Here is a 144,179-nt window from a genome sequence, read left to right on the forward strand (position 1 = left end):
TGATTCTTCATCACCGCCGGCTTCTTTCCTTTCCCGCTGGTTCGCACGGGTTTCGCTGCGGCTCCCGGGCACGGAGTGGCTCGCAGGAAGCCCCTGCTGCTCCATCGGCCGCTGTGCCTGCAAGCCGCCCCAAGATGCAGCCGGGCTGTTTCCCTGCCAGCCCCTCGCTCCGGCCCTCCCTTGCTGTCATTTCGCTTTGCCCGGGCTCGGGCACCCCGCAGGTGAGATGTCCCCGCGCTGGCACCTCCAGCAGTACTCCCCAGCACGGGCTGGGGACGAGCTCTCTGTTCACAAAGCCGACAGCCGTCGTGACACCGGAGGAAATGCTTTGGGTTTGGTTTTGCTCTGCCGGGCGTATCGGCGGTCCCGCTGCCGAAAGGAGTGCTCCAGATGCAGCAGTCCCTTGGCAGATACGGGAGGACTGACACTTATTTGGCCCGATCCGAAGCTCCCATCTCTTTCTTCTTCTTCTTTTTTTTTTTTTTTTTTTTTTTTTTTTTTTGTAACTATTTCCCTCCGACATTCCCAACACTTTCCTTCCTGTAAAAAACGAAATTTTGGACAGCAGAATCTGGACCCCCGTGCACTTAGGGAGGTAAAAAGGTGCCACTGCTGCCCCGCGGTTTGCTTTTTCCTGGCCCCTGGGGACGTTTCTCTGCCTGCAGCCCCGTACAAGGCACCGAGCTGCTGACTCCCATCTCAGGTTCGATGGTACAGCCAAGCTTGATCCCTCCTCTATTTGTCCCACTGCAGACAGTGTGGGATGTCTGGTTCTGCTAAACAGAAAAGCAGAGGTCTGGGGACTGCAGAGCCTCCTCATCACAGCCTTTGCTGGGAGGTAGGTTTTACACAGCAGAGGATGTTACCTGACGTGTCTGGGATGATGCATCTTTAGGTTTTAGTGCTGCAGATAAAGGGAAGTTGATTAGTTTTGACTTGCTTTGGATAATTTCGTGTGAAATATAGCACAATGATGCAAACTGAAAGGTACAGCTCAGACCAGCGGAGGTTTTGCCCCCGGCGGGGGTGGCTTCCAGCAAGGTCGGCTGTGGTTCTATCGAGCCCTCTGTTCGAGGGAGCAGACTATCTCTAAGCCTATTTTTTTTCCACCTTCGGTCATTGTGTTGTATTATTTTGATTTGTGCTTACTAACAAATGTAGTGCTCTAGGGAATCTCCTGATATAAAAGGGAAGTGACTGCTATTAGAGATTCCTTGGGTTGTAACACTGGGTAACAGACTCAGAAGAAAGTGTCAAACTAATTTCCTATGAACCAGGTAAAACTAACATGCATTTTACTCGTGATAGAAGTTGCTGGAAAAGCTGATCCGAATAAAGTTGCCCGGAATTTTAGTATTGGTGTTTAATACGGAACATTTATGCATCGACAGTGTCCTTTTTTGATGTTGTCAAAATCTGATACTTGACAAACGTCAGTATGTGATACTGGGAAAATTTAATCGATAATTTAATGGATTTTTTCTGGAATTTGAGGCATTTCTACTCCTGTTTTTTCTTAATAATTTTGATTTTTGAAATATAAAGCAAACTCTCTGCGTCCTTTATATTTTCTTAATGGCAAAATCTCCAGTAACGCGCATGTAACTGTACTAAGGCCAAAGGAATTACTCCATATTTTCGGCTCTTAAATTATCAGCAGAACCTGGGCTCTAACATGCTCTCTTCACCACCCTTAGACACACATTCAGCTCATCAGCACATACACGGCTGCTACATAAAAATAATCTCCCTAACGATGTGTCCCAATTTCGGTCTCTCTCACAAACCCCAAACCGTACAGGGGCCGTGGGAATCATTTTCCATCTGACCGTGGGCAAGCTGTAGTCTTAAAAAAAAATTCTTGCAAAGACAAGGGGGAGAGGGGGGAAATACCGCAGCTCCAAGAAATTCGATTGTTGAAATGTAATGTAAATTGTGTATATCTTTGCATATGTCTCCATTGGCGCTTGTGTTTGTGTATTAAACAGTCGCACAGGCGCAGAGTCCAGCTCTGCAGCCGGGAGGCTGCCTATATTTAGCTACCTCCCGCTCGCTCGCAGGGTAATAAAACAGGAAACCACGTTGATTTGCCCCCCTCTCTGCACACACACACACACACACACATTCAGGTAGAAATCAGCGACATTTTCCCGGGAGGAAGAGAAGCAGCAGAAGATCCCGGGGCACAGGCAGCCCCCCCGGCAGTGCAGCACCTGCCCAGCCTCCCAGGGGCTCCCGGGAGCAGGGGCCAAAGGTGGCCCGAGGTTAAGGGCCTCTCCCCGGCAGGCCTTGGCAGGCTTTTTTCCGCTCCGCTGCTCCTGTCAGTGGGACGGCGACGAGCCCCGAGGCGGCCCCGGGCCGGGCCGCGGGGAATCCCGGCCGCCTTTCCAGCGGCTCCCCCGGGTCTGCAGCACCAAACCACCGGGGCAGCCGCTCCTCTGGAACGGCTCCGAAGACAAAGACAGGGGTGCTGGAAAGCCACACCCTGCGGGCTCTGGAGATCCAGGGCGCTGCCAGTAGTGTCTCCATCGAGCAGCCTGGCTATTCCCGAGGTGATGGGAAAAATAAAGGGCAGGTCTTTTTATCCCGGCCACATAATTAAGGATATTACCTCTCCCAACCTTTCTGAAAGCCTCAAGAAAGTGACTTTTCCTTCGCGTTGTCCGCTGCTGCGGGAAACAGCGTGATTAACCGGGGAGCAAGGTGAACCAGGGAGCAAATGACGCGTTTCCCAAGCGAGTGTCGCGGCGGTCAGTGCCAGGACACCGCACCGCTCCGGGACAGGCAGCACACCCTCCTCCGGGGGCCAGCAGAGGCTCTGGTGGGCCGGCAGGCTCTGCCCGGGGGCTCCCGGCCCCGCTGGGGCTGCCGCCTGCGGGACCCGCTCCGCTCCGCGCCCGGGCAGCCGCGCTGCCCCGCACCGGAGCTGGCCCGCTCCTTGCCGAGGGACAATGGGACAGGGCGGACTCTTACCCGCAGGTGGGGCTTCCCATTTTCCTAGAACACGTTTAATATTTGTGGTGTGGGATTTTTGTTTTGTTTTGGGTTTTGTTCGTTGTTTTTTTTAAGGGAGGGACGGAGCCGAGAGAGAGGGCGAGTTCACGGCCGGGCCGGCCCGGGAGGGGCTGTGGCGGTGACTGGGGCAGGCCGGGGACGAGGGCTGCCCTCCTCCACCCTCAGCCGCAGACACCTCCCTGGCTCCCTCCTAGACAGGTCCTACGGCCCACAGAGGAAAACCCTGGCAGAGGATGAGGGGTTTGGCTCCTCGGTCCGAGGCCCTTGGGGTGACCGAAGAACCATCCCCGGCTCTTTCTCCCGTGTTTCCCCAGACTGCTGCCCCATTGCGGAGCCGACAGAGGTGTTTGGCATCCCAAGTGATGCTGGCGATAGTCAGCGTGATCCTCGAAAAAGATTAGAGTGGGGACTGGTGGCTGCAGAGCTGCAGGTTAAGCCATTTTGTGGTTCTCAGGTGCGCCTGTGGCTTCTTGCCTAAAGTCTGACTCGGTAGTAAAGAGGCCACGGCTTGGGCTCCCGAAGGACACGGATGGCAGCCAGCAACCCATCCTCCGCTGAAACAGAAACTAGCCAGGGAAATCTCTCCCGCAGCAGTGGCTCGGCGCTGGGAGAGACAGAAAGGGGATCAGAAGGCGACCCGCAAGGACTACGTGAGGTCTACAGAGGGGTGCAAATAGCCACCAGATATGGTGAACAATGTCCTTCCCGCCAGAGTAGCAACACAGATAGTAGTAGTAATAATAATAATAATAATAATAAAAGAAGTTTAAATGCTCATAGGTTTTTTAACATTTTTTTCTTTATTTAAAAAAATTGAAGGAAAAAAGAAAAGAATCATGGGAGCTAGGAAGGCCACACGCAACCTTTTTGTGCACGGCCGATTGACAAGTAAAACAGTGCTTCCACACCGAACAAGAAGGGCAGAAAACCATACAACGAGTGAAAAGGAAAAGACGGGTCTGATTTTCAGCTCTCCGGGTCTGGAGGGTATCAGCTTGCGAGGGGCGCCGGCGGCCGGGCAGAGGGGCTGCCGGGGGTAGCCGCCAGGCCGGGGCCGGCGCTGGGGGAGCGCTCACGGCACAGGAGCCGCTGCTCGGGGCGGGGGCGCGGGTTCGGCGATGTTCCCTAAATTGCTCTGTGGGGAAAGCAAATCCTGCAGGCTGTGACGGCTCTGAAAAGCACCTCTGCCCGCTGCTTCAGAGCCCGACCCTGCCTGTCGGCTCCGGCGCTCTGAGGACCTCGCGCAGCAGCGGCGATCCGCTCCCCGCTAGAGCCGTCCGACAGCGAAACCCCCGCTGCTGGTCTCCCGGCTCGGGGTAAATCACTTTGCACACGGATCTGCGCCGCGCTTAAACTGGCCAGAGAAACGCTTTGTGTCGCAAAGGACTCGAGTGATAATTAGGGATGAAATGCGCGTGGAGAGGACTAATATTATTTTTGGCTTGTGCGGGAATAATACAGATTTGCAAACTGTACGAATAAAGCTGGGTAGGCTGGAAGGGGAGGGAGGGAATGTGGTCTTGCCGGCTGTCGGCAGAGCCAGAAGTCGGTGGCGGGGTTTGTGCCGGGCTCCTCTGTTCATGGGGCGAAAGCAAGGGACAGGTCGTGTTTGGGACTTGCCTTGGGCGGCGGCAGGGGGGTGGCGGCGGGGGGAGCCCTGAAGGCACCGCCGAAAAGCCACGGGGACGTTTCCCTTCGTGTCGTGCGCGGATTTACCGAGGCGGCGGCATTGCCACTCTGTTCTGCACGGCGGCACAGTACTTCAAAATGACCACATAAGCCAAATAGTCTTTACTTGGCTTATTAATATTATTATCATTATTATTAATAATAATAATAGACGATTTGAGGTTATCTTTATCCAGTTAAGAATGAAAAATGGTGGCAAAGTGGGAACTTCTATGGACGTAATACATTTTCCCAGAAGAAGAAAAGAACACGTGCTCATTTGCTGGTTTATAAACCCCACTCTTTTGTCAAGCAACTGCGAAAGTTCCTTTAATTTGTCTGAAATTTTACTAACTTCCTGGGTAAAAAAAAATGTCTTCAAGAAGCAGACGGGTTTCCCCGGTCTTCGAGAAGATATTTTGCTTTTTGCTGCGCGGATTCGCGGTCACTGGGAAGTTGTGTTTAGGTGTCCGTGTCAGGTCATGGCTCATGGGAACACAATAACATAGTTTTACCCAAAATGCCTCCAAAAGATATTGAAATAACCACTTCGTTTTTGCGAACAAATTATTTCACTAAAAAGGAACAGAAAATAAGCTGCAAGAAAAAAAAAAATCTATCGCAAGCCCTTTTTACAGGGCGAACTTTAAAAGGAAAACCCCGACATTTTTATCTTGGAAAATAATAAATGCAAGATTTGCAATATGGAAACTACTCGTAAACCGGTGTCGCCTCGGGAAGAATGTTGTTTTCAGAGGGGTGGCAAAGCCCTCGGCCAGGCAGGCACGGCGGGGCTGAGCGGGGGGCGGCGGCCGAGGGCTGGAGAGCGCGGAGGGGCCGGGGTCGCTGCACCCGCGGGACCGGGGCAGCGGGTCCCCGGACATCCCCGCATACCAAGGACAGGAGCAGCTACGCGGGATGCAGCGTGTGTCTGGCAGAAGACATATCCCAGAGGCTCTCCCCATCTTTTCTCTCCTGCACCTCCGGGAGGTGTCTGCTGGCTGCTCGGCACAACCTCCCATCGCTGCCGCATCCCGCCCGGCTCTCTGCTTCTTGCCTCCCACTCCCTGCAAAACCTTCTCCGGCTGACTGAGCGCCTGTCCCCTGTCCCCTGGCCATGGGCAGGGCCATGCAAGCTCACGGCAGAGCTCTCGCCCCCGGCCGTGGCAGACAGCGGGGCGGGAGCTCCCGGCGGCCCGGCCCCGGCAGCGCAGCGGTCCCAGCGCCTCTCCCGGGCCCTGCCAGCGCCCCGCGGGGCTGCTCCCGGCCTCCCGCGGCCCGGCAGGGAGGGTCTTCTCAATGCCAGGCCTGTGTATTTGTAGTTTGATTTCGCACGTCAAGGATAATTTCTTCATACAACTTAATGGACGCGGCTTGACATCCATAATGATCGCTAATCATTCAAATTATTTTTGCTAGCGCCCAGACATGTTCCAGTTGTTGTGATAGATCGCGTTTCACCCATAATGACGGACAATTACCATTTCTAATTCGCCGGCTTTTGACACCTAAATCCACCCACCATATGTGGCTGAAATGCGCCGGGCTCGGCGGCGAGGTCCTGATGACATTTGCAGCGAGCCCCTCTCCTCCGAGCGGGGCACCTGGGATGCCACCCACCCCCCGGCACCCCTGGCCCTTTCCCAGGCCGCCGGAGCCCGGCTGCTCTCCATGGCCAGCCCCGGACCGCAGCCCCGCGGCCGTGGGTGTGCGTGAGGCGGCCGGCAGGGCCCGTAGCCAGTCCCACGCGGAGCAGCCGGGCCCTTCTCTCCTCTCCTCTCCTCTCCTCTCCTCTCCTCTCCTCTCCTCTCCTCTCCTCTCCTCTCCTCTCCTCTCCTCTCCTCTCCTCTCCTCTCCTCTCCTCTCCTCTCCTCTCCTCTCCTCTCCTCTCCTCTCCTCTCCTCTCCTCTCCTCTCCTCTCCTCTCCTCTCCTCTCCTCTCCTCTCCTCTCCTCTCCTCTCCTCTCCTCTCCTCTCCTCTCCTCTCCTCTCCTCTCCTCTCCTCTCCTCTCCTCTCCTCTCCTCTCCTCTCCTCTCCTCTCCTCTCCTCTCCTCTCCTCGCCCCGAGGCCCTTACACATCTCAGAGGAATCCCAGACGGAAAGCGGCTCGATCCGCGAGCCAGAGCCGTCCCCGCGGGCTCTTCCCTTCCCGCCGCTCTTATCCCCATCGCGGCCAGGGAAACCCGCACGTATTTGTGCTTCGGCCCTCCACGGCCCACGGCCTTGAACTGTCCTCTGTGGGAGAGACAGCAAAGAGTGACGGGGAGGTTCGGCTGCAAACAGGGCGCGCGGTGCCTTTGCATGGCTTCCATCACGTTTCCTGGGGTATTTACCTCCGCAGTTCCCCTAGAGCTAGGTGCACACGATGTGAGGTGTCTCTGTGGGAGCCGGTGCAGCCAATGGAAGCAGAATCGGCAGCTCCGCGCCTCCGTCCCAGCCCCAGCCCCGTGGCCCGGCCCGGCCGTCGGGGCACCCACACGCTCTGCGGACAGATTCACGCCAGTACTGGGTCTCGTTTGGCGAAAAGAAAGTGTGAGGATTCACCCTGCGTGATTTCTTCGGGGTTGTTTGGTTTTATTTGTTTTTTGTTTGTTTGTTTAGTTGTGTTTGGTTTTGGGTTTTTTATCGTTCATAAACGAATGAAGCCACCGTCGTTTGACTTTAATCCCGCACGACGGAAGCGCAATGCGCATCGACCTCAATGTCGATGGCACAACATTCCTGCCCAAGTGCTGCAAGGCAGAAACTCCAGGTTTCTACAGAGCGGCAGGCATCGTCTGCTTTTTAAACCCTGGGTATTTCTGCTGCATTAACGTTTGAAGAGTCACACGAAACATTTCCTTTGTCAGGAATAACTGACTGCGGATACCCCGGTCACAGCTGCAAGGACGGGCAGAGAGGGAGCAAAGTCAGGTCCTGATGTTGTGCTGCTCTGCCCCGCATTGCAGTGTTCCCCGACGCAGCCCGATGATAGTCAGAGTGACACAGAAACACAGACAGGACCACGCAGCCACGCGTGTTTCCAGTGGGGCTGGCGATTACCGTGGTGAAGATCACACATCGGAGCATGTCGGGGCATTAGCCGGCCCTTCGCAGTACCCGCGGTGAGATGAGTCCCCAGGCTGTTCCCCGCGAGTGCTTCTACAAAACCCACTATGAACTCGTTTCTCCTCTGGGGCGAGAGGCCCGACGGGCGAGGCGGGCATGCGGACCGGGGGCACCGCAGGGCCGCGGCCGCCGGAGCCGGCTCGGTGCGGCCAGCGGGAACTGTCATCGCCGGGAAAGTGCTGAATCCGGCCTGGCACCGCACCGCCCCGGCCCTGCTGCACCTTCCACGGCAGCAAAACGTCCCCGCAAAGGACGAACACACAGACCCCCGTTTTGAACAGCTGAGGAAATGGGGTCTCACAGCCTGTTTAAGCGAGCAAGTGCAAGGATTTAGCCGTCCATACACTTTAAAATAAAGACTAGAAGGATTGTCTGTCTGAGGTTTCTCGGCTCCCGAGAAGGTATTTTGATAAGGATTTCTAGTTAAACTAGTTTATTTCTAGTTAAATTTTCAAGGATGTCTGAGGTGTTATTGCACTTTCCCCAAGAATTAAACAAAATACTTTCTCAGCTCTCGAATTTGAGGTAAAGATGATGGGGGGGAAAAAAAAATACCACCAGCCCAGTAAATACTAAAAAAAACCGAGCAACTGCACATCAGCAGGAACCGCCTGACTGCCGGGAGCGGGGCTGCTCGCCTGGGCAAAGCAGGCTGGGCTGAAACGGCCCTTCCAAACACATCGCCGGGGGATCCCGGAGTTCCGGGACTGAGGGTCCCACCTCCAGCATGTAAAGGAATAGACCCACGTTCCTCCGTGGGAGAGGGACTGGGGCTCAGGTGCTCGGTAGTGCCAAGGAAGTCATGAAGGACACCCCAGTAAGAATCCCTCGAATTCAGCAGAACAGTAATTACTAATGACCTTTCCTCGCTTTGGACATGCAGGTTTGATTAAAGGGTCTTTAAAATTATTTCCCCCTAAATTTTCTGGCAGGCGTCTGGACTCAGCTGGCTCCATTTCGGGCAGGTTCGGTCTGGCGCTTTTGCCACGGTTTAGATCACATTCACACCCTCTCCACCCCGACCTTCACATGCACACCCTCATCGATTATAGGGAGCTTCCTAAAATCAGGAAAAACACCATGGCATTCAAGAACTAGTAAATAAATTTTCCTATATGTTTTTGACAGATTATCCTCTTACTATATGTATCGATGTAAAGACCAGTGATATATAAATTGGGGCGGGGCGGGGAAGAGAGGGAAAAGAAGAACTCATATGTTCATTCTCTGCTAGGATAAGGAAAGAAATGGAATGTTTTAGAGACAGAAGGTCCCTTTTCTTTGATAACTTTGTAAGATACATACTACTGTTAATGTCTTAACACACCACCTTAGACCTGGAGATCTCAGTGAATTGTGTGGAGCAAAACCTATTCTGCAGAGCATACTGTACCTTCATTCCTTCTGCAGAGTATTTTCTAGGTATTGTTAGAACGGAAAGGTCTCCCAGCTTCCTAGCAATTGTTCCACAGTGGTATTAAAGAAAGGACGAAGATCTCAGCGCTTCTTGCTTGTCTCCTCTCTCAGGAGATCCCTCTGGACCGTCCCACAGTCCCCTGCTGGTACGTGGCGTCTGACACTGCCATCTTGTGTTCTACAGCTCCAGCTGTTATTTACGAAACCAATTTCAACGAAAACGTGTAGCTACGAACATAAAAGTTGTAGCCGAGACAGTTAAACACATGCTCTCAGAGGGATATGCCAAGTGCCCGTTTTATTTAAAAGGCTATATTTCAACATTTTAGCTCCTAGCTAAAGAGCAAAGTTTAAACATATTTGAGCCTGTGAGACCTTCAAGAAGATGAGCAGGTATCTCTGTCTCTGTCATGGTACAGCTCTCAGGTACTCTCAGCTCTCTCCAGTGCCACTTTTCTTCTAGTTATGTTTACCATTCTCTAGGAAGAAAGTAGCACAATTTATTTATCCCGCACAGACACAAACCTGAAGGTCATGTCAATATTTTACTGCATATTTTCTGCCTTCACTACCAGTGCTGTAACCTAAGACAAATCTGTGCAGAATCACCATGCACCTTTGGCTTCAGTAGCTAAAACTGCATGAAAGAGAAAAGCTAAGGAAAATCATTCAAATGAGGCAAGACAAAGACATTTTACACCATCTTAATAATTTGTACTGATAGGCACAGACATCAGGCCAGTGAGGACAGATGGAGGAGAAGTTAGTATACCCAGTAATAAATGTCAAAACATTTTGGGCAGCTGAAAAGAGAAGAGTGAAATGGCAACAAAATGGGTGTCTCTGGAAACACAAAAGTGCTGTCAAATTGTACCTTTATTTTTTACTTGTTTTTTTCTTACAGAGAAGGCCTAATGGCATGCCAAAGTTTATTTTATGTTTCCTGACTTCCTTTTTTAATGTTATGATCTTGATTACTTAAACATTGTTTTCTTTCTTCATTAACATAAGTATAGATTGCAAATCACTGTAACTCTTTAAAAGTATTAAAATCATGTAAGAATGGTGTGATTAGAGTAAGTGATGAAAACTTTCTGGTCAGGACTTCAAAACATGTCAAATTCATAATGAACAACTTGAGTAGGGTGTTGCAAATAATGTTAATTAAAAATGTCCATGCACAGTCCCTTTGAGGGCATGTGAATAAATATCTAACAGTTTCTATTGGGGTCTCTGTTCATACTGAAAATGAGGAAGTCTTTATAATTCATAACTATTACAGAGTCTTTATGAATGCTCTTTCTCATATTTCCCACTGGAAACCATTAGATAATCTGTTTTTATTATATAGAGCCAAACATTTGGCTTAATATTTTTGTTTTAAAACAGACCACAGAAGCATGGGGATATTAGCCATCCCATAATTTTTAGGGGTGCCTTAAAGTCATGTACATTTATTCCTGTCTTGAGAGTTTCTTTAAATTACAATCTTTGATCCTTGTTCTTCTAAAAATGTCACCCAAGATACACATAAAACAGAAGTTTCCTACTCTGTGTTTTTTCATTAACCATCTACCTTCCCACCCACTAATGCTGTGAATTTAAGAGTCTACATAATTGAGTCTGTAAATTAACAAAAAAATCCAGACAGCCAGAGCAACCAAGCTGTAGATGGCACATTGGCCTTAATGCTCTTATATTAGCACATTAGGCAAGCAGAAAGGGAGTTTTCAGTCATTATGCTTACGTGTTTTGGTTTGGTGGTGGCTTTTTTTTTTTTTTTTTTGGTTTCTTAATGGCAGCAAGATGCATTTCTTTCCCTGACCTTCCTTCAAAGCCAATATATTTTTGGGGCCAAAGATGAATTAAGACAGATAGGAAAAGTGTGTGATGAATGGATTATTCTGGATATCTGAGAAAGACTGTGAGTAGGCAGCAATGGACTGCAAGAGTAATTCAAACTGGTTTTCAGTGTTCTAAACTATGAGCTATTCAGCATTTCAAATTGACAGCTTGTAAATGTAAATTTTATTAAATGCAGAGCAATAAAATTTTGTAAGTTTCTGTCATTTTGAATTTTAGTGGTTGAAATTGAAGCCTCCAGCCTTTTAAATCACAACTTGTAGGAGCACAGCTCTAAAGCATCCATTACTCTTAAATGTGTGCTTTTCAAAACCTCATTATTGCCTTTGCTCACAAAATATCCTTGTCAGGATCCAGGTCTGCATGTCTCGTGTCAATGATAGGCTGACAGGCTCATGCCCTCTGTTCTGTTTACAGTGTATACAATATAAAGTTTTCTGCTCTTCATTCTCACTAGGCAGAAAATGAACAGGATTAGCAGTGATATCACCCTTCAGACCAGCCAGACTTTCCCCTTTGATCTCAAAAAAATTTCTTTGCATGTGCAGTGCAAGAGTCTGGCTTAAGGATCCTTGTTTTGCTCTTGAGACAGACATTGCCTGATTGAGGAAAATGAAAACATAATAACGCCTACCAGTTAAAGCTGAAATCTAGCAGGCAATGTCTTGGAAAAGTTCTTGCATGACAGAGTGAGATCAGTGGAGAACTTTCGTAATATTTTACTGGATAACAAAGCTTGAGTAGAAGGCAGTTTTGCATAGGCAAAGGATTGCAGGAACTCAGCCAAAGAGCTCAGAAATTTATGAGACCAATTTTTTTTCAGAAGATTACAACTGCCATTGAAGAACCAAAGTGAAGTGACAGAATTGCACAGCATCCAACATGTTTGTGTTTGCCAGCAGGAATCTAAAATCCAGCCACTTCACTTGATGTGCTCCAGCAGTCACAGATACATACTGTCTGTGTCTGTGGGTGTACCTTTGTCCATTTAAAAAGAACACTAGCAACTCAAATATCATATTTCCTTTAAAAAAACAGGCATTCTACTTATAAGTAAGAATAGAAAATCACTCTAAATGTTTCAAATTGTGTCAAATGATGAGAAGGATTAAAGACACACCACATCTCATTTTAAGTCAGAGTCTCAATTCTCATAGTAGCCTAGATATTTTTATAGTATTCTGTTAAGTCTATGCAATAAGCTGAGTAAGCTCTCAATTAATTGAATATATTGTCAAATTGAATATGAATTTGAGTGTGTTATTAACTGGTGAGAATTTTACCAAAGTAAAGTAAGATAAAAACAACTGATGCATTATAAGATGCTAAAAGTGTAGATGGTGGAATTCTCTGGAAATAGAAAATAATACCTAATTTTCTTTAGTAATAATTGCATGTTCTCAAAACCTTAATTGCACCATTTCTTCTTGGTCTACTTGAGTAGAGTACTAGATATGCAAATTCTGTCACAGTTTTCTTCCAGCTTTTGCTGGGATGCTTCTCCTAACTCTCTCTTCCTTAGTATTTTCTATATTTACCACGTTGCTAATACACCTCTATGGTTTGGCTTGACTTAGATCTGAGATAATCATGCCATAAAGCACTTCATCTCCATCAGAAACACCTACAGTTTTGGCAGCAATAATAAAATTGCCCTCAAGATGTAGAATTTCCTGGGAAGAAATTAGTTTGGAAGCACATAAGCTAGCGTTGAGGAAAAACACTTTGAGTGAGTCACAACTTTTGATACCACATCAGAAGAAAATTGATACAAAGTAGGGGTTTGAAAACCAGTTATCCAAGAGACGTAATTCTGCTGGTCATAGTCCCTTATGGAAAACCGGGCGACAGTTCTGATTTCATGTGCAATAAGAAAGATGAACAGAAAAACTATCAGAAATATGAGTTGTCATTCCAGCTGAGACGCATTGACATTGTGAACTTTATTGTGCTAAATTACACAAATAATGTCTAAGAAAGCATGTTCATTAGACCTATGACAGGCCAGCTCCCAGCCAGGATGTCAGCTCTCCAGTTTGCTGGGTGTGACAGCAGCTGCAGCAGCTGGAGGGACTTGTGCCCAGCCTGATTGCTCATATCATGGCTTAGGATGCTCAGGTGAGGCTGTGGTGTGGGTGAGGTGTGGGTGCACATTAATTGCTGCCAGTGGTGGTAGCAAACCATGAAGAAATTGTGGATGTGACATCCTGAACTGCTGCAGCTGTTGGCTCCTGAACACAGTCAGAGCTCTCTGTCATGGTGGGTAGTGACACACACACCTATTGGGCATAGAATACATTTCAAAGCTGATTGAGATATTACGTTAAGCTATTCAGATGGGGACCATTTTCTGGATAAGTTAGTGCTTTGCCTTCATTTGCTGACGTGGCAATGAGATGGCACAGCTGATGGCTGGCTGGTGGGTCTGTGGAGGAAATGCTCATCCTCTGGAGTACTGTATCTTATACAGACTATAACAACGGGACATAGCTGAGTTGGAGGATACTAAATGACATTCCATAGATACTTCAAATTAATTTTGGACTGAAATAGTTTGCTCAAGAAAATCAGTCTTGGGTGTCTGCAGTCAGTGCAAACTTACCTCTCCCATGAAAGTTTCACAGGAAAGTGTGCATCCAATAACTCCAGACTGAACTATACACATGACTGCATTGCTTGAATATTCACAGCAGCTAAAATCTGTAGTCAGACATGAGGATCTCAGTTCTCTAGGTGATGTACACAGGTATAGCCAATAGATCATATTTGTTCCCTAAAAACTGCAAATTGCAATCTAGGGAAAAAGAAAAAAAAAGTTTCCACAGTCATGGGGGACAATCAAAGAACAATGAGACAATTTTACACAAAATGACAGACAACTATACTGGACATCAGTACCTTCCAGCTGCCAAGTACTTATAGATGAGGTTGCACAGTGAAGGAGCAGAGGAGTAGAGGCTCTACAGCAACCAGTATAATAAAGTCTAGGAGTCTGGGGAATTAATTAGCTTTGAGCACTCTGAAAGCATGGTTGGCATGTGCTGCAGTGAACACAGAGCTGCACTGTCATGACTATGACATCTGCAGTTTAATGTTGCAGATAAATGTATATTTGGAGAGCTCAAAGTTGGAAATCTGGAGCTCTTTTCTTCCCTTTGAGGCTAGTAACATATATGACTTTGAGCAGATTGTCTAGACTTGGCAGAAAGGGGATTGCAGAGGGTTTCCAATGTCAAGATTCATTCAACTCGTGTATGTGCAATTCCTTGGATGAAGATCAATAGTTAATAATTATTGCTGTGAAAGATGATCATAAAAGTGCTTCAAGGGATATATTCACTATCATATTTATGTCAAATGTTATTAAATATGATTTGCAATTAATAATTTTTTCAGAAAATCGAGTTTGTCTTCTGTATTGTTCACACAGTCTTCACAGACTGATAGATTATATAAAAGATTTAATTGATGTATTTCCAAGGGATTTCTTTTGACACGTAGTTCAGAATGAAAAAGAATGTTAATAAGGACCTGTAGGCAAGTGAAAAACAGGATACATTGCAACACAGGTTTCCTTTACCTGTCATATTAACGTGACAGTTGATTTGCTGAAAGATTTTTTAGACATGGGCAATTTAGACATGATAATGTATTGGGTTTGTGTGTCCTCGATTTGATAGCAGGGGATGGGGGTGGCTTCTGTGAAAAGCTGCCAGAAGCTTCCATCATGTCCAACATGAGCCAATACCAGCTGGCTCCAAGCTGGACCTGCCACCGGCCAAGGTCATGCCAACAGCAACAGTGGCAGCACCTCTAGGAGTTAAGGAGAGAGGGGGAAACCTGCATAAGTGCATCTGAACAGAGAAGTGAGAATATGTGAGAAGAACAAACGTGCAGACACCAAGGTCAGTGGAGAAAAAGGTGAAGGAGGTGCTTCAGGCACCAGAGCAGAGATTATTTATCCCCCTGCAGCCTGTAGTGCAGACCTTGGAGAGGCAGGGGCTCTGTTGAGCTCCATGGTGGAGCAGAGATCCACCACCAGCTCCTACAGGCCCCCATGCTGGAACAGGCAGATCCCTGAAAGAGGCCGTGACCCTTGGGAAACCCATGGTGAAGCAGGGAAAGAGTGTGCCCCTGCAGAAGAAGGAGAGGGAGAGGCTATGTGTGATGAACTGACCACAGCCCCTATTCCTTATCCTCCTGCACCCCTCGAGGGCAGGAGCTGGAGAATCAGGGAGTGAAGATGAGCCTGGGAAAAAGGCAGGGGTGACAGAAAGGTATTTTAAGTCTTGGGTTCATTTCTCTGTATGGGAGTAGCTACACATTAAGGCAGAAAAATGGAAATTGGTAGATAAGGTGAAGATGGGAGAATTAGATAAAGAGAAAATTATGATGGATGTTACTGAAAGAAGTATCAGGTTGCAGGGGATGGGCCACCTGAGCAATAAGTTTCAGGTGCAACATTGTGTAATGCATTTCTTAAAGAGCTGCCTACAAAAAGCAGGATCAGGGTGATTAACTGGTTAAGAGGATTTTGGGAAACTACAGCAGAGGCTCAAGATACTGGGCCAAGAGAACTGGATAGCTGTGGCCCAAAACCATTGATGTGGGATAAGATTCAGCCATATAGACTGCAAAGTCAAACACTTGGAAACTAGTAACTTAATATTCAGGAGAAGATGAGATTTAATAGCTAATAGTCTAAGAGAAGAATGAGATGGCTACTAGATCTATTGGAAATGTGATTTCTGTGTGAAGAAAGCAAATGCAATTATTGTGCACAGTAAAAAAAGCTGAGGGAAAGGGGGAGGAAAGTGGACATTTGAGATTATTGCACTTGTCTTCCCAAATAGGCATGCTGAGGCTCTGCCCTCCAGGAAGCATCTATACATCTGCCTGCTGATGGGAAGTAGAGAATTAATTTCCTTTAAAAAAATTTTGCTTGTGTGTGTAGCTTTGTTTCACTTATTAAACTGTAATTATCTCAACCTTCATCTCTCGCTTTTGTCCTTCTGATTCTCACCCTGCTCCTGCTGAGGGAGAGGGACCAAGAGATTGGGTGGAAGCTTCTCTGTCAGGTGGGATGTCAGGGCTTACCCCAGCTGGCAACCAAGCCCCATGCAGTTGCTTGCACACTCCACCATCAGCAGAGCTGGAAGGGTAAACCCATAATATGGAATGAAACCACCAGGCCTTAGAACAAACTTCCAAGATGAGTGGTGAGGGAAAATGGCCTTCCAATTCAACAACAGGACACCAGTGCTTCAGGTGGGTCCTTCCAAAGCTGCACTACAGGCTAGAAAATAATTCTAGATTTTTCCATGGTGTTTTTTCCATAAAAAGAAAAGAAGAAAAGCTTTTTTTTTGGACTGGTAACAGGTCAAGACTGTGAGGAAGATAGCTTTCTCCATTTTTGCAACAAGCATTGTGGTTTGGGGTCAAGAAACAGGAGTTCCCAGTGATCCTCTGTGTTCATGTGGGAAATTCCAGATTTGCATGACTGTCTCAGTAGAAGTACTTAATTTATAAATTAGTTCTCTTTCTGTAGGTCAAAAAAGACCTTCTCTTTCTGTAACTGTTGTTATTAGCCTGGCTGTTGCTGGACTTCATACTCTGAGTTACATAGTGTACTTAAGTGAGAAAAAGTGTTTACCACAATGAAAATGTGGTGTGGCTTTATTAGTAAATTCAGCTAGTGGAAAGACAAGAGAACTTGTTTGTCCAGTCACACAACTGGAGAGCAGGTTTCCAATGTGGGTTTTTCATGTTAACTATGGCTAGAATTACTGCTCTGTCTTAAATACTAGCCAGGTGTCAGTGAGTTATTTACCTTTCCACAATACAGGGAAAAAGGTAGTGCTTTACACAAATTAAAAAGCTACTGCTGACATTTCTCTCCCCTCCCCAGCAGAGTCAATGTAGGAGGAGATAGTTCCAGTGGGACCACATGCCATGGTCACTATTGCCAGAAGGAGGATGTGGTCAGCTTTCTCTTAAACATTTAGCTTGGCCTCCGCAGTCCTGTGCTTGGTGAACCTCACTGGCCCTGTTTTACTGGGTAGTTTGTGAGGAACAGCTGGCCAGTGGTTCTTTTCTGTTTTATTAGGCAATGTAGTTCATAAAAGTTGCGGCCTTCAGCTTAACCATACTCCTGAGTGGAAAGTCTTGTTCACTGCAGTGTCTGGGCCAGAGACCTTTACATCACTGCAGTCAACAGCATTAAAAACAGTCACTCCTTACATGACCTTAGGTTAGCAGGAAGCAAGGTGGAAGAATGCCCTTCCAAAAGCAAGGATTTCCAGCTTGAGTAGGAACTGTTTCTTACATGTATAAAAACAAGTCATTATTTACCATTTCCACTCAGTTGTCTGTCTAGTCAGGCACATTAATCACCGAGTTTCACTCAAGGCACAGTCATCAAGCAGTGCAGAAGAAAACAGTGTCTGGTAAAGACATTAGAGATGATACTGGTGATGTAGAAACAATTTGGGTTTTATTTGCAAATCTGTAGTGCAATTAAAAGCAACAGCTGCTCTCTACTCTGCTCCAGAGGTGAGTGGCAAACCCAGCATTATAATGGAAGTAAATATATTTTCTTTTTAAACACACACTCCACTTTTTCTTTTCTTTTCAAGGACACTTCCCTCATTCAAACAAATGGAATTTCAATTTCCACCTTGGAGAAGAGGAGTGTGTGCAGATCCGAGCAACAGAGACTTGAAATAGAAAAATTGGTATGAATGAAACTCAAAAGAGAATGAGTATTGTTGTGTAAGCATGGGCAGAAAAAGCAGAACAAATGTTAAAAGAATGTCTTGTATTGGTAACAGAGGACACAGTTCATGTCAGTCACTCTGAGAAATGTGTTGTTTCCATCAAGTGCTGTAAGGACAGCCCAGATGACTTGGTAGCTAATGACCCTGCATTCTTGAAGAGGATGGCAAAAACGTTGAAGGCTCCCACACATGCTATTCCTTTTTCTCTCAATGCAGATTCCACCTCATTCAGCTTGATTCACACCTTTTCTCAGAGCCTGGGAGAAGCATACATCTATTTCCTATGTAGGCAATGATTTTTAGTGCTTTTGTAGATACTTGCATAAAGGAGTACAACTTATACTATATTCTAAAAAAAGCCCTCCCACATTCAGAGGTGTAATTTGCATTTGTACAGTTTGCATTTGCAAACATCGTGGACTGTGTATGCCACAATTACTTAGTCAGGGTAGCCTAAGAGCAAGGAGGCAAAGAAATCAAAACTGGAACTGTGCTATTTCTTCAAACAGAAACTGATTATCAAAAATAGTTTTCTAATTAAACTGTAAAAAAATGACAGGAGAAAAAAAAGAGAGTATTTCTGACTGCCAGCTCAAAACATGAGCAGAAATGAAAATCAATGGGATGCACTAAAAAAATTTAACCAGGTTTGTAGGGGAAAATGTGAAGAAGGAAACAAGTGCAACACAAAAATTCACAGGGGCCAGGAAGGAACGTTCCTTTAAAACCAAATGAGGTGAGCTGGGTACCTGGCTCTGTCTCTTGAGATGGATGAAGATGTTACATAAAAATGTGGACTGTGAAGAGTGAATACTAAAAACTCCCACTCTTGTCTCTGCCCCTCAGAAATTCCCACAGATTTCCCTTTCCAGCCTTCCTTTCCTACTTACCTATAAGCTCTAACTCCTCCACTGCTGCCTGTCTCCTGTCCTAAACATCTCTGGCCTGTCCTGTCACACTCTACTACCTCTGCCTCCCAAAAACTCATTCAGAAGTTGCAGTGATTCTACTTATGGAGAGTTACAAAATACAGACAGAATGTCAAACAATATATATTTATTTAACAATATATATTTATTGTCTGTGTCACTTGGTGACCCAGGCTTTTTTCAGTGAAAACTCCATTCAAAGTAACTGCTCAGGGATTTTTTCTTAGTATTTTAAAAATGCATTAGAGTTTCAAATTATTTCTATACTGCCATCAATGATTTTTTTTTACTGCAATGATCTGTTAGTTAATTCCAGTGCTTTTCACCACACTTCATATATTTCCTTTAACTGTGAAGTATCAAACACTTTGAGACTAGCTTCCTTTCATCTATAAAATGCTACCCATATTTAGTAAAGATGGCAATGACAAAAATAGTTCAATTTGAAAGCCTCCCAGAGGGGATGTGTTGGTAGCAAAAGTTTGTACCACTCTGTAAAATGACCACACCACGCTGTTAATGTGCTTGCTGAACATTGCAAGCGAGATGTGTAAAGATTTCCAGTCAGATTGTTTGCCCTGTTATGCTGCTTAAGTTAAATAATGGTAAACAACACTCTTTGGTAGTATTATTGTTAAAGCATTAACTCCACCAGGCACCTTTTTTCTTGTACACTGATCTTTTATATAGTAAAAAGTGATTTTAGTACATCCCTGTCATTCATAGACTTAAGCAAGGAGGTTTTTGGGAGTTGAGTTGCCCAACTGCATAACTATGCCATCTCCTGGGGTAGTTTCCATTCATTTTTCTCCGTAGTCAATAGCAAGCATGAGTGTTTATCCATACCAAGTATTCATTGTATTTCCAAAATTATGTTTTAATATATAATTGCTTATTTAAACAGATCAGATACACAGGCTCAAGACAAATTTAAGCCTGTGAATACAACATTGAAGATGAAAGAGAAGCAAATTAAATTTTGGGATATTTATCATAACACACACATTTCTTTGTGGTATTTCATATGAAAATACATGTAGTCTGGACACCTAGAGCACCTTGCTCTCTTATCATCCTGCCTTTGCACATGCAGCTTCTCATCTTGTGGGTTAAACAGAACCTGTTTCTCCTCAAAATCAAGAAAGCTTTTAATTAATATTTCATATTTTTTTTCTTAATGTGACTGAGGTGGCATTTCAGAAATATGAGCAGTTCCACCAACAGTGGTTTATCAAGCATGTGTCTGCCCTGGTGTGAGATGTGGAGCTTTTAAATGTCTAATGCCAACTGCACAACTATTCAATATGTCAGAAATCATAAAGGAAAATTCCACGTTTGTCTCTATTGCTCTTCCTTCCAAGAAATGCTGAGCCCTGATGCTGATCTTACTTAAGTGCCAAGTTAAGAGAACTTGCAGTACAATTAGGCTAAATGATTATCTGAAGTGGAAAATAATGAAGAACAAGTTACATTTGATTCAAAGTATGGAGTGACAAAGGTGTGTGTCTTGTTTTCCATTAGAATTTAATGTACTTTATGGTGTATCTGCCCTCCTCTTTTTTATTTTTTTCCCAGAATGTCATTAGAAAAGCATTTAGCCTCAATTATGCAAACACATGAATACATGATCAATATGGAACCTTCTTCATCCAACTGTAATATTGGAAATTTCAGACATACATTTCATAAAGAAAACCTGAAAGAGACTGAAACAGGTATGATTGCTATTCAGACATTATACAAACTTGTTCTAAAAATTCTTAGCTTGTTATTGAATCCATCAAAATACATCTATACCTCAAAGAGTTCCAGATGGTTCTGTTCAAATTGTCATACAAACAATGTCCAAAGAATTGTTGTCACTCATACTGGAAAAATATGTCAAATGGAGGCTTGAAGAGATTTGGTACTATTGGATATCATTATTAATGACTTTTGAATAGAGTATGGTTCTTAGACTTCCAGATACAAGCAAGTCAGGATGGTTGGCATGCATTTTAGAGGATAACATTATAAATAAAATTTTATAGACAAATGTTGCAAGTAGCCTGAAACAGGATTAAATTCAATGGGGAAAAGCAGAAAGCCCTACAGTCAAACAGAAATAAAGCTTCAACGTGTATGAAATGCCAATAACAGGAGAGCATCCAGAGGCTCTTTTAGGATAAAAGATAAATCAAGATTCATATGAGTCAGCAATGTCACACCGTCAAGAAAACAAACATCATACTGGGATATGTAAACAGAAGTCTTGTATGCAAGACACATGAAGTAATACTTCCACTCTGCTCAGTATTCCCAGGGCCTCAACAGAAGTACTGTATCCAGTTTTTGGCACAGTACTGCAACAAAGTGGAGAGGGGCCAAAGGAAAGCAACAAGAATAATCAGAAGTCTAGAAAAGACAACCGAGGGAAAGACTGACTGAAGAGGAGTTGTTTAGTCTATGGGGAAGATGACAGGCTGAAGGGATACTGGCAGTTTTCAAACTCAGGGAAGGCTGATGCAAAAGAGGAGGTTATAGCCTGTTCTCCCTGGCTATACAATGTATTTTATATTACATAAAGTAATGGCCTAAAATTCAGCTAGGGCTACCTTGACAAGTTTTCTTACTGATTGCTTATATGGATAGAAAAGTTCTGAGACTGTTTGAAAAAGTGGTGGAGTCTCTAGAATTGGAATTGTTCAGTCTGCAGAAAAGAAGGCTCCAGAGTGACCTTACTGTTCAGGCCTTTATGTACCCCCCTATGAGAGACAGAGAGGGACTTCATATAGCTTTAAACTGCAAGAGTGCAGGGTAAGATTAGATATCAAGAAGAAATTCTTCGCTGTCAGGGCGGTGCGGCACTGGCACAGGCTGCCCAGAGAAGCTGTGGCTGCCCCATCCCGGCAGTTTTCCAGGCCAGGCTGGACGGGGCTCTGAGCAACCCGGTCTAGAGAAAGGTGTTGGAATGAGATGATCTTTAAGGTCCCTTCCAACGCAAACCATTCAGCGACTATGATTTGGCTGCCATAGCTATTTATTTAGTTGCCATATGCAGTTGCCATAGCAAACCCCCGCCGCCCGCCCGGTCAGCCCCACACGGGGCGGCCCCGCCCCTCAGCGGGGGCGGCCGGGCCGTAGCCCCGCCCCCGCCCCGCCCTCCGTTGCTCGGTTACCGCGCAGGGCGTCACTGCGGGGCCCGAGCCACCGCGGCGAGCGGCCGACAGCCGGGCTGAACCATCTCCCGCCCCTGTGGGGGAATAAGTGGTGTGTCCCGAAGAAGCAGCTGGACTTGTTGCTGTAGCTCTCGCCCTCAAGTAACCGCTTCTCCCCCTTTCCTCAGCGCTGCCCTTGGTTTCGCCCCGCGCGGACCATAGCGACGGAGGGCGCGCCGAAGGAAGATGGCGGTGCTGGCTCCACTGTTGCTGCCGGCATCGTGAGCGCGGCGCTCGCTTTTCTCGCTGTCCCGTCCTCGTTCCCGCACCCGGCTCCTCCCGGCTGCTCTCAGCCTCTTCTTTCTCGCCGGGGCCGTAGAGATCATGTCGGACTCGGAGGAGGAGGAGAGTCCGGACCGCCAGCTCAAGCTGGTGGTGCTGGGGGACGGCACCACCGGCAAGGTCAGTGCCGGCCCCGCCGGCAGCTCCTCTCCCTCGCCGCGGTGCCCCAAGCCCCTTCGCGGCCTTCCCCCTCACGCAGCCCCTGACTCTGCTGCTGAGGAAGGAGCAGCCCACGGCGCTTCCAGTCTGTCGCGCTGCCGCTGTCGCGATAGCTGCCGGCTGCTCCCCCTCGGCTCCAGGCCCTCCAGGCACGGGGGACGTGGGCTCTTCCCGCTGGTGTCCGCGCAGCCGAGCTGCCCGGCAACCGAGCCCTCTGGCGGGCCTTCCGACCCGAAGAGGTATCGTCAACTAAAAGACGTACACGACTGTAATCCAATTTTCTTGAGCCGCGAGCAAGGAACGGCGAATAACGTAGTTCGTGCTGTGCTGACGGAGTTTCCCGTGGTCCCCGTGCGCTGCCCATGGCGCGCTGGAGGCAGGAGTGGCTCGGCTGGAGCCGCTGGAGCAGCCCAGAGCCGCTCTCGGTGGCTGCAGTGCCCCGGCGTGCCGGGCTGGGGTCGGGGCCGGGCACGAGGGTTCGCGGCTCCCCTCCAAAGGGACGAGACGGGAAGGTCGCTTAGCTGGGGCTGCAGGCGCCCTTCCTTTCGGATACTGAGCTGCCAACCTCCCGAGCTGGATAGAACAGTTTGCATCTAGTGGAGTTACTGTTCCAGAGTTTGGAAAGGCACTGCTGGGTCTAGTTAGTTTTCGTTTGTAACTTTTTATGGCTTTGGGTTTTTTCCCCCTATCTGTAATCACCATAATGAAATCCTGTTTATAAGAGTTTATTTATCAACAATAATCAAACAATAATCCAACAAATTTCTCTTTGTAAAAGAGAAACTTTGACTAGGAGAGACCAAAGAAAGCAAAAGAAAGGCTGCTTTCTTAACCGTTTAAAATAGTCACTGATCTTAACTATTCCCTTGTACATATCGATTATCATATGTAGCCTGAATAATTTTGTGAGATACACATGAAAATAGTAAATTTATTGTATGATTGGAGTATACAGTTCATTCCTCTGTCATTAACACTTGAAATTACAAGGAGAAGAAATTCTGCATGCTTCACAGTTCATATGAAAAATGGAAATGTTCGTAGAGGTGGTTTAAATGCACTGCCTTACATTAATAGGAATAAGCTCTAAGTGAAAGTACATGTGGTTTTGCTCACTTACTTATTCAGAGCTCTGTAAAGAAACAAAACGTTTTTTTTGTCTCCAGTGATTCTAAACCCAGTCTGAAGTGGTATTGTGTTCGTCTGAGTCAGTAGATGGGCAATTCCAACCAGCTGTGTGATGAGAGCATAATAAATGCACAGCATTGACAGCTGAAGTGCTGCTTCATGGGTAGCATTTCCCAGGAGTTTTCCATTCAAACTGAAGAATCGTTTCACTGCTGCTGTTGAGCAGCTTGTGGCAAGACCTCTCGCCAAGCATGGATTTTCAAGCATTCTTGAATTTTGATGTATATTCCTGTTGGTTCTTACCTCTCTCACAGGAGCTGCCACTCACTGCATCTGCTGCTGGCTCTAGGAATCTCATGCTTCCAGGGCAGGTTTTGGGCACGAGCAGCAGCAGTACTCTGGTGGGCTGCTTTTCCTCCTGTCCCCCCTAGATGATGCTGTAATAGAGGCTCCTTCCCACCATCCCACTGGCCTGGCAGCACTCACAGATTTATTGTAAGGTCTTGTAAAAATAAAGAAGCAATTGGGTCATGGAATGGAAGGATAGACTGTACCTACTACTATTTTTTACCTCAGAAGACTAAATTGTTGAGGCTCTTCTCTTTTGTTGTCTATTCGTTCCACTTACTTGTTGAAACCTGTGTATGTCTACATGTTTTCAGCTCTAAATTGTCTGACTCTCACATCTGGCTCACAGCTGGTCTTCACTCACATGCATACTTACCTCTCTTACTGTGCAAGATGTTGGTTTTTCTCTTCCTGTCACTCTGGGATCATGAGACAGGAGGTGTATAGAAAATGATGGGATATATCCGAAATGCTGGATCTTGTATTTAGTGTGGGGTGTTCACATTTGGCTTCTTTTGCTCCCTCTTTTCCAAAAAAACACCAAAGAAAAAAATTGTTGTTATGGGTCAGGTGGAAACTTGCTGTTTTCCTCACCCATTGCTTAGAAGCAATGTGACTCAGGTTCTGTGCAGGGATTGGTAGCAGCTTAAAAACAAATCAGTGTCAGTTCAAGCTGGAGGTAATGTTTGTACTTACACTAGCTAGGAATTGCTCTATCCATAAGGCAAGGGAGGCATGCTGTGCTTCTATTAATTTGTTTTGAGGTTGTTGAATTGATAACTGGATACTTAAAATTTTAAGGATAGCAATAAGTGCTGCTGGAGCAAACACAAGTAGAGAAGAGTAAAAGTGGAAGAAGTGAGACAGTAGAATCTGTAAAACTCTTAGGTTAAAATAGAGATGGTAAGGTAATGGTAAACTGTGGAAAATCAAAACTGAGGGAAGCAAGACTGGTTAGTCAGAAGATAATAGAGGATAATTTTAATGAACTAGACAAACTAGGAAAACAATCTGAAGAGCAATCAGAAGTGGGGGCAATGTGAGATGAAAAAATCCAGCAATTATTAATAGCAGTTGGCTCTTTGATTTTGAATGTAGGAAGGACATATATACACACAGCTGCCTTACGTGTCTAGGTTTTAAATCAACTCACTCTTCCTGGGCCAAAATGTATTTCCATTAAAATAAACCAACATTACTATAGTATGGATTGAAAAAAAAATGTTATGATCCAGATATTTCTACTCTTTTTGTGCATAGATTGGCTTAGTACTGAAATATACAAGGATGCTGATTTGAGATAGAATATTATGATTTCCTAATGTTGAAAAAGGTTTTGGGCCTCTGGAAGTAAATCTCAGAGCTGTTAATTGGAAGGGAGGTCCTGAAAAATAGGTGTGCTGAGGTTCTGTTTGTTTGCTATCTGTTGTAGCTAGAACTAGAACTAGAGTAGAACTAGAGTATGGTAGCAGAAACATCCTACCTTTTCCTTCTGGTAACACTAGATGATGGAAATGAAATAATGAATGCTCAAGCTATGGGAGTTGCAGGAGATAAAACATAGGCTGGCTTAAAAGGTACTGTCCTGCTTACTTTAGGATTTTTTAGGATAGCAGATTTTTAAGCATTGTGCCAATTCTGAATTGTCTTGTTACACTTGGGCTCAAAAAGTTCATAGATGGTGACAAAAATATTTTTGTCACTGTTGAGTCTTGCAAATGGAGAACTGAATGAAGTGTGCTGTGCAGATTGGCCCAGCTGCATCAAATAGGTCTACACCAAATGTCAAGAAATTATGATAATTTTCTCTTTTTCAGTGAAGAAAGTTGCATCAGTAGTTGGCAGTGGGATGGAAGGACATTAGCTTGGGCACTTATGTGTTTTTATGGTAGTTAAAGCATTTCATTATTTATCCTAGTGTTTGTTTTAGTTTTGTTTGTCCTAAAATTCTTGCCAATAAGGTAGGACATGACTGAGGGATTAGTGTAGCTGTGCTTGGATAGTGGCATTGATGTTTTAGAAGGGAATGAGAGAAAGGATAGATACATGTGGTTTTTGGAAAGTAGATTTTCAGTTTGTGGCTAAATTTTGTCTGTGAATGGAAATTCATGGCTTCAGAACTGTGTGCTTGCATCTAATTGAATTTTGGGTTTAGTTTTCTTTCTTACAACTATGATACTACACTTTGGCACTGCTTTCTCAAAACTTAATTCTATAGGACTTTACTCAAAGAGTTGTCATTGGTAGGGTTTTCCCTACAAGTTTCTGGTTGCCCTGATGAGTAGTCATTGTCAGAGCTGGCTATCATTGCTTGTTCCATATGACTTTCAATTTAATTACTTTTTAGTTTATTTCATAGATATTGTTTGCTTTTTTTCCTCTTTACTCATTATGTAGGTCTTCAGGAACAGCATGTCAAATTCAGTTTATGAATTGACTGAATTGTTGACATTGAAAAATGGAAGCAAGGAACTGTCATGCCTTTTATGTAAGGTTAAATTCCATCTTTGCTTCTTTCAAAAAACCCATTCCAAATATCCTATTGTATTTTGAACTTAGAATGCTGTACTTTTTTTTTTTTTTTTACTGCTATCTTGGTTGCTGTATATTAGAGCCCAAAGACATTTTCTTGTTTTTAACAAGGTTTTGTTAACCCCAACCTTCTTCAATAGAGTATTGATATTTAGAATAGTATGTTGACATTCACTTTGAAGTATTTAAGGCAGGTGTGTGAACCTTCCAAACGGATGGAATTTTTGCTGGAAATTCTGCTATGCAAGCTGGTGGCCTGTTTGTCTTAATAGAGCTGCAAAGGAACAAAGGCCTGCATACTATTGTACTGTTTTCTGACCCTGACATTAAGGGGTGGAATTGTATGGAATGCAACCTTTCTAAAAAATGGCCACTGATTACTTACTTATTTTTACAGCTACAGTTATACTGAACCATCATTTAACTTTCATTAATTCTTATATAGATTGTATTCAACATATCCTCAGGTGAAACATTTGAGCAAAATCTTTCCTGGCAAGCACGGCAGCGAACATTTCTGGGATTTGAAGGGAGTATTTGCATTGTAGAGGCACTTGAATATGCATTGACATAACTTCTTTGTTTATTGTTGTAAAGAAGTTTGAACTGTTGCTCTTAACATTTTGTGGATAAATGCTTGTTTTGTGAATAAATAGAGGACCCTAGACTGGTAATTCAACACCTTCCTTGAGCTCTAATATTTATTAGGAAAAATTTAGGAAGGAGTTAGTCAATGATTTTGTGCTATAAATTCCTTTGCATTCAAGAGCACAGTGGAGAAAAACTGTTTCAGAGGACTTTGCCATGCTGTTAATTACTTGCTGCTCTTATAGGTCGGCTGTTAATTGAATGTGCGTCCTTTCTTTTTACTAACAGCCCTAGAAGTCCTCAGGGAATATTGAGTGTCACAGAATGATAAGCTAATATTTACTGAGCCTTTAAAACAAGAAGGGAGTGGTTGCTTATTTAATGAGGATCTTAATTAGTGTGTTGGAGAATATAGAATACTATGATATAGTCAGATGATAGTTGAATCTACTCTAGGCACTGATTACTTTTTCAAAAAGGAAAATTTCAAGAAGGCTAAATGGTGTATTCCTGCACTTGTCTTATTCTCATCTACCTCTTTAAGGTCATGACAAATTAAAGATGTCATTGTAATCTTGACATGCTAACTGTTGGGATTAAATGAATCAGTTCTACTGACTCTTTCAGTACTGTAGTCTGAATCTGTATTGAATTTTATTTTGTGTGTGTTGTTAGTATTACTGTCACATAGCTGAAGGCAGAAGAATCTTCTCATGATTCATTCTCTGTGGTCTTCCCCCTTTCCACAGGGATATAAATATATAAGTGTACTCATGCTATTTCTAGTTTGCTTGCCTTTTTCCCCATTTGTTTTTTTTATTTTTAATCCTCTTGAGACTTGAGTTCAGTGAAGTAAATGAAGATGTTGCATTAGGCTAACACTGACTTACTGAATTGTTTCCTAAACATGTCTTCTGATATGAAAATATCATTCATTATATATATGCCAGTGATAGGAATATAAATATGTTATAGAAACATGAAAACAGTAAATCTTGTTTTATTTACTTAATAGAAAATCTAATAGATGAATAAATGTTTGCCTATTCATACTAGAGTGTTAATGCTGGAGCTCTGGTGATCATGTTTTAATGCAAAAAAAGGTGGGGTTTTTTTCTGTGTACATTTGGCATTAGCCTAATTTAGATCTTTCTTACAACCTTCTATTCATGGACCTTGCCTATTCTCATATTTCAGAACTATTGGCATTATTTTGCTATTGCATTTTTGGTTAAATGTGCTCTTAACAGCAATTTCTGATAACAGTTGGTGTGACTTATTTCTTCACTGCTTGATGAACAGAAAACTAGCAAGAAAAAACCTTTCTGGCCTGTTTCGAGTTTTCTCAGACAGTGTAAGGGTTTTGTGAGCCTCCTAGTATTTTTCCTTCTCTATATAGGTAAATAAATATTTAGTAGTAATTTGTAGTTAATTTGTATTTTTATTTACAGAAGTCATGTCGGCAAGAGATTTTTAAGTGTACACTAATTTGATGTTGGTTATATTTTATATTTTTTAGTATTTAGTATTATTTTTTCACAATACAAAGTTTTAAATTATTTATGATTGTACCACTATTTTCTCCTTTACTTTACTTTTTTGTGGGCCTTCTTTCTTTATTTCTTTCCCTTTCTACCCCCACCTCTTTTTTTTTTTTCTTTTTTTTTCTTGAATGGAGACACTAAATTGCTACTGACAGAATGTAAGTGCCTTGCTTCAGTAGTTTGCCCAGGTTAGTTGTGTATCCTTTCAGCCATATATAGTAAAAGCTTATTATTAGGTCAGCAGTGTATTGGCTTGCTTTCATAAATCCACAGAATACCAATTGAAGAAATAAATTTTCAGATTTCTGCTGAAAGGAATAATTCTATAAATGTGCATTTTTAATATGAGTTTAACTTCTTTTTCTGTGTGGAAGAAAGGACTCTTCCCATTTAAGAGTTCCTGTAATTCCAGATCCCGAAACTGATGTACAGTGGCAGAAATCTTGCCACAATTAGGGATTCTGTGGGATTCTGCACTGTGCAGATCTCTATTCTCTCCCAGAAAATTGGTCTGGGATCATGGTGTTCCTTACCAGGGAGGACCCTTGTTTTTGAGAATCAATGCTTTTTAAAAATACTGAGATCTTCAGGTACAGAAGGTGTCACATAGTTTTGTGTCAGTTTGAGCATACTGATGATACCTCCTTCAAATCTGCACAGTATTTTGTAATAGAACTGTTGGAGTATTTTTGAAATCAATGCAAATATGCACCTTACTTGTTTTTGCATAAATTAGTAGCCTTTGCCACCTCCTGTTATTATGTTGAAACTGACTGGAGTGCTTGTCAATCCAAATCCATGAACACTGTTAGCATTCATTGATTTAAAAAGTGCTTAACTGTATTTCATACTTCTGGGTTAACATAAAGTTTGTTGCTGTTAAAAATGACAACTTAATTTGATACTGTTCTGTTTTAGACATCCTTAGCTACCCGTTTTGCTCAAGAAACGTTTGGAAAACAGTACAAACAAACCTTAGGACTGGACTTCTTCTTGAAAAGGATATTATTGCCAGGTAAGAGAATAAAAACTAACACTGAAGGGCTGGGTGGCAGCAGGACTTGCAGAAACAAATTCTTCAGAGTAATCTGTACTAAATAAGTTTAGTGCAGTGATTTTTATGGCAAAGTAAGTTAGGTTGTTTGGAGAATATTTTGTTCATGCTTTCTTGCCAGGTGTCATAGAGTTATGCATTTGCAACTTACATCTCTAAGTAAAACACTGAATTCAAATAAAAGGAATGCTCTCTATATTGATGAATTTTATAATCCCTGCTTGAGTGCACTCACTTTCCATGTGGATAGTATAACACACAACAATGAAATGGAACTTTAAACATATTAATTGAAAAAGTTTATGTGTTTTGAAAGAAATATATATATATTTTAATGAAATACACAAGTTATATTTGAGTTGTGTGGGAGATGCATAATGCAGCTATGGACTCGCAGTGCTCTAATATGTGAATGCTGTTTTATGCAAGGCAGCATGAAATTGCTGGCATTTAATAGACCACTAAAATTTAGGGTCCCTCGGCACTCATAAAAATACAGTTTGAGCATTCAAGATGTTTCACTTCATGAAGGCAAAGAAACTATTTAGATGCCAGTTGCAGCACACTGCATGGAAAATGCAAAGAAATAATTTAAAAAGAATAATTGCTGGTTAAGTTTGTCTCTGAACAATTGGGGTTTAAAATACATCTTTTCACTGATTTGTGTGTGCTCATATTCTAAGTATGCAACTATTTAATTAAAAACATTTACTTCTGGATTCAGAGATCAGAAGTTAGAAAAAGTTAGTGTAATTAGTGAGAGCTGTAGTGAGATTTGATAAAGTTAATGCAAGTTCTGTAGTTCTGTCTTCTCCTTGTGAAGGATGAGGAGGGAAGGAAACCCAGAAAGTAAGCATTTTATCTGTAACCTGAAGTTACAAGAAAATGTATACAGTTCTTGAACTACTTTTTAAAAAAATTATATTGCAAATAATTTATTGATTATGTTTATATATTTTCTTAAGTGAAATGGAATAATCTTTTCAGACTACCCCTGTGTCCACTATTTTGGTTTAGCCATTTTGCTATACTTTTTTAGTATCTGGTGAATGATAAAGTACCAAATCCCAGTGCTTATTTCTCCATTAAATCAACAGAATAATTTTTTTTATTGTCCTGCTCATGCCTCTAAAAATACCAGTGTGTATAATGCTTAACAGCAGTACTTGCAAGTGGAATGTGTACACAAATCATGCAGTGTGCATGCTGAGAACTTGTATTTTGCAAGTTTTTTTTCCAGCTGTTAAGCATACAGAAACTATTAGTACATTACTGGGATTCTAAATATCCTTGTTGAGTAGAAAATGTGGAAAATTATCAACTGTTGCTTCATTCATTTTTGTTCATAGTTTATATTGTGTGTGAATTTCATTCATTCATAGTTTATTTCGTAATAAAATCAGAATGCCAGTAAAAATAGCACCAAAAAGTCTGTACATCTATTTTCCTCAAAACAGTAGCATTTGTATTCATATTCAGGAAGAAACATTTTTCTGTAGGTTGTCACTCTGGTTTGGCCTATACCTATATATGTGTTTAGGTATATATGGCTCTCTGTTCCATAGGTAAACTGGACTAGTTGTAGGGAGTAAGAGGGAGGGAGGTTTCATTTCTAAATGCTGGAATGGGAAGCATTACTTTAATAAGTGGATTTTTCTAATTTCTAGATTAGTTCTGAGTTTGCAGAGTTTACTCTATGCTTGTTTACTTGACAGGTTAATTGATACCACTGCACAAAAATTATGTGTATCAGTAGGAAAAAGGACTTGATTTCTCTTATTCAGTAGGACAATTGATGAACAATTATGGTTCGGTAGTTGTTTTTTTTTCTTCTTCAATGTAAGCAAAGGTTCCAGAAATTAAAATTACAGATTTCTAGAATTACACAGAAGTTTGCATTGGGCTTCATTGAAATATATTATAACTTACAAAACAAAGTACTGTTTTTCTGTTTTTTTTTTTTTTGTTTTCTTTTTAATTATTTTTTAAGATAAAAGTGGCATTTGTCTCCAATTGTTTTAGTAACTAATGCAGTTTTGCAGTGAAAGTAGTAAATATTTTGCATGGTAAAACAGTACAGTTTAATACAAATCAGAAATACTTTGATAAATTTTGAATGTGTTCAGTGTTGTTCAACATGTGTCTAGTGTTCAACGTGACAAATTCACTTCATGCAGTTTGTTCAAAATACTTTTTTTTCAAGTGCTAATCAGTTCCATTGTATTTATTGATGCAGAGCCTTGTATAGTCTGGATGCAGCCATGGTGTAGGTTTTAGTGCTTAAATAGTGTATCTGTTAGTCAGAGGGGCTGCTGATAGGGACTCTTGAGAGCCACAGTTGTATACGTTTTTGGGAGGTTGTGGGTGCAGCTCAGTAAACAGGATTCTCCTGTTAAAAGGATTTTTTTAAAGTCGTTGGTGTAAAAAGTGTTCAGTCTTGTGTCTTGACTGTGCAGCACTGCAGGTAAGGTAAGCAGCGCACCAAGGGTCCTCCTGCAGAGTCACTGCTGCAGCAGCCCGGTGGCTTCAGTCCATGCCAGGAGCAGGCTGCACACCTGCCCTGTGCTGCCTTGCATGCATCAGCTTTGCATTGTGTGCATTTTCTACAGAGTAAAGAAGTGCTGGGGGTTTTTTGTTCCTTAATATAGTGTATTACATGTTATTTTGATAGGATTCTGCTGTTATTTTTATTGGACTGTTAAGACTGTTTCTAAGAACTGTCTTATTATGCATGGTTTCTTTTTGTTTTGTTGTAAGTCTCTAGTTTTTATGTTCCTGTTAAATTGAAAAAATAAAAGATTTCAAACTTTTTGCAGAAAACTGTGTGTGCTACTATCTCAGCTGTTAATTAAATACTTGCGAGGTAAATTGCCTGCAATTTTTCCTTTTGTCAGGCTAATCCTAACATCCTTCTTTCTTCCCCAGAATAAATCTGAGCATAAAGCAAATATTACAGAACCTATCTGAAAAAAAGGGAAAATGAAGCATTTTGCACAGGAGATGATCAGTATGAATTTCATAGTTAGTGAGGTCCTAATTAAGGAGTTCACCTTAAATGAACTTCCCAATCTTTTTTTTTTTCCCATTTCTTTTTTCTTCCCTGTTTCTTTTTTCTGTTGTAATGAAGCAGAGTAAATAATTTGTAATAGGAGATTTTTTAATTGGACAGTCACAGACTATTTAATTTAACTTACTGCAATAAAATTTTTAAGGTTGTTCCATGCAGTTATCCAGATACTAAGGCCAGAATGCTGTGCATAATTTTCCTTAGGAGGAAAATCAGGTTGAAACTTTTTAGAGTACTTGAACACAAAATTAGGCATTTGAAAACTACTGATTTTGAAAGTGATAATATTTATAAAGGTTTTTTTTTCCAAAATAGCTGTCATGAATGACACAGTGACTTCCCAGCAGAATACATAGGGGTAGAATACTGCAGCATGGTGAGCCTTTGAGCCTGCATAGTTTGTTTACCCACTGAGGATGTATAGTCTCTTCAGACTGAGGATGCACTGGTTTATCCATGCCAGATGCTTTATGGAACACTTTTCTGCATTGTTTGCGATCATTAATGTTCTAAGCTTTTAAAATTAATTAATTAATTAATACATAGTAGATGAACTATCAAAACAAATAAGCTTTTTGTTGATTATAAAAGGTTGTCTTGATTAAATTGGGGTGTTTATGATGTGTTCTCTAAGCTCCATGTAGATATTTTCTTGGTATTCTATAAAATTTAGAGTAGCTTAATAGTACTGTTTCACATTCATCTCTGTATTTTTGGGACCAAGGTAGTAGTTTTGGGAATCTGCTCTTTTAACCAGATTGAAGCAAGGTGCATTATAAAAATATAATGTGGTGCATGTAATATCACTGGCAGCATATATTCAGCTAAATAGTTATAATTTGCTGTTATTTTCACCTAGTACAGGGATACATTTCCATGGAGCACGTTCCCTTGTGTAACCAATGCCAGCGTATCAGTTACAAATTTACAGCTGAATGGATCATGTGGGGTAAAATCAGATTGTCAACTGCATAAAATAGTTGAATTAAGAATATATCTTACTTAGCAAGCCAAAGAAATGTGATTATTTCCACTTGATTTGTAATTGTTGTGGTGTGAAATTTGTTACATTTTTTAAAATCTAGGAGTAAAATTAATAGGCAGTTGTGATTATTTGTATGTAGAATTTGTATTATCATGAAAGTGCCATGTGAGTTGTATATGGATTAGAAAAAAAATTATAAGTCCTTACTCTGTTAGAGTTTGGTGCTGCAGGTAATCAGTACAGTTATGAAAACTGTTCTTACCATGCAAAATGTGAGAAAGTATACTTTAATATATTTGTATGTATATGATACCATACCTTTCTATGTATATTTTTGATATGTGAATTACTGAGTTGTCTTGCAGAATATGTATGATTTGTAGGATGTTAAATATTCTGCATTTACACTGATTTTTTTGTTAGTTTTGTTTTTAAAAACCTGTTAACAGTTTCCACATAGCTTAAAATGGTTTAGAGTAGAAAGGAGGGTCTATTCTTGGTGTAGATTCTTTGAAGATGAGACTGTAAATCATGTCCAATTTAGCTTCATGCCTTAAGGTGGTGAGTGGAGGAAGTAATCATAGTTTGCATCCTCAACTTAGATGTGTGTCAGCATTTCCATTTTTTTGCTCTGTCAGCTATACAATTCTGTAACTGTATACTACTGTCAGCATCAGTACCAAAATGAAGTTGTTACAAAGATTTTCCACACTTCTTGATCTGTAAGGAAGATTTGGAGAGGGGGTGAGGAAGGAACACACCGTATGAAATAATGTGGATAAGTTGGCATTAATTGTGTTACCTTTCAGTTCCAAGTACCACGCTACAGAACATTCTTTGTGCAGTTTTACATGTTTTGTCAGTGGAATATGTTATATAATTTCTATTCAGGAGTGTTATACTTTATGCCATTCCAGTTATTTTCTGTTACTATTAGATATGTTAATAGCTAGCTCTAGTTTTTCTGTATCTTAACGACTTAGCTGGACACAAATGACGATTTTCCCAGATGGTACAATCATTTTTGTTTCAAAGTTTAGTTCCTGTTTCATGTATACTTGTTAAAAGCTATTGTTGTTGAATATATTTGTATCTGAATTTTCCAGGGTACACAATATCTGTATAATTTTTTTTCCAGGAAATCTGAATGTTACTCTTCAAGTGTGGGATGTTGGGGGACAAACAATAGGAGGCAAAATGCTGGATAAATATATTTATGGAGCTCAGGTACAGTATAAATGCTGATAATGATATCTTATAGCAATGATATAAAATTAATTGAAACTTTGTTCTTAAAATTATACATACATACATACATTATATATAGCTTTTAATTGATTGATTAATGAATCTCAAAATTGTTGAATGTCTTTTCAATCTAAAGTTACTTGATATTAATACACTACTTTAATTCTGGTGTGTAGCTAATTTTTAGAGCTGACATAAAAAGCAAAGCAAGTGTGTGCATTTATAGAACTGAATAACTCCCAAGAACAGATGGTTGTTTCCAGGCTTTGTGTCTTGAGTTAAGAAAAGCAATCACAATAAATAGTAAAGACTATTTGGATATCCACATGGTAGATAGAGTGGCTGCTTTCAGAACAGCTGCCTCCTGGGGGGAAAAGGTAGAAGGAGGAAATTAAGAGCAATCCTACACCATTAAACTCATACATGCAACTGAGGTTATAACGGGGCAAACAAAAGGAGACAACCAGGTAGGTAAATATTTTTGCAGAACTCCTATCCAATGAAAATTAAGTTTATCTTCAGGTTAACTAAGCAACCTAAAGTGGATGCTAGGATTAAGAGCTGAATATTATAACTGCATCTTGAGTCATGAGATGATTTAGGAGCATGTAATATAAATGCCAAACTTCTTAGCATGAGTGATCCTAAAACGTGCTCTGTTCCTTAATTTGGAGTTTGTAATGAGACCAATAGGCATATCATGTGCTATTCAATAATGTTATGCAACACAGGAATGGCTAATGAAAGAGATTGGGATTTATTAGTTAATTGGATAAAGAGAAACTTTTCAATGTAACATTTTGTCACTTCCAAAAAATGTTAGTGTTTTTAGCTGTTGCATCTGTTTATAGCATGTTATTTTTTTTAATAAAACTCAATTTGCTAACCTGTTACAGATCTAGCAAGCAATAGGAGAAAGTGGCTTCCATGACAGAGGGAATTTGATTAATCACAAATTGTTGCCATATGGCCAAAGTAAATTTAATGAAGGAAATAAAAGTCTATTAGCTTTGTCTGTATTGAATTTGGTGATAAACTTAGGAGTTTCTTACCAAAAATAGCAGGTCAAAGAGTTAATACCAGTGCCCAAAAGTGCATAAGCAGTTGATATCAGTAAGACTAAAGTTTGAATTTTTTTGTCATTCAGAACACCTTAACAAAAAAGCCCTACGTCTAATCTCTTTGCCTTTAATCTTCCTCCAGTCCTCATTTAAACCCAATTTTTTAATGGACTAGTGATTTTTCTCTCCCAGTGTTGACATGTGTTGCCAGTGTCTGTAAGAGGCTTCTTATCATCAAAGTTGTTCTAACACACTTTTCTATTAGTTTTATAACAATGCCTGTTAAAGATGCATAAAATTGTCTCTATTTTCATCTATTAATGAAATGACATGAATAGTTTGAAAAGGCACTGCTTTCAGCTTATTTCTAGGCATAAGCTTATTTCATGTTGAACATCTGTACCTTTTTATAAGAAAAAAAGGAAAGCAAAGTAGAACAAGTAGGAGTATTTACAAGGGTAAATCCTTTTAAATATGGATAAAAATTCCTGTGAATGGACAACAAAACAGCAAGAAAGTGACTGGGAAGAGGTAGCATGGAGTTTGTAAAGGTAAAATGTGCACAGCCAGCTTGATTGTTGTCTGTGGTTAGGTGGTTAGCTGTGTGGAGAGAAGAGCAGTGGATATAACTTATATTCACTTCAGCAGGGCCTTTGACATAATCTCCCATAATATGTAGAGATACAGGTGGAATGGGTAGACCATAAATTTACTGAAAATCTGAATGGACAGCTGGATTTAAAGGTCTATAACTCAGTGTCTTACTGATGCCTGATTATAAGTTTTATTTCTTCAGCTGGATTTGAAGGTCTATAACTCAGTGTCTTACTGATGCCTGATTATAAGTTTTATTTCTTAAGGGTTGGTACTGGGGTTGTGTCTTTTACTAATTCTTTTATCAATGGAACAAAACATTGTAAGTTTATGAATAGCACTAATCAGGGGAGGAATGGTCACTGTGCTGGAGTGTAGGGCTGCTACTGAGAGAGACCATGACCAACTGAAGGGGTGGATCAACAGAAACCTTGGGAGGTTCAGCTGATGACAGATGCCAAGTCCTGCACCTGGTACAGAATAATCTTATGCAGGTGGGAATCAACTGGAGAGTGTGCAGTGAAGGGCCACAAAGGTGATAAATGGTCTGGAGCATCTCTCCTATGAGGAAAGGCTGAGAAAACTGTGACTGTTCAGCCTGGAAAATAGAAAGCTAATCAATATATGTCTACCATGCAGGAAGGATGCAAAGAGGAGAGAAGCAGGCTTTTTTATGTAGTGTCTTTTGACAGAACCAGAGCAATAGGCACAAACTGACACACAGGGGATCCCTTCTGAACATCAGGAGACAAGTTTTCTGCTGTGGGGATGACTGAGAATTAGCACAAGTTGACCAGAGAGGTTGTAGAGTCTCCATCCTCAGAGATACTCAAAAGCAGTCTGGACGTAGTCCTGAGCAGCTAGCTTTGGGTGCCACTGCTTGAAGAGGATCATTGAACCAAATGACATCTAGAGGTCCCTTCCAACCTCAGTCATTCTGTGAAATGGCTTTGGAGGAAAAAGCTCTTGGATGGATGTCTTACTGAGGTAAAAAACCAGTTAAATGGGACTTTGCAATGCATCCTTGCAACAGTAAAAGCTAATTGAGTACTGATCTGTGTTAGTAAGAATGAACTAGTCAAATCAAGGAAAGTGATTATCATGCTCTCTGACATTTTTGAGGCTACATTTGAAGTACTATATTCAGTTTGGGGTTCCCCAGTACAAGAGAGCTTTAAAATATGGAAGTAACTTGAGTGAAGGTTGCTACATAAAAAGTGTGTGTGCCTATGATGTGCCCTTGGTCAGCATATGTGGTGTAGCTGGGATTTTAAACATCTTGTTTATAAAGTACACAAGTTGTACGGATACAGGTAAAGCAGATTATTTGGATCTGCTGCAGAAATTGTGTTTGTCTGTGTATTCTTCAAATCTAAATAATTCAGATTTAAAGTACATGTGTGGGATTGTTTGTAGCATATCTATGGCATGTGTTGTGCCTTTATCCAGTATTTGCAGATGCCCATAGCCTTGTGTAGATTTCCATCTATTTGATCATTGTGAGATTCAGAAATCATAAGCTGCTAAATTCTTATTTTTGTGCTCAGAATTTTAAGTGTATGGTAGGCCTACTTCTGAAATCCTATGGCCAGCTGGAGATGGAAGTTTAGAGAATCTCCAGCAACTGAAAAGATTATGGTCTGGAGTTCACCTGATCTTGGTTGAAATTTGATCAGAACATCACCAAGAGTAAATGGAGTATCCATCTAAACTTCACTGCAAAAACTTGCCATTAGAGGTTTCCTTCTCTCTGAGAGATGAATCAATTCTCTAGGATAGATTTTTTGGTTAGGTTACTGTTAAGATGCCATATTTTGATTGAGATCCCCTATTTCTTGTGCCATGTTTTAAAAAAAGAATGGCAGATTTGAGCATGAGAACTTTCATTGGTTGCATTTGGAGGAATTGCAATTCATTTCTGTCTTTAAGCAGTTGCTTTCTCCCTGCACGTTTTTCATTTTTTCCTCTGATATTGCTCATTTAGAACAATGTGGTTACTGCATCCTATCTTGGTAGCTGAACTTTTGTGGTGGGGCAGAAGAACTCTGCAAGCTGTGGAAAAGAAGAGTCCTTTGTTCTTTATAAATAAAGGGTGTTAATAATCAACACTGAAAGCTATTTAAAACTACCACATTTATCTCAGAATTGAGAGATGCTGAGAGTAACTGTGTAGTCAGTTGCCACAGCTATACTGATAGGGAGTAAATAATTCAATTATGGCAATATAATCACTTAATCACATGTATTTGAGTGTCCATGTCCTCAGTATCAGCAAAGACAGGAGTGGTTAAGTATGTGTGGACTGTAAGTTGCTTTCATTTGCAAAAAACTCTGTTTTCATCTGCATGTTTCTGCAATAATTAAGTTGCTCTTGACTAAATTAATATTCTGTGAATAGAAAAAATACTCTAGAATTTTGTCGTGACTTATTTTATAATATTAATGGAAATTTGAAAGTTTAGTTCCTTGATGCAAAAGTCAGTCATAGGATGAGGGTAGCTGAGGATAAATGAAGAAGAAAACATATGTTTTTAATTATTGTTTTCTCTAGCTTCCTTTTATTGTGACAGATCTTGACATAAACTTGGCATGTCTTAAATTTTGATTATCAGTACAAATATATTGCCTGGTTACAACACGTCTGTACTAACACTTCAGTTTTGAAATAAGGCTGCTGCTGTTTGCATGGTAAATCTTTCAGAAGCACTCCCATAGCTTACCTATAATTGCTGCCCCTACCCACATATCTAGTTTAAATTATCTTTAAGATCTGGCATATGCTACATCATAAATTGGCTTGTTAATAGGAGTACTGCAGACTCTACTTTCTCCAGGGAGCAGCAAATAATTTCTGCAATATTTTCAGTTTCCAGTGACCTATTTTTGAAAATGCTCTATAATTCCTAAACAAAAAGCACTCACATGTGCACTAACATAGACAAAATGTCTCTTACTAGAGTGTAATTATGCAAGCAGGGACTATTCACTATGTTGCTGGAGACTAGAGAATCAATGTGCTGTTCTTGGCATGTCGTCTACCATGCATTTCAAACCTTTTTCATCACAGGGAAATACAGTACTTTTGTGTAAAAATGCCAACGTTAATTTTCTTCCTTAATTCCTCACATATAATAGGGAAACAACAGTTTCTATGCTGTCTACTTGGTCTGTACTCCATATACTGTAAGTTTGTGGAAAATATGATGTATTTTTTTTGAAAGCAGTTGTGGAATTTCTCTGTTGAATAAAAGAAAAAGATGAAATAAATTTTAGCCATGGAGTTGTGAATAGTCTTTCATTAATTATCTCTATCATACTAAGTTGTTTATAGAGTGCTGTTGTGGTGAAAATCTAAGCAGAAAGTATTCTTTATGACCTGGATGCCATGCTGCCTTTTTTTTGCATCTATATGATGTTATACCTGCCATCTTTGCTTTTTGAAAGTGCAGCAAATATTGGCAAGACTAAAAAAAATGTTCAAGAAAAGAATGTGCTTTAGAAGCAGTGTTTTAGATCACAGAGAAAAGGACCAAAAGGAAGTGAAGTCAGCTCTAGTTGCAAACTTTGTTAACTGATTTCTTTGATAGTAAATCCACTGTGAATACCCTTTCATCCAAAGGGGTAGGTAGGCTACAGTTGTCTAGAAGACATGAAGCAGAGTAGAATTTTGATGAAGAATTGGTTAGAAAGAGTTGGCTAGCCTTAAATGCTCACACTTTCTTATTTATTCTCCATCAAACTCTGATTAGTGTTGAATATTGTTTAGATAATCTGCTCTTCTACAAGCTGGTGAAAGAACTTGACAGCTGGTGAAAGAAGCATTGCCATGTGCTCTTTCCTCATTTACAACTTCCAGCATTATGGCTGGTGGTTTTTTTACCATACCTATCCTTTAGATTGAGTTTCTTTTCCACTGAGCATTTAATAACTTAAGTATGTCATTCCTAGAGCAAAACTTAGATCATGAGACAATTTAATTTGACAATTTAATACCAAGTGCCCAGGCATTTGGGTACTTATAAAAATAGTCAGGAGAAATTAACTGAGATTAACTTAGAGGTGTAAGATATTAAGTAATAGATTGTACCAAAATTGGAAGAGGGAAGTGGATGTTTAATATTATATTTGATTAGTAAAGAAGGAAAGATAGCAAGAGGAAAGTTGGGTGTCATAATTCTTTATTTCCTTGAAGGAACTGATGAAAGCTGTTCCTCAGAAATTAATAGCAACTATATAAATATAAGGAACAAAAAAATCAAGTTTGCCAAGGAGTTGGTAACATTGGAGGAAACAAGATAGATTGGTATTGCTGTCATAAGAAAGTAGGAGTTGGATGTATCTCAATAGGATCTGTTGCCCTCCTTCAAAGCTATCCATGTGTAATGACTTTTATCAACCTTCAAAAATTTTTTCAGTGTTTGTGTACACAACTGTTATAAGTGGTATAATTCAGAGCTTTGCTATTCTTACAGTCTCCATAGGATTTTGTTTTGTTAGTTTGCTTGTTTTTAGTACTCTTGCTGTAATCTTGCTGTGAGTTAAACCTATCTCTACATGTTGTATTGATCACAGATTTGTAAGAAAGTGCAGGTTGGAAGGATGTCAGGAGGTTGGAGTAAAACACTCTAAGTAGGGTCAGCTGAGAGATGGAGCTAGGCTGCTCAAGGATCTACTGAATCCTCCCTGTCAACTTCTAAGGATGGAGACTGAGCAACCTCTGGTCAACCTGCTTTATCTTCCTCATGGTGAAAAAGCTTTTCATTAGTTATGGTTTGAATTTCTCTTATTTCAGCTTATGCCCACTGAGTTTTATCTTGCTGTGCACTGCTGTGAAGAGTCTGGCTCCATCTCCTTCATTGCTTCCTCATGGGTATGGGAAGGCTGCTTTTAGGTCTCCCCAGGGCTGTTTCCTCCCCATGCTGAAGAATTTGGGTTTGTTCATCTCTTCCTCATAAAACAAGTGCTCCAGCCTCTGATCATCTTGCTAGCCCTCTGCTGAAGTTACTCCACTTTTATCTTGAGGGACCTAAAGATGTGTTCTGACTGGATGTGTTCTTTTAGATATGATCCAACAAGTGCTGAGTAGAAAAGTTTGCTGGACTGGTGGCTGTACTTCTGCTAATGCAGCCCAGGATCACATTGGCCATCCTTGCTGCCAGGGAATGTTGCTGGCTTGGATTTGGCCTGCTGTCTGACAAGACCTGCAGGTCATTTTCAGTTGCTCTCCAGCCAGTCATGTATTGCTCCCCTCAGCCTGTATTTCTCATTCCTTCCCAGCTGCAGGACTTTGCACTTGTCCTTGTTGAATGTTGAAAGGTTCCTGTTCCCCCATTCCTTGAGCATGTCTACATACCCCTTTGAGGTAACCCTGCCCTCGGGCACATTGGCCAGTCTTCCCAATTTAGTGCCTTCTGCAAGCTATGTATAAAGGCATACACAAAGAGAACTCCTGTTATCTTTTCTTGAAACTTGTACCAGCATTATCATGCCTACCATAAGTCATGCGTTTGTTGAAGCAGTCAGGTTTTTTCCCTGCTTTTTTCATGTAAGTCATGGTTTCCAAACCTATGATACTGTTACTTGTTTCTTCTTAATAGTACCCTTTTAAGACATTCAAGTCCAGAAATGGATGCATTATTTCACCTGGAATGTTTTTGGCCAGTGTGATATTTGTAAAACAAACTCAACATATTCAGCTGTGAGCTGTAACTCCTTGATCCTATTATATGGAACCTGCTACAGAGCCAGATGCTTCCTATTGTGCACTTGATTATTGCTTCCTTTGAACTTGTCATGGTATTTATTGAATTGCATCTTATTATTTTTACGCTGTTTGTCATCATAAAATCTGAACTCTCCTCAAATAGTCTTGCAGTCTATATTAATTTGTATCAAATGTGAAATTATTAAGTAGGTGTACATTCTGTTTTGTGATCTAAGGCACTCCTTATCATCTAAGGCTCTCCTTTTAACTATCAGTTAAAACTGGGCCCAGACAAATGTCTGAAAAACTTGAAAAATCTTTTCTATTGAGAGTAGGTCATTGACTCAGCTATTTTTGTATGGATCATGCTGTTTTTTCAGAATATTTGTGAAAATTTCATGTGAGAAACAGTGTGCAGATGTATGGTTTTTTTGCCAGGTGTGAACTCCTTGAGAACAAGTGTGCCTGAAACCAATTCTGAATTTACTCATCATTTAAAATATACTGACCTTATTAGGGTGTAGTGGAAAGCAGGAGCAAAAGACTCAATAAGATCTGAGAGATGATCTTAGAATTGTGGAGGGGACAGGGATGACATTTGGACTGTTAATAGGCTGTGCTTTATAATATTGAATATTTGTGCTGAGGAATCATCAGAAGTGTCTGCTTTAAGTATTTGTCACCTGTAGCTTGGCCCAAAACCTTGGAAATATATGGGACTCCTTTTTGAGTTCTCACCATGTCTTTAGGTTCTCTTTTGAAAGTTTAAAGCTCGCCAATACTTCTTACTTATCTTCTGCAACACTGAAGGAATGGAATCTGGCCTTTATCCCCAAAAGGCAGCAGAAACATGACAGACAATGTGCAGAAATGTATAATTGAAATGCCTTTTTTTTTCTTTCAAAAAAGGGAACATTGAAACTACAACTAATATTTGTTAAAACAAAAGACCTTCTCCAGTGTAATTTTTATCTTCCCTGTTAGTGTGAAATGCTATTTTGGGTTTATCATAAAGCATATGCAGTTTGTAATATTTCTGATATAAATAATTGTGCTCTTGACTGTATTGCCATTTATTTCCTGAAATCTGCATTTGGAACACATGAAATGCAGGAGAAATACTGTAATAATGTGTATAGTGTAGAAATTTATAATTCCTTTAACTGACTCCTGAAAGATATGATGCCATTATTTGTTACTACTCTATTCTATGACAATAATAATTTAGACTGCTGCAAATCTTACCATGTTAAATTCTTTTGCAATCTGTAACATTTTAAACATGTCTTTTTATTTAGGGCATTCTCTTGGTTTATGATATTACCAATGGCCAGAGTTTTGAAAATTTGGAAGACTGGTATAATGTGGTAAAAAAAGTGAATGAAGGATCAGAAACACAGCCACTTGTGGCCTTGGTTGGAAATAAAAGTAAGTTACTCATATTTACTTATAATTGAAATACTCTGGATGTGGTTTGCTATTAAAGAAATGACATAAGGTATATATATTTGGCAAAATGCAACTGAATACTATCTTGTGTGTTATTGCTGTGTACAGATGACATATTTGGATATACTTCAGGATTATGGTTCTGGGCAGATAGGTTATGTTATGGGGCTTGCTGCATCATGCTTTGCCTAGCCTGCAGCCTCTCTCAGCAGCACACAGGAGGAGGGAGATCACTTGCCTGTGTTTGAATGTGATAGACCCCAGGATATAGCCATGGCAGTGGGGAACTGGGGAGCATTTCTGGGTGTATTAAAAGGTGTATTTCATGGTTCTGTATGTGAAGAGACTGCTGCATTAACTACTGGTATATGTTTAAAAAACTACACTATGCATTAGGCATAATACTTAGGAATTGCTTATCAGACTTTTTTTTTCAATGTTATCTGTAGTTGTGCATATCAAGTGATTTGTGTTGTTCTGGGATTTTTTTAACCTCCTTTTTTTTGATCACATAAGTATAATATAATGGTTTTCTTCTGACCACCAAAACATGTCACTTTATATAATCATCACTTAGATAGTTTCCTAATTATATGGATTCCAAATTTCCCCATTTCCAACAAAAAAATCTTACATAAACATCCTTATTAGCATATCTGATGTCTTGATCCTTGCTTTCTTACCCCTTTTTCTGTTGAAGATGATAAAAGCAACATATAAGAATTTTAGAAACAAAATGGTAGAAGTGGATACATAATTTTTAAACAGTATAAATACGTTATTTGAACAACAGAAAAATATTTCATTTTTTTTCACTTTCCAAATAATTTGTTTCTATGTTACAGTGACCATGTCATGAACAAACCTGAGAAAAGGACTTAATCCAGCAAGCTAGAATTGTCTAAAATAATTTGAAAACAATGTAGAGACAGCACTTTCATTCAGAATCATTAATTGTAGTATTGCTACAGTGATGCTGTAACATTTTATTATATTAATTATGAAAGACTAATTTCCTGTGAAGAAAACAGAGAAGGTCTTGGAGTTACAATATATAAATTGTAAACAGAGAAGGTCTTGGAGTTACAATATATAAATTGCATTTCTGAAAGCATAACACTGACATGTTGTACTCTAGCAGACCAGAGTCAATAATACAAATTCTGTTGAAATTCAAATGAAAAGTATTTTTCACTGGTTTCTATTTTACCCTAAATTTGGACTTCCTTGCTGGAGTTCTGCAAATGTTACTAAGTATTTGCAGTAAGATACACTAACATAGCATAAAAAAATGTTCCTTTGTTGAACTGGCACAATAGGTGCAGAAAATGATACATTGGTTTTGATTTGGAGATGTTTTATTTCTGTTTTTTTTCAAATATATATATATATATATATATATATATATATATATATATATAATATATTTTTCATATCCGATGTTTCATTGAGAGCATCTGGAAGTAGAATCTGGTTTCCTAGGTGAGTTTTTAGACAAATGCTGACACTGACTAGAGAAAGGTCTTTCATTTTATGGAAATAGCAGCTGAAGGAATTGCTTGCTGCCTTGTTTTCCTTCAGTAGCTGTATATAAAGAAAAGCTGCAAAATATTGATTTCATGTGATGCTAAGGATGTTTGTTGCTGTTGCACGTGTTGAGCATGCAGGGGATACTGCTTACAGAGGGATGTTTTTGCTTTTTTTTTATTTCAGCATGATAAAAATTAGACTTTGAGAGTATATTGCCTTCCTGAATTCTGTAGTAGGATAAGAATATCTAGGAGGGCTTCCACCCCAATACTAAAAATTTAATAGTAGGCTCCTGTTGTTACATAAATGGAAAACAAGGTGTTTATACAGAAGCATGGTGTTGACTCTCACATATTATGAAGAGATAAAACTACTGGTACTAGCAAATTATTAAGGAGGAATCACTCTGTTCAACTTCTTTGTTTAGTAAGTGATAAAACACTCATATACAATGCAAGAGCAATAATAGGTTAAGAGCCAGGAAAAGCCATTTGATGAATTGATGAACTTACTTGACCTCATGCATCATTCAGAAGAAATACTCCAGTGAGTGGTTTCTGTCTCAGGATTGTACTTGGTTTTTTTGAGCTGTACATGTCTTTTAGGAAAATATCCAGGTAAGCTCACTGAAAGATTAGAAATGTCAATATCCACAGGCAAGTTATTCTAGCACTTAAATTTCTTTCTGATAAAAGCTTTTAAAATTTGCCAAGAATGCAGTTATTTTCATTCATAGCATTTGGAAAGCTTTGGGGCCAGTCTTTAGATACCTTGATAAGAATTTGGAAGCTCAGCCTCTGTTTTGAAACTTTGGCTTAAAGTTAGTTACTTAACTTGGGCTGTCCTTTGTCTGTTTTCTCTTAGTAATACTGTCTGAAATACATGTGTATTTTTTCCATTTTGGGGGAGATATACCTGGATTTTCTCTAGGGAAAAAGCTATAGCTTGTAAGAAAACAAAAATATTTCTCTATGTAATATGATACAGAAAACTGTACACTTGAATTCTATTACATGAAAATAATTTCCCTCGGTAATTTTGTCATTGAAAACAAATTATTTGATACCTAGCGGTATCTGGTGCATAATTGTTTACTACTGTTAAGTCATGCAGTTTTATAGGTAATTTATTAGTGGTTTCTAGTATCAATTTGTAGTCATTTAGTTAAATGTTAAGTTTGTGGGGATTTCTTTAGTATTCCATAAAACTTGAAGAAATTGTTCAGTGCTGATTTAAATGAATCAGTGCTTGTTTTCACTGTTCTGGTTTATTGTGCATTGCAGTAGATTAGCAAACATGAGCACAGTAGGCTGCTGTGTCTGTTTAAAGCATGGTAATTAGCTTCAGAGTGGTGTCAAGCTATTAAAATGTCCTGTTGTGATTGTAAGAGGTTATGATTTACTCATGAAACATTGGAAGGGTAATTTCTACTTAAAAAGCTCCTATCAGTTGCTGGTATCTCATCTATCAGAGATTTATTTGAAAATAGTAGAGCAGTATGAATTGATACCTAAATTCTGGAATTCTGGACCTTCCCACCTCTCTTTTTTATTTTCCCTTTTTTTCATCTTCTCATTTTGTTTGTTTGTTTGTTTTGGTTTTTGTTTGTTTTTGGTGGGGTTGTTCTTTTTTTGGATGAAGGCATGTCATTGCCCACTAATTTATTCAAAAAATTGGGAGAGCAAGAGCTTCAGAAATGCAGATCTCTGTTGTAAAACCAGGACTTTATTGAAGCTGTCTGGGTTCCCTCTGTGTGCTTAGTTTCAGTTTTCATTCTTTTTTCCTTCCTGTACCTTTTTCCTTTTTTTTCATAGCCTGTCCTACACATTTGATCAGAGAGTAGAAAGCTGATTTGAATCAAGATCTCGCCCAGACCTGCTTTCTGCACCAATGTTCAATTATCAATTGTCTTTCCATAGATTTTTGTCTGTGCATTTGATGAACAACAGAAGGAATTATAAAATTTAATATAGGGATATTTTTTTCCTATTAATTCTAAGTCATAAGATCTTAATAATCCTGAGCTTTACAGCTGACACTGAATCTTGAAATTGACTTCCTAGTAGTTTACGTTGTGTTATTTTATTCTTATTAAATACAAAGTGTATTTGAAGTGTGCTTTGTGTTGCTAGTACCACTTGCTTTGCACTGTTGGCTGGGGAGTAAACCTTACTGTTAATTTTAACTTTCTGTTTTAGAGTTTCTATGCAATAACTCAACTTTTGTATATATGCTGCTGTCAAATACTCTGATTTGTATGGTGTAAATGAGACTATAGTTACCAAGTGAATGAATTGTGTTTTGTGCACTTAGGATCATTGCTTAAATTAGGTATTGATAAAGTTCAGTGATCACAATGGATCTTCTAGTCATTAAGTGTGAATTAGAGAGGGTTTACCATGTTTCATATGATTGATGTGTTTGCTTCCTTTCTACCTTGATGGCTTTATGTATTTTCTTCTGTACTAATCTACAAGCAGTCTCCTCAAGTGTCATACCAGCATTTTCAGTGGATATATTGTAAACAAAAATTAACCCAGGTTGCATGGGAGCTATACCCATTTGATTTATAGCTACCAAGATGGTCTTAGGGCGGTGGTTATCTGTAGCTTATGTAGGGGGTAGGAATTATCAGGTACTGGTGTATAGTGGCTGGATGAATGATTTCTGTTCTTAGAGATATTAACCAGATCCACTCCTCAATAAAGACTAATAACTCAGATTTTTAAACAATCTTCATGACAGATGAGGGCACAGAGGAGAATGCATCAACACTAATTAAGAATGCTGACTGTTTGTTCGTCTTAGCCGTGATTAATTGATCTTGCAGTGCTATCTCTGAACAGGAAGTGGGATGCTGTTACATTGTGAAGTTTAAAGGTTACATTTTAGGGTACCCTTTAACTTGCCCTTACATACAACATAAAATGTTTTTACCTATCTTATCTGAGCACAGAAAGAAACATTTTCCAGCCCAGATACAAATTAACATTTGGTGTTTTGTGTATTAATGTGAATCTGGCAATCATGGGACTTGCCCAGTTTGCTTTTTGACTCTGTTGCTGCATTATATACTTAGTCTCCCCCGTTGTGCTCATAAAATTTCTTCATTAATACTCACTTTGATAATCTATTTTATTTAAATTCAGAGCTATGCATTCATTCTCTTGTCCCTCCCAACCTCCCCCAGTTTTCTGTTCTTGCTTCCCATGGGCTTGCCCTTTTAAGGTCCTTCACCTGTAATTAAGACAAGTGTTGAGCAGCTAATGCAAAGACCCCTGTTCTTTGGAGTCTTATGCCTGATTCAACTAAAGTTCCTGTATGCCCAGCAGGAGGTCTGGTCACCTGAGCCTTACACATGCTCTTGGGATTGGAGGGTAAACTACTTACATATAGAGACTCCCTTAAAAAGAAAACCTTGTCCTGTGCTACAATCATTTTACCAACTCATTTGAATAAATGTAGAATGATGATACCCTGTTTTAAAATATATATAAAATGTTTGTCTCAACCAACTTGTAAGATTAATAGAAAATTGCAGTCCTATGGATTTGTTTCAAAGGTCAGGTAACTTTATTAAAAATTACTTTTAATAAGAAACTTAAATTAATGGAAGAGAAAACCACAGGTAAAAATGATCTTTTATTTGCCATAATATTATATTTCCAACCCAGTATCTCAATATGCTCTGTATTACTTTAGCAGTGGGAACAACCTAAGAGCACACACATTTTTGAGTGAAAAAATTACCTTGCTTGTCTGAGAAAGCATTTGTCTTGCAAGATTTTGATCCTAAATCATGCTTAGCTTAGCATTAATAGGGCTGAGTACCATACATGCTGAAGAGATCTATTAAATTATGTCTGTTAAATTGCCATGTGGGCAAGTCTGCTAAACTGTGATTAGTAGACAGCTTGAGCCTCAAGTGCTGTTCTTTGGAGAGGATCTGAGCTTACAGAACTTTACACAGAAAAAAAAGAAAGGAGGTTTATTGCTCTTGTGTAGTATTTACCTTGCCATATTGATTGTCTGTGAAGGGAAAACACCTGGCAGGAAAAATTACAAGGATCTGTGCATATGTATTCCATTCTGGCTCCAGTCCTCATGTGACTTGCTGTGATAAATATATCTGTTGCAAAGGGCTGCAAATCAGCCCATGTTTTACTACAAGCCTTCTTTCAGAATCCTTCACTAAATGATCTCTTAGATAAGAAGGCAGTGGACACAGAAGCTGATTAGCAACCTGGTTAAATGCAAATTTTTAGACTTCTGGACTTCTGTAGAGTGCTGCAGCCATTATTGAGGCATATATACAGTATAGTTTTTGATGCTGAATCCTTTTTCTCATGCTGCTCAAAAGATAATTAATAATCCTTGTGAAATGCCTGTATTCAGCCCAAATAGCATTAGTTAGTAGTGAGCTTGTTTTTTCACTTGTGTTCTGCTGCATTCTGGGCTTCATGACGGAGTTGAAGTTGAACAATATACACAACTTGCACTCAGAAGATATGTTACTGTTGTACTGCTTGTCTGAGTTTGAGATTTGTACAGCTAGACAGAGTCCTGATGTAAACAGGTGTAGTTCTATGAAAATCAATGAATTTGCATTCAGTTGAACCAGGGCAGTTCAGATCTGTGCGAACTATTTGCAGAAAAAATGTTTTCTCATTTGGGTCATACAGTGCTTTTACAAGAAAGTGTACAAAGAATAGTCATGAACTATTTCAACTAATAAACAGTTTTTATGCTACACTTTTTTTTTATTTTAGTGACAATGAATAAACTGGTTTCTTCTTCCTACATGTAAAATCTTGAGGCTGCACTTGAGATTTTTGTTTTGTGCCCTTGGGTTTTGTCTGCTATGACTAACCAAGAGCCACAACCAAGTTCAAGGACCTGGTAGACAGTTGTTAGTGCAGTTGGAACTCAAACACCAGTGCTACAGAAGTACCAGTAAATAATATATTCTCATTCCCTAACAGTTATGCTTAAATTGAGAAAAATCTGTAGAGATGTCATTGAAAAATGCAAATAGAAGTAAACTGTTTAAATACAAAGGTTAGAACAGTATATGTATCATATTTTTATAATAATACACAAATGAAATGCTGAGAGATCTCTTACTGCTTCCATGGATTTTGTCTGTGGTTTATTTAGCAATGTAGACATACGCCCAATAAAAAAAGATGCTGCATAAACTATAGTTCAGGCTGAATGTGCTTCTGTTTTTGGTTTAGGTAGAAATGTTTTTTCTGGCTGCGTCCTTCATACTTAGGTCTTCTTACAACAAATGGAAAGCCCTTAATTGTACCTAAGGGAATAGTTAATCTACGGTGGACATATGGTGGACAAAAGCTGAGTCTAGTAAATGAAAAAAATTATAAACAGAAAATGTGTGAATGTCTGCACAGTCTGAGAGTCATGGGAGATATTGTGCTGTTGGATTGGAGCTTATTTTAGGTTAATTTGCTATTCTTTTCTATCAGTGTATCAATAGAAGTCAGTGGAGCATAATATACATAGTTTTAAAACCCAGTCAAATTCATGTCTGTTTTATTGGATTGAAAAAAAAAAACAACTATTTTTAAAGCAGGGCAGAATTTCTTTTCTTTGCTGGTTGTCCTGCTTCTACCTTTGCCATGTGACATAAATGCAATTTCAATTTCATTAGTGGAGGGAAACTCTCTGAAATTTTTAAAAGTTATAACATTTGATTGGGGGTAGTTAATCAGTGTTAACCCTGAGCAGCTCTTGGGCTTTATGGATTCAAGCATTATATGTGGTTGCACTGCTCCAGCAAAAGGTTAAGTATTAATGGAAAATGTTCACAGCTCTTTTACTCAAAGAAAACATGTTACTTGTAAGTTTGCTTTTGATTTTACTTTTACAGTTACATTGAATGTCTTCATTCATTTAGCCATCCATAAAGCAAATATTGTTGCAAATGCAGTGGATAATAAGTCTTTTTAGGACTACTTGTGTGGTATGTCACAGATCATTAACTGCAAGTAACCACCTGACTTGAGGGAAGTCTGGAAGCATCATTACAGTGAAGTAAGCTTTTATTTCTGTATCACTGCAGCACATTGATTTGTAGGAATGTCTCCATTAGCTACTGTGGAAATATATTCTCATATATTATTATTGAAGGAACCTGATGAGAGAGGATAACCAAATTTTGAGTGTGAATAGGGCATTACTATTAGGATTTTGGATAAAATGGAGAAAAAGACAAATGCTATTGTAGCATTATTTTCTGTTTAAAACCTAGAAAAGTCAGTAAACTAATATTTTTTACCAGCTTCAGAGTTTCAGAGTCAGACTGATAAGTGTAGTAACAGTTGTACAGCGTTTCAACTGAAATGCACGTAGTAGTTGAATATATTTAATACTCTGTATGGGCAGAAAGTGTGGAGGAGAAATTTATTCCTAACCAGCAGGGAAAACTTCGGCTTTTTGTACTGATTTCAATTAAAAAAAAAGAAAATTAAGACTTTTATTGGAAGTAAGCAGTTATTATTCCAGTTCAATTTAGAGAATGAGGGATAGTCTATGTTAATATGGGGAATAATCATAATGGATAACCTTCACTTTCTTTGTGGTATAGTATGACTGGTGTGCATGCAGATTGAAGAACAAAGAAAAATTACAGGGAATGTATTGTATGTGTATTTTTAAATTGTGTAATTGTCAGGACATCATCATGTTTATTGGGGTTTTGCTAGAGAAGTGAAAATTAATGGTACCATTTTGAGTTTAGCCCACAGCTACATCTCCATTCCTGAGACACTGTGGGTTTATGATACCCATTTCAGTACAAGAACATGTGTGCTCTGCTAAATGTGTGGCTTCTTTTATACAGTTTTATGCATATTAAGCACTTATGGTTATGAGCTCTTTATTGCTCCAGTATTTGAGAAGGTATGTTTTGATGAGGCACCAATTGTGCTGCAGTTTCTTTCTGCATTCTACTTTGGTGTATTTTGTACATCATATTTTTTTGAGGGGAAGAATGGTATTTGAAAAAAAATAAAAAAGGTATGTCATTCCTTATGTGTGTCCAAAATGAGACTGTGAAGATGTTACCATGGGAGTAACTACAAAGCCATAATCAAACAGATCACCGAGATAAGTCTGCTGGTTAAATGCAGAGAGTATTATTGTTGTTATTTACACTCTGTGCTTCCAGCCATTTTGGTTTGAAGAACTTCAAGATATGCTTGTTTTCGAAGGAGAGGTTTAAGACTTCACATTAAATTCAGTTTAAAACCAATTAAGAATTACTGAAATTTGTTGGTTGAGGAGGGTACAGTACAGTGATGATGAATGGTAAATTACTAATCTAATTTATTTATTTAAAATAAGTTTGTAAAAGAAGAGGCCTTTATGTACATTGCACATAGTTTCTATTCCAAAAATACTGAGTTCCCTATGAAATTTTCATGACCTATGTTTGGTTTTTTAACTCTATTTTTTTTTCAGAAGCAGTATTAAGATAAAAATTTTTGTTGTTTACATGGGTGTAAATTTACAGCACAATTAGTGAGCTACTCCAAGTTTACTCTGGTGTTCTCATGCTAGCCCCTAATTTATAATATTCTTCTGGATTACTTTTTTTAATCTGTATACTATGAGGGTTTTCTTTGGTTGTAAATATTGCCCAATATTTGTACCTAGTTATGTGTGATAACAGGACTATATTGTACTGGTATAATACTAGTATGTAGAATTCTACAGATGGTAGAATTCATTGAAGTTTTGAAATATGTGTAGAGAAAGAGGAATAACATTAACTCTTTCTGACTTTGACTGGAGAACTCAATCATACCTAGGTCATACCATTTAAAAACTGCCATCAGGACTATTGCTTTTTTTAATATGCTAAGCAAAAAGTAATTAAAAAAAAGCTATGGCCTAAATAGTTGAATGGAGCACACAGAACAGTAAAATGCCTTGGGAAAGGCTTGCTTTGGAAAAATCCAGGGATATAATCATAATGTGTATTGAGGACAGCTTTAAATTGTTGGATTTTGTAACCAAGCTTTTTTTTTTGTTAGATAATGTTAAATTATCTACCACAAAAAAATGCTTGGTTACAAAATGAAGGCTGGAAAAACCAAGATTTGTACAGATAGCACACCTTTGATGCTGTGGACAGAAAGAGTGACCCTCGGTTCCTAAAACCTTACTTCATACATTTCCAGGAGCTTGATGTGTTTTGTTTTGGAAATGCCACTGTGATGTCTCATGGGATGTGTATCTTTATGCTTCTCTTCATTCTTCATTCTCCTACAGGCTTTGCTCCTGATGCTGTGGGTAGAAAGGCTGGTTTAGTTTTTGTTTTATTTTTCCCATTATATTTTCCATGATGTAGGCAAGCTTTCCCCTTAGGTATGATAGGACTTTGTGAGAGTAGTGCACCAGAAATACTGTCCAACTGGCAAATCTAAACTTGGGATAAAATAACAGTGTAAGGCAAGCAAAAAAATCCCTCTCACAAGGCACCATACTGATCTTTCTGAATCTGTTTGGTTCTCTTGATTGAAATTTTTTTTAGGGAGTTAGTTTTATATAAAAAAATGAATCTTTTTGATCAGAAAAAGTTATTTTCAGTGTAATATATGAGCCCTAATAGTTATGACTGATAGTTCTGAGCTAGTTCAGCTGTAGAGAATTCCCAGAGTTTTTGAGTTTAATTAATTGTTTAATTTTAAGTATACTGTTGTGGTAGTTTATTTTAATAACATTACCCCATGTACTTGCAGATGCTGGAGAAAAGAAGCCTAGTCTGGTTGTATTGTAATTCTGCAAGGTTGAAAATGGTTCAGTGTGAAGAGTACTGACAGTTCTTTCCCAGTAATATTCAGTACTGCTTTAAAGTAAATTTTTAGAAAGCACTCCATAAAGCAGCTCTAAAACCTTTTATTTCTTAAGTTGTCTCAACCTGTACAGAAGAAGTAAAGGAAACAATATAAAGAAAGATTAAAGAGCAGTCATTGTAGAGATCTCTATTGCTAGTTAATATGCTGCCTAATTAATAATTGAGCAATTTTATTGGGCTGACTCCTAAAGTACATGTGTTAAGATGACCTGCTTTTACACTGTAAGTTTTGCAGTTTTGTTTTGGGAATGGTGTATACAAAAGGTTATTAGAGAATGGTTACTGGTCTAGTTGCATGTTTCAGTGGTTGATCACTAGGGCAATAATGCTGGTTTCTGAGCACAGCCAGCACTTTTTCCAGCTGCTTTATAGTGATATCTTGAAGCTTAAAATGTAATCTATATGGGTAAGCCACAAAAGCCACTATATATTAAAGCAGACTCTGACAGTAAATCAAAATTGAACAGCTGGCAACACTACTAAAGTCATAAACTTATTTATTAAAAAAACTAAACAGAAGAATTATATTAAAAAGAGAGGAATATGTTCTACAGACGGGTGGATATAGCTTAAAACCTGGAAAGTGCTGCAGATTAAGGGCCCAATTTATGAACATCTGTTCTGGCAGTTTCTGTGAGATTCTCATGTTCTTTACAATAAAAGTGTGAAACATGTTTTTCCCCCCATACTAATCATGCTTTTCTGCAGTTCATAAAACTTGCATTGAGCCTTATGCAACTGGGCCTGTCTGCTTTACACACTTGCAGAGTAATTACTGTTCATGAAAAAGTACTATAGCAACATCACAATCCCACCATATACACTTACCCTCACTTGTTCCAAGCAGTCTCATTGCCTTCAAAAGCACTGAAACAAGACTGCAGTTTCCTTCATATTTTTCAGCTTAGAGCATGGCAATGAACTAATAATGGAAGCAGGATGCTAGAGAGCAAACTGGACAGAAAAATATCTTGTACATTGTTTCTCTAAAATTGAAGCATACTTACAGTCTTTCAACTGTTAACTCCCCTTATCTCTTAATTTTGAAATAAATGATAATAAAAAGATTATTTTAATTGTGATATTTACATGGAATAGGACCCTACTCTTTTGGTCGTATTGACAAATATGTGAGGGTAAACTTTAGCATCTGATCTGCTTTGAGAGGGAACTGAAAAATTAAAAGTTTAAAACTGAGTGTCTAGTTCCATTGTCAGTGGTACTGTTTGGCTTTTGACATCAGTGTGACTAAGATATGTTTCAGAGATTTTAGCCACAAGCCTTGTTTTGTAGTCAGGCTTGGTCTGCACAGCACAGAACATATTTTGTTCTCTATCTTTTGCTTCACGTCCAGTAATTCAGATTGAACTAGAGCAGATCACTTGGGAAGGCCATCAGTTTTTCTCTAAAGCAGTACAAGACTGCTAACATCCTGCCATTAGTAAACAAAGTCAGGCTCTTGACAAAGTCTGTGATTAGGAAACCAATACGTAGAAGGAATACTGAGCAAATGTGCAATAAAACCACTTTCCTTGTCTTAAACAGATTATATTGCTTTATTGATGGAAATGGTTACTTTTTATTTGAATGCTTTGTTTTCATTTGAATTTGATTACTTTCACTGTGTTATGCCTTATTTATTAGGTTGCAAAACCCCACGTGCTTTTGTAGCTGTTTAATCTGAGGGCAACGCTTGCAGCTGAGAATTCTCAGGACAGGAAAATTTCTGTGTACCTTTTGGGTACTTTCTCATACATTTAGGCTCATACTAACTGGCAGTAGGGAAAAGAAGGGATATCTGATAATCCTTTGGACAAAGAAATGTCATGTAGCAGCAAGGCATTTTGTGTTTCTGTGCCATCCATTTTGGAACATTTTATAGCGTGGGGGAATCTCTGTCATGTTGATAGTGTGTATCCATTTCTGAAGTTGCTTAGCCAATTTTTTCTCCAGCTCACTTGTGGAATATTAAGAAACTATATTTCAGCAAAATGTATATTGTCACTGATAGTTCCTTCTGTCTTTCCATTGAATGATACTCTTATGATTAGTTTATTTGTAGTACTGAGGACAGTACTATTAGGAAATAAAACATAAAATGACTTATAGTATTTTAATGGCTCTGGAACTTAAGTTTTCATTTTGCTCTAAATACAAAGGATGAATTGGTGCACTCTGAATAATTTTATCTGCAAATGGTGTTCAGTATATTAATGTCAGTTCTTAAAGCATGGTTTGTTTTTTTTAATAGAAGGGTCAGACACATTAATGCTGTATTTGTTCTATCCTTGTGTTTACCTGTGGTAGATTTTTATTTTCAGCTTTTGATTTGTTAAAATGTACAAATTTAATTTGTATGCACCTGCATAAAATGTTTCACCTGTGAGTGGGGTTTCATTTGTTTGACTTGATTTGTGCCCTGGATTTAGCAAGGAACTAACAACCCAAGAGAAATCAAGGCTTTGTATCATCAAAGACAATATCCCAGAGGCTATTGTCCCGGAGGAAACCAAGGAAGGGATCCAGGTTGCAATACTTTTTATTGGACCTGACTAGAATGTTATGGATTTCCGGTTTTGATTAGCTCAGATTTTCATATTTATAGTGACCCTTTTGTATGTGGGTGAGCAAGGGAGTCAAGCAAATGGCTGCATCACTGTAATTTTCCATCTGCCTCTCTCTGTAAGGCTCTGCTGTCCAGGCTGGATTACTTGTCTCTCTTATTCCACTTTTTCATCTTCTTCATACTCTTTACACCTTGTCCCTTGTGCTTGGTGCAAAGGCAGTGCTCTCAATGTTGTTGGTTTTCTTTTCATCCATAAATGACCAGGAAGTGTTGTGTCATCAGCCCAATATACCATGCTTTTGGTTCTTTTTCTTTTTCTTTTTCTTTTTCTTTTTCTTTTTCTTTTTCTTTTTCTTTTTCTTTTTCTTTTTCTTTTTCTTTTTCTTTTTCTTTTTCTTTTTCTTTTTTTCCTCCTTCTCTTCTCTTCTCTTCTCTTCTCTTCTCTTCTCTTCTCTTCTCTTCTCTTCTCTTCTCTTCTCTTGCTTACTTTGCATACTTTCTTACTCTATTAGATGTCTTACAGAAGTTCTAGCAGCTTGTTTGAATAAACTTGATAGATGAACTACTAAATTCTTTTGGTTTGAGTAGTAGCTCTACTAGTGTACTGAAGAAGATTTCTTTTGGAACTGTTACAGTCTACAGGGTGCATAATCCACATGAATTAATGTGGCATTTCCTTCATAATCCTGTGCATTTTCTGCCTTAGAGCTGCTTTTATGTTTTTTGTAAGAACTTTAGTAGAATGGACCTTTAAATATGTGTTAATATCCGGAATTGTTATATTGTCATAGTGTGCTTTTGTACTTAACATGTACAAGTAGAAATAAGCTTTGCTATTTTTATTCTTTCTGTGGGCTTTTTGTTAGAATTTTGTATTTAGTGCTGCGTATTAAGTAATTAGGCCAAGAAGGCAGATTTTTTGTGAGTATGCTGGTGCTTAAAAGTGTAGCCTGCTGTCTGGTGGGGTATTCAATTGGGCTTAAACCATTGCCTAGCTGCCCAGTTGCTTTGGTACTTTAAAAAGTGCCCCTAGGAATGCCTGCTTTCATCTTTCAGTCTCTCAGTACCATTGCAAGTGTGACTCTAATGTTTAATTCTTCCAAAGAGGATGTCTAAATGTAGGGGAACTTCAATTATTTTGATAACCAAGCCAGTAAAGATATGGCAATATTAATGAGCTAGTTCTGACTTGAGTGTCTGAGTTTTTTTGAGTTTCTAATGAATTTGTGAATAACATTGGAACCTGTGAAACCACTTCATTCTGGAATTAATTTTAGGATTGGTCCGAGGGAAAAGCATAGTAGACATCACAATTCTATTATATTTGCAAAACACAATTTAGTTTATTTTGCAAAATGTTTCTGAAGAAACATAGAGTTAACTTCTCTTTAGCTAATAAAATCACTTGAGTGTGGTGTGCACTTAGTGTAGGGAAACTTATTTTGTGTGTTTACTCTACCTCACTTCTTGTTCTGGAATTATTTTCCCTAGCATCAGCACAGCTGCATCATCCATTTCCACAGTCCTTTTAACCTCCACTTTTAATTAAAAAAAAATTAAATCAAATGCTGTTTAAAGCTTCCCATTTAGTTTTGGGAAAATAAAAGTTCACATCTAGCTTAGACGTGTGTGAACAGCTGTTAAAAGCCACAAGCAAAACGATACTTATAAAAGTGGTGGGGGGAATTTTAAGAGCAAGCTGCCAGTTTGAATGTACTTTTCAATAGCTCTTCACTTTCAGCCAAATGGTTTTAACAATAATTTTCTTTGAAAAAAACCTTTTTTATAGAACCAGCAGCCCAAGCAGTTAGGCCAGTGGTAATAGGAGGCAAGTTGCCATTTCTCTTTAACTTTTTATGAAATTTTTCTTTGAATCTGAGGAAATTGCTCATTAGAGAGGTTGGAGCGGCTGATGTCCGCCCATGCCCACCCACATGTAAGTACATCTGTCCCCATTTGATTCTAATGAGGGATCTTGTTCATTTGAATTCCCAAGTTCCAAGAGTGAGCATAATACTTCCCTTGTGCCATATTTTGCAAGCATTATAGTCCTGCTCATGATTTAAGTATTTTGAAGTAATAGGATTTCTCTTCTTTAGTCCAGGTTACTAAATCTGATTAAAATCAGTTGGACAGAAACAGGCAGAGAGTTTATCTGATGTGGAATATTTAAAGGAAAGAGGCAAGATTTAGACTTTTCCTTGTTCAGTCCACCTTCTGAAAGAGAAAAAGCAAAGAGTCGTTCCTTCAAGAATATTTTGTCTTTACTGATATTGGGGGTCGTGGGGCTAGAGTGTAAAATGCTCTATGACCCAATATCCATGTGTACGTATCTCTGGGATTTGTTTGAGCAATTTTTTTTTGTCCTGTCGTGGCCGGTCTATTCCATAAGTGATACATGGTCACTGCAAAGCCTTCCAGAGGTCTGGTGGCACTTGGAGCAGGTGTGACTTGTCCCACCAGGTTACCCCATGGCAGGGCCATACTGAGTTGACTTTGCTTGAGTTTACTGTGTCAGTGCTCGATCAGAGCATGCATCTGGATGTGGAATTGTCTTCAGACAGTTGGGGAGCATCTCAGGTGTGGTCATTGAATGTTTTGTGTGGCAGCAGAGATGCTACTGAAGTTTCTTCAAAGCTGAAATTTTCTTTTTTTTTTAATTTTTAATTGAGGTTGTAATTTTAATGTTGGCTTGTAATCTTAGCAGAATACAGCCTGTCATAACTGGTGCTGTCACTGGTCTTGATACTTGTTGCTTTGCTGTGTTGGGGTTTCCACACTTGTGGAAATACCTTCAGTATCACTTTTGCTCTCAACTGTGTGGCCTGAGGTGTGCAGCCAAATATTTCATGTTCAAAGGCTTGGTGTGGCATTCATTTAACACATCTGTCTTTGGAATATGCCCTTGTTGGCTTTGCATGGGCAGATGGTGAAGATGAGTTGGGTTGCAATGTAAATTCTTTTTAGGTTAATTGGTCATTGTTTTCTCCTTATATGTCTGAGTATGTTTTGACTTCATATTATTAGAAAGTAAGAACCCAAAAAGCTTTTTTATCACTTCCAGTTTGTTGGATATCTCATTTTTATGTTTAGCTTGAATTCCCCACAAATTTCCTACTGTCATTTCTGAAATGAAAAGAAGAAACAAGTAGGACAAGCAAAACGCCAAGTGAGTCATTTCCTTCTAACACAATGTGTATCCCTGGTGTCAAATTGCAAAGCTCTGATAAGACTGGGATTAGAATTTTGGGTATGAATCTCAGAATTATTCTCAGGAACTGAGAAAAATTTTGATTATCCCAGTTTACAAAGGAGAGCAGTGATGACCAGAGGAATGAAAAAGCTTTTATATGAGGAAGAGCAAAATAGATTGAGTTTCCTAGAAGTCAGAAAAAGACAAACAGGTATATAAAACCATGAAAAGAGGGTAGAGAACAATTACATGGCATCTTTTCAATACAAACCCAAGGAAATCTCATGCTTTTTGTTTAAGCAGCAAGCTTAAAATAAACAGAATAAATTACTTTTTCACATTGTGAGCAACTAAACTGTTGAAGTCCTATTCATTGTAGAAGCCAGAAGTGCACATGGCTTCAGAAAGGAACACAGAGACTTGTGAAGGGCTGACCCACCAGTGGCTATAAAACATTTCAGCTGTATTCCTGGCAACCTGGAGATGGAGTGCCAGGCTGAGGAGCTCAGGCTGTGCCTCAAAGTGGGGTGTGTATCAAGGAGTGATCACTGTAGTTGTACTGTTTCTTATTTTCCTGCCTCAGTACCTGCTGCTGAATGCTCTTTAAGGAAAGTTAAGGGAGTGGACTATGTTAGACCTTCAACTACCGGACTTTAAAAAACCCCATATTCACTCTCTCAAGCTGTTACAACTCCTTCTCCCCAACTCCAAGCTCCAAAAAACCTTCTGGGACAGTGAACAAAACACCTCCACACATCCTTGCAATTTTGACCTCAGTGCCTTAGGTTGTGTAGCTATATTTGTGTGTATTACTTTGTAGCTGGGTTGTTGGAACAGTGCAGGTGAGAGAATGTGATCTGGATTCTGGTGGTTGCTCCACAGTCTTATTTATTTTTCAATACAATTGCCTTTGGATAAAGTAATTAAGAAGTCTGGGGAACAAAGAGAAATACTGAGTACTCAGTAGTCCCTGGTTAATTTTAGGCCTTCAAGGTCCTTCTTTAAAGTATCTGCACTTAACCAGTTCAGCTGTGTGAATCTCACAGACTCTTCTGAAAACCCTGTGTCTTGCCTAGACTACATTAAAGAAAATTGTGATACTGAAAGGTTCTAAGAATCTAACATGTTCTTTTAATATATTTTTTATTAATATGTTTTAAATGGAATTTTGATGTTGACATAAATTTGTCAAAGAGTGGTCAAAGTGATGGCCTAAACAAATGTTTAACCATTAGCTAAAAATGTTTATTTACTATCCTAATTTAGAACACTTCACCCATGGAAATTGTGCCTGTGGAAACTCTTAATGTATATTAGAAGAGGAGGAGTATTCTAAGTCACAAAGAAATTAGGTCATCAGCAGGGCTGTGCTAAAATTTTAGTAGATAATATCTTGGGGTTATTTGCCAGGGACTTGTTAGCTTCTTGATGCAAATTCTCCTTTCCTTTTCCAAACCTAGCAAAGGAAGTTCTACTGATCCTTGAGGAATTCAAACTATAAAAAATAGATTGGGTTTGTTTCACTGTTTGAGGTCATGACTGACCAAATAGTCTAGGAAAATACACTTTCAGCAACTAAGTTCTGCTTTAACTCAGATGTAGCTGATTTCTCTAAGTTAAAAATGGAATGAAGCAGAAACTCTTAAAATCAGCTTTGGTTTTAGGAAGTTTTAGAAAAGAAATGTTAAAATGTTTACAAAAAGAAGTTCCAGCTGAACCCTAACTTACTTAATATTTTCAAATCAAAATGAATCCTGACAAAAACTTATGAGAGTGCATACATTGTGTTCAAATTTAGCAGTTCTCAGTGATGTATTTCCCACAACACAGCCTGGTCTGAGGTGGTTTTGTGATTGACTTCACCTACTTTGACTTTTGTCTCTGCAGTCATGGTAGCACTGCATGGTTTTGTTCACTAATCCAGCATCAAATGAGCAGAACAAAGAGGAGTTCTTCTTTGAATGAACATGTGGATTCCTTTCCTTCTGCAGTGGTGCTATCACTTGAGAAGCTTTGGAAGTGCTCAGCCAGTAGCCCAGGAAAAGCCAGGATCATCCCTTTGATTTGCAATTATGGCAGCTTAAACTACTAAAGAAACTATCACTTTTCTAACTGATTCCAGGCCTGCCTCTTCTGCTGAACCATCTACTTTCTTGATGAAAGTCTTTTTGGTATGAGATTGGTTTGGTTAATTTTATTTTTTTTCTGTTTGTGTGTGAGAGAGAAATAATAAGAGGGAATTGGATTGCTTTGGAAAGGCAGATGGCTGGGTTAGCTTTGATAAGAGTATGGACCCTCATTTGTAACAAATTGTGTATAAAGTAATTTTCTTATTCCCTTGGTTTCTTTATGCATTATATAGCTTTTAAAGTCTTGGACAAGGTTGTTAATGATTTTTGTTCAGTCCCTTGTAGCTAGCCTGATGACTTGGTTCCCTCTGCTCATCTGAGACTGGTTAATACAGTAAAGTTACAATATTAATATAATCCCTCTTAGTGTGTCCACTATTTGATGTTTTAAATTTTTTGGGAAAAGGCTTTTGTAGCTTTTCCTCAATATCTGAGTCAATAATAGCTTTCTGTTAAGCTAATGAAGTTCTGGACCACACGTTCACATTATGATAGAAATTTATGTCAGGGAGAAATGAGCTGTATACTCACTCTGCTCAGAGGTAAGAAAAGTTCTTCAAGACAGTGATGAATCAACTGATGTATTGATTAAAATTCAGATAGGTTTTTTTACCTGCATGACTAGATTGTGATATGTGAAGTATGTGAGTTGGCAAATGTGTAGGATTTCTACTGTCTGCTCTGAAATCATCATATTGTTAAGTAAAAGTAGTTTGAATTCAGTTCTTTGTAGTCTTTGAAATGCTGTGGCTCAGTTTAAGAATTAGCTGATAAATTTACTATCATTGATCTGAATGTGCTCGGGTTTAATTTCTTCTGTAGTTAATTGAAGTACGTTATATTTATTTACTAAGCAGCTTCACTTTTTTGCTTATAAAAAATCATTTAATATAAAGTTCAGTTGGACTATTAATTTTTTAACTGCTGGTTGAAATCAGTTTGGCTTAGTAATAATTAGTTACCAAAGCTTCCAAATGGAAGAAAAACTGGGCTGCTGTTAAACAGGATTTGATACACATGGAACAGTTAAGCAGTAATAAATTGCCTAGTAACTGAGTAATTTCTCTCAGATATGTGCCAATCTTGTCTCTACATTGAAAAATTTTGGAAGAAGAACTGATGTTTGGAATTGCTTAATGCTGGAGGTTTATTATAATAACAGTAATACTGACTTGGCCTGATCTTTGAACATTTAAGGCTTGCTTTTATATCCCAGTGAATGATTTCATGTTCATTTATAATTTTTGTTGTGGGAGAGTTCCCAGAGGGGTATGTAGGAGAAGCACTAAGTGTCTCCAACTCCTTATTACATCTGCTGGAACCACAAAGGAATCAGGCATGGAAGGGCCCTGGAGTTAACCTGGGTTGGCTCTGGTAGGAGCAAGTAATTCAGAGTATTGGATAAAAGCATCACACTGGAGAGGACAGCCAAGCACAGCTGCTGGCCTGGTGTCAACAGAAGCATACCTGTGGAAACAGTCTGTGTAGATGGATGCAGCAGTAGCCATCCAGAATGCTGGCATGGGCCCTCTGAGGAATTGGGTTTTTTTTTTTAGGGGAATGCTTTTTATAGAAGTAAGTTTGGTATTAATAGTTCATTTCTATGGCTTCATGAAATAGATTACTCTGAGATATGTTCCTATGCATTATTTGGAAAACACTGTTTTAGGAACTGCTAGGTAAGGATAAGACTGTTTTTTGATGTTTTAATATGTCCAGATTTACTTTTTTTTTTTGAAGAAAGTATTTGTCCAACTGTACTTAGTAGGGAAGGGGCTGTATAATGTTTAAATAATAGGCAGAACTGTAAATTGGTTGCGAGATTTTGTAGGGGTTTGGTGGGGGGAGGGCAGTTGGAATTAGTTTTGATTCCTATCTAGAGCTACAGGCTGCATCTCATATCTTAATAAATAGATATCTGCCTTTAATAATATGAAAAAATTAGTTTTTCATATGCAGTAATGAGACTGACTTTGTTATACTTGCCAGCCCTTTTCAGTGCTGAGAAGGAATTCAGCCCTTGCAAGCTCAAGGAGGCTGCAGTTCCACAATTGGTTGGCCTTGTGCTGAAGCACGTTTGCAGCTTGAAGTTACCATTGCTGCTCCATGGGAAATCGGATCTGATACCTGATCTGGGTTAAACAGAGCAGCCAAAAAGAAATGGCTATTTTTAACATGGATCAGCTCACTGAGCTTTGTAAGCTCACAGGAGCTGCATGGCCTCCTAAGTAGGTGAGGAGGGAATAGTTACACTCTGGCATGAAGGTGGGGATGAAGAGCCAGGAGTGGGACAGGTGAGACTTTCCAAACTTTGGTGCTGGCATCAGTAGGTCTTGAAACTGTGTCTGCAGAAGGAAACAAATGTGAGTGACTGAAGGGAGAATGTAAGAAATGTTGTCTAAGTTTCCATAAAGATTGCAAGATCCTGAATTTGTGAAATTATAGTGAGCTTTATATTTTATGCCTGTCAATCATGTAAATCATCATTGAATTTTAGAATGGTATCATTTAGAAGTCCTCATAGTACTTAAATGATGATGACTGTACTTTGTCCTGATATTGATAAATTCTCTGATGATGTAGTAGATACATGAAAACTAGAGAAGATTTTGAAAGAGATGAAGAAAAGCTGATCCACATATGGCTTGTGGATATATTGGACTAGCACCATCTTCTGAATATTTAGTACACTGCAACTTCATGTCTTCAATAATGCACTAAAGAACATTTAAAATAATATTCATTCAACTTAGAATTTCAGGAATTGCATTACTATAATATCTTTTTTTTACACTCTGTTGACCTTTTGGAATTGTTAAATTCAACCAAAACAATGGACATCTCTATTTGGATTAGTAGGAAAACTTGGTTTTTACCCTTTTCAACCTCTGTCCTAAAACATAACTTGAATTATATAAGGAGGAAATTTATTTTTGAAAAAAGCTATTAAGCCTAGCAGTTTGTCACTAGTAGCTCAGCTAAATCAATCTAAGCGTTTTTTTTGACTTTCAGTAATCCTGATAAAAAACAGTTTCATATTGAATCAGAGAAGAGTTTCTTTTTTTTCTGTCAGCAAGTCTTGTTTTAAAATGCTGGGGCAGTCATTGAAGTTCATTACAGGGAACTTTGGAAACTACTATCAAACCCAGTAATGTCGAATCTAAAGAGAAATGTGCTTTTTGAAGTTAGGCACATAGAAATGAACTTGTCCGTAGTAGTGCATATGAACATTTTAAAAATATAGTGCAGCCATTGCAGCATTGAAAATACTCTCAAAATATTATGAATCAAATGTTTCTGTGTTTCTTATATGTTGCTCTGTAAAGGGTAGTCTTAGACTGGTGAGGGAAAATGATTCTAAGTGGTATAATTTTTTTTCTTGTTGGTATTGCTAAAATGTTAGCAATTAGAACATGATGTCTCACTTGAAACTTAATTTTTTTTCAATGTATATGCCTAATTACTGTGTTTATGAAGGATGCTGGATCAAAAAAGTGAAAGACTATATATATTACTTACAGAAAATTTTAAGAATGTGAGAAGAAATGCAGCAACTAGAGCTTCAGAGATGCAAAAGAATTATTCCATATTTTCATGGTCTACTGTATCTGAGTTATGGTTCTTCATTAACAGAATTTCTTTTTCTCAGAAATGGTTACACTAATGCTATTGCTGTATAATTTATAATTTAATTAAACATCCTTGTCTAAACGTTGGTGTTTTAGTATTCCTGTGGGGACTGGAATTAATCTACATGGGATTGAGCATTGGGGATTACGGTTTGTGTGAACACAGCTTATTTTTCTTTGCTTTGCTTTCTCAGCATCATTCAGTAAACATTTTCAGCTGTGTTCCTGTCCTGTGCTGGTCACTGTGCCTGCCCTGTGATTTTTATAATTGAACTAATATAGGAAGATAAATTCAGCTGGGTTGTGTTCTCCTGTCCTAGGCTTTTTCTCATTTCTCCTTGTCTTTAGGAAATAGGCACTCATAAAGATGTTGAGTCTAGATTAACACATTTAACTTAACTTTATAACTTAAATTTCTCATTGGCACAAAGATTAGGAAGCCTGAACACAAGTGTAAAAGAAGATGAAAGATGACTTAGTACACAAGTAAATTGATGGCTCAGTGAAATTCCCTGTGGTCTTAGCAAGGGATCTTAGATAAATTTATCTTTTCATATGTGTTTAATTTTCCCTTTGTAAAAACAAGAATGGTACTTGTCTAATTTACTGGGAAGCAAATTAGTCAGCAAATGATCTGTTACTAATTGTCAAGGGCTTGTAAATTGGCACTAGGGCCATATAAGAATCTGACAGACTGGATAAAAAGCAACAGTGAACAAATTGTCTTCTCTCCAGGAGTAGCTTGTAACTTAGGACATGTTTCTGTGTGGAAAGTGAAAACTAATTAACCATAGGTGTGAAATTAGGGAACATCAAAGTCTTGTGACATGATACTTTTGAGAGAGTAGCATTAATTTGCTGGAGCAGGCTGTTCATTCTCCATACCAGAATGCACAAAAGTGTTTCTTGTTTTTTTTCATTCACAGCCCCTCTTGGTTTGTTGGGCTTACCCTAAGGATGTGTTTGTTTAGGTCTGTACACTGCAGTAAACAGATGCATCATGAAATCATCTGCCCAGAGGTGTGTGCACCACATCCATACTCCTTGTGCCTCGATTGATGTGTTCTGAGTTCACTGTCTGCTGTGTCAATAGATCTTCAGTGTTACTTGGCCACTTGAGTTGCAGGGTGGGAAGAACACAGTCAACAGTGCCTTTCCTCCACCTCTCTTGCTTTCTGTGACCTTACCCTCTCAAAAATAAAAAAAAAGTAGAGTACTTCCAGTTATGTTTTAATCCTAAAATAATATTCAAGGTGACTCAAATTTGTATTAGTTTAATGATATAATCTTTTCTGAATACTTGTTTCCAAAAATGTCAGCATTAGGGGTAGGGGTAAGTGGTACAGGTACCTAACAGAAGAGATCAGATTCCAGCTGTCAGTATAGTCTTAGTCCATTCAGCCAAATGAGAAATGGTTGCAAGAAGTTCTGCCAAGAATTTATTAAAAATGAAAATGGGAAATGTCTAGCTGGGAAAAAAAAATCTTATTTTCTCTTTAACTGTCTCTTTAAGCTGTGTAAGCCAGTCATCTGTCATCCTAGTTTTGAAAAGAAACTTGGGTGTATTGTTTTTCCTTCATAAGAAATTTTACTTTTGGATGAAAATATGCCTGCTGTTTGTATTTGCAAAGGTTAACATCATCTTAAAAATGGCCTGCCATCTACCAGGCATTAAACATGCCTGTTATTAGGCAAGAATCCTTCACACTCTTTAGTTAACTGCACTTGGTGTACTGAGAGGGAGGCATTTACTTCTGACTGCTCTTCTTGTTTTCTGTTGAAACCTATTTTAAATCTTGCAAGTGTTAACCTCATTAACCTAAGATGCTCAAGAACCGTTGTGTTTTAGAGCTTTAGCAGAAGTGCTGTAATTGTTTGTTGTTTAACAGCATTTGAAAGTCTCATTTAATATGGGATATTTTTTGTAAAGAGAAGTTAATGTAATAACTGCAGCTACTTTCATAAATGCCAATCAGAGAACTTGTCATGCTAAACACATTCTTTTGTATTATTTCCCGTGTTAGAACAAACTGTCAACCTCATCAATTTTATTTTAATGTGTGAAATATTCTTATTTCAAGAAGCTCAGATTTTGTGTCTTTGTATGACCTTTTTTGGACAAGAAAGATAATTCCACATAAGCTTTGTACAAATAAGTGGAGGCCTGTGTGAGAGTTGTGCGTAAAACCAGGCAAACCTCATTCACAGGCATGATGTCTTTCTGTTTTTAAGCAGAGACCTAGGAATTGTTCACCTTTCCTTTCCCATATTAGGCCTACATTTTCATGTCTTGTGTCTGTAGGAATTTGTCTTTTGGAAGGCACTCAAATCATGGATTTGTCATTTGGAAGGCTGTATTTTTCTTTATTGTAATTGAGAAGCATATTTGCTGATAGTTCTATTTTTTTTAGAGGAGGAAGTGTTACAGTGTTTTGTGTAAATTACAAGAGTTTTTGAGCTTTTTTTTTGCTTTCTGAAATGATTGTGATTTCCTGTTGTAGCTGGAAATGTTAAGTGTAGTTTTTAAAGTATTAAAGTGCAGCACCACCTATTACTCTGCCTTAGCAAGACTTCTAATACAACATTTGATTTGTTACTATGTCCTCATAGGAAAGCATCAGCAGTAGAGTGTTCATGACAGTGAGAAAGTAAACACATGCTTGCAATCAAATTAATGTATTTCATCTGTCTTCAATTAATAACAATCTGTCATGCTATCTATCTGAGAAGTGGCATAAACAGTTTATTTTGTGTTTGGAATAACTTCCTGGAGGTAGTTAATGTGACATGTAGTTTGTCTGACATGAGTATAACCAGATCAACACTCTAGATGTTTTCTTGATAACCTAAAAAAATTACTGAGAAAATCTGTACTGGAACTATATTTATATTTCCTTTGGAGCTTCCTTAAATCAGAGTAGGGGCATAGTTTTCAGACCTTCCATGAAAGAGTTTTCTTTTCTTGGCAGTTACACAATTTTAGTGTGAGAAAAAGATTGAAAGTATTAACAAAAAATTAACTATGAAAAGCTGCAGTTTGCACTCTAACATTTGGGATTGAATATTTGAGAATGTGTGCTGTAGTAATTTAGAAGTACCAAATCAAAACAGATTTTCAAAAAGCTAGCTGATATCCAAAGTTTGGTAGTGCTTCAGACCAGTTTGTTGGCAAGTTAAGTTATTGTTATTTTCTGTATAAATAGGATTATATTGGATAATAATAATTAGATATTAGATGCTTTTTATTTACAGAGAAAGAACCCTTGTGTCCAAATAGAAAATGAAAGTGCAGTTGCTTGAAGTTCTAAGTAACCTATTGAAATACTTTTTAAAATCTAAGACATAAAGAAATAGCTCCATGTTTTAGTGGGAGAGCAGGAGGTTGCTGGAAAGCTACGAAATAAAAATATTAGGGTGATGGTTTTTTTGTTGCTCTTTTTTTTTATTTCACTTTTTCTTTGGCTTGATGGTACAATTAGGATTGAAACCAGATAATATTGCTTATGGCAGAAGAGGCTTGAAAGGGGGTTCCTTTGGCCAGAGCAATGGGCCATGCTAAGCTATTCTCTGTTGACATGCTATGAGACAGAGGTCTGATAAACTGGAAAGTAATTCCTTTTGCCTAGAATGTTGTTGTCAGTGTTCAGCTTGATTTCTGGTTTATTTTTTAGAATAGTGGATATTTGGCACTCCTGGAGAAATCCCTCTTTTAATTCCCTTTTTCATACACGTTTGCTTACGCACGGAGGAAGCGGAACCGTCACGTTCTGGAATTAAACTGACTGTGCTTGTTGAGCAGTGTGCACTGCATGAGGACAGTGCTGCATAACAGTGGTGTTGTCCTCAGTCTGCTAAGTTTTCAGGTGCCCAAGCCAGCTTTGTTCTTAAGAAATCAGTCAGAAATTATACCAAAAAATAGGATGAAAAAGACATTGTCATATACAGACCCCTTTTTTAATGACCCTGGAGTATTTTCAGAAGAGAAAATGTGTACATAATTTTAAGCACATGTAAATCAAATTAATAAATTATTAAAGCATTTTACTTGTCATGTCTGTGTGGGCTAATCGTGATAGCTCATTATTTAAACATTATGTAATTGTATACCTTGTGTGCACAGCTGCAAATACTTTGCAGAAAGATTTATATTTCATTTTTCACAGCATACTATAAAAGAACATATTTTTGTGTGGTACCATAGATTAATAAAGATGTTTACTCATAACTTTAAAACTACTCTTAGTTATATTGAAATATGAAATAGCTATAATATGTAAGATAAGTAAAAAATCAGAGAGTTGTAACTTCATTTATGTGTTCCTACCAGTTTTAATGGAAAATACTGTTATCAATTAAAAAAAAGTTCATCTTAAAGAGAACTGCCCCTTTGCAACTGAATCCTTTGCAGTTTTTACAATTCAAGGTCTGAAAGCAAGAGATTGTCAGATTGGGTGGAGAGGCATCCCTTTACTGAAACTCTAAACTGTTTCTTGTTTCTTTCCATACATATGGTTTCAAAAGTGGATGAGTTAATTATCACTGGTATAATCATTGAAAACAGCTTATGGTTTGCAGTGTGATCTCACAATCCAGGGGAAGTCCCAACAAGGTATCAAACACTCAGATTTGCTTCACATGCGTTATACTCCATGCTGTCCTCAGCAAGTACTGTCACTAGTTTCTCAGCTGCTTGGAAGTACCTGTACAAGTTACAGACAGTTTTTGTGTTTCTTCCAAAATTACCTGAAAGGAAGATTCATGGAAAATGGATGTTTTCCTACTTAAAAAAACCCCTGGAATTTTACATGGAGCTCTTCTCCCATGAAAGAAGAGACTGGCAGTCCTGGGGGAAAGAGAGATAAATAAAATGAGTAGCAGCCTTAACATTCTGCACAAATGATGCTCTGTTGTCTTTGTAGAGTGTGTGCAATTATTTACTTACATAGTTTTGAAAGATTATAAAACCAGAACACTCATCATTCTTCTGACTGATTATACATATTTTAAAGTACTTCCTGGCTTTGAACCAGTTGTATTAGGTAAATAGTTACATGTATTTTATTATTACCTTCATTTTAAGACAATACAGTTCTGGGATTAGATATCGCACTCTACTCCTCACAGTAAACTGCTGAGCTAATTATATTGGTCCTAGCTCCTGGATTTTAGAGAACCAGTTGAGTTCAAGTAGTTTTTAAGCTGCTACATCAGATATGGTGTAGTGGAATGGAAATGGTAGTGCGTGCATGGTTGGTGCTGTGTGGTTCATTGCAGGCCATTTTTTAGCTTATGGAATGACACAAGCATCTAAATAGTGGAAGAGAAACAACTTTGACATTAATTTATTTACCATTAGGGGTTTCAGAGCCAAAAACAGCAGAACTATTCAATCAAGATGGAATTGCTGTTGAATGGCTGGGTGTGGGTAGATTGTAAAGCACTCATTTGTGTTTTATCTAGTACTTTTAAAGGTTTTTCCATTCCCTTGCCACAGCCCAATAAACTAAAATTTCAGTGACTTAATTACTAAAGTAAATTCATATAGACTTTTGACTTTGAAGAAGAATTTATGCTGTCTCAAGTGTTTCCTCAGAATTTTTTAATCATAAGATAGATGTCTTGCCTTGCAGTATTTTAAAGTATGGTTTCCTTTTCCATTTTGATTTAGCATTGTCCATGAGATTTTCACTGCAAATAATTGATGTATAATAGCAATTTGAAGGGTAGTTATTGAAAATCCTTTTATAGATCACCTGAAGATATAACCTAATGAAGGTTATATCTTAATCTGGTTATAACTTAATCTTACTTTTTCGTCCTTCTTTGAAATGTCACTTGCAGTGTTGTTCTTACAGGTGTGGTTTTTTTTTTTTTCTTTTTTTTTTCTTCTTTGCTGGTTTTGGCTGGGATAGAGTTGGTTTTCTTCCAAGAAGTCTTCAGGAATGCCTTAGAGGGAGTATCCTTGGGATTTCTGTGGGAGTTCAATACTTTCCTCCTAGATTCTGTTTTCTCTTTTCACCTCACTAGATCTCTGTTTAATCTCACCTATAAATCAAAATGGAACTCCCTGGAATTCATGAGAAGCAAGCATTTTAGTAAGTCTTACCTACTTTTGCAGCAGTAGATGTTGACCTGTGCTTGCTCAGAGATTTTCATTGGGTCTGTTTGCCTTGCTGAGAGCTGCAGCTGAATTCTCAAAGTTTCTAATCTGTTTTTGTTGTTCTGGTATCTTTATGAGATACCTGTACATACAGATGTGTATCAGCCTGTTATGGAACAGCACTTTATCTTACTAGTGTAATGGAAAGGACTCTTCATACTAAAAAAGCTTAAAGATGAATGTTTACTCTTGTTTTAGAGAATCAACAAGATGGGCTCTTTAGAGGATAAACCAGGCAATGGAGATAAATTTTGGAGAATATCTGGCAGCCATGTATTTTTTGTAGTTGTCACTTGAGGCTTTTACTGTGTATTTCAGGCATAAAAATGATCAAAACTGCAACAGCCTATATTGTGGATGCCTTTTCTTTGAAAGGGACTTTGGAGGCTGCTGAGCCCCCTTTTCCTGTCCTCATCAGGCTGGTCAGGGGAACAATACTATCTCCCTCTCTTTCCCCCATTGCTCATGATGTCCCTCTGCTTCTCTTGATACAAGTTTTCATGTAAGTATTCCATTTAGTGCAAATATATTAAGTGGTTCCATTCTAGCCAGGGAATTAGCAATGTACTCCTTTGACATTTTAACTATTGCTTTCATAATGTATACTTTGAACTGCCCTTTCTGCCTGTTGATCCCATTTTTAAGACATTTAGAATTTTTGAAATGGTAGATCAAAGGAATACTCTCACTGCATTCTCCAACATTTATACATCTTGGGCTTGCCTTAGCTTTTCATGATCAGAAAACATACTTTAATGCAGATAGGAGAGTTTGTATTCAAGCACTCAATCAAAAATACTGGTTTGTAATATTTGTGTGCTGTAGAGTGTCACTATTTTCAAATAGTTAAATCTCTTTCTACTTCTCTTGTGTCTTGTGTCCTTTTGTCTTCTTTATTCACCCCATTGTGAATCTCTAGCCATCAGTTTGTATTCTACTTGGTAAAAATGAAGCTATTAATTTTGCCCTGCTGTTACCCCCTTTCTCATTCCATAAAGATGAAGAAGATGACTGTACCATCTGGCACGTAAACTTCACTTTGGGCTTTTCTCTAAATGTTTGTGTTTGATGTGTGGCCAAATCTTGCAGATTCCTTCTTTGAGACCTTTGTTAGATATGGCCTAGCATAGCCATTACCAGAGTGAAAAAGTTCTCATTTTGTATCTAAATTTCAATAATTCCTTTTTCTTGGCCATTGCTGTGTTATCTAGTCATTTAGAATATTCTGCAAGATCATTTTCCAGGTTTATAAAATCAAATGGTATTTATGTATCTTATTCGCTTTCTTTCTATCCAAAACTTATTTGTCTTTGCTGTTAAACTTTTCATGGCTTAACTGCATTCTCGTATCATTCTTCATCCCAAGATGCCTATTCCTGCTGTTAATTGGCTCATCATATGAGCCCTCATTGGCCAGCTGTTAGTTTTCTGTCTGTAAAGTCCCTGCATTCCTTATAAACATCTTTTTGAGAAAACCATTTTTCTCCTCCAAATCTCTCCCTAAAGTCTTTTTGCTGTTATGTCTAAATAAAAGCTGGACAAGACTTATCTCCCGGTGTGCTAAGAATTCTGCCTGTTGAGCTGACCAATGTCAGATGTTAAAGAAAAAGGACTGGAGGGTAACTGCTCACTGTCTTTAGCTGATCTTCAGTAACTCTATGATTATGCCCTTGGCCCATGGGCAATGCAAAGGAATTGGACTTTGGGTCATTGTCCTTCATTGACTTCAAACTGCAGTTTTGGGTAGTTGAATATTTATGAACTCTTGAAACTCTTCTTGTGCTAAAAATGCACCATTTTTCACCAAGAACTAACATAACATGAATCACCTGGCATTTTCTGTGGGCTCTGAATGCACACATGGACTGTCACCTGGCAGTTCCCTGGCGTGACAGTGCCTCTACAGTTCAGAGGAGACAGCCCAAAATTCAGGAGGCAGAAAGTGAAGTACTTGAGACTGGGGAGAAGTACTGAGAAGTACACAAAGTTCAAAAACATAATTACATCTTGATTTTTCACTTTCAGTCTGTTTGTTTCTATGATCTTGTGTGCTTTAATTTCTCTTCTGTAGTAAAGGATATACTCTACTGACCATATATTATTATTGATGTTTCTTCATAGGAAGTAAGAGGCATTTGAGGATGATTTCCAATATGCCTGTGGCATTTTTTTCCTGGAAATCCATCAACCTTTTAGCCTGTTGTTTTCTTTCTACACTCTCTATTCTTTCCTTCCTGGGAAAGAGAGTTTGAGAGAGATTGTAACTAGTGAACTTGTTTTTATGAATTTATGTAAGCATGTCATGGTCTTTTAAAGGAATATAGTGGAAATGCTGTCTATTTATCTATTTATTTAGTTCTGTTGTAATTGTGTGTAGGTTTTTGGAGTTCAGGTATAATCAGAGAAGTATAATGAGTGAAATCTGGAAGTGGGGTTTAAGTTCCTTTAAAAGTTCATGAAATGAAAATAAAGAAAACACATTTTTATTTTTCCCAAAAGAGTAATCTCACTGTTGTTTTTTCCAAGCTGCACTTAAAACTAATATATGAAGCATAAAAATAATAGTTAATAATTAAATGTTTTAGGCAGTATGCTGTATTTTATTCTTAAAGGCATTTCAAAAGAGTCTATCTTTTATCTTGGTAGTTATTTTTCAGAGAAAAAAATTAAATGCATGGGTTTTTAACAAAATTGTTATTGACGACAGGCTTTATTTTAGTAAACATATTTGTTGTTCCCTTTTTAAATGAAACTTTATTATATAGTGGACATTTAGTATTATGGAAAAACTATAGAAACTATACTAGAAACATTAGTGTTAATAGCTTAGTATTTTAGTCCTTCAGAAATTAATGTCTGTGGTAACTGGATGATTTTAGGCCTGTTCTTACAAACAAGGCCTTACTGATGTGCAAGGAACAGTAATACGTGTCAAAAACTCCACATTAACCAAGGTAAGCAGTATAAATGGGGTGTAGGAATCCCCTGTTAGGCTAAAAATCTCCAAGAGAAAATCTCCAGAGCCTACAAATTAAAGACCTCCAATATCATTTAAAAATAAAGCCTTTTATGTAGTAGGAGAGCATTTTTTCAGCTGATAATCAAATAACACTATTATACAGGCTTACTAGATTTGCAAATTTACAAGTTTTTACAAGTCAGTTGGGTCCCTTCCTCAGGAAATCAGTTGAAGTTTTTTTTTCCTGTATTAACTCAAAGAGCTTGCTTGTCCTTAAATCCTTCTGAATATATTTGCCTTATAATTTGACTACATTGAGTCAACACCCTTATAGGAACTGTAATGCAATAAAAAAAAGAGAAACTGTTCAATATAGTTTCCAATTACCTTAGGATCAGATTGGAGAAACTGGAATGTACACAATAAAACCTGCACAAGACTTGAGTTCTGTGAGATTTTGGAAGCAACCAGTGCTTTTCAGCATAAAATACCATTTGAAAGCTTTACTCTGCTTCCAATGGTTGTAAAGTGATAAAAATAAAAATATGTATGTGTCCTGAAATATGCATTTTACTTTTCTCAACCACACCTTTGTGGAATTGAAAGTCTCATATGTAAGTAACTAAGCATCACTGCTTTTACTCAGTCAATTTTTTTATTACAGAGAATGTTTTTCCTTTGCCATGTTCAGCAATAAAATTCTTTATAACTTATTTACATTTTTACTTTGGAAAAATATGTCGATTCAGATGTGCCTGGTGAATTTATTTTGTATAAGTCTTCAGGTTACACTGGAATCCCCAAAATGCATCTTGCTTGCAAACAGAATATGGAATATTAGTTCTGTCTTGTTTTAGTATGTAGCTAGCAGCAAAGTTATTACAAAATATTTGAGTGTATCCAGAAATAAATTTGTACTTTGAGATATGAATTAGTTGCATTTGACCATAAAATTTTAGTTGTGGTTTCATTTTAGTTTTGCAAATAAAATTAGTCTGATAGAATTAATTGCTTTTATTTTAGCAAATGATTATAGAGAGAAAGAAACTTGCATTTGCATCTACCTGTAAAGGAAAGTATTATATCTGATGTGTTGCCAATGAATAATTTCTAAGGTCAGTAACTACAAAGGCTCCAGTGTAATAATTTTTCATTTCTTCAACTTATTTTTAGTTGACTTGGAGCATATTCGCACAGTGAAAGCTGACAAGCACCAGCGATTTTGTCAGGAAAACAACTTCAGTAGCCATTTTGTGTCAGCCAAGACAGGAGATTCTGTAAGTAAGGAAAAACCCCAAACTTGTAGATGTCTGTAGTTTTTTTTCAAGATGCAGCAGTTATATTTTACTTCACAACTGTTGAGAACTCAGAGTGCTGCAGGCCCTTTTTTGACTCCCTTAGTTGCATGAAAAGTAGATCTTTGTATGAATGTGTATTATTCTTATTAAATTACAGTGGTTTCTCATCTGATTTTCAGTTTGAGGTACAGATTTTAATGGAAATGATCTGGCTTATACATCAGTGTGAAAACTGAGACCAGCTAAATCTCTGTTTGCTGTCAGCCTGTAGTTAAGTATATTTCTTCATTCCAGGTGGAGTCACATCTATAGACCATCAATATAGAATTTTCCAACAATTGGTAAATAATGTGACAAGATCCTGTTGCAATAAAAGATTTTAATATGAGTCCTGAGCCATGAGAGACATTCCCTTTGCAGCTCCATTGAAATCTGAACATTCTGACATTTGTACCAGATGCTTTGCAGAGTACATTTTTGAACAATCTTTTGACTCTGAGCTAACTGGGTTATTTGTTTTATTTGGAAGCGTATGAAAGAAAAGGTTCTTTTTCAGTTGACACTATCAGTCAAATTAAATAATTTTGTATTGTTTTGCTTGATTTCTGTCTCATGCCTAATGAGTTTGTCATTCCCATAAAACAGTCTTGTATCTGTCTCCTTAATATTACTGTTGACAAGAAAGTTTACTTTACTTTAATGTTATTGCATAGCAAGATCATGGCCAAGTACATGGAAGTATAGTCCACAAATGGAATCACTTGTTAAGGTCTTTGATGAATCTTGTGCAGTGAACTGCCTAATTTTTTAAGATAATAGTTTTTCTGTAAAGTCTAACAATGCTGCTGTTACAAATGCAGTGAGTCCTGATTCTCTTTATAGTTTGTGTTAAATCTTTGGTATATTATTTTGTTTTAAGTGTGAAAATACAAGCTTTTTATGCTAGAAACAGAAGAAAAAAAATCGTAATACTACACTTAGTAAAATGTGCATCTGGTAAAATGTGCATCTGATAAAATATGTTCTTTGCACAAGGAGACTACCAAAATCAATTCATTTTATAATTGATACATTTATAATTTCTAATTATGACAGAATCTTTATTTCAGCTTTTTAATTAAGTCATTAATTACCTCAGCACTCCACTATATATACTGATTGTACTTTTCATAGCTTACTGTTTAAAAACAAAAGTAAATCTGAACATGACTAGAAAACATTAACAGGAAATCTCTGCCTAAATATCTACTAACAAAAGAAGTAGTTTCAATAGTTCATTTTTAGTTTCAATATAAATTTGAATTATCCCTTTCACTGCTGCTGCACACTGATCATTCAGAAGATGGAGTGTTTATCCTAGACAGTGATTCAAGAAGAGGCATCCATTGCTACTGTGAATATAGACTAAAGGAGTCTTACTCAGTTAAATGATTTGTTTTGTTTATGTCAGATCTTTTCAACAGACTTATTTGCAAAAGGTAATTTTGTGTGTATAGAAAATTCTGAAAGTCATCTCAGGGGCAAAAAAAAATCATGGAAGATTTATTATTACTAACTGTGTTACTGTCCACCAAATCACATAGCTGAAGCAATGCACTTGTGCTTGATGTTTTTTGCACAGTGTCCTCAGGGCAGGTGATGCAGCTCAGAGCACCTGAGAGCTTGGTGTGGGTTAAACTAGGTCTCTGAGCCTCAGAATCTCTGTTCAGTGTGCCCTTTCTTGTTGTGTAGATGTTGGTAGAACAGACCAGTGCTATACCAAGGAACTGAGAGAAAGAGCAATTGTTTTGGAAGTGACCACCCTTCATTGGTTGTGCCACTAATTTATTTCTGGTTTCCATCTTGGGTGTTAGAAGAGATTGTGTAAATAGTATTTTTCTTAATTTCACCGAAAATGATGGTGAGCATGTACACAGAACTTTTTTTTTGTGGGTGGCAGCTGCATGATGCAAACCAATATTTGTTAGGTATTTAGATGGTGAGCTCAGACTTCGTTAACAGCCCTGCAGATAAAATATAACCTGCAGCTTGGCAATACAGTGTTTAGCAGCACTGCACACTTAAACTGCTCCTCTTGAACATGTCATATTCTTTAATCACGTTTAAAATGCAGTTTTACCTAAACAGTGAGATAGGTAGACTGTCTTGAGATGAATTAAAGCACTTGTTTAAAACAGCATTACCACCCAGTATTATGCGTTAAACCATGTCCAAAGTCTAGCTCTGCCAGGCTGCTGCTCAGGCTGTACAACATCCTGATTGTTCCTAGATACTTCTATTCAGTGAATGTTTTGTAAGAGTCTTCAGAACTCTTTCATACTGCTGTTTTTTGGACATATGTAGTAGAGATTTTGGTGATGTCAATGCACAGTTCTGTTATTCTCTGTTTCAGAAACCTACATCTCTTATTTCACAATACACTGGTAATACATTTTTGTGCTCAACATTAGTGAATACCCTTATTCATATTTTATAGCACCAAGAGTAGGATTTGAGAGGTGGGTTGTGTAAAAGCTTGTTTAAACTTAGGTCTCTGGAGGCAAAGTAGAAGTGTTGCTTAACAATCCAGCATACTGTTCATTCCTTGTACCATTGTTGAGTTATTTTCTCAAATTTTTAAACAAAATTGAAAGTACCAGATGAGGTTTTTTTCAGATCTGTTTTGCACAGGTCATAATTTTGTATATCATTGTTTACTGTTCAGGAATGGTTTGATATATTTGAAAGAACCTCAAGGATGTCTGTTTTTAATCATTGAAATGCAATTTATTTTCTTTCCATAGGTCTTCCTGTGTTTTCAGAGAATTGCTGCTGACATACTCGGCATCAAATTAAACAAAGCAGAATTGGAACAATCACAGGTGATTTTCCACAAATACATAGATTTTCTAATATTTTATTTAGTATTAAAAGTGATCTTGTGGATTAAGAACTGTTCTTTAAATAGATCTTCATTTATTGTTCTGAAGGTGAATATTTGATTTCACAACAGCTTTTTTGAAATATGATAATTCCTTACTTATCCATCATGATCAGCTCTCTGAAATAAGAAAAAAAATGTTCAAAAATGAAGAAAAAACTTTAGTTCTAAGGATATTTGTTTAAAAATAATGGTTAAGATTAGTTTGGCAATTAAATATGTGTGCATATACAGGTAGCATGGAAGATATTAATGATATTATATGCATGGGTTTAAACTGAAATTGTTTTCTACAACCCAGTTTCAGAAACCTCTAAAAGAAAGATTATACTACTATTATACTACTGAGGCAACCCTCTGTAATGACATTTGAGATTTCAATTATTTAAATTTACTTAGTGAACCCAAATGTTGCTATTCTAGTGGTGTAATAACCTAGATCTGCTTTTCAATACCAGGGTTAAACATGTACCACAAAATAAGTGAATAAGTTTATTTAACATAAATGGCAAAGCATTTCTTATGTACAGCTTGGTCTCCTTCTTTTTGAAATATACAATAAATATTTAATTTCTGAAAGTGCTTTGCCACAGCAGTGTTTGGAATCTGTGTTGAAGTAGTTAACTAGAAAACTGTATTGTAAACAGTGAAATTGTAAAATAAACTTACAGAGCATACTTAACAAACAAATTAGTTTTAAAAAGCTGTAATTTATGGGCAAAGAAATACTAAGTGTGTCTTTTAAATGTTCTTTTACTACTAAGGTACCATCCATCTATTATTTTGAGCTCTGTGATTATTTGTCTCTAAATAATTGAGCACATAGAGTTCTTCAAGTTTTCTTTGGTTGTTTAGCTAGCACTGGACTATCAGTCCTAGACCTCTCTGTCCTATGAATGGTGTTCTGTAACTCAGGTGTAAGATTGTAGAAAGGTGTGTAATTAAATTTAAAGGAGGCTGATTATAGGGTTATACGGAAAACTGTATCATTCTAAAGAAAAGGTCTGGTTATAGATTGGTTTTAAAGTAGGAAGCTCCATATAGCCCCAATTCAAGAGTACATAATTATGTCAAACTGGTATCAGATTTAAGTAGGCTTCCTTCTACTTTAGTATTGTAATTAGCTTTTAATTTTGTTGAGTAGATCAATGGAATATATGGGTCAGTTATATTACACAAGTTGCATTAGCAATAGCCTTTAAATAGTTAATTTGCATAAATTAAATACTGTGGCATACATTACTGTTGATGTGAATCCAGGCTCTAATTATCAAAAAAAAAGGTTAAAAAAAAATCTCTGAAAAACCACCACCACCGACAAAAAAACAACAAAGGAAGAAACAAAGTCAGTAAATGAATTTGGACAGAAGAGAAACTTCACTGTTGCCTTTCAGGTACAGCAGAAGTCACTATGTGGTGCAACATGTGTGTGTGTAGCTAAAGAGTGTGAGATGCTTAATTTGCAAAGTTCTGTTAATGGGGCATAATTTTAATCTACTCCAAACAAGCAATAGCTCTTTGTTATCAGTAAAACCTTTGATCCTTTTAAGAGGGTGATTTTGAAGGGATTCTAAGAGTTTCCCCAATGAGAATTATATTGGAATGTCTGTTAGCTGTATCTTAAGGTTCATTGTTGTATGGAACCAAACACCCCCATTACTTCATAAGAACAGAAAAGGGAAACTCTCTACATAATCTGGAGAGTGAAAACTTGAACTTTCATAACCTCAGGAAGATAAATTCTCTTGAGAGAAATTTATTTGTCTGCAGTAGAAAAGCCTAATTGAAGTGATGTGCACATGCTGTTTGCCAAAAGCATGGAGCTGGTCTTTTGGCTGGAAGGAGGTGGTGTTAGAGGACAATGCCATAATCAGGTTTCTGTTTTACCATAGACTCTTGAATGACAGATGCAGGTCCCTTCAGTGTGGTGGTGGTAGGAGTTTTTCCCTCTTCCATCTCTAAAATGGGCACGTGTCTTCCTTAATTTGCAGGACAATTATATCATATGTGTTCCTTAAAGTTTTTAGGTATTGAATACTCCAGCTACTGGGCTATAAAATTAGATCAGTGGATAAACAGATGCTAGACAGAAGCTCTAAAGAATCTAATAAATACAAGACAATAGTAAATGTGACTCATCCGTAAAGTATACAAGTGTGGACTTGGACTCAATCTTTAAATAAGGATTTTGGTTTTTACAAATGTGCATTATTTACACACTGGATTATATATTTGAGTTTTCCATATTTTGTGTAATGTGAGATTTCCTTATTTTGACAACTGAGATGGTTCTTGCTTGAATCTGTTTGTCAGAGAACATCAGATATGTTCATTCAATCTAGGCATTAAATACTGAATTTGTGTAAAATGCCAACAGTCAAATGCTATATGTGTATTTTTTATTGTCTAGTATTGAGAATATGCTTTAAAATTATTTCTAGCACTCGATTTTGTACCTGAAGATCTTATTTCTTGTGTTTAGAGTCAGTTATGATTGTTACATAGATGTGACTCATAGGTGGATACAAATAAGTAATAGGAATCCCAAACATAATATTTTAGCTTGTATGAATTTGTGGGGTTTGGCTCATGACTTTTGAGCTTTGATGAGTAGCAGAACTGCAGATGCTCTTGTGAAAAGTACGTGAGGTTCTTGGTTGCCTTCAAATTAGCAGCACAACTTCTGTTAGTTGACTGCAAGAACAAGCCTTAGAGATTGAATTATATTTACTCTGCATTGTTTCAGAAAACAGCTGCAGCAGTTTAAGATATTAATGCAGCCCAAGCTATTTGCTGCTGCCCTTTTGGAATGTATTGCTCCCACATCAGAATCAGAACATGGAAGGTGATCATGTGCTTTGGCCACATCAGGGTGAAGTTGAGCAGCTTAGCTTAAACTGCTGCTGAAAGTTGTTTTAAAGAGAAGCTGCCAGACTGTGCTCGAGTGGATGAGGTGCAAGTACACGTTACATTCCAGCAGCTCTCCTTTGGCAGCAATGATCTCCAGCAGAGGAATAGGACAGACATTTGGGGGTGGTAAGTTTTTAAACTATCTCAGCTAGAGCTACTAAACCTTGTCTGTTAAAATGCTGAGATGACTGTTAATCAAACCTTTATTTGGACAAAACTGTGGTGAAACAAAGAACTAGATTACTCTTCATGCGTGACTGGAAAGTAGAGCATGTTTTTTGAGATAGAACAGTTCCAAAATAAGAAAATTGCAGATTCTGACTTATTTTCAGTCCTCAAAATACTCTCCCTTTTAAATTGCAACGGTCTGATGAAATGTGAGGAAATAGCTCCTTTATTAATCAAATGTTTTTCTTTCTGTATTTTTTACTTCCAACCGTAGTGTAAGAACTGCATGGGGTACAGCTTTGTTCCTTGGCATTGGCAAGAGCTAGCATTTTTGTAAGTGATGTGTAGTGTTCTCTCTAATTAAATACTGGTTCAGCAGACCAGTGTGTGCGTGCCAGCTTTATACAATAAAGTGTTTGGCAGATAAGTCAGATCTGGAATACAGAGCACCTGGACCAAGAAAGGTTATTTCTCATTATTGACAGTGATTTGAACTATGGCAATGGTACACTTGATGTAGGATCTGATGCAAAGAGGCCCAAGTTTTTAATTACCGAAAAGCTAATGAAAGAAATGTTGCAATGATATTTTTAGACTCTTATTTGGATGAAATTCCATTAGAAAATCCAAGTCATTTATGATCATCAGTTTTTTGGTACAGTGTACCTAAGCATAGGTCACTAACCTGCCTGTGTTTACAGGATGGGATTTAGACCAATGTTTGAGGAACACTTAATTGCCTACTGATTGCAGGACTTTCTTTTGGGTATTTTTTTGCCCCTCAGCTCTAGCCAAATGATTGGTATGAAGAAACTAGGTCCTGTGAGGTCAGATAATGCTGTTTAATGCTAAAACTCCTACTACTGCCCTACATGGGATTTGGCAACCTTTCTCTTGATAACATCAGGCCAGGAGTCCAGTAAATCATGAGTGTTGTCCACTAGATAAGATAATATGAATGTGATGAATTAAGCTCAAGAAGAGTACTTCAGCAGCTAATAAATCCAGGTCCTTTGCCAGGCTATTCAATTATTGTTGCTTGTTTGACATACAGGTTGCTTGTTTGACATACAGGTTTTATTTACAGAGGTAATCTTTAATGTATACTGTTTATATATTCCTAATCCAGTTTATATATTGTTTCCTTTAAAATAATAGAATTTAATAATTTATTAATTCATTTTAACCTTGAAAATATATTGTAGGAAAGTTGAAGTATTTAAGAAAAATATTAGACTGGTTTAGGGTATCTTTCGTAGCAGACTTACCTCCTCTGCTGCTTCTTTTCTGAAATTGTTCTATGAATTTTACTTTCCTTTGCATGTACCCTGTATTGACCCTGTATTAATAATGAGAACCCTGTATCCATTACCTGTATTAATAATTAGAAAACAGTTTTCTTGGTTTGTATTTAAGGGGAAAAATGGGAGCCTTTTATTTTTAAATGAAGCAAAGAAAAATCAAAACTTAGAGCATTTTGATATTAGGTTGTTAATTTGGCCACTGCTTTTGGATTATATATTTAGGTGTAATGTGATAGTTATGTGATGGAAAAGATGCATGTGTACAGTTAATGCACTTGTTATGAGCTGATAATGTAGTATTTAAGTATCTTCGACTTAAAGGAGGAATAGGCCACTGTCATCTTTTCTTCCACTGAATTCCCTGCCTTTTTATTCTGTCCCTTCTCTAGCTTTAATACACTTTTGCTGATTGCATGTATGAGCCTTTTACTTTGGTGCTTTGAAGAGGGCATGTTCTGGAAAAAGCTCAACAGGCAGCCCTGGTGCTGAGTGCTGCTTTCAGTCAGACGTGTTGCTCTTAAATCTGCCTAAGGCCTGAAAATGCACTTTCCTTTTGCTTCTGCATAATCTTATGTTATCCATTCATTCTTTTCAACTACTGATTAATCTCTCCATTGTTTTCCTTCTCTTTTCTTTTTACATTCTTCTCCTTGCCCTCTATCCATCATGTTGATACATGGTTTAACAGAATGTTGTCAGGGCAGAACTAGTGAAATATCCTGAAGAAGATAACCAACATCACACTTCCAACTGCCAGAGCAAAGTCTGCTCAATGCAGTAGTTCAGGTATTGATGGAAAACTTGGTTTGTTTCTTTTTTATAAGCTGCATTGCTTTTACATGAAGTAACAACTGTTAAAGTAAGTTCTTTTGGAAGATTGTGTTTTGTATGTGTAAGTACTTGTAATACTCAACATATTATTTTGGAACTTTTTAATTACAACTAATTACATAGTGTTTCTAATAGTTTGTAGAAACTTTTAAATTCTTTATGTTACTGTATTCAGTGCTGTACATTCGAAATATTACATAGCTGTCTCAGATGGAAATGTATGCAAAATAGTACATTTCTGTCTCCTCATGTAGGAGAGAGCATCAGTTTATCATATGCTTTGTAAATAGAATGCATAATATCTGTTAGATTGTATTAGAGAATAAATATAGCATGTAGAGCTTCTTTTAATGTTAATATAATCTTTAGCCAGTATGCCTATCAAAGCTTTTTAAAAGTATTGCTGTATTTAAAATTTGCTTTGAATTCTGTCCATATTTTCTGATGAAATGCTTGGAGTAAAGACAAAAAGACTTAGGTACAATTTCCAGTTACAATTTATGCAGTTATTATTAAAGAATGAATGGCACAACTTTTGCAAATAAATTCTGTTTTATTACTCTGACACAGAAAAATTTTCGTGGAAGTAAAACTGTATTCTCTGCTTTAGCAAGAAAATTCTACTCCTTTTGTAGTGTTGTGATAACCTACCCAGGCACTTGCTTCTGCTTAGCATGAATAAACCTAGAATTATAATGAGCATTAGCACCTGATAAGGTTTCCTGTAAGGTAGTGAAAAAAAATACTGATTTGTTTGTTATTTTTCCCCTTGTATTTCATAAAAATCTGTTGAATGCTTTGCCAGCATGAAGCTTCTATTTTCTGATTGTTACTGTGTTTTCTTTTATGACAGAGAGTGGTGAAGGCAGATATTGTCAACTACAGTCAGGAGCCTGTGACAAGAACCATCAATCCTTCCAGGAGCTCAATGTGTGCAGTTCAGTGACCACCCTGTTCTTCTCTGGCTTGATAGCTTTGCAGTGCTCCTGCCTTGATGCAGGCTCTGGGACACCAGGAGCGTTGTTTTAACAGGGACCAGCACAACAATGCCATTAGAGGTTTCAGAAACACCTTGCACCATTGTCCATTACAAAGCAGCAGGCAGTTTTTTGACTGGCTCAAATTCAAACATGAGACCACACACTTGAAAAATTTCAGTCTATATTCTTTAAAATTATATTTAAATGAAACTGTATAACTGTGTTTATGTTTCATCCTCTCTATTTGACTGATACCAGAATAAAAATAGATGAGGAAGCCCTGCGCTCAAAATGCTTTTAAAGACATTACTGTGGAAGGGTATTTTGCCAAAGCATTTTTAATTTTTTTCTCCAGTTATTTGAACTAACACTCAACAAAATGTTACTTGGAAAAGCTGTTGTTGGAATAATTTTAAACACATAATATATATTTTATCTAGGGATAATTTTGAAAGTGTTCAATTAATATATATACACTTAGCACAAAATGTAAAAGTTGTATCCAGTGAGAAACAGTGCTTGAAATAAAGCTGTTATTATAAAAATAGTTACTTCTCTGAAGTCTCAAGTTGTCTCCATGGATGCTCTGAAAAATGCTAGTGTTTTTGTTTATTTTTATTACTACATCAGCATTACTTCTTGCACTAATAGATAGGCTTATATGTCCTTATGAATGTGGATGAATCTCAGTCAACAGTTTGGTCTGTAAATGATGAGTGGGATATTCAACATGCATTAGAAACTGTTGATAGATCAATTAGCATCAGTCACTTTAAGTAACTAACAGAATGACTTTTGGCCTGGTACTCTTTTCTTTCGAATATAGAATAAATGACAAATAAAAAGCTGTGTGCTTTGTGATCTTCACACGTGTTCCTGTTGCTTTTCTAGCAGTGCACACAGTTCTCTGCTGGCACATCTGAACAGAAAGCCAAGGAGAGAAAAAAAATTAAGCTGTCTCAATTCCCAAACTAGAAATCTTTTCCTGTTTAAACTCTAGAATGTGCTTTCTAACAATGACAAGGAAACATTTGGAGATTAAGAAAGTAATGAGGCTACAAAGGAGACTTGTATATCACAAGTGAAAATTATGAGGTTCTTCAAGTGAATATTACTATTAAGCTGTTCAAGCAAGTGATTATTAGTTGGAACAATTAAACTATTAGTAGTTTAACAAAATAGCTAAAATATTTTAATTATGTTAAAAAAATTTCAGATCACAAAAATACCTATTTATTAGCTTAACATATAATTATATAACTGTGGTATGACTTAGTATGTATTGTTTAGCATTCAGATGTGGGAAATTCTAAGAAGCTGAGATACTGAGAAATTATGCTACACTAAGGTAGGTGTGATTTGCAGTAAATTATTTGTTCTGGTCTGAATTCTTGCTCCTTCCCATGGGGTTTGTGTCCCACTGCATTGCTTTACTGTACAGTTAACTGCAGGTGTGAGAACTCTCTTCCACTACCACCAGGTGAGAACTTCTCTTCAAAGAGTTTTTCTTCATGGTTATTCACTTCACAAGTTTATGGCCTCCAAGGCAGGTGGAAAGTTTTTTTAAATCCTTACATTTCTTGGTGTGTTTGTGGCCTCAGCTCTGCTCATATGTTCAAATATTGACAAGAACTGCCCCCTCTGAGAAGCTGAGCATAACATAGCTCAGGCAGGTGGCTGTGGTCTTTCTCTAGTCCAGGTGTATCATCTTCATAGTCCTTCTTCCCAAGTAATATGTAGCATGGTCTTAAACACCCAACTTCTTGGGTTGTTTAAGTTTTTTTTCTTTAAAAAATTTTTGTAGTTTTACTTTACAAAAGAAAATGCTTTTTTATAACTTCATATGCAGAGTCCATTATCACCTTGAATAATAAAAAATTTTTGCTTTTACATTTTGGGTACCCTGCAGTATGAAAAATGTTACATGTGTCCCAGTACAAGCTGTTTTACAGATGGATTTTATGTCTTGGTCTCATCACAGTTTTTTACTCTCAATGCCTATTTTTCTAGCTGTCTTTGACTTGTACATCCTTTTGTATTTTATTCCTCTTGATCTTTTCACCAACTGCTATGTTAAAGGCCTACCTTCTCTGAAGATATTTTTGTTTATGTTTCCAGACTGCCCTCATTCTTTCTCCCTAACATACATGTATATTATTTACACTAACCAGGAATCTCCTCTCTTCTGTGCCCTCAGCTCCCCCTTTTGCTGCCCCTCTTAACCTCCTCAGCTTTTTGTATTGTATACTGACTTCCACTCTTTCTGCTTTTCCCTCTCCTTCCTGCCCCACAGAGATCCATTACCTGTCCACCTTTTAATCCTTACAAATGAGCTTTGCTCTTTTTGCTCAGCCCTGGGGACCCCACCTTGAGCCTTCAATTTCCAGCTGCAGTCTAAATCCTGGGCTGTGGTAGCTGCCTTTGAAGTGCTGCAGCAGCTACGGTTGAAGATTCAGCACTGCTGTTGCTGGTGCTATGGCACAGCTTCCTGCAGGCAGAGCAGAAAGGTTAGAGATGATTCTGGAGCATTAAGCAGTATGGAGAGAGGGAATAGACAGTGTTCTGCAGGGAAGGCAAGGGCTCTGGTGACTGGAGGAATAGACACAAATCTGCCTAGAGAAGGACTGTGTAAGGACTCCTCTGGGTTTGGGTGCCTTCTGTAAGTAATCTCCCACTACTGATTCATGTGATTCATGTATAGTAGAGTTGAATTGTACCATATTAATGCACTTAAAAAGTTTTTTCCAAGGTGAGAACTGGTGGAAGGCAATTCAGCAAACAGTTATGAGGTAAAAAAAAGCAGTGCTCTCCAAAAGTGAGGCGACATGTGCTTAATGTCCACTGACATGGGGAGTGGGCTGGGACAAGTGAAACGTGTTTTTTCCTGAAGCTGAGGCCAGATGAAGGGAAGAAACATGTTCAGGCCCTGATCTTACACAGATGCACACTGGTGAAGTGATCTGCCTGCTCAGAGCTGTTGTAACTAATCATTTCAGTAACAGCTCTGCAGTTAAAGGTTGTTGCTAAGTTCAGCTCCTTGCTAAGGTCAGTCTCTGTGATGTGGTGGATACCAGTAGGTTCATTGGGTCTGGCTGCATGGTTGAATATCAGTGCTTTTAAAACATGGATCTGAAGCATTATTAGATTCATGCAACTTGTCTTTTGTGGTTCTAAAGTTTGGTGAGTCAAATTGAATCTGTTTCACAAACAACAGTGTGAAGTTATTTTCCCTTGCAACCAGATGCTATGAGTGCCAGAACCTGTGATGAATTCACAATCTCTCTGAATACATCATTGTTCTTTTGACAGTTCATAAAAGTCATAAAAACACGTGAAGCTGCTTTTTAACCGGACTTTTTTTTTAAGTTTAGGCATGTACAAGGTCACCAAATTATGTGAAATGTGCTTGTTTGAGGAATTTGATAATTGTCAGTTCTATCTATCTGCATCATTAGGCATCTGAAACCCCCATTTCTTTAAATCACTGCTTGATTTTCATTGGAAGAAAAGGAATTTTGCATCAGGCAGCATCTTTTAAATGCAGAGCTAATTTGCTTGTCAGCAGGTGCACCTGATAGCCTGATATCCAAAATTTTATAATAATTTTGTAAAGAAAGATATCATAGTAATATTTGAAGTTGGTTATTCTGCTTTTTTTTTGAGAATGACAATTTAGATAAATTGCAGTTGTATTTTTCCTTTTAAAATTTATTTTATATCAGGAATATGGTTGCTTTTCCACAAAGATTTATAATCTTTGTTTCATGATGTTCTTGACATTTTTACAAAGTCATACTAGAGAGTACAATTTAGTAGGAAAACACTGGTATATCTAACTTGGACTGTACTGTGCTGCTAATGTTTTGACAGAAGATTGAAGTGCTGTTCTGTAACATAACTAACAAGTTTATAATAATGGGAAATTTTCTGCAGGGGAATTTTTCCTATTTAGAATACTTATATGCATTTCTGATGTAGCTTAACAGTTTGTTTGAGGGGCCTGATAGATGTATTTAAAGCAGCATTGACTTTTATAGAAGTTATATTTACAAAGCTGGCATGATTAACTACTTTTCTTTCTGGAATTTGTATAATTTCCCAAGCAAAGTTGTTTTTCTACAAGGCTGTATTCTTTTCTTTCTCAGTTCAAATACTACTGCTTAACATATAATCTGATTTCTTTAGTCTGTCTTTATTTAAAACCAACTCATAACCACTTAAAATGTCAAAATAGCTGAATGTTGTTGAAAAGAAAAAGCTAAAAGTTGTCCATGTTTGCATAGGCGTAACGGCATACGTATAAGACTAAAACTCCAGTCCAGATAATTATCTGTAGGAAGCAAATTTATACTCTGATTTCAGATGCTATGAATAGAATGTGATTAGAATTTAATGTGCTGCAGTTTTATTTGCAAAATACACAGGTCCTGTATAAAACCTCTTTTTATAAAATACTCTCTAGAAGCCTTGGGGATCCCTGTTTAACTTGCAAATGCCGAAGTTTGATCTTCCCCAAATAGAAGATAGTGAAGCTCCTGAGTTCCATGAACTGATTTCTATTTTCAGCTTCCCATAGAGAGCTGACTGTTCAGCCAATTTAAACTCTTTTTTTTTCCCTACTCCACTTCATCTTCATTCATTTTGGCACCATTTTGAACTGGAAAACTTCCAGTTAGCTAATTGGCCATTTGCCTTGTTTTATGTGGGGGTGATGTCAAGTGCTGAAATAACCGATTGACTGAAAGCAATCTTGTTTCAAAGGCTGGTCAGAACCAAACCTCAAAAGGTACAAATTTCAGGTTTGTTTTGTATTTAACTGCTACACAGCAGTCCTTATCCTAGTGGACAAACCTCAGTGAAGAATATAGATTTGAGGTCAAGAGCTGGTGTTTGCTCAGATACCACATTTAGAGCACTGAATTCTGGAGGAAGTAAGAATCCAGATCTTTTTTTAATATCACTTTCAAGACTTCCTCTACTTCTACTCTGTAATGTCATACTAGCAATCAATGCTTTTAAGAAAATATTAATTCAAGTCTCCATTTAAAAAAAAATGGTAAGCATACTTTGGTTCAGGAAAGTTTTTCTTTTAAGGATGAGTGGTAAAAACTGCTTGTTGTATGAAATATCACTGGCATAGTTGAAGATATTTAATGCACATTAATATTCATATTTGGTTGTTATAATCTGTTAAATATCCTATATTCTGCTTTCCACTTTTCTTATTTAAAGTATTCTTTAAATGATAATGATTATAAATAGAAAACAAAATACCAAAGCAGTTTTAATTAATTTGTGACTCAGAAAAAGTCCTTCAAACTGCTTCAGGCAAGCATTTTTTCTTTGCTAGCTAAACTCCATTTCTGTCCTTTCCTGGGCTGATCTATACCAGGTAGCTTGGAGGATCATGACCTACTAATCCTTTTTGATTTCTGGTGAGCTTTTAAAAACAAAGTAGACCAAGAAACATCAAAGGAGGATTTAAAAAACACACTGTGCCCTGAAAAGTAAATGTTGCTTTGGAAGGCATTCTTTCCTTTAAAAAAGAGATTAATGCTGTGGTTCAATACTATTCCCCAAAAACACTTAAGCATATGCTCAAAATTAAGCATGTATTTAAGTTCCCTTGAAGTCTATGCTGTTTAAGTACACACTTGAAGCTAAATACATTCTGTCATAATTTGCTGACACAGAAATTCTGGCTCCATTGAAATAAATGCCTTTGAGGATAAAATTCTTTCAGGAATTTCAGTGTTTCTTAGATTTTTTACCCATTGTGAAGGGTATAAAGCCACTACAGTCACTGAAACTAAAGCCACTCCCAAGTTAAAAAGAAAAAAAATGTTTCTCATATGATCAGTTGTTTTTCTGATATTTTCTCTAGCATGAATGATATGGAAATTGAAAAAATAGAAGTTGAAATGTGGTTCAGTTTTGTGAGCAGAACATTTACTTGACATTGGGCAAGTGCTGTTTTTGGAACAAATGCTTCTCAGATCCATAATGAATCAGAAACAAAAGAATCTGGAGGCATTTGACAAGTCTCATTGCAAACTGAATTCCAACTGATTGTGCAGGAAAACATATCAAGTTCCCATTTGTAGTGTCTGAATTGCAGATCTGACATGGAGGGTAAACAAGACCTGGTACTTCTTACTCAGATTTGGGGAGGTATTCGATCACCATCTTGGAAAAAATGAAGTGTGATTTCTGGAAATATTCCAGTATTTGTCAAAGAATGGTGAGGCAATGTTTAACTGCATAATGGAAACTGGAGAGAAATGTTGACATCCCACTCATCAATCCAATTGCTTTTTTATCTCTCCACTGTCTTGGAAAGAGAGCAAAGTGTAAACCAACGTTTGGCACAAATGGGCTGTCTGTGCCATTTAGGAGCAATTTGCATGTAATTGGTAACAATTATATAGACAACCCATTTATAACAAGGAGTGAGCTCACAACCTAGCATAAACGACAAGAAAACGAATCATATCCCCCAGGAATCACACACTGATGTAAGAAAGGAAATGCAAGGTTTTCAGTTGAACCTCTTCACTGGTTTTATCATGCAGAAATTCAGGGATGCAAATAAGCCTGTATTCAACAGGTCATACAAAAGTGCAACTTGTGTTTGTGCCAGTAAGCTTGAATATAATCAGGAGTCTTAAAGAGGGTGCTCTCTATCATTTTTATTTTCACTCAGGTTCTGCTAATGTTACTGACTAAACAACCAACCTTTCAAAGTTCAAAATCTAACTCTGTTTCCATATGGTCAGCTGCTGAACTGATGAGGTGGCTTCCCAATCTCCTCTGTCAAGGGCACCTGGTGCCAGCCAGGTGCCCAGCAGCAGAGATTCAGGTGACAGCTAGTGGTGACACTGAAGTGCAGCTGAGCAGGCTTGGAGAATCTTCAGCCAGATACTGCAGCTGGGGAAGTGTAAGTCAATTGACTTAGACATAATTAGTATGATTTGCACATGTCAGCAGCAGTTGAATGTCTTCCACTGTCTTTTGGACAAAACACCAACTGACTTTTTAAAAATTACAATTATTATTTGTTTTCACGTGGGTGCAAACCTACTGTAGTTCTAGTTGTGACAACAGGTTGGATGTTTCTGCATCCTCCTGCTGTCGGCAGTCTTTTCCTCTTTGGTTGAGAACCATACTGATTCAGGTTGGACACAGTTTCTGATGCAGCTTTTGAAAAAATCTGAATCTAGATCCTTGTGCAGACACTTCATTAGCTGACTCTCTGAGGAGCATTCAGTATGGTGCTGCAGTATCCATTCAAAGGGGGTGCTATAAGCAGCTCATGATAATTCTGGTCTTTGTGATTGTTTCTCTACTCCTAACTCCCCATGCGTGGTACAATTGCTAGGCAATAAATATTGGTGATTGGTGAATTGGGTTTTTTTGCCTGTTTATAGGATCTTATTAGTCTAATTGACACCTATTCTCCAAGAAATTCAAATGGCAATGTCTTTGAATTTATTTGGAACGGGACACTGCAGACCAGCATTTTCAATGGAAATTGGCAGAATCTTTGGCTCTGAATTAGAGGAGCTGCAAATGCTCCCTGTGTGCATTTGTACAAACCACTTAAGCTGTCTATGTCTTGGAGCTCTTTGCAGGCTGACCACAGCACTCTATCCAGCGGCTGCCGTGGGCGTTTGTGGGAATGTCCTGTGCCTGTGTACTGTGGTGGAGTGGGACCTTTGACTGATTCCTTGTTTAGACATGGGAGGCATCAAGCAATATTTTCTAGGATTTTTGTCAATGCTTCCATTGTGCAAGTGTACAGTCTAATGGTATCCCTCATGTAGCCAAATATTTGGGATGGACCTGGACAAGGTGTATTTCAGGTAACAAATAGGCCCAAGTTTATGAAAGTTATCCCAGCAAGGTTAGTTGACTGTTTACATGACTGTTTACATCATGCAACTCATAAACATTGAAAGATGTTGTCTATTTCTGCTCTGAAGACACACAGCTGGCAGCTGAAGGCTAATGCAAGTGATCACTGAGGCATTCTGGCAAAGTCTGGGGATAGATGACTGCTTTGCCTAAGTGTGCCTTAATCACTTTAGTTAGTCTTGGGATTCCTTTAAATTAATGAAATAAAAGTATTTTTTCTCGTCTGTTCCTTTCCCTAATAATTGTTCTAAAACCCAAAAAGTTACAAAACCACTTTAAAAAAATATTTTTTTCTTTTACTGTTCCACTCATTGGAGCAGTGGTTTCTGGTGTGCCCTTCACACCTGCAGCCACCCTCAGCAGCAATCATTCTGAGCTGTTTCTTCTATCCCTGTGTACTTTAGCAGGACATTGTACATCTGTGTATAAATAAATATATGGGAGCCTCCAAACACTTTGGCACATAATGAATGCCTTGGTAGTTGGTGCTAGCAAAGTTTTAAGTGTTGGGTTCTCTCTCCATCTATCTCTATTTACTGTTTTAAGCCAAGTGTTTCAGTGCTGCTAGAAGCATATATCAGACTGCATGGCAAAAACTTGGAAATAGCTGCAATATTTAGTGGTACATATTAGATATATCTGTCTCTAAGCTATGTTGACTACATTGATACAGTAAATAAAGTAAGTCCAAGGGGCACTGGAATGTTGTTGTTTGCTGTGGAGCAAAAATGGCATTCCTGCCCAGAACTTCTTCTTTTATTTACGTGGTGCAGTAAGAGCTGCAATGGATGTAGGGCAATGGGAAGATGGTTGGAGAATAGGAATGCAAACCAACTCTCACTGTCATTTCACCAAAGCACTTGGATGTTCACAGCAGTATCAGACTGCAGTATTTAAAATCCTCCCTCCACTTCACTGTAATTAAGGCAGCACAATTATTTATGTTATAATATAAACTGGGAAAATGATCCAGCTTAAAAAATGTGGAAGAGGAGCATTAGAAGACAGGATCAATGTGGCCTGGCATGCATTCTTTAAGCATGGCTGGGGTGACAGTGAGCTGGAGCACAGAGGCACCACTGGTCAGTGTTTGGGTGAAAACAACTCATGGAATCACAGACCTAGGAAAATGTATACCTTTTTAGGACCTGCAGTCCTCAGGCCATGCAAAAGTTGTAAAGACAAGTGACCTTTTTCTCATCCTGCTCACCACTGTATGACCTCCTCTTGACATCAGTTCCACCTGCAGAAAGCCAGTCTGCAAACACATCCTTTCCTGGGCTCCTAGATATTCAAGCCAGCATTTGTTTTTCCCTTTCATGTTGCTGTTAATGGCATAAACACAACAGATATTAATTTTCAAGATTTTTTCTTTTTTAATCACCTGCCTGATCAAAGAATATCTGGACTGAAAGACAGGTTTGACTGTGTTCCATATAGGAGATATTTCAGATGCCTAAAATGAGATGAGTACTTGAGCATCTGATTGCAGGGCTAGGGTTACCTCAGGTTCAGAAAATTGGTATCTTTACCTTCTTTTTATATAAAATAATTTGTGTTTTCTTTTAAAATATAAATTTCAGTGAAGAAAGATGATTACTTTAAGCACAAAATGACCTACCCTTTTTCTGTACCTCTTTAGAAGTTTCTTGAAACAGCAGAGAAGAAAGAGAGGGGACGTGCACAGAGTCCCCTTTCAGCCTACCTGAAATCCATTGCAAAGAAACACTTTGCATTCCTCCCTGTGTTTTCTGGCACTTTTTTCACAAAAGGAACAGTTGCAGTTTCCAGTGTACCTTTCTATTCTCTTCTTCCATCTGAAGGTGAATAAGTGACTTGAGGAAGGGAGTGTAACTTTATGGCAAGTATGACTCCATACTGGTTAGAAGCTTTCTTGTATAGTTTTGTTCCTGAATCAAGAACAACCATGTGGGAGAATCATGTGTTTAGAACATGGCTGTCACTGACTAATGGCATTATGCCCACCTGCACCAACGCTGAAGTTGCCCACTTGTATGGAAGTTACAATCCTTAGGAATAGCCTGTTAACTTGTATTTGCTGTGTGAGTATGTCACGTATGTAAATTGTGGGAATCCATAAAATCAGAGGGTTTTAGGAAAACTGCAGAAGGCAGGCCTCAGATGCAGCAGAATTGTTAGTAGAGCTAAAAGCAACAGTCATGAGATAAGTCAGCAGAAAAATTATTTAAGCTGTAGAAAAGACATGGGAATAGAACAATAAAGCTATGTATCAGTGCTTGTCTGAATGGCTTTCTAAGTTGCAGAAAGTTTATCTAGCAAGATATTAGGAAGGTTAAGCTTATGAATGGAGCTCTGTGCCTCACAAACAGTTATTATATTCGAAATAAGCAAGCATTGTTTTAACCAAAACTATGTGTGCTTATGGTGATTGGATAGAACTACTGTCAATATGCTTTTGCCTCATGTGATTGGTCTAGAAGGTTATAAAGTATGCTGTAACATTAAGTTTTCCGGCCTGCTGCCTGGACAGTGAGCTGTTAGCATCTTTCCATTATTATAATTATGTAATGAGACTGATGCTGAAAAAATAAATAGCTCGAGACACTCTCCCAGCAGTCCCATCCTGTTCGTGTCTGTAAATAAATTGCTGGCATCAGTTTATGCCACATAAGTGAAGATGCCATGTAAATGATCTACATTTAGTCAAATCAATTAAATCTACACATTCCTCTTTGTGATCTGGAGGGTTTTGTTTCTTTGCTAGGGGAAACAGAAAAATATCTATTTGTTATCTTTATCAAAAAGTGCTAAAACACCAATTGTTGTTCTGGAATTAGCAAAAGTTGATGCTGTTCAAATGCAGAAACAAATGATGGCATTGTCACAATGAGTTCACATTGTAAGTAGGACTCAGGAGCCAAACACGGATACATAGAGATAAGGGTGAAGAGAGGTTCAGATGCACCCTTAGAGGAAGAAATAAAAAGCTCTGTAGGTTGGATTTGAACAAAGGCAGCCAGCTCTTCTGTGATCTCTGATGCTTGTTGACATTGGATTTGCTTATTAAAATTACTTATTCAGGTGGTAAAGTCTGAGTAGCCCTTCTGTTTCCATCTCTCAAAGTGGAGGCCAAACAAGGCTTCCTGGATTCCCAGGGAAAGCAAAGGGAGTCTATCCATAAATTCCTGCTCTTCAAAATGCTACATTCATGTGCAGTGTGAATAGTAATGCCCACAATGCATGTTCAATGTGAAGAAGTTACATGGTGGCATTGCAGCACTGTCTGATAGGAGGGAAGAGCTAGGGACATGACTGTCATGTTTGGTGGCATTGCCTGAGCCATCACTGCTAGGATCAGAGGATGCCTTGGCTGTACAGGAACTTCTGTGTTATTGTATAAAAAATCCCTACTTCAGTGCTAAATGGTGACACCTAGGCATATCCTCATCTGAAAGGAATTCTGGTTAAATGCTGATCATCAGGCACTTAAAAAGAGGGCCATGGACAGAGCTCTTGGATCAGGGCCAGGAGATCTGGACTTCCCCCTGGTTCTGTGACGGACGCACAGCAGCAGCTCAGGAAATCCACACCTGTTGCGTTGTAAGATTACAAGTTTCTCATTCCTTCAGATCAATACATCACTACCCAAGGAGATGGCTGGCAGCACCCTCAGGAGGGTTTATGTCCCTTACTTGCAGAGTGCCTCTTTTATAAAGTGTTAAAACTGTGAGCAATTATAAAGTATTAAAACTGTGAGCAATTATAAAGTATTAATTATAAAGTAATTATGGACAAAAAGCAGAGGCTCCTTGATCCAAGGCTGCTCCTATACTAAGGCGATGTGGTCTTCAAAACATTTGTTAAATTTTAATAAATAATAGCTGCATAAAGGACTAAGAGTTGATCCATGGAGCTACACATTACTTAATCTCCTCTTAGTAGAGTCAGGAGATGGATTTCATAATAGTTGGACTTCTGCCTTTGATTTCTAATTGGTTACCATTTACACTCACAGAGTCATTGACCTTTCAACTTGCAATTTATGAGAGAGTCTTATATCTGATGATACTTCAAAATATTTAAGATATTACATTTTATCCAGAACAGCTGAATAAATGTTCCAGAAATTTAATGGGATTTGATAATACTGAAACAAACCCCACTCCATTTTTTTCAGTATGCTGCTAATTTTTTTATTTTTTTTACTTGACATATTGTACTTGCTCTTAAAGCTGCAAGTAGAAAAGATTTATCTGCCTTGTTCTGTGATGTTTGGAGGTGGGGAGGCTTCCTGTAGAGTCTGAATGCTCCTGATTGCTGTGAGTTCTCTGGAAGCTGATATTGCAGGTGGAATTCTTGTATAAATTATTTGATAAAAGGTTAGTTTTGTTCATGCCTATAACAGAGGTTTATTACCAGAGCTGAAACTGCAGAGTGAAAGGCCAGTATGTCTATGCTGCTGTGGCATTTTTCAGTCTACATAAATGAGAATGTTTTGTTGTTGGCCGTGGGAGTGCACTGGAGGAGCTCAGCTGCAGTGCTGTCCTCAGCAGGGGAGCTCCAGGGGACAGAGGTGACCCAGGGAGAGCACACAAACCTCCAGCCTCCAGCACTTGGATCCAAGGCTGCCAGTCTTGGCCCCGAGCATCTGTACTCAGACTGTGAACTCTGAGATGCAGAGACAGTGCCATACTCTGAGGGCTGGAGAGGCATCTGTCCAGAGGCCAACAGAGGACAGACCATTGGGTTTTAGGACCGGAAAATTTTAAATGAGTGTAGTGTTCCCCATGTGGATCTATGGTTCTCCTCTTAGGAGCTGGTGCTCAGTGATTGTAGAATCATTAAGGCTGGAAAAGACCTCCAGGATCATGGAGTTCAACCTTGGAATATGCAGAAGAGATACATTTGGTCCCAGATGTGCACCCACATCTGGCTTGCCTGAATTATCCAGATCACATCCCGTAATGCAGCTTTCTTTGTCAGTTCCAGGAGAGCCTGCAGGCAGGGATGCAGAGGAACACAGCCTTAGTAATGAGAATCTGGATTTATGTTTGTGAGTGACCAACTCATCAACAGAGGCTGTTCCTCAATATGCATGAATGTGCTGATTTAACCACCATAATGATCTTAATGGGAGAAAGTTTCCAAGAATATTTTTTTAGTTACTGTAGAAACAAGAAGTTTTAACATTGTGTTTAAACATTACTCCTGCCGCCCAACAAATTCAGTAATGAAGTGTCATTTCATATTTCTTTTTTTTAAAAAACCTCATATCTGAAATGATAGCAAGAGTAAATTCAGAATATGTAATATATTTTGTTTTTTGAACTAGAAAATACATATAAATAACTTCTCACTACAACCGTTAATGTTGCCTGCTTTCTATAAAATTACTTTTCTCTCCGTAGCATGTTTTGCTGAGAACTGGTCCTTAAAGTGGTGCAGAATGAAGTATCTTGAAAGTGGGTTTTGTGAGTGCTTCCCTCTACTAGGGGGTGTTAAAAACACCCTCCTCTACTAGCTGGTGTTTTTAACCCTATGTGCTGGTTTTTTTTAGTTCAAATTTATTTTTCCTAGAAACTGATGTCTTCTTGTACAAAAATTATTGACAGAGCTGCTGCAACTTCTTTTGTAATGATTCACCACATTAAATTACCCCTTCCAATTTTTTGCACAGGATTTTTAAAAATTTTGCTGAATTTTGGCTGTTGGGGCTGTTTTAACTCTCGAGTGGGTCTTCAGGAGTTGGAGGGGAGCTCATGAGAAGAAATTCAAGGAAGTCTGGGTCAAACCCCACCTTTTCTAAATTTTGTTTTTGCTGGAGTCATGACTTGGATGGAAACCTTATTCTCTAGGTGTGGCTGAAACCAAGATTGCGTGAGGAATTGGGTGACTGGGGCATGAAACTGTGGAAAGGGACAGGCTGCCAAAGGGACTGGGAGCAAGCAGAGTGATGGAGGATGGAGACAGGAGTGTTGTGAAAATGCACACGTGGTTGAAGCAGTCAGTTACTATGGGGATGTGCAACACCACATCCACCACTGAGGAAATGAATCCTGCCCTCCCAGCAAGGCTTTCAGACAGTAGTAACAGAATGTGCCACACCTTTCTGGGTGAGGGAGGGAGAAAATATCTCATCCAGTATCTGGGTGAGAGTTTCTTTAGGGGAAAGAGTAAGTGGTTGTGTAATGAGAGATGGTGTCAAAATGTATAGGCATGAACAGGCAACTTTGCCTTTTTTGCTAACTTTTCTGTTTCTGGTTTTGGAGCCTTAATGTTTTTCCATATGGCTTTCTTGATTATTATATTAATTATATATTATATTATATTATATTATATTATATTATATTATATTATATTATATTGCATTACATTAAATTAGATTAGATTACATTACATTACATTATAGACACAATATAGTATAATATAATATATATGTTGGATATAATATACAAGCATAAATAAATAAGCTATGGTGAAGCCAAGGCTGCCAAGAGAAGTTTAGTAGACTTTAAAGCAAATTATCCTATATTTTTGTTGGTTTTCAGTTAGATTGAACTAGCAACATTGTAAAAAGGGACCTTTTCATCTTCTTAAAATATATCCCTCAAGATTATTCCAAGTTACCACAAACAGGTTGTGTTGGGAATGAGTTCATGTTCTTAAAGTTCCATCAGTAATCCATACAAATTAATTTTAGTCTGTGGGTTTTTTTTCTTATGCTGGTTACAGCAAGTTTTTCGTGCCATAGGATCATTTGTTGGTTTTGCACATTATTCTTTTTGTTTCCTTATGGAAAGCATAAGACTGAAAAATGTGCTATCTTGCTCCCTGTTTCCAAGTTGAATTTGTAATAGCTATTTCTACACTGTGAAATAAGAGTTGTTTTTTTTCTTTCTCTAAATGCAGTTTGACCACATGTATTCATGGTCTTCATGAGATGGCTTTTGATTCATGCACAGTCCCATTGCCTGGCTCCATGTGAGCAGCAAGTCCTGTCCACAAGCTCCAGCAGGATCCAGGACTCAAGTAAAGAAGCAGGTTGCAAATACCAGTGCAGAAAAAGCAGAAGACATAATCGACAAGGGAATAGTATTTGCAAATAAATTTTTATGTATTTGCCTAGCACTATTAAATGAAAATTCTTGAAAAATTAACTGCTGTGATTATCTGACAAGTGAGCAAAATTGCCAATAGTCACTACCAGTTAAGCTTGGAATTAGTTAGTCATAGCAGACTAAAGGGTAAAGAAATTAAAGTACCTCTATGAAATGCCAAAAATAACTGCAGATAAAACAGAAAGTTAATTTTTATTCACTTCTTCTGGCCTTCTTGCCCCTCCCCATCTGGTATTAATTTTGATTTTATTTGAAATAATCTTTAAGACATCAAGGGCGTTAGGACTTTGTAGCTTTAGAGGACTAGGTCTGCTTTTCACATTGAAAAGAGTATACCTTTGAAGTCCACTCATGGTTCAGAAAGGAATACCCCCACCCTCTCTTTGAGAGTGAGTGAACCTCAGATGGTTTTAAATTTTGGCTTGATAGGTTAAGTTCAAAAATATTTTGGAGCATTTTTGTTTCCTCTTGAGCTTTGTGTCAGCCTGGAGTGGGATGCTGCTGACTCAGAGACAGATGGAAAGATGTATTTAACAAGTGGAAGATTTAAATGAAATTCTTTTTCCCACCCAATCCTACATTACACTGTCTGGATTGCTCTGCACATTGCCAGCTCCTTAATTGCTGTCAAAGCTCCTATTACTTCTCACAGAGCAGAATGCTGAAGGTCATAACCAAGAGACTATATTTTTATGCCAGACAAAATTTCTTCCTGTGGCTTCTCACTTGTGTTTCAAAGAGTAAGAAGTATTGCCACTCCAAGGTGCCAGTCTTAAGGCATACTGTGACAGCAGCATGCTCTGCTGAGGAACAAGGCTTCATTTTGAAGGTTGCCTAAATAATGAATGGATTTGGCATTCCTCTTAGCAATGGTGCTCACTCTCATAGCAGGGGAGAGCTGCTAGTTTAATTCTTCCTTTTGTTTGAAGCTGCTTGAGCTGGTGTGTAGGAAGATGCCAGCACCCAGCTGATCAGCAATAACTGTGTGCAAGGCAGCAGCAGTTCTGACCATCTCTGTAGGGCCTGCAGGCACTATAGGGCCTGCATCTCTGTAGGGCCTGCAGGCACTATAGGCCTGCATCTCTCTAGGGCCTGCAGGTACTATGGGGCCTGCATCTCTCTAGGGCCTGCATCTCTCTAGGGCCTGCAGGTACTATAGGGCCTGCATCTCTCTAGGGCCTGCAGGTACTATAGGGCCTGCATCTCTCTAGGGCCTGCAGGTACTATAGGCCTGCATCTCTCTAGGGCCTGCAGGTACTATAGGCCTGCATCTCTCTAGGGCCTGCAGGTACTATGGGGCCTGCATCTCTCTAGGGCCTGCAGGTACTATAGGGCCTGTAGGTACTATAGGGCCTGCATCTCTGTAGGGCCCGCAGGCACTCAGCTCCAATAAGAGCCTTCCCTGGAGACATCTGCTGTGTGTCTGGTGTGTCACTCCTCAGGGGGGTGGGCAGGAGCTCCTGTGGCTGCTGAGGCCTTGAGTGTCACTGTCAGCATGGCCAGGTGGGTGTGTGGGGGCACGGGGAGCGAGAGGGGGGTGACACAGTGACCTGCTGCAGACCACAGCTCCTCAGCTGCTGGGTGTTTTGGTTAGTGGGGGAGAAGCTGTGAGTTTACTTTTCCTTCTGAGGGCAGCTTGGGAGGTCCAGAGTGATCTGAACCGAGAGGCTTTCAGCCCATACACCCAGAGCAGCTCTCAGAGCCCTGACTGCAGGTGAGCCCAGCCCTGGTGGTGCCAATGCCCCGGACACTGGAGCAGCAGAAACTCCTGGCCAGGGACAGGCAGTACTGTGGTGACATCAGTCACAGGCAGGGACAGCAGTGACACAGACCTCTCTCCTGTACAGCACAAATCATCTTTTGGAGCTTTTCCTACAATATTGAGGCCTTTCCTGGTCAAATTTTATTTTCGTATCACAATTTTTTGTATTTTTTTAAATGCAGTGAAAAATCTGAAACCAGAGCAGTGCCTCTGCTTTGACAGAGTGCTGTGCGATTAGATGGTGACTGTGGGATCTGCCTCTTGGGGAGTTTTACTGTTTGTTCATCAGTGTTACAGTGAATTGATTTGCTGTGGTGCAAAGCTATGAAGTTCTTTACATTAATAAAAGAAAATTACTTAACAAGAATAACACATATTAAACTTATCCTTTCTTTGCCATGGTTAAGAATGCTGTATCATTAATATTCTCTATGTAGTAGATAGTTTTATGAGGAAGGGAACTATTGTAAGATTAACAATTCCTTTGTCTAACTTTGTGAAACAACATTAATATTTCTTTGCCTGAAAGAAAACATGTCACTGTTGATTTATAGCCTTTGGTCAAATACTTGCATAAAGTTTGATCCATCTGTTAGATTATACAAATTTTTGTAAAGATTAATTGAAGCATGTATCTTGTTGAGGTTTCTCCTTGTCTGTGTGTCTGTCAAATAGATAATTACAGTGATTAAATTTGTCAGAGAAAAGGAATTCCAACCAGATGTGTGAATAAATATTTTGTGCTATTTTAGCAATTAAATTCTTCAGTTGAGGCTACAACTTTAGGAAGCATTGAATTTATTAGACTTAATAAAAAGGGGGTATTTCCATGAGACCACCTGTGAGATTTTACAGCAATGAAAATACTTAAGCTATTTCTTACGTTTTCTTACGATAGTTTCATTTTTTTCTTGATGTTTCTTTCAGCACATGTAGAAGTACAGTGCTTTGAAGGAAGACTTGTTCACCTGTCTCTGGTAATCACATGTTCAGATGGGTAATGTCAGGCCCGTCGTACCAAATATGTTATACAGTTGTAAGTTTATGGAGTGAATTGCTGTATTTATTTAGGAAGCAATCAAGTCCTTACCTAATAGCAGAATATGAAACTATAAGAATCTCATGGGCTCTCATACCCTATGCAAAGCAGATGGGCCTCATAGATTCTTAGCATTAAGTCTTTCCATAAAGGCTGATTTAAATTTTTCAGAAAATGTTTAATGCATCCTGAACTTTCTATCCTGACCTAATTTGCATATCAGACAAATATTAGAGCATATTACTTCTAAGTGAGGCCAGAGTAAGTCCTCTTAAGTAAGAGACACAAAACTAAAAAACTTAAGTGTATAATTTTACCATTTACAGAGTTGTCCTGGGGAAATTCAGCATGGATGTGCATGTGGACACTGAGAAGGAGGAATTTAAGGTGTGGACTCTGGGTGCCAAATCTTTTGTGAACTAGCACCATGTGAATTTTACTTTTGTCTTCAGTAAGAGAAAACATCCCAGATGTGCTCTCCTGTCTTAAGTAGAATGATGGCTGCCAGTTAAGATAGTTTTTGTTAAAGCTTTGCTTCTTTATGTAATCAGAAGTACATCTTTAAATTTACTTACTATGGGCAAGAATATCTTGCCAAAATGAGTTTTATTTTATGTATTAATGTAACTAAAAAGGGCAAAAGATGATTTTGTCAAATAGTAAGAAGATGAGAAAATAAAAAACACAGGTAAACATACTTGTGGAATTGGCCCCAACTGAATTTCAGAGAAAGAACTGAAACAAGTGTAAGCACAACATATTTTTAGGTGCCTTCCACTGGATACATTAGTAGGATAAATATCAAGAAAAATAGGTTTAAAAATAGATTATTCACTTGGTTGTTGTCATTTGCAAATAGTTTGCTTATGTTTGTGTCTGTGCAAACTAGCAGAATTTTAGATCACTAAGCCAAACACTGTAACTCCTGAATCCTTACAAAATACATGATCCTGCTGTTTGAATGCTCAGAAAACTGAGGAAAATATTTATTACTTTTACTGTAATTCAGCACTGGGAATGAATATTGTGTTTAGTCTTACAACTGGTTTTCATCAAAATGACTTAAAATCCTGTAGCTATATCCTTTTAAGGGAAGTGCTCTTCTGGGGACTTGTTTTGCCAGAGTTTCTTCCAGCAAGAGGGTAACTCCACCTTCAATAGTTTATTTGTTTGCTGTAATCTATTAATCTTTATTGAAGCTCTATATCAGGGATATGTATCACCCAATATTTATCTTGTGCTTGAGTATGAAGGATGATGATAATTCCTAGCTATTATTTTATTATTATTTAGAATTCAGGGTTTGGCAGTCCATTTGCTTGTGATTCATGGCATGGTGATATTTAGTCTTCCTGAATAACATCTCTCTGAACTGCTCAATGATATTTCTGGATAGGAGAACAGAAGAATTGTGGTCTATTGAGTTTTGCTCTTAGCTCGAGAAACATTCAACTTCTGATAGAAGAGTAACTACAACTAGATTATTTCAAAGTACATAAATGCATTTAAGACAAATGGGTTATTTTTAGTTCTGTCTATCATAAGGAATTTTGCATGCCAGCTGGCTGATGAGGCATAAATTGGCATTCTTCAGTGTAACTGAGACGACCCACCCTTGCTTCCAGTCTTTGCAGTCCCGCTGTTAATCTGACAGCTCAACAAAGGTGACTGCTGTCTTTGGCTTTAAAATGAGTTCAGGTGATCTAAGCCCAACAGCTGTGTGTTTTTGGCCAGGAACATCTGGCACTCATCATGGTATGTATTGTTGTGTGTTTTGTTTTACATGTGCCAATACTGCTTTTAAGCTACTAGAAGGCCAAAGTTTATTTTGGCTGAGTAGTCAACTATTTAGAATACACAATAAAATCAGATTGCTCCTTTCTCACCAAACTCCTACAGCTGTTTTGATAAGGTATAGAGCAAAGAGGAAAACCTAGACGTGACTGTAACTAGAAGATGAATACTTTGGTGCATCTGCAGTGGGCTCACAGCTTGGGTGGTTGCAGGTCATATATATAAAGGAAAAGAGATTGTTTCAAACTGGTATCCATCATTAGTAGTAACTTAGGACAAATATTAATATTAGTGAAATCAAAGCTCCTTGAATTTTGAATGGGCTAGTTACATGTAATAAACTACTTAACACATGATGAATAGCTTTAAAATGGTAGCCTCTTCAGCAAATAAATGTCCCTTAAATAAATGTCTGGATCTTTTTAATCACCAGAATCAGTTATTTAAAATTCAATATATGAAGATAAAGGCACTGATGGCAACAAGGATAAACTGCTTAAAATGTAGAAAGTTTTCCTGAGCAATGCACATGTGGCAGAAAGATGATTCTGAGGTATTCTTTCATTAAAATGACTTTAAAATAATTTTAATAGGGCAAGAAACATATATTTTTACAATAAGTGAGAATCTCCGTCAAGATCCTAAATTTATGCAACTTCAATCAACCAGTTAAACCTTAAGTATATGATACCTGGAAGAAAAAAGCTAAATTAAAAGACATCTGTTAGTGGGTCACAAAGGGGAAACTATTCAGTCTGTTCTGAAAAACAATATTTAATGTCTGGGTGTGAATTTAGTCAGTGGTCTGCAATGGAAACTTCAGGTGGTATTTTCCCTTGTTCACTTTCATATATCCATCACAAATTACAGAGCTGCTCAGTTCCGTGTGAGATACAAAACAGAACCAGTCCCTTGCTCATTCAGTTTAGTGCTTAAAGGTGGAAAGAGAATATGCACTGGGAAACATGCTGGAAGGATTAATTTTCAAGTTATATATTTGGGAAGAAGAAGATGGAATTAATTCAGAAATGAAGGTGGCATTATATTTATCATAAACTTCAGCTTTGTTTCCATGTCAAGCTGTCCATTGGAGCCATTACAGTTGTAGGCCCTACAGGACCTGCTGTCTTTGGGCAACATCTAATACAAAAAAGGTAATTTAGCACAGTACAAAACCTGCTCTCTATTAAGTGTAGCAAGGAGAAATTAGTTTGCAACAGAAATATTTTTAAGTGGATTCTGCCATGTCTAGCTGGAAGCTCAGCTAAACTTAGGGTAGTGTGGGAAAAGCCACAGTCAGAAATGGGGCAGTTAGAAGATATTGCTGTCTGGGCAAAGGCATGAGGTGATTGTCAAATGGTGCCTTGAAGGTAAAGGGAAGTTTTGGTGGAAATACTTAACATAAAGGTGTTAGGAGAAAACAGTAGTGGGTGTTTGTGTTAAATGGGTTGCAAGGGAGAGGCATGGGAAAGTTATGTGTGTTTTAAGTGACTCTACATTGTACTTACACTTTCAGAGCTGCTATCCTGCCTTTTGTGTAAAAAATGTTTAGAAAATGTTTATAACATATACAGTCAACTTGGTGTTTAGGTCTTTCAGAGCCTAGTAAAAAAAAAGGGAAGTAGAAGTACTGTTAACATAGTTCAACCTTGTGTATTTAAATTGTAAACTCATGGAGGAAGAATTGTACAGGGATATGTTCGCACATTGCTTGACACAGTGGGTTCCTGGCTTCTGTATCTTATTATACTACAAAGAGCAAACAAGAAGCATAACTACATTACAGTCACTATATTTTAGAATTATAGTTCAGGCAGTAGTGATCAAACCAGTGGTAAAATAGGATTTCAGTCTGGTTTTGCACATGTATAATTTGAAATTAAATCCTCAAACAAGCCAAGAGAACTATAGCTGTAGGGGGAGCAGATGATCAGGGTTCAGAGGCCAGATAGTTAGTGGAAGGAAAAGTGGGCTCTGGGGTTTCCTTTGTTTTACCCATATATATATCTGCAACCCATACAGATGCAAAATTGCTTTAGTTTGGCCAGCTACTGACTCTTTCTTCTCTCCCCTCTTTTGACATATGGCTTCTTTCTGCTTGTACAAACTGCAGCTGCACGGCAAGCAGCACACAACAATAATGCTTTTGTTAGTAGTCTTGTCATCCCTGTACCCATTCTCTTCAGTACCTGCATGCAGCCTTCATCACTGGAAGTAAAGGCTTTATTAAGTGCTTTTGGGTGTAATTCTTAACCCATCCCTGAACTATTACACTCAGGTATGTGTTAACATACAGGATAGTATCTTTACTTATCCAGCAAAAGTGTGGTGTGTTAATGATACAATGAGAGATAAAATCTTGGTGAGGAAGGGGAATGAAGCCACAAAATTTTTTCACAATCTTCCTGTTCTTCCATGTATGTAACAGGAATGAGTACATGCATTCTTGATGCTGGAGGAAGTTGAATGTGTCAACAACAACAACAACAACAGCAATAATAATAATATCATCCCTTCAGATCTTCCTGGGTAGCCTTGTTAAAATAAAACTTATTTCCCTGAGGAATCAAGAGATCATGTCTGCCTGCTCTGCTCAAGTGGGAATCCCAATAACTGCCCACAGGAGGAGAGCAAAAACAGTAGAGATGAAACCCAGTGTGCATGTGAAAGGGGAGAATTTTGCTTAAGGCATCTGAAGTATCATGGGAGGCTTAAGATAAAAGTTCTTTTTGTGTTTGGAGTGCAGCTGTGGAATATCTGACCTCAGGCTCAATGGCTACCAGGGACTTTTAGCTTCACCATTTGTTGGTATAAAGTTTCAAGAACATTGATTCTGCACTGCTAAAATGAGATGCAATGGATGCTCCCTCTAGCTCTTTAGCTGAATTAGCTGGAGGGCATAAACTCAAGAATTTTTCTTATTGTTTTATTGGGTAGGAGAGACTGACCCTGGCTTTACATGCAGATGAATTTTAAGTATCAGTTCTTAAAATTCTGTTTTCCCAAGAAGCCTACAAAAAGAGTATTAGCACCTGGCCCCTGAGATTGTTGCCCTTCAAGATGACTTGTTCAGTTTTCTTTACGTTTTCCCTGTGCATCTACAGTTTCTGTACCTTCTTGTCTGGTACTGGAATTGCAATGTTTCTGTCATGGAGATCATTCTTCTGCTCAGGGTTAGGCTGCACCTAACACACTGATGTCCATGTCCAGTGAAGACAAATACAAACAAAAATGTGTTTAACAACACTTGAGGAACTGCAGTCAGCACCTCTTACTCTGCAGATGCCAATGATTGCCCTTGCTTACAGGCACAGGCTAAACCCTTACACTGTAATTCCTCTTGTATCTGTATTTATGCTCGTATCACTCTCACTACAATGCTTTATGTTACTGGGACTATAATTTTCAGAGGAGAGCAAAAAAATGTTCCCCATCTCAGTGGGATAAACAGCTTGAAGAGACACATTTTGCCAGATAAGGACAAACTTCCAAAGAGGTTCTCACAGTATTTCATTTTTGGCTTTGCTTTGTTATTTTAATAGCAACCATGCAGAGGTGATATTAACTGATAAACTGATTGCCTAAAAAATGTCCCAAGTAAAATATGAACTCTGTATGAGTGCTCTCAATGCTGGACCCCACTGTGTTGTGGGGTACAAAATCCTTCTGCAATGACTCAGTATCCCAAATACTGCACAGAATTCTTGTAAAGACATTCTGTTCTGTTTGAAAACATAGGTCAGTCCCCACACCTCTCTAAACAGAGAGGTTTATAACGGGTTTATATCTTTTCCTAAGCAACTGAATGAAGAATTAATTTTGTCTAATTTGAAACCTGTTCAGATATCATCACTTTCAAGGTCCAGCTCAATCTTGAACATTACTAGGTTCATGTTTCATTTCAAGAATATGGTAAAAGGGCAGGGAAAAAATCAGTGAAAAAAAAAACCAAGAAAGGGTAATGGAGTGCTTCGCTCTAAAAAATAAATAAATATGGAGGTTGAGAGTGATAAAGAAATAGGACTAAGAAGAGCAGAAATTTGTATGAAAATGTCTGTTCTCTCTGTATTACATGAGAAATCACTATGCTGGGCCCAAACCAGTTTCCTTATCCATGGAGGAGAAGTTTCCATTTAATGGCAGAGTGAGAATAAATTGCCCTTAGCATAATAAGAGAGAGAAGAAAGAAAAATTTTTAAGAATTTCATCCCTTCCAATGTTCAGCATGAAGATTTTTCACAAACTTTTCAGCTTGGAAAAATTTTTCCATCTCTTATCATGAATGTACTTCTTCAGTGTTCCAACTGAACAGCTGCTGCATGTCCAAGTCTGGCAGACTAAGGTGAGGAAGTACTAGATCTCAACAATTTAAAATCTATTATTTTGCCCATTTCTCACCTCTCCTTTGTGCATAATGTGATATATGGTGCTAATTGTTAAATTTCATAGGTTAAAAAAAATTGGAAAGTATGTTTGTCTTGTTTTCTTGTAAAATGATGCTTTTTCTTGCAATATGTTGCTGTACTTCTTACTTGCAAAAAAACATGGTATGAATTGTTGATTGAGCTTTCTACAGTGTAGCTAAATCCAAAGGACTGGCTGGGAAGAGCAGAAAGATGGAAAATTTCTTCTCTTTCAACTGAGCATTTCTCTGAACTTATCTTTGTTCTGTGGGATCCTTTTTCTGTTCAGCTGCACAGCCAGAGAAGTGTGGAGCATGGAAGCTCCTGCAAAGAAGATTGGAGAATCCAGGGATTGGTGCTTAAATGAATGCACTCAGTTCCTCTCTCAGAGAGTATTAACAATTAATAATTTCTCCATTTTGTAGATCCAACTAACTAAGCAGAATCATCACTTTGTGTCTGCATCTACTGCTTCTCTACCAGGACAGAGTGACAGTAACCATGCTTTTTGACTCCCAGTGTCAAAATCTTGTAAGGTTCATTAATCTTTTCATCCTGAATCCACAGGTTTTACTTTCATGATGCATTTTAACTGACTTGTAATATACCAGCACCCTCTCTCTGCATGGATCCTGATACTATAATCCTCTAACTGTATTTAGGGGCAATGGTGTTCTGATTAGCTTTCAGTGGTGATTAATCCCTTTTTCCCCCAGATGACAGCTGTTTATATCATTGGTGGTGCTCTCAATTCTAGCCAGCCTCTTCTTATCAGACAAGTCCTTTTTCAACACCTGGACCTGGCAGTGGATTTCATGCCTCAATGCATAAGAGCTATTTTAGAGCCATTAACCACACTGGTGCTTACAAAGTAAATGTTATATTCTCCAAGCAGCATCCTGCTTCCCAGTCCCTGTGTCCTTCTTCCTTCCTATCCTCTCTCTGTCCTTATCTTCTCAAATTATTTTAAAGTAAACCTGTGATTCAGACTAGCCTGGGATATTTAGCAGTCAGTCCTGCCTTTGCAGTTTTCAATCATACACCGACTTCCAGTAGAAAAAAAAACCTAAAAGGAAAGAAAAATAGTTTTTGCTGTACTGAGTCTGGCTTAAACATCTGCCTTCTCTTGGCACTGTTGAAGCCTGGGAATTTGGGAATTTAACAATGCTGTACGTGGAGTTGGCCAGTAGGTGTCAAAATAACCTGTCATTTGTACCACTGCAGTGTGACACCGATCATCGTTTCTCTTGTGCAGTGTTTATGAAGAGTGGTCTCAGCGAGGGTCTTGTGTCCTTACCCAAGAGTGGAGCTGATGGTGTGGCAATTTATCAAGAGTGGCAAAGCTGTAAATGCTTGTATTACAGATGCTGTGTAAAATCTAGTGAAACCAGCAGATAGTGGACGTTTACTCAGGCTAGTAATGCTGCAGAAAGCCACGCACTCCTCTGACCTTCCTTCTCCCCCAGTAAAACTTAGCAGACTGGGTGTATACTTTCTAGTAGTCTGCAGATAGTGCTGCCATAAACTGAGATGAAAGCTTTATTTGCTGGCTTCTTGGCTTTGTTTTCTGTCCTTTTGTCCCACCAAAATTAACCTTAAACCTGATTTTTCTGAATGTCTTGACCTGAAAGTAGACCTGATGAGTTCTGCCCTCAGGGGTGCGCGGTGGCTTCTGCTGACACTAGCACTCAACGCAGCTCTGTGAAGTGAAATAGTTCAGCCCCTGCATTTGGTGTGTCACTGAAAAGTTAGGGAAGCCCTGCACATACTCAGGACATTTAGATTATTAAAAAAAATCGTGTTCTTTGACCACTTTACTTTCAAAGACAGAAAAATGATGTTTTTGTAGAGTTTTCAAAATCAACAGCTTGTGTAACATTCTTATATGTGTTTATTCTTTTCAGCCTGAAATTTTCCTGCTTGTTAATTAATATAGGAGCGTTCTGTGGTCTCAGTTTATCAGGATGAATATAGGCACAGGTTTGCTGCCCTAAAACTCCACATGCTTCTACAGTTCTAGTTTGGTATTTTGAAGGAAAACACTTACCTGAGTGTATAATTGGAGAGTTTATAAACCAATTTTTTGTGTTTCAGTTTACTGATGAAACAAAGAAAAAACATAAGCAATGGGCAGATTTAACCCATCTCATTTGGGAATGGAGTTTTTTCTGATTTTCTAGTTTCCTCAAAATGCTGTATGTGCTCCCTCTGTGATGCTACAAAGGAGCCTGCATTTCTGACACAGGATTGCCTGGTGCTTGGTGCCACTCAGATGGGCAATTAGTTGAGCAATTAAATTAATTAGCCGCCACTTAGATGAGCAATTGGTTGAAATCTGTTGGTTCCTCTGCGTGTCAGAGTGTGCCACACTGGCAGAAATGTGACACTGAAACATCTTCCCCAGCAGCGGGCAATTTGTATAGAATAGGGCTGCTTGTTTTTGATTTGACCTAGGCCAACCCTTCAGCTTCTGTGTGCATGACTCATCACACCTTGGCTTCCTCCTTACTGCATATGTTTATGGGTGATTGTGGTGGAAAATCTGTGTTCAGCTAGTATGAGACCAAAACCAAAAGAAAATATGAAAGTATGGGGGGAAGATCAACTCTAAATGAGTCCAGAAAGTGCCTTGGATAGGAAGTGAGCTGAAGCACAAAGGCCAGTCAAAGGGAGCCTTTTCAACTGAGCAGAATAATCAGGCAGGATTTGGTTTAAAACAGAAGGCTCTTATTGAGGACACCTCAGAAGCCATCACACATCTGGGAGATCTGTTTGTACCTTGACCTTTTGGGAAAATATAATTTATTTTTGTAAGATTTTAAAATGTAATACAATGTAAATTGACTCCTGCCCTTTCAGCTTTCACTTATTTCAGATGAGTTTCTGATCCTTAGTGCCACATTATAGCAACAATAAAAAAAGTTTTTATAATACCTTATAGTAGCTGCCAGTAATAACACTGGTCTATAATGAAGCCAACAAATACTGAAATTTGAACAATTTGTAAAGTCAGTAGAAAATGTGTAACCACATACTCTGGCAAATAGGCTTTTCTTACATAATAATCTTACAAAAAGCAGATGCAATTTCAAAGCAATAGAAAATATGTGTTGCATACTGAAATATGCTTGTTTCAAAAATCATCTCTTACAAAGCCTGTGGCTGCATGTTTACTGTCTCTGCCTTCTCCTTCTTCTCAGCAAGATTGTTTTCTGGCGTGCTCCTCGCCCCCCATGGAAGGTTCACACCACCCACCACGACCATGCTCCATTAAGTTCTTGTGCTAAACAAAAAAGTTCTATGGACCTTTCATTTATCAGCTTTTCCCCAAAGTGCTTTTTGCATTTCATCAGGGATTTGCAAAACTATTCACAGCTTCAGAAACCCAGCACTGGAGCACCATGATCAATGGGAGAAGAATTCAATAACCACCCAATGCTGTTGAGCAATCCTGGCTACTCGATTGGGACAGGAAGTGAACGAGCATGATGAGTCAAGGAATTTGATTAGGAATGGTTGATTAGAAATGGGTTGGGACTTTTAAGTGCTCTTGGCAGTTAGAAACTTGCTTTTAAGCCTTATTAAAAAAATTGGTATTTTTAAGAAACATGTAATTTAACATGCTGATGGGTATTGGTTTAGGCCCATTCCAAGTATGTATTTTACCTTGCAAAGATAGTGGGGTGTAAAAATATTTCATTAATATATCTCACTTATTTATATAAATTGATTTTATAAAAAAAAATTTTTTCCATGAATGGACAGTTTTAAATGCACACGTAAAATTGTGGACAAGATAGTACTGCTTCAAGACAGAATGGTGCCCTGAAACCACAGATCCCTGTTATCTGGATTTATTTTAGTGCTCTCTGTCTGAATACAATTGCAGTTTTGCTTTGTTTATCTTATCTATCCTATAAATTAAAATAGAAATGCCTTCATAGGCAACATTGCCCCTTCTCTCCTTCAGAGCCACAGCTGGTGTAGCGTGGTGAGATCTTTCAGTCCTGGAATAAGAGAGTTTGCTTTTGCACACAGCTTTGGAGTGTGTCAGTCTGAGCTCCTTTATTCTACATTGTAGATGTCTGGAAAACTGCTGTGTCTCCTCAGCTGGGTATTCTCATTGCTTAGCACATTCCCTGCAGCCCCCGGCAAAGCCGTTACTGTGGGAACAGGGGAATGTCCAAAGCACACGATGTTCTGGCAGATCCCAGCTGGCAGGCAGCCCTCTGGGGTCACAGCTACTCAGATGTGGCGTGGGTTGCTTTAAATCAGACCACGGGCAAGCTCCAAGGACCAAGAATTTTTTTGCTGCATCCACTTACCCCCAGCAGATACTGGGGCAGCCGAGGTTAGAGGCCAACGCAGCTCTTCGTAGCAATGTCCAGGTGGAACATCAATCAGGGATTTCCATGAAGAATTATATGGTACATTCAGTTTATTGACAGAAGAGGCTGTATAAAAACATACTGTCTTGTACATGAAAGATAAAATGATAATGCTCATTCATTTATTCTATAGTTTTTATCACAAAAAAACAAGGGACTGACAGCAGTGCTGTTTACAGACATATTTAACTAGAGTTAAATGGGACTGTTCTTGTGGCTGGCCATGAGTAATGATGAAGTCACTATAATTAGTAGTTGAATTATTTCTGAATCTCATAACTAGGATGGAGGTCCTGTTGTGCTAGGTTATTTATAAACATAGAGTAGAATATTCCATTTCTGAGCATTTAATGGTAAAAAAGGACAAGACAGGACATGGAGAAATAATCCAATAAATAGTAGAATAACTAAGTGAATGTAATCACTTACATTAAGAGATGATCCTAACATTAATATGCTTTTTCAGTCATAGCTGAAATTTTAATCGCATTGAACAATCCATAGTTGTTTTTTAAAAAAATTATTGTATGCTATATTTAAACAAATTCCTGCTGGAATAAGGACTGCAGAATTTCATTAAATTTTTCTTCATTACAGTTTGTTAATTCTTATGCAGACTATATTTTTGTTATGTTATAAATAGTTATTTGCATTTATTATTTAATTAAAGCTGCCATGATTTTAAAAGTCTCTTAACTTTCTTTGACTTGTTTAGTTTCGTTGTGTTTTAATCACAACCCTAGTCAAGTGGTGAAGAATAAATAGTAGATAACAGTGATGAATGAAGCTGAGTATCACAGAAAACAGGTGTCTGATCAAGCTTCTGCTGAAATCCAGGAATAGATTCCTACTGACCTTTGTAAAAACAAAAAGGGAAATGATCTTTCAAATCCAGTTGCAAGCTTTATGAAAAATTAGCCTGGGCAGTTAAACACACTGAAACCCCCAGCCATGAGGCACATTAGTACTATAATTTTTACACCTGAAAGGGAATATAAATTGAAGTTTCATTTTTCTGAGAATAGAAGAGTTTTCCTTTTATGTTATTGATTATGGATAACTTAGGAAGTTCTGAGTGGTCTTCTGAAGGACAAAATAAATTTTGACAGAGTATGTGTAGATGAGGTTTAACTGGCATATCATAACAATGCCATATGACAGTGAATTATATACTGCTTCGATACTTACTGCTTAAAAATACCATAGCAGTTCTCAGACAATAATTTTATATGATAGAGAGAGAAAAAAAGGAAAAAGAGGAGCTCTGCTTTCTCTGCAGTCTAGGAACATTGCTGTTTACCGAATAACAGAATTCAGTACTAATTATTGTGAATGTAATGAATTTGACTCTTTAATACACAGCTGATAAAATTATTCTGCTCAAAAAATTTGTGTGGGTTGCAATTTTAAGGTGGTATGGAAGGTATGGAAACTGAAAGAGAAAGGGCACAAGCAGATGGAGTGTTGGGATACTTTGTTGAAAGTCAGAAAGAAAATGAAGATGTGTTGAATGCCAAATCAAAACACAAATAGCAAAGGAAGGCTGGGTGTAAGGAGAAGCATGAGAAAGAGATGAAAATTGAGGGACTCTAAAGGTGGAATAAGAACATCTGGATTCAGATAGGAGGTGTGCCTCAGTGTATCTGGAAGGATGAAATTTCAAGGGGGAAGTCACACTGGACTGGGTAAAGAATGAGGTCAGTGGGGAAGAATTCAGAATGACTGTTCATGGCAACTGTTGAAAAGGCAAGATAAAAGAATAGAAGCCAGAATGGGCTTTGTACATTTCTTCTTCAAACAGTGAAGGAGAGTAAGGCATATTTCTGTCAGAAGTGTGAGGAAACTAATGAGAGTGAGAAGTTAAGGAAAGGGAGGGAGAGTAACAGGGCAGCAGGAAGAATGTACTGGATCACTGTCTGATGGTGGGAGTTAGAGAGGCAGTAACAAGTTCCAGAGTTATTGGGGTAGAATAAAGGAGGAATAAATTTAATACCAATAGCCTTTCTTTTAAATGTGCTCTAATTTCTCTAGTGGCTTTGCTTTATAACACTGCTGATAGCCTCGTGCCTCCCTGATATCACAGACAAACCAGTGCACAAGCAATAGACTCTTCTCCTGTTTATGCACACAATGTAGAGTGTGTTCCAGTGCTGTGTCCAACAGGGATGTTAAAATAAGGTTCTGCTTTTTATTTTCAAGGGCTTGGGCTTTCAAGACTTTGGACTGAGTGCCAAAAACAATTCATCAGGAACGCTTTACAACTCAGCAATACAAAATATGTTAGGAGACAGACACCCACAAGACAGAGTTTGGGGAGGAAATATGTAAAGCACTGGTTGACCTCAGCACGATTAATGGTTTTTAGCACATTGAGCTCTGTTGCTTACAATGTGAATTTTACCCTGGCTCACCCATAGTTGTTTATTATTTTTTTTTTGAAGGAGGTGGAACCTCTGTTTGTGAATTTTCATTCATATAGAAGTTAACGACAGTCCACATATAACAGCAAAATATTTATACTGGGACACAACTGTCCCAGTTGATTCTGCTTCTCAGCAGTTTGTTCCCTTTAAAAGCAGCCTTTAAAAATTACAGACCTTGCAGGGTTTATGTCAATCATCTCTGTCATGAAAGTATCATATAAAGCTCATTTACTGGAGTAGAGCACTGAATAAGATATCTTCCATCACCACGAAGTCATCCCAGACCCAGCTCCTTGGATTAATAATAACCCAAGTTTGAAGGGACCCCATAGGATTGGTGAGTCCAAATCCAGTCTTCACATAGAGCAGTCTTGAACTGAAACTATTTGTCTAAGAACATCACCCAACCACTTGGACATTGACAGCAGCAAGTAGTCCAAGGTGGACACTCCAAGCATTCTGGTCCTCAGGGTTGCTGAGCTGTGACACATTTCCAGTTACAGGCAGGGCTCTGCCTTTCGCTGCAGCAGGTCCTGCATTCAGAGGCACTTGGCCATCTGCACACAGTGAGTGGGATTTGTGACAATGTGCTGTATCTGAAATGAACAGGGTGAGCCTGTTTCTGCTGACCGTGGCTGGGATCCTGCTTTTCCTGGGATCCTGCCTCCTGGGGTGAGGCTGTGCAGCAGCTGACAGAGCAAGAGCTTCCAGCCTGTGAGCCCAGCACTCTGAGACTGTCCTGGACCATGGGCCAGCCACGTGTTCTAGTGTCTCAGGGCCAGGCATGCCAGACCTGGATAAACTGCACAGCACACGGAGAACGACTGCTTATGCCTTCTGAGCTGATTTGTTGGCTTTGTGTTGGCTTTGTGACATTCTGCTTATGCCCTCAAAGTCAAAGGACTCCTTGCCTTGTCCTAGTTTCAAGAAGGCCAAAGAGATCATAATTCTTTTGGGGCTTAGCTGGACAGGAAATATGCTCACTTTTTTTTCTGAGCAGTTTTGAGAAGGGAGAATAAAACAGGGGACTGCTATTAGCTATGAGTCACATATGGAGTAAATAAGTAAAAAAACTGAAGGGCTGGTTCTCTCCCGAAGGCTAAAGAATTAGAGCTCCAACCTTCAAGTCTCTACAGTGTCATAGCAGTAAAAACCAGCAGCAGACATAACTCCACTGTGTTAGAAATGCTCTGGGAGTAGAAGAAAAGGAGGAAGGTGGCACCTGTTTCATAAATATGTACCTTTAACCTGGAGCTACAGCTTTTGTCTGGTTGACCCATTATATAAGCAGAAAGTCCAGACCTGTTTCTGTAAGCTTGTACTATGCATTCATCTCTTAATATGACAGTTTCCATATTTCACCCTGGCTCTGACTTGTGTTACTTGTTAATCTGGAGCTAAGTTTAAAAGAATGAACATATTCCACAGGGCTTGAACTTAGTTCAGGTGTTAGACTCCAACACGTTACATTTCTTCATATTTACTTTATGATATTTTTCATAATTGCTTAAGTGCAAGTTCAAAAGATATGTGTTTAAGCTCCTTAACAGCAAAGATGTTTTTAGAAACATCACCTAACATTTTGGAAGGTTTACTGCCTTTTTCTTATGAAGTTCATGCAGTTGAAATCTACAAAGTGCTTATTCACAGGAGTTATATTTTTGTATTTATCACTTGCTGCTTTGAAGTGGTAAACAATTCTGACACAGTATTGAAAAGTATTAAGATTAATGTAGAAAAATTAACTGATAGTTTTCCATGCAGTTAATGCTGCCATCATCTTTGTAGCATTTCATACCTGTTTTCTACACAAACCATCCTAACCACGGGATGTACATTTTAAATATTAAGCATAGTCTAGACTGAAATGGGACGATACAGAAATATGCACCTAGCTGGTCAAGGCCAATGATTAATGCAGTGCCTCTTCAAACCTACAGCAAATTGCCTTCCCCAGCAGTAAGACAAAGCATGCAAAATACTCCAGATTCTGAGTTTTATCATACCATCTGCCTTTCTTTCTGAGGGTTTCTCTTAATTGCATGTTTATGAGGAAACATGGGGTTAATGTCCAAAGAAAATGTGGTGCATGCCCATGGACCAAAAGGGAATTGGTGAGGAATGGAAACTCCAGGAAGCAAAGAAGATAATGGAGGGGCTGAAATGAAAGTTCGTGTCTCAGATGAGGTGATTTCTTGGTGATGTCACTGTGCAATGGGATGGTTTTGGGGCGGGTACAGGAGAAGGTGGGACAGTAGAACAGGGCTGATGTCTTGAGGCTCATTTCAGGAGATAGCTGGTTGAGTCACAGCTCATTTGAGCCATCAAAGCAATACCAATCAAATATCTAAGTTCTTCCTTTGTCAGTTCTGGAAATAACAATTACATCTCCTAAGATATATTCTGCATATCCATTTATTGTTGGAAAACAACAGCATATAATGGAAAACAAATGAGCTTATCTAAAGAATAAGGTCACTTTGAGTAGTGCAATTTGAAAGAAATATACTTTTATTTTTTTCTGAAACCATTTTCAAGATAAAACATTGGGTCTTTTTTTTTTTTTTTTGCTGTCTTCCCCCATGTTTCCAATAGAATGTAAGCTTGTTCTGAAACTTTAGTTGAGTTCTGAGGTGAAAAAATTCTTGTATTTAACAAGTCAAACAACAAACAGTATGAACCATTCAATTGCTGCTTTCTGAAGAAAAGCAAATGAAAAAGTTAAACCTTGTATTTGAGTTACCTGTGGTGAGTGGGATAAAGATGTGATAGGTATTACAGGGAAGTGGGGATTTTAAAATCTAGAACATCTTTTGTTTTTTTATTATAGCTATCAGAACATGTAAGCCCAAGTTTGGTTTCTGGTGTCCATTTTTAAATGGAGGGTGGACACAGTGGCATATAATGACAAATCTTTGGAGTGACCAGAATGCTGTGGTGACTTGGTACAAATCTTGCCTACTTCTGATTCAAATGTGACTCTGAAGCAAGAGTAAAAGCAATGCTGTGTGTCTGTTCCTCTGCTCCTTCCATGTTTCATGGGCTGAAGTCACCCAAATTCAGGGTGGGAACTGCTGAACTCCTGCAACCAGGGTAGGATCCTGGTTGATGCCAGACTCATATATGTTAAGCAAAAGGTGTTTCTCCTAAAAAGTCTGATTGTGCTCCATGAAAACTCAGGGAAGTAGATTTCAGCCATAGTTTACAGCTGCAATTTTTCCAAAATACTGGGCTTGCTTTCCTTGTAAGTCTTCCATCTTAAGGTTGACTACTTTGACTGTTAATTCAAAATGAAACTCTGGGCCAGTATGCCTGCTTCTGAAAAAGGAAAAGAAAAAAGAAAATAGCTGAAACCTCAAATAAAGGATTCACTTCCATTACTGAATTTTATAAGGTGATATGTGGCATATAAAAGCCTGTATTGGGAGCTTGGGATCACATGCTTGTGTTTCTGCTCTCTCTCATCTGGACTGAGCATGGACTATCTGTGTTATGGTTTGGACTGGAGATGGTTTTTCCCTTTCACTTAAATTGGTGACTACAGGATGTGGCAGTTCTAATCATACTGAAAATTGCTGTAATTGTTATCAGGCAATAAACATTCAATATATTTTTGTAAGAAGTGGAGCTTAGTGGAAGTTTTCCAGTATTTGAGAAAATAGCTGGAAGCAAAATGGTAAGGATACAAATTGAATTTGGACTTTACATACTGAGAAAGTTGGCCTGGCTTATTCTCTTAAGAAACAGGATTACTTTAACACTCGGAGCAACGCAAGACATGTTCTCAGCTAAGGATGAATATGAATGTCTTTTTCATATAAAAACACATTGTAAGTGCTGCAGGAATGCATACCTGTCATAAGCATAACTGTTGTACAGAAAACAGAACAGGATTGTGAATTAAATGTTCTTACAAAGGACATAATTTTCCTCTTTGGTTCTCTCAGCAGCCATATATGGGCAACTTTTACCAAATGAGCCTGCAATAAAATCTCTGTATTGTGCATTCACCTTAAAGCAATCAAAAGATAATGTCCATATAATTTAGGTGAGAGCTCTTATTTATTACTCTGAAATTATAGTACTTTTTAAAGTACTCCATATGTGTCAATGGGAGTGAAGATTCTTAAGTTGTTAACATTTGATCTCCTGTTATAATTAATCAGATCCAGAATGTAGCTTAAATAATGTGTTTATATAGTGTTGTCTAAGAGTTTTACTTACAGCGCTCCTTTGAAACTGTCTGTATTGAATGGGACTAAATATAGGTGCAGTGTTTTTCCTTTTGATAAAACACATTTCCACCGGATAATCCTCTTACTTTATTTTAAGAATTGATGATTTTAGAAAAGGTAAAACTAATTCTGAAATCCTGTAAGTATTTTATCGACCTAGTAATGCCCATAACTCATTTGCTGGAAACATTGCAGGATGAGAATTAAGTTCTTGGATTATAAAGTTCCCTTTTAAAATAAACAGGAGGAAACATAGGGGAGAGACAGAAGAGTGTAACTTGTTTAACATTTAACAAGCCTCTTGATCCATTTTCTGGACTAGTTGCCATGCTTTTGAAGATAAAAGCAATTACATATGGTATGGGGGTGGTTTTCATGCTCTGGGGGTTGAGAGAATTTTTGTTCTTTACAGAAGCAGGAATGTGAATATTTGACTCAGTGTCGAGGCTGATTTTTTTAAACATTTTTCTGAGTGCATCTGTGAGAAATCCAGATCTTGCTGAAACCAGTGAGAATTGTTCATTGCCTTTAACAGGGCCAGGATTTTGTATGTGAATGTTCAGGATTTCAGTCACTGGCCAGCTCCAGTGGAGCTACATTTCAGCTTTTCTTTTTTACTACTTTCTTTTTTCCTGGCCCTAGACTACAAAATGACTCCCAGGAAATTTTCTTTCTGGAAAGTACAATGTTGATGATGGTAGCATGGATTCTGTTAGCTGAAGCACAACAATATTGTGATTAAAGACTGGGAGCCCACTAATAAAGTCTATATACATTTGCTGGGCAGTGGATGATGTTGGACTGAGTTGGGTCAAAGCCCGCTCTTGTAAATTTTGGCCAACAAGTGGGAAGCTCCTGTATGGGATCCTGATGTTAGACAAAGAGCCTTGGTCAGAATTGGGATATCTGATAATGCTGTAATGTAACCAGCAGAGAGAATGGATCATGCAGGAGAGGAGACCTGGAATCTCTGGATCTCTAACAGAATGAGGGTTTGCTTTATGCTGCCCTGCAGACAGACACACAGCTGATGCAAATTCAGCCAGCTTGGTCCTCTGACATATGCCTCTCTCCAAAATGGCTTGAAGGAAAAAAATTACCAAAGTCAACTCAGAGATAAGGAACTTAACACATTTTTCAAAGTCTCAGTGGTAGTTAGACCTGACTTTATTGCAGGCCAATGAATCTTAAGGTTCTTGATGCCTAATTTATGTCTGAAAAAATGGAGTTGGACACCAAAGTCATCTATCTACTCAAAAGCAAATGTAAGTGTTCCTGTGTATTGTATTTGTAGGGACCCTCGTGGCAGGGAGGAATGATGAATCTGACTCTATCTTCTCAGAAGGCTAATTTATTATTTTATGATACTATGTTATCTTAAAGAATGCTATACTAAACTAACTAAAGAATACAGAAAAGATACGTACAGAATACTAAAAAGATAATAATGAAAACTCGTGACTCTCTCCAGAGTCTTGCCACAGTTTGGCACTGATTCACCAATGAGTGAAAACAACTCACACCAAAAACAAATGAAACAATCACCTGTTGGTAAACAACTCCAAACACATTCCACATGAGCAAAACAGAGGAGAAGCAAACGAGATAATTATTGTTTTCCTATTTCACTGAGGCTTCTCATCTTCCCAGGAGAAAAATCCTGGGCGAAGGATTTTTCCAGAGAACATGAATGCCACACCTGTGCATTGTCTGTGACTGACTTCTGGGCTCTACTCTTTGGAAGAGAAATTCTCAAATTCAAGGTAGGGGCCAGAAGCCACCCCAGATACTGAATAAAGGTGCCAAACAATGGGTTTGAAGAAAGTGACTGAGAGATGAGTTTGTCCATTTGCCTACCAGGCTGTAATTTGGCCCCTGCCTGAGAGCTGGATGTGCGATTCCTAGTTTGGCAGCCTCTAATGAGGTTTCAGGTGGGAGGCTGGTGTTAGAGGTACTGATGAGGCCAAGGTGACCTGAGGGCTGGTGGGTCACACAGAGTCCTGCCCTTGCACAATGCTCCCAACAGGTCCTCTCTTCAGTCTGCATTGCCACTGCTTTCCATTGGGCTGCAGTCTTTTCAGGGCTGACCTGGAGTTTGTGTGTTCCTCTGTGTTGCCTTAAGAAAAACTGGGGTTGAATAAACAGTTTATTCCATAAATCCTTCCCCTGGGATGTATCTTCAGTGGAAGAGAGATCTGTCTTCTAAGACAGTTCAAATACCATCATTCATCACAATGGTTATATTCAGATTTTAAGTTACTCTCCTAATACAGTTATAAATGCATTGTCCAGTCATCTGGTGGTTGCATATTAGAGAAGTGTTTCCCAGAGGTTTCCACTACTCACAGTATGTTTCATAATTTTGGGGGGTTAAGTCAATTTGTGAGTTTGGTTGCAATGCCATTTTGTTAGTTACTGCAAGCATAAAGAAATGGATGGTAGTATGCAATCTTTCTGAAAAAAATGGGAGAGTTGAAAAGGCAATTTTAAGTTGTACTGAGTGCAGAGGAATGTAAAATAAGTTGGAAGTTTTAAATGTTTTTTTAAGAAGACAAGAGCTCCAGCATGAGCATCATCTAACCTATGAGTTTCAAAGCAAATATGTAGAGTTCTGAACATTCCATGTGCTTGAAATTGTATATTTAAAATGTAAGCCTCTAAGAAGGTGTGTATTTTGCCTCTCTTAGTTTCCTCTCAAAATTGGTAAAATGTTTTGGATTAAGCATGTTCAAACAATTTGTGTCTGCAGAAACTACAGCAGATGCTCTGTGTGTTCCAGTTTGCCATGCTGCCATTCTGCCAAATCTCAGATCTGGTGCAGTAAACAGAGGTGGTGTTTTTACTTTCCTCAGTCCCTGTGCAGCTTCCCTGCTGTGTGTTAGCCACACCACTAACTCTGTTGCAGGTCAAAAGGAAAGTTGGCAACTTTACAGCTAGGACACCTCTCTGCAAACAGCATAGCCTATTCCCATCTCTTTCCTGGATGGTACTGGAATTTTCTACTCCTTGTGACTCCTGTGGCTATTTTCCTCCTCCCAGGAGTCTCTGTCTGTGCCTTGGACTTCTTGATTCCTCTGTTTCCTTACCTGTGTGAAGCAGCTGGGGACAGGTCTGCGAAGGAAGGCAAAATGTTTCTTGCAAGTGTACAGTTTGTTTCAGATAAGGGGGTGAGGGGCGTGAGGTGGCCTAATATATTGCTCCAGGAGGGGTTTGCTGGAGCCAGGAAAATCCAGCTCCTGCAGACTGGCTCCACTTTCCTTTCACCCCCTCCTGTGAGTAATGTGAGTTGTTTATTTCTTCATAGCTGTCCTTGCAGAGAACAACTAGGCCTTCATTTCTCTTCCCACCTCCTCCTCGCCTCGCCTCTCTTTTTTCCTTGAAGAAGTGGGAAAAATTGCAAGGGAAAACACCTTCACTGCCTGTCCTTGTGGGATCACAGGGCATTGGGGCAGAACCAGATGAGCTGCCTGAGCATGGGGAGGAGTAGGACACTGTGCTATGTAGGGTGAATTTTGCTGGGGCTTGCAGCCCACCCCAGGGCTCATCTGCTTCCAGACCCTGAGCACAGGGTTAGATTCTTTTGCTGCTGCCCATGTGCTTGTGTGCAATATCCTACCAGAGATTTCAGCTAGGATCAATTTTAAAATGAATTAGAACCTTAACCTCTTCTTCCTTTAATAGTTCTCTGTAGTAATTTTATCCTTCTGTTTTTAAATTTCCAAATAATGACTGAAATAGATGTTTATTTGATAATTTACAGTTTAAAGAGGATTTTGAAAATAAATTAATCTCTTTACATGGGAAGACACTATGTAATCTTCGAAGACATTCCAAGTTTCCTCAATATTTTACAGTCTTTTTGCTATTTATTTTGTATCTCTTTTCTTGAAAATGTTTATTTTGGGTAGGTCAAAACAAAATTCTCCCTATGTCTCTCATCAGCTGTAAGATGAATGCACACAGTTGGAACATGTTCCATTGAAACTCTCATGCAGAATAAACAAAGTCCTGACCAAAGGCTTGACTCATGATAGATCTTTAATGACTATTGTAATGAAAAAGTATTTAACATATTCTCCACCAAAAGATGGGTGTAGCTTTGCTGCAGAGTCAGCAACACATCAAAATAGGGGCAAGGAAAGATTCGAAGGGGAAAGCTGATATGAAACTGGTGGGCATTGGAAAGGAGCTGGGCAGCTGTGTGCTCATTAAAGAGGGTGAGGTAAGAGCGCTGGGAGATCAGGTGTGTCACAGGGAATTTCTGCTGTCACTGGTCAGGCTCTCCAGATGGAATCAGCCTACAGAAATGGTGCTATCCCAGGGTGTTGCAAGTGTGTGGTGACCACTTGAGCTCCTGTGGGCTGTGTCATACCAACCTGTGATAAAGCAATTTTGCCTCACATGTTCACACAGTGTGTGGGGAATCTCGGGGATTGTTTTGGGAAGAGATGTTTGGTATTTTGATAGATGAAGCTGGAGATGCCTACAAAGTCACTGCACATCCTTAAACAAAGCTGATCTGTTTCCTCTGCCTTTTCTACTTGTGACAGTGAGTGTAACACTTGGCAGTCAACAAATGCTGCATGCTGCTCTTGTCATCATGTGGTGGGGCAGGAAAACTGCTGACATGGAAAAGTGCAGACAAAATCAAGCAAAAGTGATTCATAGCTTGGAAGGCTCTGTGTCCTGGGGAAAGATTAATCAAAATGGGCCCACAGAGCTCAGGGATAATAATATGCATGCATGTTATAGTTACTGGGTGATAGGAAAATATCTTTGGGTGAGTTGGGCCAGATTCACAGATGTTATTTTAGGAGGTACATTTATTATTTTTGCTATTAAGAAAGGTCTCTCTTGTAAAAGTCTAATCTCTCTGTGAGTGAGGGGCTAGGAAACCTGCACTGTATAGATTACAGACCCATGGTATTCACAACAGTCATAAGGAGGACTGAGTAGAAAGTCCAAGAAAATTACACTTTTAGACCATTGCTTAGTGAAGAAAAGATGCTATGAGAGCTGTGGGACAGGCTTATCAAAAGGAAATAAAACACTTTGGTCCTTGAAGAGTTCAGGTATCTGAGAGTGGTTCAGACTGTAATCTCATTCCCTGCAGCAGTAAAAAATTAAAATTCCCATTTTAATTTTAGTAGTACATGTTACTTGATAATTTTTGGAAGGTGTGCAGTTATTTTTCTGTAGGCCTAATTATCTTTGAGATGAGCAAGACAGTGATTGGAATGGTCTTAAATATTTGATACTTTTTAGAAGATTAAGAGATAAAATGTCCTTTTAACCAATGCGAAAGTATACACAGATGATATGAGAGGAAGGAACAGTTTCAATTAAATTTCTAAAGGAATAGATCTAATAAAATCATTCAGTGAGTATGATTAGATATCTTTATTCTAAAGAAATTTTTGAACTTGTTGGCCATTTTTACTGAATTTAAGTACCAATGTTTTCTCAAAATTGTGAAGTTCCTCTTTATTATGTGAAAACTAGAGCTAGGAAAGACATTTATACATGGATGGATGGAGAATTTTCAGCAAACATATCTTGATCAAGCCAGTGGCATGCACAGAGTTCAGAAACAAGCACAGTGCCTCTTGCTTGACCTGAAGCTGATGGATACAGGAGGGGTGGAGGAGAGCATTGTGGATCACAGAGAGGGGAATTTATCAAAGGAGTATGGAAAAGGGGCTTGGACTGCAGCATTACAGAGCAGGGAATGATGCAAGCCACAAATCTCTAGGAAACCAGGCTTTATTAGTTCCACTGCTTTTGGAACAACTTGTTTAAACTTCCCTTGTAGGTAATTAACTTTCTAATGGCACTGTGAGATAGGCCACCTGCAGAACCCTTGGGCAGAGGGATTCACAAGCATGTGCAGTTCAAAATAAGGCCTCATGGAAAACTAGGCAAAAGTGCGTTAGAATAATATTTACATTCAGTAGCATTAAGTACATCTGTTTGTTATTAGTGGGAGGCTGAACTGGCTCAAAAATCTTCTGCAAGAGTGACCCACCAGCAGAAGGCCAGGTACCTCTGACAGCTTTTCTACAGCTACCAATAGAGATGTTTTCAAAAACATGACAAGATTTCCCTCTCAATGTCAATTTGAATACAAAGAAGATAAAATTTAGATTAACATATAAATATTCCCATTCTGTCCTTTTAGGTGTTTTGCTTTTTCCTTATTTTCTCTGTTACTCCTGTGTTTACACAGTATGAAAACTGTGAAGTTTTCATACAAACTAAGGGGGTGCAGTTCTGGCTGAAATCAGTGCAAGCAAATGATGGTCATCTTGTTTGAAAAACCAAGGCGACAGTCTTTAACTAAATAATTTAAAATTTCCTATGAGTGTTATTAAAGGCAAAAAATTTATTGCATCTTATTATGTCAAACATGGACACAGAACATGAATTTCAATTTTTTTTAGTTCAGCTTACTATGCTTACTATAAAGTTGATGTCTGAAGATTGTGCACATAATTGCCAACAAGGATTAATGATTTCAATGTAGCTGTGATGATTTAAGCTATCTGGATTTAATGTTTAGTGTCAGGTGGAAAAGCTTTGGCATAGCTAAGAACAGAGTCCTGATATTTCAATCCTGTGTCTTAGACACGTGTGCGTGTGCTTGTGCACAAAACAGTATTGGGGAGATGGGTTATTCTAGCTTAGGACTTAGGAATTCTACTGACCATATACTCAGGCTTTTGTGTTCAGTTTTGTGTTCTACTAGAGGTTTATTCAATGTAAAACTAACTAGTAACAGCTATTTGTTTATATTTCTCTGTCTCTTGAGATTTTTAAGAACCTGAAGGGAAAGGAAAAAAAGACATTCTGTATATGTGTGTTTACATATAACACATAAAACATAAAAATTTTTATGTTTTGACCCCCCATCTGTGTTAATCAATCTTTCAACCTGAAGTATCCACAAGTTGCAGGGAGATTTCTAAATCTGGAGGTTGTTCTGGCAAACTCTTATTTAACCACAGATGATGTCTTTCCTCTAAATTATTAAAAAAATCTGTCCATCCAGCCCCTCTGAAAGTTTCCTTTATCTTTCCCTTAGATTCACACTCACTGTCAAGGGCTGTCTTCCCCTCTGGTTCAGAGCCTGCTGTCTCTGTTCTCTGAATGTTTGTACTGGCTGCTGTTTCCTGGCCAGTTTACACCTTCAGTAATCTTCAATAGACATTATATTGCACCTTAGTCTTGCAGCTATAAATTCTTGTGCTGTACAGTCTTTGGGATGAGAGCTCCTGAGCCTGTTTTGTTGGCAGGGCACATTGAAAGCCTGATATAAGTGATAGAGGTCAGTTCTGCTGCCCAGCCACATGCACCCATATTATAAGGATCCCCTAGGGTGTGGGTGTGACAGCTCTGTGGGGCTGTCAGGCATCATACAGAAGTTTTGAAGGTCTCATATGTCCCTGGGAAGACATGGCTCTCCTACTGTAGACCAGAGGATACCCAAAGGTATCTCTGGTGGTACTCACCTCTTCAAAATCATACAAGCAGACATTTATTAATGATGCAGTTTCCAACAGTTAAAACAATTCTTAAGGAGAGGAAAAAGCAAAACGTCCTTTTGATTTGATCAAATCTGGAAGAAATCTATCTTGGTTATGATCAAAGAAAATGAGCATTGATAAATAAAACACCTCCAAAGAGATCTGACACAATAGCAACAGATGTAGAGAGCTGTGTGTCTGAAGATTAGCAGCAGAAGTAACCACCTTGTGATAAGACTCAGAGTGTTGTTTTGTGGTTTAGGAAAAGCAAGTAGGTATGACCAAAATGACTGTCCTTTGGGAAGATGGAGTCAAAGGGCACATGCTTGAGAGCCACAAATATGAGCTATTCAGAAAACAAACAAAGACCTCTAAACTAGAATGTGCAGGTGACTGAAAAGGTCACCCTATGAAAATCACAAAGAATGAAGCAAAGGGAGGTGATGAGGTGTGTTTGGAACAGTGGCCTCATCTCCTGTATAAGTGCACCAGATGAGGAGCAATGTGGGTCAGTAGGTCCCACACTGACTTCAGGATCTTCAAACTCCTCCAGTCTGCATGAGGCTTTGGGACACAGCTGCTCCTTTAATGAGCAGTAATGTGGGTGGGTAATGTGTTCAAAATGTGTTGGTTTCTAGAGCTGTGCTATTTAAACAGCACAGAATGGCAAGACTTTGAAACTAGCCTTAACATTTTATGGGCAGTGTAGCTGCCTTTAAAAAAAGGAAGCAAATATTAATTAAAAAGTGGGAGACCACCTACTTAAAATATAACTCTGCAAGTAAGACAATAATTTCATTAAAACAAACTTATATGCAAGCAGTGAATCACCCTTTCACTTCTATAAATGTTTGTGCAGTGTGCATCTGTTGAAAATCATTTGGATTCAGAAAGGCATGGATTTGATTCTCTCCTTTCTTGTACTAACTGCTATTAGTACTAAGTAGGTAGATTACTCATTCAGGGATTTACTCATTCAAGAACTCACTTCCTTCAGTCTCCTGGCCAACTGAAAGCTTTCTGCTCTGATACTGGGCTTTCTGATACCAGCTCTGGACAGTGATACTATTTGTTTCCTATAAACCCTTTTCATGCTCATGTAAAAGCTGATGGGTCTGCTGAAATCAGACATCCTTCTTCAAACAAAATTTTATATAAATAAGTTGAACTGGATTCCCCTCAGACCTTCCAGGACTGGTCTAATATGCCTTCTTTTCATTCTGTTAATTTCTTTTATTTGCTCCAGTTTTTGTTGTTTTTCTCAGTCTGTTACAACTATTTTGAAGAGTCTCATTTTGTTATGTGTGGTCACTTATCTGTTGCAACCCACTTAGTGGCTTCCATATGTTGCTAAAATGTGTTTGGAAGAGGGGATTAAGTTACTGTTTCTAGCTGTGAGTTTGGTCACTTGGACACGTTCACTGGGATGTGAGATCCTGGAGTCCACAAGAGCCTTCCAAGTGGAGATTTCTCTTTTTTTTTCCTTTGTAGTGGGGGACCCCACACATGCTTTCCCTGTGAGCCCTGCTCTGAGGAAATTCACATTACATCACAGCTTTACTACAGCAAAGTGAAATCTTTGCAACCCAGGTTCTGGTATTCCCTGCCCTGGGGTCCGACTTGAGGTGCCTCCCTCCAGAGGTAAAAGAAGGAAACAAGGGTTGTGGAAGTTCCCTCAAAACCCTTAATGTCCACTGCATAAACATTTATTGAATAATCCCTGACAGAACTGGTTCAGAGAGTGAGGCATATCCTTGCTTTTGTCTGAGTAAAAATTGAGGAATTAGGAGCTCAAATAGGATATTTAACTGTGAGTGGCCAAAAGAACTTCAGTTTGTAGTGTTTTTTTTTTTATGAATGTTCATTGTTAGCATTACATTCTACTAATTACAGTGCTACTTTGAGAATGTAAGTCTGGGAAGAATTGACTGAGTAATGTTTTTAGTCAAATCTGTTTCTTTATCAATGCTGTGACTGGTTTAACTTCTACTCTTGTATCAGCTTTTTGCCAATACCTTCATATGACCATTTTTTGTTCTTGAGTGTGTTTTGAGAAGATGACTTTTCTTGTGATTCTTAGCAGTTCATAAAAATAAACAACATGTAGTGAGTTTGTTTTTGTACAACTAGGGGTATTTACCTTATAGAATTCTATATAATTGGCTTTGGGAATAGCTTTGGGAGTGAAGAGCTAAGGCAGAGGCAGAGATGAAGAATCTGTTTAATTTACTTGATTATTTCAAGCCAAGTGAATATGCCTAAGCAGCACAGAAAAGAGAAAATAACTAATTGGTCCCCTTTCCCAGTGAGGTTTTGCATGGATTCTGCACTGTGTCTCAAATATCAGCAGTGGCCACATCTAGTAGAGTAATCTTGACATGCAAATGTAGCACTAAACACAACATGAGGTCATGCAGGTTTGTCCTTTTCAGCCTGTTTTAAACAGTCCGCTCTTCTGGTTTTTCCACAGTTGTGTTTTTCTAATGCCCATGGAAGGTACATTAGTTTTTTGCATAGTATTTCATGGGATTGAACTCAGCAGTTTCCCAAGTCCTCTGGTAATAGCATTCTGAAATAAAAAGAAAAAAACAAACACAAGAAAAGCCACTGTTTTGGTCACAACTGTAGTATATGCTGCAGCAATTAATGGATACTAGTGAAACAGAAATCAGTGGATTCAGTCTCTGCTCTTGTGAGTGGCAAAGTACCTGAATATTTAAAGTAGTGATTTGTCTGAAGAGCTGGGTAGGAATTGATGAAATAAGCAGTGGCTTCCTTAGACTGCTGGGCACCAAAATAACTGTCATCATTAACTGAAGCAATCCTGTCATTAATTTGAAGATAACTTTCACAACTTGGACTGAAGCAGAGGGGAAGATATTGATCTCTTCATGCTCATGACCAGTGACAGGATTATAGGAAACAGCATGAAGGTGAGTTGGGGGAGGTTTGGGTTGGATATCAGGAAAAAGCTTTTCACGTGGAGGGTGGTTTAGCACTGGAACAGGCTCCTCAGGGAAGTTCCACAGCACCAAGCCTGGCAGAATTCAAGAAGTGTTTGGACAATACTCTTGGGTACATGGTGTGATACTTGATGGTGTCCTGTGCAGGGCCAGGAGTTGTACTTGACAATCCTGATGGGTCCCTTCCAACTCAGCATATTCTCTGATTCTATGACTGTGTACATACAGGCAACTACTTGTGTGAATGTGCAGAAAAAACTAGAATGTAATGTCTGCTAGGCAGACAATAACCCTGAATTGTATATTTCTGTTTGCCTCAGCCAGGAAGTCACTCAGCTATTTTTAAATTCTCTATCTGTGAACATAAGAGTCTTTCTTGAGGAAAAAATAACAAAGAATAATTTAAAATGCCTTGAAATTTCATACACTTTTTTATCTCTTGATGCTTCTCCCTTTCTGTCAGAGGGTTTACAAGTTTATCCAGACTAAAGGCAAGAGTCCAAGAGTTCTTTCCAGAAGTCCTGCATTTCAAAAGAGTCCCTACATAGCAAGTAGGCAATCTTAGAATCCTTCATTCAAGTCATTCAAGTACTTTTACTGCTGACTTATTGCTTATCTCTTGGCAAGTTCCTAGGCAGTTTGCTAATATTTAGATGCTAGAGGATGGCGATGACAGTCAGATGACAGCAGTTTGTCACTAGAGTTGTCACTACTCTCTGGATTATTAGACCATGAAAAACATGGTTGTATGAAATGTTCTTTGTCAGCTGCACTTTGAAAATAGAAAAATAAAGATTTACAGATTTGATTTCTGAAATGAAATTGAATGGAATGACATGGAATCCAGTCTGCTTTTCCAAATGTTTATCACTGTAAAAGAGAGCTGATCAGGTTAACTAAATCCCAAGTCTTTAATTTGGGCAAACAAGCTATTTTTTTAGCTCTAGTACAGATATAAGTGGGATTTTTAACAACTACTCAAAACTCATGGTATAGAATATAGTAGTAGTTGGAATATATAATTTATGAATAAATCCATGAGATCCGAGATATTCCAGCATCACATATCCCTGGCCAGATTTATATGAAAGATATGTATTTGTTAAGGAACCAAGTATTACTTGTTTTTATGAAAAGCACATGATTTATATAGTTCTTAGTATGTATATTAATGATATTGACAAAGAAGGACTTTTGTGTATTTTACTTCTTTGTGTGGCAGATTTTTTTGTAAAAAGACTTCTTTTGCCTTCCAACATGAATGAGGATCACCAGGTCTGGTTCTGCAATGGAAAACCAGTTGATATTTCTGTTTAAGAAGCAAAGTAAATAAAACACAATCCCTGGAGTGGATACCTCTGCCATGTTCCCTTGGAAAGCCCCTAATTGGACAGAGGTGCCCTCTGTCCATGCACAGAGCCCAGCAATCAAATACACATGGGGACTGAATTCCAGCAGACTTTATAGCCACCTCTGCACAATAACAATAAATAATGAAATAAATGCAGGGCACTTTTGCTGGTTGGTTCTCAAAGCAGTCTACAGACCACTTAAACAGTAGTGCATTGATTTTTCTCACCCTTGGAATACAGCGATCCTGTGTCAAAACATGGCTGCTGTTTAAAAGCACAGAGCAAGATTACAGAGTGTTTAGGACAGTGGTAAATATTTGTGGTAAAAACTACAGGATATTTTTAAGGATGCAAAACATAAGCGTTATGGAATGTGGGTTATGTCTTTTTCGATGTGTGCCTGTCCTTGCTGTTTGACTTCAGAGCCAGGAAAAAATTTTGCAGAAAATGGTTCTGTTATCAATCCTTAGTCACTTAGCCACTTGCTTTTCCCTGGTTGACTTTTTTTTTTTTTTTTTTTAAAATTTTTGGCACTGAACTACTTTCATTGTGCATACCTGCAGTGTACTCCATACCAGTAGCTGAACTTAAACAAACTGAAGAAGCAATTGTAGCACTGTTGGTGAAACCCATTCATTTTATCAATCTCTTTGGATACCAGTAGCCAACAAAGAATGAGCACCAAACACCCCAGAGAAGAACCTGATCCTCAGCTGTGCTTGAACTCCAGCTGCATTGGAGTCTGTGCTTCCAGAGCTCAGCTGCTCTTGGTACCTAAGGTAGGAATCACCTGAGCACCCCTCTCTGATGTGATCATGCTTGTGAGCACACTGTTCAACACAGCCCTCCTGAGGTGGCTTGGAACTCCTCTACAGATGTTTCTGCAAGCTGTCAGCCCTTCTCAAGAAACTTGGAGCTACAACTTAAAAGGCTTCATTCATTCTGCCTGTGATCCAAATTTATCTGCTTGCATTTGTTCAGATTAAATGCAGGTGGTTCTTACTTGAAAATCCGGATGTCTTTTGGTTCTTCCACATCTGAAATATTTCTTTCAGTGAGGCCAGAGGTGTGGTGATATTTTCCTTAGTTTTTATTTCTCTTTCTTGTGTGTAAATGTGGGCATCTCTATTCCAATTGTTCAGTTTATAGGAAGATGGCCTGGTTTGTTTTTTGAAAACTCTCTTGCCAATACTAAATTATAGCTTTTCCTAAGTTCTGAATCCAGCATGAAAAATTTTAATTTGAGTATTTCATGATTTCTAGTACTAAGCTTTGCCTCACACCAGCATGCTATCCATTTACTCCTCCCTTACTCATAGGAAACCAATGGAAAATGTTAAAAAAATTACTGTGTTTTTATTTTTTAAAAAATTAGGGGATGAAACTGCCAAAGACTATGCCATCTTTTTCCCCCTCTCCCATATTTTCCCTGAATCCTGAAAGAATATCCTTGATAATAACCATTGACTATTCAGAAGTAATTCATTTTAGACTCTTACCTCAGATAAAATGGCAAGATATTATTGATTTACATTCCTAAATATGTTGAGCTTGGGTGGTTTTATTCATGGTAAGTTGTAATGACATGGTTAGAGGATCTACTGTGTGTTTAACAGTGAGGAATGAAGCTCTAAAGGTCTAGAAGTTCGGAAAAGTTCAGATGCCTCAAAATGTCTGGATTCCTCTCAAATTTTTTTCTTAGCTATATAAATCTACCACCCAGCTGTCATCCTCTGAGGAATTAGCAAAAAAATGTATTTATAAGACAAATCATTTGGCTGATGAAGAGAAATATGCTAGCAATAATTTTTTGATTCACATTTGAAAGTAGAATATTTCTTCCATTTCAGTCTGAAGTCAGGGCTGCAAGTAGGTTCTTTCCAGCAAACTTACAAAAGCCTTTTTCTTTCTGCAGGCATTTAGCCACACCACTGTGGGCTGTGATCTTGTCAGTTCTCATAAGCTACTAACACCAATGGTAACAAAATACTTTCCCTAGTTATGGGATGGATGTACATTTCCATGAATTGGTTTGGTTCATCTCATGCATGAAGTGTCAAATCTTTTTTTTTTTTTTGAAGCATGAAGAACATTGAAAGAATTTTGAGCAGTTTTCTCCCTACTAAAAGCTAGTTATATGAATAAAAGCCGTATCTTAGAAGTAATTCAGTAATGGCAAAAACCTATTTGGCAAAGATGTAGCCTGAAGGGCTCATAGCCCCTCTCTCTGTGCCTGTCCTCCCTAGGTAAGCTGAATAAATGAGACAGGATGAGGCCCAAAGCATGTAAATGAGTTGGTGTTCCATGGTACAAAATTGTGCCTTTTCTGCAACGTAACCCAGCACCAGAACAGACAAACTGAATGTGAACTCTCTCTCCTTTGCTACATAAGCAGTTATCATTCAGGTGGATTTAAAAGGGCTTTACAGCCTCGCTTGTTTATACAATGTGTTAATTCTCCCACCACTGAAAGCCAGCCACCTCTGGCCTGAAACGTGGCATCAGTTCAACAGAGTGTAGCAGCAGACTGCAGCATGGCAGGCACTGAGCACAGCAAACATCTCCATCTGATGATGCCCAGAGAGCAGCAGGAGGGAGAGATGAAATTGCACAATGCGTACTCAGATGACTTGCAGCTCGAGGTGACTTGTGCCAAAACCTGCCTGGGATGGTTAGAGATCAGTGATTGGGATGAGCTGGAACCTGAGCCTGGCTAAGGAGGCAGCACTGCTATTCTCTGGCACTCCCTGGCACTGCAGCGTGGCAGAGTAGCACTGTTAGCAGAAAAGGAACAGAAACTTGAATATGTCGCCAGCACTGCTAGCGAGAGCAGCTGAGATTTCTCCTCTTAGATAGACCTTGCAAACATACGTAGAGCTCAAGTAGAGCCCAGAGTTCCACTGACAACTCTTATTTTCATTTAAGTAATATTTCAGTTGGTAATACTTTGTATAGGTAGTTTTTAGAGAGAGATGCAGTTGCTGCTCTGCTGCAATAGGTCTCTCTTCCTGTGAAAGCAAAGCATTATGAATGCAAACGACTTTTCTAACTAACACTGTTGAGAGGATGGAAGTTCTGGTGGGAAAACTTCCAAGGGAAACTTTGGCTTCACTCAGCTGGAGTGGCACAGGCTCTGTACTAACAGCACCTTTTTTTTTGTGTGTGTGTGTCCCCCTCCTTTTTTTTTTTTTTTTTAACCACAAACTTCCCTGTGTCACAGCTCTGTGCAAATATTTCCCATATGTCAGCTGGCTGGGCCAGTAATCACTTAGGGCTGGAGTGTAAATTACACACGCGGCAGCACGCGCACAAATATCTGGCCTGTAGGAATCCGTAATTCAGTGAGATTTAACTGTGGTGAATTGAACTGGCTTTAAATTAAAAACTTTCTTTTAATAGCTGTGTAGATTCAGTGCTAGAAGGGCTATTATTCTGTCTCCCACTTTATCCCCAGCCAAAGTAGAATGTCTCGCTTGTGTTTTAATGGTGCCTCTCTTGCTGTTTGCTTTCTCAGTTTACTTCCATTTCTACCCAGTGTGCTGTCATTATGCCATGAAGTAGTTTCTTTGGGTAGGAAATATCTTTTTTGAACATCTAGGATGTGTATGGCATTTTGTAAACTAATTAATAGAGTATGCTATTGTTTATTTTATATCCGTAATACTGCTGTTGAGCAGTTGACTGTAATGTTTCCGACAGGGTAATAGTCAGAGAGTATTTTGATTTTAGGGAATTCTGGAAGGCTTTAAATTAATCTTTTCATTCAAGATGGTAGGAGTGCACTTCTCACCCCAACATGGAGGGTATGCTAGTATTTATAGGAGGCAGAAGTAATAGAATAGTGCAGGGGACTTGGATTTCTGGGACTTTTTAAAAATAAAAGCTTTTTAGAAAAGAATGCTTTGAACAGCCTTGGCTACAAGTTTCCCTCTCTGCTCGTGTGTAAGTGACTGTGCACAGGGCTCCTCTGGCCCCAGCAGTGACTGTGCAGTGTGGGGCTGGTGGGCTGGGGGAGCTGGTGGTGGGTTCCAGGCTGCAGTGAGGTGGTGGGTTCCAGGCTGCTCCAAACTTCAGGGCTGAAGAGCAAGAGCTGTTGCTGATGGAGTCAGCTTCTCTCAGGTCATCACCACTTTTAGTGTTATTCTCCCTGCACATGCAAAGGTTTAGAAGTATCTTTGCATACACTTTTACTGATCATCTTTATACTGGCTGTGAATGTTCCTGTGCAATGCTTGCCCCCTTTCTCTCTTGCTTCCCTTTCCTTGGTTTCCTGTGTTTTGTAGGTTTCTGAACTTCCAATTTCTTTTATTTTGTCTTACTTTACCTTCTTTTAGAAAAATTTCTTGTACTCCTGTCTCTCTCTTTTATTTCCCAACATTTTAAAATTTGTACTATAAGCAGACATTCCATAAGAATGCTGTTGAAAAACAGAATAAAATGGTTTCTACATTGGAGAGTTAATAGATGCATTTGTCCTTTGTCCCTTTTTCACAGCTGAATTGATTATAAAAGCATATATTTTGCACTGAACAATACTGTGAGTGGACATAGCCCACAGTATGTAACAGGTTCAGTCCCAAGGACTGGAGGACATGTTGGGTTATAGGCGACAATAAAGAGGTTGTAAATGCGACATTTTGGTTGTATAAAATGGATTGTATAAATAATCCATAATTGGAAGTAAGATTTAACCTCATCTTCAAGATTTAGGAGGAAGAATTCCAAGCCCAAGAGGCAACATGGTAGAATTTTCACATTTTCAGTCACATTTGATATGAATTGGCTGAGCATGATCCTGACAAGAACACCCACCAACGTGGACCTCTACATAATGTGAATTTCTGAGTAAGTATGCAGATGCCTGCAGTCTTTCCTCCTCTGGAGACTGCCACCATCCAAGGAGTTAGTGGAATTGGCTCAGATGAGGATCACCTTTGCCAAGCTGGCTGGTACCAGTAGACAAGGCTTGTATTGTACATCCTCCAGGAAGATTTATGGGTAGCTCTGGAGCTTCTCTGAGGAGGATTCTGAATTTAAGGGAGTTTTAAGGCCTAGGGAGAAGGGCATTGTGGTGTGATTTTGTTGGGGTAGAGAGAAGAGCCATCACAGAGGGCAGTAGTCCTTGATCCTGCATGAAGGTGCAAACTGTTTCTCCTTCACCTGCTGGAGTAAAACAGCTCTTAGATTTTTTTCACCCAAAGTTTCTTGGAATGTATGAGTAGAAGCTCTGCAGAAATCACATAAGAAAAATTAATCTCATTGCCTTCAGTTGTAAGGGGAAGAAGCAGAGCAATTCTTTTCCACATCTTCTATGGCTCAGAATTATTTGCTATAGCAATTATTTTGGGTGTTCAGAGTAATTTTAGGATCTTTTTATTTTCTGGCAAGAACCCACAGAGATAAAAATGGCTCTTGCCACACTGGTACAGTGGCAACCACTGCAAAGAAAAGTGCTCCCTTGGGATGTAAAACTCAGCAGTTTCCCACTGAGCCCTGGACCAGCTGTGGAAGGAGGAGGAATAAAAGGTGATATGAGTTAAATTTATGCTGATGTATGAGGTGAGCGTAGGTTTTTGCTTAGAAGCTGCTAGAAGGTCATGGTATTTTACCAACTGAGATTTATACATTTGAAAATGAATCTCCAAATGGGAATGTTTCCAAAGTCTAATAAAGCAGAGCTATGCTCATACACTGACCTTGGCAAGCCTGCAGGTAAGTTCCACAACTTCTACCACCTTATAAACACTAAGATGGGTTATACAGAAAAAACTATAGAGGCTCTATTTAGAGACTTATGGTAGCAAGTAGGCAGAAAAACTTCAAAACCACCAATTTAATTTATTGAAGGTCTCAACAGGAATATATAGGAAAAAATTCTGTCTTCCACTGCAAATATTCCCACAGCAACCCAATCTACCTGCCAAGAGTACCCAAAATTTAGGGGAAAGGGTGGGGGAACAATGTTAAACCTATTTAATAATACCTCTAAACAGAACTTGAAGGATGAGCATGAACCTGGATCCATATTTTACCTGATTACCTCAGCAAGGAAGCCTATGGCTGAGAGGTTTGTCAATTTGGGGTTTACTATTTATCTAGTTATATACTGTGGTTATAGACAAAACAAGAGAACAGCCACTGGGACTAACACACATTTTTTAAAGTTTTCCAGCCTGTCTCTGATTTTCATAAAGGTTTTTAAAATTTCTTTTGTGAATCCAAATTGGAAAGACATGGGTGAGATGAAGAAGTTGTTCCTAGTTCCAACTAAAATGCCAGAATGCTGGTTAAGGGTTCAAGGCCTCCACTTCCAGGGAGACAAGCATGACAAAAGAAAACCCAACAGCTTTGGGCCAGAACTGGAGTTGGGACCAGTCCAGGGCATAAATTAGAGCAGTTTGAGGAAAGGACAACTTGCACCAGCATCCTCCCAGCTTGCCAGTGCAACAGGGCACTGTGGCTCTGCCTGTGATGCTTCTCTGCCACTCCTGAAATCTAGGAACTTCTCAAGGCAAATTTATGCTGCCTTTGCTTTATTAGCACAGCATAAAAAGGCCATAATGTATGATGTAATTATTTACTTGGATAGTTCCATAAAATGACACCCAGTTTTGTAATAATTTTGTATTAAGCCATCATTAGCTTTTTCATTAAATGTTGTTGTTTTTTTTTTTTTTTTTTTTTTTTTTTTTGTTGTCAGCATGGGCAGTGGGATTGAATGCACCCTTATCGGGTTTGCCAATGACACCAATTTTTGTGGTGGAATTGGCACACTGGACTGTAGGGATGCCATCCAGAGGGACCTTGACAGGCTTGAGAGTTGCAACCATGCAAACCTCATGAAGTTCAATAAGGCCAAGTGTGAGGTCCTGCAGCTGAGTCAGGGCAATCCCAAGCACAAATACAGGCTGGGTGGAGACTGGAAAGGCAGCAGCTCTGAGGAGACTGATTCAGGGGTGTTGGCTGATGAGAAGCTCAACATGACCCAGCAATGTGCACTCAGGCCAGAAAGCCAACCATACCCCAGGCTGCATTAAAGATGTGCACCTAGCAGGGCAAGGGAAGTGATTCTGCCTCTCTGCTCTAGTGAGACCCCACCTGCAGTGCTGCACTGAGGTCTGCAGTGCCCAGCATGGGAAGGACAGGGACCTGTTGAAGCAAGTAAAGAGAAGGCCATGGAGATGATCAGAGGGCTGCAGCACCTCTCCTATGACAAGCTGAGAGAGCTGAGGCTGATCAGCCTGAAGAAGAGAAGGCTCCAAGGAAGTCCTTAGAGCCCCTTCTAATACCTAAGGTGAGCTTGTAAGAAGGCTGGAGAGGGGCTGTTCACAAGGGCATGTAGTGATAGGACAAGTAATGGCTTTAAACTGACAGAGGGCAGGCTTAGATTGGATATTAGGAAGAAATTCTTTACCGTGATGGTGAGACATTGGAACAAGTTATGCAGAAAAGTTGTGGACGCCGCATCCCTGGAAGTGTTCAAGGCCAGGCTGGATGGAGCTTTGATCAACCTGATCTAATGGAAGGTGTCCTTGCATATAACAGAAAGTTGGAACTGGGTGATTTTTAAGGTCCCTTTATACACAAACCTTTCTGTGATTTTATGCTATTTTTTCCCCCTTGCATTGTCTTTCCAGGATCAGAAAAAAAAGGAAAATAATATTTTACAACCATCACAGAAATATTGTTTTAAATCTTAGTATATCTTGTGGTATGTTGTGTTTATAGACTTCGTAAGCAAAAGATGTATCTACACCTCTGACATATTTCAATATGAAAGTTCTGAAGGGGCTCTGAAATAGCCTAGGTGCTGATAATGTGTCTCATGTGTTTGCATACAGCCTTCTGCTATACAAAGCCTTAAGAGCTGCCCCCTTCATGGCCTTTTAGGTTCTATTTTCCAGAGACATAAAATATTCCAGCATGAATAAGAGGTAGAGTGCACAATATGATGTGAATAAACACGTGTGCTCTTTGGAGCTGCCAGCATGTTCTACCTTAGCAGAGCTGCTGAAGGGATGTGATTCGGAACAGGGTCCCAACTGCAGGAGGTTTTGTTACATTATATAACTACTACACAGGTTTTTTATCTAATTTTCCTTACTGTTTTCTAGAAGTTATTTTTTGTAATATTTTTAACTTAGTTAAATGCACAAGGTGTTGCTCTCCAGCTTAGTCTATAGTGTGTAGCTCTAACAAATGGTTTATGGTTTAGGGCTGGGTTTTGTTTCTAGGAGTGTATTTCCCTATGCAAAACTGACTTGGTTTGTGGAGTTTTGCCAGTGCTACCCATAAAGAGGACTCTCACCTAACATAAACTTTTTAGGACTTATCCTACATCTGCAGTTCACGATTTGTGGAACATACAGCCCATGTGCTGGAGGATGTATGGAACTCCCAGCTGGTTTCATTAATGTAGGTTTCCATTTGTGTGTCAGAGATCTACTTTTGTCCATGTTGTGCAATGTTTTTGCAATGATTTTGGCTCTTCTAGCATTAAGTCTTTTAAATGGTGGAATTTATTCTTGATTATACTAATAAAATAAAAGCACTTTTTTTTTCCAAGAGCCATATTATTGGTCTTGTAAAAGAAGTATCATTCACCAGATATTGATCCCTCTTCTCTGGTTAGAAGGACTGGCCTTCCACTTCCATGAAACAGTATCTGGCACAGCAAACAGAAACGTTTTGCATTTAAATGTAATTGGCCTCTCATGAAAACAGAAAATTGCACCAAAAATTTGTGCCTTTATTCCATACTTTTTAATAGAAAAGACTGAATCTTACCTCTGTTTGGTGTGTGTGGGTTTTTTATGTGTGGGGTTTTTTTAAAACTTTTTCTTTAAGTAATAAAACCAACTTGGAGTAGAACATCTTACCTTATTCCAATGCTCACTTCACTCTTGCTGACTGTATTGATTTTTTATTTTGGGCACAAACCCAAATATGCTTTTTTTCCAAACTGTGTGAATGTAAGCCCATGACTTGGGGTGGCCTGAAGTCAGCCTCAGCGCATGCCAGATGAGGCATCCTGGGACTAGGACAGGTGTCAGTACAGACCTGAGTTTGTCCCTCTCTGGAAGGAGGACCTGCCAGGTGCTTTGCAGTCAGAGCTCTCCTGTGGTACTCTCATATGTCAGTCAGGTAGGTAAATTCGATGTGGGGTGCTTCTACAAGAAAACCAGGGAGGTAAATGGGTTATTTAGCTAATGTGTCAAGGCTGACCTCATAGCATAGAGGATGCAGTGCTCTGAAGAACAGGTTGACAATTTGGGTACTTAAAGTCAGACAAGGTTGTCATTCAGGATTTAGTGTATTTTTATACATGTGCCTTCCCAATCTGTAAGACAAGCAAAATCTGTATAACCAGCAGGACTGTATTGTAAAAGGAAGAGTAGAGGGAACTGAAGGCTACAGTATTACATCTTCTCACTTTTGGTGATTTATTTAATTTCTATTTCCTCTCTGCTATACCTTTTCTCTGGAATTTGATGTAGTTTTTGTCTTTCCCTATTTTCAACATTATTAAAACTCATTATTATTATTACCTTATTATTAACTTATTAATGCGCAGGAGTCTTTGCACATTATTTCCTCTCACTTTCACAAAATCCATGATTCTTGACCAGGACAGAATTTTATACATCTGCTGCTATATTCTCTTTTTAAAGTATTTAAAACACTGAGGCCTAGGATGGGAGTCTTGGCTGCAGAATTGTCAAAAATTAATTGTTGTAATTCAGCTTGAATTTACTCTTAGAACACACAAACAAAGGGGAAACAGCTTTGAACTGTGTGGCTCACTATGTCTCTGCAATACAGAACGACATACACCAAAATTTCTGGAGTTCTAGACATCTTCTGTGATTATAGTTCACTGACTGTACAAATCCCACATCATTAAACCAAGCATTTGAGACCTTGGAGCTAAAAAACCCCACAATTCTCATACCTTCCTTAAGTTTTGTCACTTTTCTTTCTGATGCATTACAAAATCTTTATATATATTTGAATATACTATCTGTAGGAACACAGTTTTATCTTGGAAGGCAGGTATTCTAAAACTGACAAGGCTAATTACTTGTGTCTTTGGAGATTAGGGAAATCTTTTTACCTCTTCTCAAAGAGTGCATCTGCATTAGTAATTTAGTGTCCTGGAAGACTGCTTGCAGTGCAGAGACTCCTTTCTTCAACGTCATGCATGCAAGATTGTGCTATGGACTGACACTCAGCAGTCTGTGATTGGGCACCAAACGTTGCATACTGCTTGTATTATACCTACAGAAGTCATACATGGCTCAAACTTCTGAAGCACTAAGTTCATAAACTTTAGAGAGAGCTAATTAGTTCACTATTAATGAATAATTAAAAACACTCTAGAGAGTGGACTGGCAAAGTGTGGTCAGCACTTGTGAATGAAATATAGGATATCTTGGTGAAGCCATTTGAAAATCTGCAACACAAATTCCTTGGGAGTAAAAAAACTTTTCACCATTTTCATGTATCTGGAATGTCACATCTAACTGTTCTTAACCTTTTTGTAGAGAGATAAGAGAGGAGGCATTTGAGGTGGGTAAGGGGTGCTTTACAGAAAATAATCATGGGACAGGGGACAGGTTGAAGCTGTGGATGTGTCAGGAAGTTCAGACCCCTGACTGGGAAGCTGCTGCTCAAACTTCATAACAAGGATCTTTTTCCTTGTCCTGACCTCTCTCGCCAAGTTTGGCATTTGGCTTTATAGCACCTTGGTCAGTTTGTAGTCAGCATTTCCTCAGATGTTTATGCCTCTACTTTAAAGGTGGAATTCTCATCCTGAAGATGATAATCCTTCATCATGTAAAACGACCATGCTGTAATAAGATCTTCTTGCAGGGTACAAATGTGTTATTAGGTGTCAGTCTGCAGGCTCGGGTCATCCGCCAGCTGTTACACTGCACAGGTTGTATTTTTTTGCAACATTTGGAGGAACATTTCAGGACTGTGGGATTATCTGAACCAGATGTGAAAAGGCATCTCTCTGACACAAGTGTGCAATTAGTCATAAGTGATTACCCATGACCCCTTATGTGCAAGGGGAGAGAAACTTAGGGTTAACTGCTGTCTGCACCTTAACTGAAGAGGGCTATAAAAGTTCCTCCCTTTTACTTCTCAGACTGCAGCCAATTTTCTGCTTGTTCTTGCTTCTGAGATTTTTTTTTCAGGGACAAGTAATCCAGGAGAAACCTAGACATCTGAGTCCTACTTGGAAAATTGTGACAGGACATCATTGAGGAAGAGACATGAGTCCTAGTTTTTCTGTACCTTTCTCTGCTGTTCGTGGTTACAAAGTCACTGTAATATCACAGTCTCTTCCCAGTAAATGGGCTGATATATTGGTCCAAGGGCAAGAAGCAAATTAAGGATGTCACTCTGACTAGATAAACTTTCTTTTATATGGAGCAAAACTTCATTTTGAGTTATTGCTGCCATCAACAGCTCCAGTAACATGACAAAGGGAGAAATACGAGTCTCATGGGGCTTTACCCTTCAACATTTACCCCTTGGCTCCCTCTGCAAACAGGTAAGTAGTCAGCACAATTCCTGGTGCTGCACAATTCTGCTCAAGTGCTATTTCTAAGAACTAACACACCTTACTCAGTTTCTGAGTGGATCTAAGTGGCAGCTCTATCCCTGTGTACCTGTAGGGTTCCAAGTACAGTGGGTTTCCTGTATCTGCTGTATGCTTGTTGACATAATTGAGTAGATGAATTTATAACAACATGAAAACCTTTGTAGAAATCTACTTACATAGTTGTGATGGCACAAGGAACCATGTGAAGCCTTTTATTGTTTAGAGACAAATGGAAATCTCAAATGCTTTCGGCAAGCTACATATTAACTTATGTTCTTTAGCTGATTAATGACTTCCTGTTGTCGGACTGGCATTCATCTTTACCTATCCGGTGTGACTTTCCCCCTGCTTTCCCTCAGTTATGTTTGTAGGCTATAAATTGGTCAAAGGTCTACATTTATTTATGAAAGAAGGGACCACAGCTAAGGCACAGTAACAGAAAAGGTAGCTGGTGCTACATAGACTTTGAGCAGCAGGTGGGGATATAAACCCCCACAGG

The 144,179-nt window shown here is 38.7% G+C and overlaps 1 protein-coding gene across 2 annotated transcripts; it reads left to right on the forward strand.

Moving 5' to 3' along the window:
• The first annotated feature begins 22,022 nt into the window (after window positions 1-22,022).
• On the forward strand, window positions 22,023-85,720 carry RAB28 (RAB28, member RAS oncogene family). Of its 2 annotated transcripts, XM_066549190.1 has the most exons (8): window positions 22,023-22,374; window positions 29,472-29,568; window positions 34,798-34,886; window positions 43,565-43,694; window positions 75,936-76,039; window positions 78,844-78,921; window positions 84,051-84,148; window positions 85,047-85,157. In XM_066549190.1, exons 1-7 carry the CDS (start codon window positions 22,297-22,299, stop codon window positions 84,141-84,143), a joined length of 669 nt encoding a protein of 222 aa, XP_066405287.1. In that variant the 5' UTR covers window positions 22,023-22,296; the 3' UTR covers window positions 84,144-84,148; window positions 85,047-85,157. The 2 variants fall into 2 exon arrangements, with proteins under 2 accessions (XP_066405287.1, XP_066405286.1); XM_066549189.1 differs by lacking the exon at window positions 84,051-84,148 and having other exon boundaries at window positions 22,038-22,374; window positions 85,047-85,720.
• The last annotated feature ends 58,459 nt before the right edge of the window (window positions 85,721-144,179 follow it).

This window comes from Molothrus aeneus, chromosome 4 (genome assembly GCF_037042795.1).
Source record: "Molothrus aeneus isolate 106 chromosome 4, BPBGC_Maene_1.0, whole genome shotgun sequence".
Taxonomy (NCBI): Eukaryota; Metazoa; Chordata; class Aves; order Passeriformes; family Icteridae; genus Molothrus; species Molothrus aeneus.

Bases quoted from the DNA above. Each gene is read 5' to 3' on its own strand.
- RAB28 (XM_066549190.1), top strand. From the start codon at position 22,297: ATGTCGGACTCGGAGGAGGAGGAGAGTCCGGACCGCCAGCTCAAGCTG. The intron at 29,569-34,797 runs GTAAGAGAATAA...TTTTTTTTCCAG, and splicing joins GAAAAGGATATTATTGCCAG to GAAATCTGAATGTTACTCTT. The intron at 76,040-78,843 runs GTAAGTAAGGAA...TTCTTTCCATAG, and splicing joins CAGCCAAGACAGGAGATTCT to GTCTTCCTGTGTTTTCAGAG.